The following is a 144,179-nucleotide window of genomic DNA, read 5'->3' on the forward strand; positions in this document are numbered from 1 at the left end:
ACATTTCTCCAAAGTGGTTGTACCAATTGACACTCTTAGCAGCAGGGAATGAGCGTTCCATTAGGAGTGTGAAAAGGCAAGCCACAGACTCTGAGAACATTTTTGCAATACACATATCCAAAAAATGACTAGTATCAAGAATATATAAAGAACTCCTACAAATCAATAAGGGCCCACAAACCAATAAGAAAATGAAGAAAGATAAACAAGCACCTCATGAAAGAGGAAATCCAAATGGCCAATTAGTATATAAAAAATTGCTCTGCATCATTAGTCACCACAATAATGCAAATTAAAACTAGTACAAATATTGTACACAAATACTGATCGTCAACTCTGTACCCCCAAATTTGTATAATCAATTATGTTTCAATAAAAAAACTATGATGAGGTATTACTACACTCCCATTAGAATGGCTATTAAACAAACAAACAAACAAAAAACAATAAACCTGGCAGTAACAAGGGTTGGGAAGATATGGAGATAATTTAATTGTCAGTTGCAGTAACTATGTTAGTTTAGGTGGTTTATTTTCTTCTTTCTCTTTCTAGAGGTTTTTGACTTTTTTATTTCCAACTATTAAATGTCTTCAATTATACACAACCTCAAATTTTCTTGGGATTAAATTATTGATAAAAATAAGTATAAAGTGTACTCTCCTAGCTATGAGCTATGGTTTCAATTTTTCTTTATTTTATTCCAGAAAACTAAAAATAAATAACAAAAAAAGGGTGGTTGGCTTAATCTTCTTTCATTTCCATTAAATGAAAAAGAACAACATGTCCACTAGAGGGAGGAAAAACCCAAGACTAAATTTTTCTTCTAAAAAGTTAAAAATCACATTTAATGTAAAAACATGAAGTCTTTATCAAAGAAATAAAATTTAATGTACTACTAGAGTTAATATATTACTTAATGTTATTTACTAGTATATTAGTAAAATCTATGTGAATTAACTTTTACATTCTGTGTTTAACTCCATAGATTTAGAACAGGTGTCAAGCAATCATCTCATTCTGTCTTCTGCTTAGTTATAGGGCAATTAAACAAGCAGTAGAATGTTTACTGCTACCGTCTTTTCTTCAGAGAAGTAGATGCTATAGTCACTTTGATAACCTATACTAGATTCTAACAGTCCTTACCTAAATTATTTTAAAAGCCAACCAAATTCTTCTTATATAGTAACTGGCCATCTTTTCAAATTTATTGAATGCTGCCAAATGGACTAGTTATTTTTGGCAATTATTCTGTTTTCTATTCTATCATTTAATGGAGAAACTGCTCTTTCCAATTACAAAGGTCTTGTTGCATGGGATTTTAAAATTCCAGGGAATTGGCGAAATGTGTTTTTTTGTTTTTTTTTTTGATAACTCACAGGACTCTGTAGGCCCCTGTGAAGTTATACCCCTAGAATTTGGGGAAGAGGTCATCATATATCCCTGCTTGCTATGGAAAATTACAAAAGGATATAGTTACTCATCTCTGGATACCTACTTTTAAAAATCAACTTCATTGAAATATAACTTATGTGTAAAAAATTGCATTCCACTTAAAGTGTGGAATTCAATGACTTTTGACAGTTGTGTACCCCTGCAAAACCACTACAGCGATCAAGATACAGAATATTCCCACCACCTCCAAAAGATTCTTCCTGCCCTTTTGTAATCTAGCCTCTGTCCCTGTCACCAGGCAACCAATGATCTGCTTTCTGTCTGTAAATGAGCTCATCTTTTTTCAAATGGATATTCAGATGTTCCAGCACCATTTGTTTAAGAGAATTTCCAACTGAATTCGTTAGCATCTTTGCCAAAAATAAATTGACCATTTATATCTGGATTTATTTCTAGACTCTATTCTGTCCTATTGATCCACATGTCAATGCATCAATACCATATTGTCTTGATACTGCTGTTTCATAAACAGTTGTGAAATCAGATTGTATAAATCTCTCGTTTTTCTTTCTATAAATTGCTTTGGCTCATGATTTTCAACTAATGGGATTTTTTCTTATTAATGTTTTTATGCCGTAAAATGCAATTTGCTCCTTACTGCATGATTTCATTTATATGAGGTATCTAAAATAGGCAAGCTCATAGAAGCAGAGAGTAGAATGGTAGTTGCCAGAGGCTGAGGGGAGGGGAAAACGGGGAGTAGATGTTCAATGAGTATAAAGTTTCAGTTATGCAAGATGAGTAAGTTCTAGAGATCTGCTGCACAACAACGTGCCTACAGATAAAAATTCTATATTTATAGTTCTCCAACCTAAGGGGGAAAAAAACGGGAAAAAAGTACTGCATTGTACACTTAAAATTTTAAAAGGGTAGGTCTAATGTTGTGTTCTTTCCACAATTAAAAAAAAGAAAGAAATTTACATACAAGGAAAAAAAAAGCATGAAATTTTACATGGAGAGGGGTCAAATTAACAAATCTAGTTATGACCTACATACAATACATATTTTATATGTGGATATATGGCATGCATATCTAAACTGTAGATGTAAGTAATCACATTAAAAAAATATAGACTGCTCCTTTAAAAACAAATGCAATTTGCTTCTAATAGCAATTTTTATGTCCTCAAACCCTACCATAAATAAACTATTTTTGTTGTTGTTATGATTATTTGACAAACTAACTGGTGGTATATAGATATTAACATTTGAGAACACCACAGGTGAAAAGCTGTAACATTTGAACATGAGCTTTCAGGGAAATTATTTCACGGGCCGAGCCCGTGGCGCACTCGGGAGAGTGTGGCGCTGGGAGTGCGGCGACGCTCCCCGCCGCGGGTTCGGATCCTACATAGGAATGGCCGGTGCACTCACTGGCTGAGTGCCGGTCACGAAAAAGACAAAAAAAAAAAAAAAAAAAAAAAAAGAAAGAAATTATTTCAAAGAAAATATACTAAACATGCGCTGAATGATGTATTCTTTAAGCAGCTTTACAAATAGATACTAGATGTGAATGTGCTGAAGAGCAAAGGTGGTGGAATCAGAAAATCAAGTTTGAAACTCACCTCCATCGTCATTGTGCACTAACTGCATGATAATGGGCAATTTACTTAACCGTCTTTAAGCCCAGTTTCATTTGTACAATGGTAGCTACCTCACAGGGTTATTGTGAGGCTTACCTGAGATCATGCATGTGAAGCACCTACAGCACGGGGGCCTTCAGTAAGCACTTGGTATTAGCTGTTAATGTTATCACAGTGGTTTGGTGCACCACATCTTGTGTATGTAAGAAATTTCGTGAAGAAGATCAGATGAGACTATTTCACTCATGCATTTCATAAAAGGTAATTGGGGGAATTTGATCCACAAATGTAGGTATTTTTGGACATTATGATTTATATATATTTCATCTTGGAAAACAGTTTTAAAGTAAAAGTAATTGCCAAAATAAATTACATTATGATTTTTACATCTAAATAACAAACTAAAGATTTTCAGATCTGCAATAACATTAAGAGATTACCTTCTATTTCTACAGTTTTTCATTTGGAAGCTGTTACCTCCCTCCCCATTGCTCTCTTCTCTAACAGAGGTTTTTGGTTTCTCATCTCTTTTTTTCTAGAATCAAAGTCAGTGCATCAACTTAATTGAAATTTTATTCAGCAATGCAATAAAAAATTACATTTGTAATGGAGCAACCTATTAAAATCAGGATGTGACTACAGTCTCTATTAATACACAGAAATTAGAATTTCTCTAAAAATAAACTCATCTGACCTTCGTGTTAAATTTCCTAGAGGCCAAAATTGGGAGCAGGGAGTGAGTTTTTCTTACAAACAACATCCAGTATGGGAGAATTCTCTTTCTAACTATATGTTTTTAGCCCAATTTTTGAATGTGTTTATCTCATTAATAGAATACTTAAATTCTAAAGTAGAATCAATGATTATCTAATTTTTGAATATACACTGATAAATATTTGGAATGCCTAACAACATCTAAGGAAAACATGGGCTTTATATAACATTTATTTGCATGCCAATAAAACCTATGTGGCTGGCCAAATTCTGACATCTTCTGCCTTAGAGATTTTTGATGACATACAGCAGGGGATATTTGGCAATGCCTGGAGACAGTTTTGTCGTCATTACTGGAGGCAGAGGCATAGGTGGGAGGTGCTGCGGGTATCTAGTGAGTAGAGGCCAGGATTGCTGCTAAACATACTAAATATTGTTGCCGTTTAAGGCAGCTGTATCCGAAAATGGAACTCCAATAACTGCTTAAGAGACAGTACTCTTTCTGAACTCTCATTAAATTTTTAATGATGTTTTCTAATTTTTAAGTACTGTGCATCTAGTAGAGATGAAATGCTGAACATACTGTAATAGAAAGGGAAGGGAGGAAACAAATTAGGTAGCAGTTCAGGTTTTATTAGCTATTTCTTTCATTAAGCTGATTTTTTTGGCCTATAGCTCCTAACAGTGAGATCCACTGGATGTTGTGGCTACATCACTAAATTCATAGTAAGGACTATTAGATACACCTGAATTTTCATGGATAATTAAAGTGATATGATAATTAAAATGAATGTTTTTGTGTTTTTACTCATTCTGCTCAGCATTAACAAGAACCCATCTTGAAAAAGGAAAAGAATTAGGTATGAATTTAAAGAGCAACTCATTTGACAGGCATCAAGAAGCTGCTCATAGAATGAGCAATAAGCCATTCTGTTTCAAGGCCCTGGATCCACTCTGCAAAGACATTTTCTCTCCAAATCTCATTTCCTTTTAGTCCTTGTAATTTTTTCCTGAAATTCTTTTCCTTTATTTTGCCAGTTCCTTGAATTTTTTTCTTCTGGTGGAATGAGACCTTTGATTCCTGGCAGGAACCTTTGGAAATGGGGTAGGCATTTTTTCTAGTAGTGAAGGTGCTTGGATTCTTGAAAAAAGATCTGTCCCGCAAATTTTACTGGCAAGTCATGAGAGAACTACTTGGATATAAAGGGAGAGATACATATGGGATCTTCAAGGATCCAAATACCTAAAACAAGAAGGGCATTTCTGCTTGAAATGCTAGGCAAAAAAACCACTTAGTACCACTTTTTGACTATCTACCATGTAATAGATACTTCACCCACATTATATCTCATTTATTCCTTACAATACTGCAAGAAGATAAATATTAACCCCACTTTACAGTAGAGAACTGAGGTTATTTGCCCAAAGTCACATAGGTGGCACTCAGGATTTGAACCCAGATTTGTTTGACTCAAAGTTTAATGCTTCTCTTAACCATCCTGCTATGTCTCAAGGGAATATTTCAGGCATCTGAACTTGCACTGTTCAATAGAGTAGTCATATTCAAATGTGGCCACTGAGAACTTGAGATATGGCTAGTCTGAATTGAGAAGTGTTGTAAAATACACACTATTTTGAAGACTTACTACCCCAAAAAAGAATACAAAATATCGCAATAATTTTTTAATACATATTTGATCTTGAAATATTTTGGATGTATTGGGATAAATGTATATTTAAAAAATTAATTTCACCTGTTTTTCTTTTAATGTGGCTACTAGAAAAACACTTACAATAACATATGTGGTTCACATTATGTTTTTATGTGATAGTACTGATTTGGATATTTTCTGTTTACGTTCCCAGAAGTGAAATTTGGGGGTTTCAGAGGGAAATTTCCAGGAATTTAAAACATCAATTGGCTACACTCAATCCTTCTTAGTTTACTGTCTTCGAAACTTAATAAACATAGATCTTAAATTTCCTTTAGAGAAAGCACTTCATATTACACAAATTGAATGGTCATCTAGTAATTCTACAGAGGGACTGCAGCATCCCATAATAAACTAATTACAGTGAAGGCATAATCAATGATTTGGTGATCATATTTTATAGGCAGTTCCATAAATTCCTAGAGCCACTGCAGGTAGGGTGAAGATGGGGTATGTGTTGATCAAGAAGAAAGAGTTGATTCAGAGCTAGCCAGTTAGCTCAGTTGGCAAGAGCATGGTGATGATAACACCAGGATCCAGGGTTTGATCTCTGTATTGGCTAACAAATAAATATAAAAATTAAAAATAAAAAGAGAATTGATCCAGAGATTTCATTTTGGCATGAGACATAAGTCTCAGAGTAATCTCTGAGCTTCTTTTGATCATGATGTTCTAGCATAGCAGTGGATACCATGATGCCAACGCATAGAAATAAATGAATGTCTTCACATCATAGTATAAAGACTCTAAATCCCTTCACTGTGATAGGATGTGAGTCAGAAGGCTCCACGGAGAAGTGTATTTAAGATTTTTAAAAGCCAAGCCAAATAGTTTCACTGTGGGCTTATGAATTATATGTCCTTCAAACAATGACAAAAGTCACCTCTTCCTCAAGTATATAAGTTAATCAACATTAAGCTCTTAGTTATGAAAAACATACATTAGAGAAACTTCTGTTTTCGGACTAAGCTACTTAGCCTGCTTAAACTGGAGAGTACAGATAAGTAATACAGTCAAAAGCATGAGTAGTGAATACCTTCCATGGACAGAGGAGCCTAGTTAATACTAAGGAAAGTATAAAGGAAGCAAACTGTACAATTCTGCCCTCAGGTGTGACATTTCTCTCATAGTAGAGTTTGCTTTCTAGCATTGGTGAGTGCTGAGGCCTGAAAGGAAGGGAGTAGTCACATCCCAGCTCCTTACCAGAAGTAGGGAGGCTTCTTTGGCCCCAAACATAAAAGTTTACAAAAAAGCATGTATGTAATCCTGTAAGGCACTAGGCAGCAAGGTGACAAGGTCCTTGCTATCTGGGAATTGTGCCAGCAAAAGCTGACTGCCCATCTGCCTATCTCTCCCTCCTCCCACTCCTTGAGATCTGAGCAATGAATGAATCCAGGACTCTGAGGGTTTTGTAAAGGAGGAATTTATGCTTTTACTTTGCTGATAGTTAGCCCTGAACCTTCAAAGTGCCATGGCAACAGAAAGTGTTCTATTAACAGCTTTGTACCAGACATAACTGGCTTAATCAGTATAATACGTTATTTTGCTGGCTTTTAAAAAGAACCTAAAATAAACCAAGGGGCATCTCAAGCCAGCAGCTTGAGAAAAGCCCTCCTGATTTTATAAGTGTTTCAATTCCCTACCATCTCCCCTCGGTTACCGGTCCCCAACATAATCCCTTCCCAAGTAAGCAGAGAGCCATAGGCTCTGTGACTTTCAGATAACTAGGTGGCCTCATTTAGCAGTCTATTGGGATAGATGGGGTCCTATGCTACCATCACTGTCAGCTGTATCTATCATTTGGTATCACTTACTTAGGCCAGATTAAACACAAAGCAACCTCTCACTTTCTGCCAAAACCCTTGTAAGAGATACTGATAAACTTAGGTGTGTCCCAGTCAGGGATCACAAAATAATTGAAGCTCTCCTAACTCTCAAGATTCTGTCTTTATCAATGATTCAGTTCATATATTATCTATAATTTTTCTGAGATAATCCAATTTTGTTCTAACCAAAAAGCTGCCATACGTACTTGATTAAATAGCATCACTACTTAGTCTAGTGTGATTGGGTCATAAGTGCTGGCTCAAAAGAGACAAACCTTGGGTGGACATTTAAAAAAATATAACTAAAAGAAATGGTTTAGTTCCCCTTCCCCTAGGGTGTTAGTTCTGGTATGGTATGAAGAGAAAACCCTTTGGGAATAGTCACAGTGGAGCCAGGTAGTCAATGGGAAACTGCACTGGAGAGATTGAGAGCAGATATTACATAAATGTATGCTGGATGAATATGTATGTTAGAGATCCAATAAAGACATACACAGATTTAAAAAAAGAATTCATGCCTTTTTTGTTGTCAAACTTGTACTTTATTTTTCTTGAATTTCTGTATTTATGCTTTTTGTTACTATCCACCCTGTGGTTTTTTAGAAAAAGCCTGAGCTACTTTGTGGTTCTAGTCCCAATATAATAATCATCCCCTTACTCTTAGAATTCCTTTTCCTTTGTCATTTTGCCTTTACATGGCTTGTATAAAATGAGGACCTTGGAAAATCAACATTTCCTGTGAACTCAAGAGGCTATATGAGCAGTGCCCAAACTAGTAAGATTAAGAGGGCAAAACCAGTTGGACAACAGATATATTATGACCTCCTGGACCAAGGTATAGTGTGTGTGTGTCTAAAAGGTCACACTGACATACCATAAGAATAAGGATCATGTGGTTTGACCAGGGTGAGGTAGGACTGTCCACAGGACTGTGTGAATTGTGTAGGGTGGCAGTACATAACACTCATGGATTAAACACCTAGCTAACCGCTTTCCTGAAAACGATCTATGTTCTAAAAGACAAAGATCTAGGTTTTAAAATTTTTTTTAAACTTATGAAGATTCAAGTCACTAACGTGTTAACTTTTTTAGTTTAAAATGAAAACAATGGGCTATGGTAATGTAGAGAAGACAGTTGAACTGCACCAGTATATCTAAGACTTTTAACTTAAATTCTGAGTTACCTCACCTTATAAAAATACACATCAATATACTAAATACTCAACAAAGATCCAGGACATGGGATATTTAAAAATACATTTCTCTTGGATCAGCACCAAAAATATCATTAGTTTCTGTACTACCCGTGTAAAGTTTTTAAGTATAGGCAAGTTAAAATTATTTCTGTTAAAAATCACACACTCCACAAAAATCATTAAAGATATATCCAAACAACTTTCAAATGCATTTCGACATCAAGGTCAGGCGACTCACTTGGAAGAACATTATGAGTACCACTGAATTTGTGCAGTAAGACATTTCATGTCAACTTTGTATTGTGGAAATATTTTACATCTCACACAAAGGAGGCACTAGTACTTAGAAACTTAAGAAACTGTTAAGACTGAGGTGAAGAATTTGTACAGCCTTCCACAATTTCAAAGAGGTAGTGATAGATACTTGTCCTCCTGGCGATATCAAATGCAGTTTCTTCCAAGTTGTTTTTCAGCCCTGGTTTGATGTAACGGTTCATCAGGAGGAGTTCCAGGGTATCTTTGCTGTCTCTGTTCCCAGCAGCAAGATGTAAGGGGGTCAAGAGGCCTTTTGTTTGGGCATTGATATCTGCATCATGCTGAAGTAAGAAAGAAGCCACTCTGGTATTATTCCACTTACAAGCACTGTGCAGGGGCGTCCATCCATCCACAGTCACAGCATGAACATCTGCCCCTTGCGCAATTAGCTCACGGACAATATCTAAGTGTCCACTGTATGCTGCTCGATGAAGGGGGGTATACTCATCTTCATCCCTAGTGTTCACGTGAGTGGCCTTTTCAGAAAGTAGTCTCCGCACTGTATTAAGCTGTGAAGAACAAAAGAGATCTTTTAAAAACCCAACTCAAACCAAAACAATAAAGCAAATTAAACTGTCTAGTGGTGTTAGATTTAACGAAATTAAATAAAACATTATTTGTTAGCTGATGACTTTAAAATGGAAATAATTTAAGATTTCTCTTTTAGAGGAGAGGGCAACTGATTTAAGAATGGACAAGATAGTGTCATTCATACTCTGTTGTTTCTAAGGATGTGATTCTCTAAATATCAAACCACACATTTATTCCCAGTCCAATTGAGGCTTATTGAAAAGCTTTAGTCCTAGATGAATAATATAGGCTGTGATCATATTTAATATTTTATATTTCATTTGTGAAGAAAACGTAACAGTGACTTTTCTCTAGTAGGATTATCATACCAATATACATAGAATATAAAGTTTTTAAAAATAAAAGTTTAACGGAACAATAAGATGGTGACAAGGAAATCTAGGGATTTAAGAGCTCAATTTCTTCTAAATATCTCCTTAGAAACATGCCTTCAGGTAGTGATTTTCAGTTTGGTTTATGGACCTCTGGTGGAATGGAGTGTGCTCTTCTTGGTTTAAAAAGCTTTCCAAAAATGCAACTCTTTTAGCTATTAGTTTACTAGCAGAGGCAATGGGAGAACTTAAGTAAAATGAGGTGGAAGTGGCCAAGTGGAAAGAACAGATGTTCGATGTTAATTCCACTTGGACGATCCTGAGCAAATATTCCCGAATCTCAATTTCTTATTCTGTAAAAAGGAAGAATATTACCTATCTTGTAGGGATAGGTGAGGATTAAATAAAATAATGTAGTAAGACAGCTGGTATAACTGGTATTCAATAAATGTTAATTCCCATCCTCCCTTTCTTAAATGATACAATTCTAATAATATAAATGATTTAAAAATATAGGTGATTGTTTGCCATCTTCATAGATAATTATCCTTACACCCTCAGATAATAGCTAACATGACATTTTGTAGCTTAATATGCATTTTCATCTATATTGCCTCATTTGATCTTCACAATTCTGTATAAAAGAGACAGGTATTATCATGGCCATTTTTACAGACAAGAAAAATAGAGTTTCAGAAATGGTAGGATTTGCCCAAAGTTACAGACCAAATAGAGGTTCAGGGGCAGGTCTTCTGGGTCTCAACCCAATGCTTTTCCTACTATGTTATGGTTCCCTGTTTAATTGTTTTTTGGGTTTTTTTTATACCCGATTTTTTTCAGCAGCCCAAAGAAGCAATTTGCTTGGGTCCTTTTCCATTTTTTTTTCTTGCAATTGATACCACTCTTCATTTTTTTCATCTTGCTCCTCATCTTCATCAGAATTGCCTGCCCAGAGACTTTGAGTACCAGTGGGAATAAGGTGTCCATGTGTTTCCAACAATTCAAGTTGGTTAAAGTGTTCAGAAAAGTCCAAGGAATTCTCTGGGTCTGGTTTTCCAGCATCATTTACTTTCTCTTTTTCCATTTTTACTACTATTCTAAATAAAAAGCATTTCAAATGCCAGGGTATAAGCAATCTTTCAAGAGACGAATTATGTCTGCTTTATTTTATTCATCAGGATCTGAAAACACAAACATAAAAATTATTAGCAAAATAGTAACAGAGGCTTTTTCAACAGCATTGATAACAATGCTGTATATTGTTAATGCAGTCCTGCAAACATATACAAATAAACCCTGTCTAAACTGGTGTTTTTCTCATGATATTCTTTACATACACTAAGTATTGGAGCTGACAGATTTCAGTTTTCTATGATCTTTAATGATCTAACACTTATTTTTTTTGTTGTTTTCTTCTACTAAGTCAATGGTTATAACTGTATTATTTTGAATCTATTGGCTAGGTATTGATAATTATGCTAAGAGTAACGAATGCTTGAGATTTTTAAAGTATAACTAATATAAAAAAGATGAGCATGTTCAAGATTTTTATAAACTAGACAGAAACAAAAACTTCTAGTTCCTAAAAAACTACTTCAAAGAATCAGGGATTCTTAGAAGTCGACTAGCCCCCAAAAGGACATCTTTCCCAATGTCTCATCAATACACATATTGTTATCATAACATCTGTAATAATTATCCTATTTCTACTTTAATAATTTCAGGTCTGGGAAAATTCACTGCTTTAAAAAGTAGTCCTATTTCATTGATAGACATTATAGTTATTGGCTCCTTGTTTTGAACTGAATTTTGGCTGTCACTCATTCTTTCATTCAACAATATGAATAGAATGCCTGGTAAATGCCAGTTCCTGAGTACTGGGGTTCAATAATAAACAAGATCCATGTCTTCACCTCAAGAAGCTTACTGTCTAGTGGAAGTGACTGACAACGACAACATGATAAGTACTATGATAGGACCATGACCAGCTACCATGAGTACACAGGAGGATCATAAAATTCACCCAGTTTTAAGGAATTAAAGAAAGCTTCCTGAAGGAAATGATGTTTATACTGTTAGGTTACCATATTAATTTATAAACCAATATCAGTTTAAAGAGTTACACAGCACACAAACTTTAATTAATTAAAGAAAATGAGAATAACCAATAAATATTTTAAAAACACCATTTCTCAGTTTCCCAACTACATTTGTTGAATCAGTCTTTCAAGGCTCTTCTCAGATGTTATCTTTCATTCTTTTTTGATTCTCCCAGTCTCTCTGCTTTCTACTTTTTTTGGTGCTGCATTCTGTCTTATTCTATCATTAACTTTGTTCTTGTTTTAGCCCCTTAAAATATTATAAACTTAAGGATAGGAACCATATTTAACGTATATTTATGTTCCACTTCTATACAGCTGGCATTAAGAAATATTTGTAGCATTAAATTTAAAGCCCTATTACTTGATTTTGTCAGGAATGGATCCTGAGAAGTTCTAATTAGTCATATCCCTAAGATACTGATTTCTTACTAATTTCACAAGTTTAATAGTATACAACCCTAATGTGGTATTAAATTTTATTACTAATGATGAGAGCACTAAACTCCAGTTTAAATCTATCACTTATGACTGGTAACTTCTCTGGGCATGTTACTTCACTGTAAAATGTAAGGATAGCACTGAAGGATTTCTAAGACACATCCAGCTTTTCAGTCTATTGAGAGACCCCTTCAGAATTGCTTTGTTTTATTAGTTGTCTTGAAGTTTCCACTTTTTCCTTTATTTTCAAACTATTTCCTTAACCTTGCAACACAAAAGTGATCATATATCAATTTATTAAACATTTACATGATAATAAATAATGTACAGTTCACTTGTAATTATGTCAAAAGTAGTAATATTGCAGCACAAATCTTACCCACTTTCCCCAACGCGACTTTCCTTTTTATAAAAATCCCCTTTATATAAATTGGGCATTTACATCTCCAAATAGAATAAATTGTATACAAAATTTTCTTGGTATATTTAATTCAAAGTCAAACCCTGATTCAGTTATTTTTTTAAAAAATCGATCAAGATTCTTACTTGATGATATTTCATCAGGAAGTGAGAGGGTATGTTTCCTAACGTAAAGGGCACATTCCATTTTGAGAGGGAGCCGAACTATGTCAACTCCTCACAGACAACTTAGTGACAGGTGGGGCTATAAACCCCATTTTACAGGTGAAGGCTCTGAGGTTCAGATAGAAAAAAAACAGCTTGCCCTAGATCAAGGACCCTTCACTGGAACTAAAAGCCAGATCTTCTAATTCAAAAGTTCCACATTATTTTTCACTGCACTGTATTTCACTGCTCTCAGCACAAAGCAATACAGATGTGCTGAACCCGAAAATCCAAGGGCAACAATAAGGGGAAGCAGGGAATACAAGCTGTCCTGTAAACTAGAATGTCTGGCGAATGGGACTGAGGGAGAGTGTCGCCAGCCCCGGCCCTCTGGCACCGGCTGGTCACTCAGGCTCGGGAGTCGCCGCTTGCGGCCTTCCAAACAGCTAAGAGCGGAGAAGCCGCTTCCGCTCCTATCTAGGACCCATGACGCTGTCCGACCTGCAGGGCTTGGCCGGGGTCGAAAAGGGACCCGCCTCTACAGGCCCAGGAATTCCTGGATAGCACGAGAAGACCAGGAAGCATGGTCCGAGATGGGGAAGAACTACCCACCTTACAGAGGGGAAAATCACCGCCGCAAATCCCGCTTCCGGGTTCGTCCCCTCCGCTGCTCAGGATTGGCTCCTGCGCGGGGGCGGAGCCTTGCCGCTACTTTCCCTTCACCTCACGACATTCGGCACCCAATGAGAGTCGAACCGGTTTTCAAGCGTTACGTCATCAATGAAGTATCGCGAGAGAAACAGATGCAGGTCTCTCCCGCGTAATTCAGGTTTATGACCCTGCGGGTTCCGAGAGGCAAGCTCAGTCGGGCCGTGCTGCTTGCTTTTCTCCTTACGAATCCGCCCCTTCTCGGATAGAAGACAGCCTCGGGTCCCGATGGTGGGGCTTTGAAGAGTCCACGTGTGGGGTAATTTAGGAATCATAAATCCCTCTGGGAAGAATGGGCCTAGTCGGTTGGGGAGGAGTCCTGGAGGGCTTCGCGTTCTGACTTCAGAGAGTGCAGTGGTGAGGGCAGGTTGAGGCTTGGAATCCCGACGGAACCTAGATCTCCGAACGTGGGAGCGGTTGTTTCGCGGTGGCGGCCAGTCCTCCCAAATCTGTTGGGCTTGTTCAGTTGTCCTGCTGATGCTTAAAGGTTTCTCCGCAGACCATGTGTCTGATTGTTTATTCACACTAGCTTTAAACATGGGGCCTTTCTCTTCAAAAGCAAGTCCATTCCTTTAAAACATCTTGTGTTTGAGCAGAAAATACAAGGTTACCGCCATGCTCCAGAGTTACCTATGCATGCCATTTAAACATTTCTGCACCTCCAGAGTTGTTTGTGTGCTAAACCAGAACTGTGACCCTTTTTGCCCATTTATTTATTAATTTCCCGTAAGAGCATGAAAAGGGAAAATAGGAAACAAGTTTAATCATAATGCGGAAACTAGAATGGCACTGGAAACGTGTTAGTTTCTATTGTTAGGTCACTAAAAAATAATAGTATGCTTAGAGGAAAATGAGACTTTTCTAAAATTGCCAGTCTGCTTATTTAAGACGTCTGTACCCTGTGCAGCCTAAATTTCTGTTAAATATGCGCAGCCTTTTAAAAAATGTGTTTTATAATACAGTTTTGTTTTTAGAACTTGGGATTGAGTGAATTTTCTGATGTATTTGAACACAGGACCCAGGGGTACTTGGACAGGAACCTGGTCCCAGAAGAGGTGGACTAACCATAAAAATGAGTCCTACGGATGCACTGTAAGCACATGACTTCTGGAATCCCTTGTTACTTTGGGTTTGTAAAACCCATCAAATATGATCACCATAAAAGAAAACTTACTTAAAAAATTGGCAGTAAATAAAGAACTTGCCTATGAACAGAAGTGGTAGTCATCAAAAAGAATATTTGGGATGTTTAAAAAGTCATACTCTGTGTTTATTAACTAAAAGATAATATGCAGCTATAGATTGTAGTCTTGCTGTAATTTGATATATTGCTATAACACGTAGGTCATGTTAGATTTTGTCTTGAAGCTATAAATATTCTTGAATTTTCGTGAGGAAATCTTGCTACTAGCCAATGCAGGTCTGTTTAAGCAGGTTTTTAAAGTAAATTGCTCTAGCATTGAATAAACTAAAAATCAATTTGAGAAAAATGGAAATAAATAAAAGGACTTTAAAAGTTATGTGTTTGGACTTGGAGTCTTTCACCCTGGTTTCAAGGCCTTGGTTAATACTAGTTGTGTGATCTTGGGCTGGTCAGTAATTCTCTGATCCTTGCTTCAGTTTCTTCATTTGTGTAACTGGAATAATAATGCTTTTCACAGATTAATTTTGAGGTTTAAATGAGAGAATTCATATGAAAATACTTGAAAAAAATTGCTATGGAAGCATTTAGTGATGTGGTCTGAAAAGTACTCTGACTTACCTGTTTTATATAGTAGTCAGAATTCTGTGCATGTCATTTTTGAAGTTTCTGAAGAGAAATCTTTTCTGGAAATATCTTTTGTATGTAAAGATTTAAATTTTGGAGATATATACAAATTTTTTAAAGTTCACTGTAGTAAAGTATAATAAATGAAAATAGTCTGAGTTTTCAGTGTGGGTTTTAGTCCTGTTTCTACTACTTGTGGTGTGATAAATCAGTTAATTTCTCTGTGTTTAGCCATTTCATTTTTCACAGATAATAGTGCCTACCTCTTTACCTGTGGGAGTTGAGATGAGATCATAGATATACAAGTATTGTACATTAGGTTTAAGAGAGTATTAATAACTATTGATGCTTCACATGAAAGTGGTTTTGGATATGACCAAATTTAATTTGAATTGGAATAATTCTGTCTTATTACTTGGCTAAATTTATTAATGAGAAACTAACTTTGTATGGAGAATAGAGTCAAGTATCTTCAGGGGCTTGAATGTAAGTTACTAGCATATCAGAATGAGATCTACTTATAAACACAGAGGAAGAGTTTTTAAATTAACTCTAGTTTTCTTGGAAAAGTACAAAATCAGATAAATGGCAACTTTAGGTATAGGAGTCAAAGCCTCTTGGGTTTTTACTGTGAAACAGAATAGGAAAACAAACAAACTTACATATGAGTGTTTAAACTGGTAAAAACAAGGTCATAAATTTTTGAAGCAGTTATAGAATCTTCAAAATATATGTACATTTGTTGTGTGTTGAATTAGTGGTTTGGAAGACTATGTAATGGTAAAGATATGTTGAATAGTTCAAATTTTCAGACCAAGTTTAAGGCTAGTAAAGTGATTTTACTCTTTAAATGCTATTACTTATATGTTTAAGTCTCAATTTGTTTAATATCCTTTTAATGAAGTATATTGAAATGTTTCTTCTTTTCTAATACAGTGATGATGAAAATACATTTAAAATCTTAGTTGCAACAGATATTCATCTCGGATTTATGGAGAAAGATGCAGTCAGAGGAAATGATACGTTTGTTACACTTGATGAAATTTTAAGACTTGCTCAGGAAAATGAAGTGAGTTTGATTTACATTTGTGCAATTTCTACTGTATTCCTTTAGTGAACAGGCTCTTTCCCCTTCTACAGGTAGAGATTTATTTTATAGGCTCATTACCTGCTAAAATATCTATGTATTAAAAGCCCATAGCAGATTTTGTGTGCTTTATATCCTTAATTGAAGTAGAAGCTACTTTTGTAAAAATTCTGTTAAAATTTACAAATATTTATGGGGTGTTTATTGAGTGATCCTGTGGCATTTTCTATTTGAAATGTAAAGATGACTATCATCGTTTTGCTTTCAAAGAACACATAGCAAGCCAGAGTGTGAGATAAGACAAATATTCAAAATTCTTAGATGCAAGGTTATATGTGATAAGAGCTATAAGAAAATCACAAACATTTCCTGGGAGTTTAGAAGTAGAAGAGATCACATTTAGATGAGGATAGCAAGATGAGCTTATTGAAGGAGGTGGCATTCTTAGAGTGGTGGCATTAGGGATAGAAAAGAGGAAGTGAAAGCAAGAGACATTACAAAGATAGAATTTGCATACTTTGTTAGTTGTAGGGGGTGAGCATGAGGGAAAAGAGGATGAGAATGACTTTGAAGTGTGTTAGGTCTTGATGAATGGCAGTACCAGTAATAGAAATAGGTAAATAAAGTAGAGGTACTTGTTTATGTGGGAAGGTGATGAATTCTGATTTAGACCAGTTTAGTGTTGGAGATTCCAATAGAACATACTGAAAAACATTCCAGGAGGCAATTGAAATGCCAGTCTAGAGTCCAGGAGAGAGCTGGAGAATTAACATAAATGCTGTGACTTGCAAATTAATATCTCCAATCTTGACTTTTCTTTAGAGTTCTATTCAGTTTATCTGCAAGGCCTTTAGTTTTTCCTCCTGAATGTAAATATGGAACTTCTCCACTGCTCTCTGTGTTTATGCCTATACACTTAGTCCAGAACTTTTGTCATATTTTGCCTGGACTGCAATAGCTTTGGTCTTTCTGTTTCTATTCTTTCCCGCTATATTTGTTCAGCACAGCAGCCAAAGTGAACTTTTAAAATCGTAAACCAGATTATGTCATCCTGCTGCTTAAAATCTTTCAAATGGTCTTCCATTGAATCTAGAGTAAAATTCAAACAAGGCTCAACTTGATGTGGCTCCTACCAGGAGCCATGTCTCCTACAACTCTGCCTGGTTTACCATGCACCATCTACACCAGTGTGTTCTACTCTGAGACCTTTGCATTTCTGTTACTTGGAGCACCTTGATCTTGGCAGGGTTGACTTCTCAGTTCAAGTTTCATATTTTTGGAGAGGTCTTCCCTGATACCTCTAAGCACTCTTTATCACATTAGTCTATGTTTTTATATAGCATATTTTTTCATAGCACTGTCTGCAATAATTTACTGAATTGTTTATTTTCTGTCTTCTCTACTAGAAGGTAACTCTATGAGAGTGAAAAATCCTTTCTGCTTGTTTGTGCTATATTCTAGTACCTAGAAAGGATCTAGAAAGCAGTAGGTACTCTTATAAATTTGTTAATTGAATGAGGGAATGGCTGGTACTATCTCCTTTTAGGATAGATTCTTACTTTCCTGAGGGCAGAGAAACTTGTAGCCAAGGAAGGCCTGTTTCTTGCTAGAGAATCCCGCATGGACTCTTTCTTTTTTAACTGTTAGACCCTAAAACATTTATTTCCTTGAGCGTAAGCTTCTTCCTTCTACTTCGTCATTTCCATCCCTTTTGTTTCCTCTGTTTCCTTTCCCTGCATCCATAAATCTTAACTGCTCCACCCCCCACAGTCCCATGCTGGGATTTCCAGATACATATTATATTTATGTTTTCCCTTAATTTGTATCTAGTATTCTTATTGAAGTATAAATTCTTAACTGCCTTTAAGTCTTTATGTAGACCCTTGCTATCTAACCAGCTTTATTTCTATCTCCTAGTTCCTTGGAGTCTTTTTTAAAAAAAAAAAAAAAAAAACTTTTAATTTTGAAGTAATATCAGTCTGACAGAAAAGTTGCAAGAGTAGTACGAAGAATTCCTTATCCTTCACCCAGAGTTTCTAACGTTTTATTATATTTGCTTTATCCGCTCTTTCTTTACATACACACACACACACACACACACACACACACACACTTTTTTTTCCTGAGCCATTTGAAAGTAAATTACTTGAATAACCACAGTTAGATACATAACAGTATGTCTCTTCCAGTACAGTTTGAATATATTTAGGAGAGTGATCATATTTTATTTTATCTCCAGGGCCTAATACAGGGTCTTGTAACAGTATTTATTGAGGGCAGGGACATAATCTGTTTTGTGGATTGCTATTTCTTTAGCTACCAGTGCCTGTTGGAACTCTGTAAATAATTGTTGAATGAATTGAATGAATAATTTGGACTGAGTTTGGTATCTCTTCTATATGTTTTATTAAAGTGCTAAGTTTATGTTTGATTTGAATAATAAAAAAAGAAATCACCTTGGGTAGCCTTAGAGTCAGGGACTGGGTGTAGTAATTTGAAGATGGCTTTTCTGAAGATGGCTTAGGAACCTAAGTTGGAATCAGATTAATCACCAGATTGGAAGACCTTTTGAATAAATAAAATGTAAAAATTTTAAATCACCATGTATAACAGATATAGAATAGTATCTGTTAGATTTTTTTCTACCTCTTTCATCTGTAGTTTTAAAAAATTTTACCTGTAAAACATACTAATTTTAACAACATTTTCTGTTGATTAGGTGGATTTTATTTTGTTAGGTGGTGATCTTTTTCATGAAAATAAGCCCTCAAGAAAAACATTACATACCTGCCTTGAGTTATTAAGAAAATATTGTATGGGTGATCGTCCTGTACAGTTTGAAATTATCAGCGATCAGTCAGTCAACTTTGGTTTTAGTAAGTAAGTATATTTATGTGCTTGTGTGAATGTTTACTTGTGTATAATATTTTCTGTATAAGACACATCAATACATTAACAATTAGCCATTTCACCTTCACCATTAGCTATTTGCATAGTAAGGGTTATACTTTGAATTTTCTGTTTATCATTATATATTAATAGTGGGACTGAATATCCTCTCAGACTTTTATTGTACCTTTTGGTGTCCTCTTCTGTTCATATCTTTTAAAATGGGTATTTTTTTCTACCTGATTTGTGGAAGCTATTTATATATTCTAGATACTAATCCTTTGTCGGGTATCTATCTTTTCTTTCATCAGTGGCTTTTGACTTTGTTTATGGAGTCTTTTGCTGGCAGAAGTATTTAATTTTCATGTGGTCAAATATAACATTCTTTTTCTTTAAGAGTTGTGCTTTGGGGACTTCTTTATGGTATTCATCTAGAACCCCATGTGTAAAGATGCCATCATGTCTTTTCTTTTTTTTCCTTCGTATCTTTTCTTAAGCATTGTACAGGATACCAGGTTGCATTTAGTTGAAATGTTTCTTTAGTCTCCTTTAGCCTGTGTCAGGTTTTCTGTCTTTCCTTGTCTTTCATGACCCTGATACTTTTGAAACTGGTCAGGTATTTTATAGAATGTCTTCCAACTTGGGTTTTTCTCTTGTTTTCTCATGATAGACTGGGACTATTGGTTTTGGGAGAAGAATATCACAGAGGTCAAGTGCCCTTCTGATAGCATCATATTGGAATGTACATGACATCAACATGACTTATTGCTGGTGATATTAACTGTGATCACTTGGTTAAGTTGTTTGCTAGGTTTCTCCACTGTAAAGTTAGTATGTTTCTTTTTCATACATTGTTTGTTAGAAATGAGTTCCTGAGTCCAGCCCATGCTTAATTCCCAGAAGGGGAATTAAGTTCCACTTCATGGGGGAGGAGTATCAAAGAATTTTTGATCAGTGTTTCTGTTCGTCTTCTTTTCAAATCTAGAACTTGAGACATTTTAACTTTGGTGTTTTCTTGTTTCTTCCATCTTATTTTAAAACTGCATCCTATTTTTAAACTGCTCCCCTCACTCCTATAGACATGTTTACCTATTTCTTTGCTCACTATTGCTTCCTGTATTTCATTCCTTTTACCTACATCCAGCTTCCTTTCTTCTGAAGTACAGTTTGCAGTGGTTTTTTTCATTGAGTGTCAGTGAGTGGTAAACTCTTGTTTTTTTGTTGCTGTTGAGGAGTGTTCTATCACTTTAGTTGCTGGAAAGGCAGAATAACATTGTGATTTAGAGCATGGATTCTGGTACGAGATGGTCTGGGTTCAGATCCTTCCTCCGTCGCTTAGTAGTTATACGAATGGATTAGTCACTTAATTTCTGTATCTCAGTTTCCATCATTTATAAAGAATTGTGTCAGTCTTATAGAGTTGTGAAGATTGAGTTAATAAGAAAATTGTTTAGAATAGTGACTGGCGTAGAGAAAACACTCAGGTAACTATTAAGATTTTCTCATCCTTATCATTTCTCAGTTTTATTTAACTGTAGATTTAATTCCATTTATACTGCATGGGCTTCATCATCCATTTTAATCAAAGAATTCCTTTTTTTCATCAATTTTGGGAAATTCTTAACCATTATGTTTTCAAACATTGCTTCCCATTTTTTCTGTCCGGTTCAAGTCGGAGGTGGTAAGTAACAAAAGGAGCCAGGCAAAGGGTTCGAGGCAAGCTTTAATGGAAGCACTCCCGGGCCAGGTTCCGCTGCCTGCAAGGGAGTGAGGCCAGGGAAGTTGCACCCAGGGTGGATACAAGCAGGTATTTATAGGGGGAGCGCTGTTGGTGGTTTTTTGCCCATGTATGGTATGGAATTGAGCAGGGTTCAGTCTCCAGTTCTGTCCTTCCAGGGAGGGAGCAGGGAGAGGGAAGGGGGGTGGAGTTCACAAGATGGAGGCTCCCTCGTTTTCTGCTTTCTGGTCCTCCTGATCCTGCCGGCCCACCATTTTCTTTATGAATACCATTTATATCTCTTACCCTCTTTTCTCATACTGCCCATACCTTTAACTCTTTGTGTTGCATTCTGGATAATTTCCTCTTCCAGGTTAGTTCATACAGAAAAATAGAAAAACACAGGTAGGGAAATTCTGAAAAAGAAGACTGTTAAGTTGTGAGAAGTCCAGTTAGATATTAAAGTATGTTATAATACTACAATAATTAAAAACGTTGTATGGCTCATGAACTGATAAGTGAAAGGGACTAGGACCTCCAGAAGTAGCCTTAAATACATGTAGGAATTTAGTATTTGATGAAGGTGGCATCTCACATCTTTGGGAAAAATATGGATTATTCCATAAAAGTACTAGAAGAAACTGTTAGATGTTTGAAGAAAATATTGATGTGGAAAAGCCTTTTCTAAGTATGATGTAAAACCAAACAGCTATAAAAGAAAAGATTGATACATTTGTGTTTGTGAAGATGTTTCTGCTTGGCAAAAACTCCCTGAAGCAAAGTCAAAAGTCATTCAGTGAGGAAGAATATTTGCAACTCATCACAAATGAAGGCCTAATTCTCCCAATAAGTAAATCGTTCTTTCAAGTCAATTAAAAATATCAGTTAATAAAAAATAGGTAAAGAATATGGACATAGTTCACAGAAAAGGAAATACAATGACATTTAAACATATTGAAAAAACTTGATCTCGTTCTTAAGAAAGATGCAAAATGAAGCTATACTAAAATATTTTTCTCCTATCAGGTTGCCATAGATTAGTTATTCTCAATCCTGAGTGTACATTGCAGTTACCTAGGAATCTTAAAAAATACTGACACCCAGTCTCTAGGCCAACTGACTTAGAGTCTGAGTGTGTCATGGGCATTGGTATTTCTTAAAATATCCCCAAGATAATTTTAACATGCTGCCATGGTTGAGAACCACTGGCATGTTTTAAAAGGTTGTTGGTGTGATAGGGGAACTGTCTGTCTCATGCATTGCATCATATTTTATGTAAATTTAAAAAACCTCTGTGGAGGCAAATTGGCAATAGCTATCAAAGTTACAAATGCACGTACCCTTTGACCCAACAATTCCCTTCTAGATATTTTCTTACAGATATACTCTCCCAAGGGCAGTCTTTGCACAAGATTACTCACTATGGCATTATGTGTAAAACAAAAGACTGGAAAGAGTCTAAATGTCCATTGGTGGAGGATGCTTAAATGTATTATAGTAATCCATACAATGGACTACTGTGTGGTTGAGAAAAAGTAGAAGAAAGCTCTTCATGTACTGGTATGGAATGATTTCTAAAATGAATTGTGATAAAAGCAGGGTGCAGAAATCTATATTGTGCTACTATTTATGTAAGGAGGAAGAAAATATGTTATTTGCTTGTATAGATAAAAGATTTTGATAAGATGCACTAGAAATTGGGAACATTATTTGCCTCTGTGAAGAGGAGCTGGAGTAGGTAGAGACTTTAAATTGCACGGGAAGTAAGTGATAGAGCTGGGATTTTAATCTAGATCTTTTGGATTTCAAAGGACATGAGTTTCTTCCCCTCCACCCACTACAAATAAAATCCTTCCACAAAGGTTTAAAAATTTGAAGGCCTACTAACTTCCCATTAATCAGATATATCACTCTTTCATACAATGCACAGCCACCGTTTATTGTTGTTGGGTTTTCTTTAAAGTGTAGTACTTTAAGATATTTTCAAACTTTAATTGAAATGAATTGTCACCTATGACTTTATTTTTTAAAGCTCTAAACTAGTGGTCATTTGCCAGTTTAGATCATACAGTTTACTTATGAATGCATTAGTATTTTGGAGGAGGATCTTGGCGAAAACATCTTTTGTCTCTTATAGAAATTTTAACTTTTTTTTTTTTTAAGGTTTCCATGGGTGAACTACCAAGATGGTAATCTCAACATTTCACTTCCAGTGTTTAGTATTCATGGCAATCATGATGATCCCACGGGGGTAATTATTGTTTTCTTATAGTTTGTTGAAATTTTAGAAATAATCAGTTTAGTTTGTCTGAGGAAAGCATTCCTCCCCTTCTTCCCAGAAAGTTGTAATCAAATTGAATCAGAAAGTCAAATTGATTTTTTTATCATTCATATAAGCTTTACTACTGCTTTTTAGATTTTATTTTTTAAATCTGGAATAAGAATTGGTATGTGAACTATGCTTTTATTTCATTAGTGCTGAAATTAACAATAAGGAGCCAGGGGTAGGAATAAACATCTAACATTTATATAGTGTTTTACAGTTTACCAGTGCTTTTATATCTCTTATTTTATAAAATCTCACTTGTAAAAAATGATTGTTTCATGAACATCTTTAAATCTAAATTAGATTAATCTGTTAACTGTTTAATATGGAAGTAAGATTAGAGTTCCTAAACTCAAAATATGTTTTTGTTTTAACTGGTCATTAAAATTATAAATCACTAGTTATCTATAGGCTATTTTTCCCAGGTTTTAAGAGGTCTGCATAATTACAAAGCACTTATTTTATAGCTGATTTTTGTCTTTTACTAGCCAAGATAACATGATAAGTTTGATGAGATACTAACTTTGCATTTAGTATGTGATTCCAGTTGCTGTAGGTGATTCATAAGGGAAAAAAGGTAGCAATACTACAATTACTGTTGTAATTTTGTTTTGAGAAGACACTCTCCTGCTCTGTGCTTTTGTAAGTGGTATATGGAGCATGCTTATAATATGTATAATATGTTTGCAAATTACTTAGTTTTATATACACACTAATATTCTTTGAAAATATTTTGCATAGGCAGATGCACTCTGTGCCCTGGATATTTTAAGTTGTGCCGGACTTGTAAATCATTTTGGACGTTCAATGTCTGTGGAGAAGATAGACATTAGTCCAGTTTTGCTTCAAAAAGGAAGCACAAAAATTGCTTTATATGGTTTAGGTAAGATGATTTTATTTTATTATTTATATCAGTAAATAATTGGTTAAACAACTGGGAAATGAAATTTTGGAGAACAACTTTGTAGCTGTTTGGAAGAAAGTGGGGCAAATCTGTTTATTCCTTATTGGTGACTGTAAAAAATGATGGAAAGTTTTGGTAAAAATATTTTAATGTTTAATAATGACTTGTTAATAACAAGTTAATACTTGTTTTTAGTAACAGTTTTGGTGAAAAAAATTTTTCCTTTATTATCTATTTATTTATTATTATTTTTTTCTTTTACACTCAGATATAAAATTTTTAATATTAGAATTATAGGATATTTAGCAAAACTGCATTTTAATATCTTGGGAGTCTTTGAAAGGTCTAAAGCTTCACTGTCTGATACGGTAATCATTAGCCTCATGTAGATATTGAGCATTTGAAATGTGGCTAGTCTGAACTACAGTGTGCTGTAAATGTAAAGTACCCACCAGATTTCAAAGACTGAGGGAAAAAAAAGTAAAATATTAATATATTGGATTAAATACGTTAAAATTAATTTTGCCTGTTTCTTTTTATTCTTTTCAGTGTGGCTACTAGAAAATCTAAAATTATATATTTGGCCTACATTAGTGGCTCACATTATATGTCTATTGGACAATGGTAGTCTAGAGCTATCATCTCTAATGATCAGAAAGTTTGCTTTATCAACTTCAGTATCTTCAATTTACTTAGTGTCCAGTGGGTAAAAAGCTTATTTTCTGGTCTTATTCCATTTATTTCATGTGAACCAAAGACCAAAGACTATTTTTCTCTTTATTCTCTTTTGTTTTTTTTGGTGGGGTGTGGTTGGCTGGTATAGGGATCGAACCCTGGACCTTGGTGTTATCAGCACCATGTTCTAACCAATTGAGCTAACTGGCCAACCCCCAAAGACTGTTTTTAAAGAGTGCATTCATTATTTTTTATATTTTATATATCAAGTATTTTTGAGGCTAGAAATAATATAAGTCCATTTATTGTGTCTTCCTTTGACTAAGTTCAGCTTGATATTTTGTCTTAGGATAAATATTAAAAATTGTTTCTATGTGTATAGATTATTATAAAAATTATATTTTGTGTTAAATCAGCATTAAAGTGAAAGAAACTGGGAAAAAATTTTACACTGTAGCCTCAACGTAGATTTTATTGATTTTTGAGTGATTTTAGTGTAATACAAGCCTTAGAAGATCTTATTTACTTTAATTCTCTTTGTATATGTTTTTTAAAAAATAATTATAATGGGTGGTTTATTTAATGACTTTTTCTAGGGAGCTTATAGTCTTTGTCCAGGTTTCATAATTTCTCTAACAAGTAGAAAGCATCATAGTTATTTATATTTTAGAGATACGGAAAACGAGATCTGTGTATTATATCTGATTCTGCAAGTGATAGAGCAAGAAGTGAAATATACGTTTTTTAAAAAGCTATCAAATTGTTTTAATCATTGCAATGTTAGGGCTCAGATCTCCAGAAAATGGTTTCTCCTCTTACGTTCAGACTAAGGACAGATCCCATTATGCGTCAGTCACCACGAGGAGTACATCTCTTCAGTCATCCATTTCCTCCCAAACCTTCGTGTCATCCTGCTCTAACTTCCTTAGCTGGCCTCTGTCTTCACCCTCCACCTCTACCCTCACCCCAACCCATCACTATAAACTCCACGACTCTTTTCACAATTAGCATATTCCTCAGGATTGTCAGTCTCTTCCCTGAATGTTGCCTTCACTTTCTGACCTTCAGTAAAGCTAGACTGGCCCCTGAGGTTCCTGGTCCCATGTAGTTTTCTTAACCGTGACCTTTTGGGCAGAAGTTGGGGATCACTGTTCTCCTGGCTCCCCACCGTCACTTCCTTTTCTGCCTGTAAACGTACTCCCTCAGTGCTTATGCTTTCCAGCTAAACTGCTCTCCCCTTCCCTGTAAACTTTTTACCTCCCTACCTACATTCAATTTTTTTTAGTGTTCTCAGTGCTTCAGTACCTACGTAGATTAACTTTCTAATGCTCTGGATTTTATGTGCCTTGATTTTTTTTGTCTCCGGTGATATGTTCTGCACTCCTGCTCATCATGTGTTCTATTGGCCACACCTGCGGAATTCTCTTGAGGCTCTAGGCCACTTCTAGCTCCTATGTGTCTGCCTCGTTGGCTTTTCTAAGACCGTCTCCAATTAGTATGTAAAGTAGTAGCCTTGTCTCCCCCCAACCCCCCACCCCATACTATTGCTCTCCATCTTGGCATCCTGGCCTTTTCCCCTTTTATAATATTTACTATTAAATATGTGTAATCAAAAAATAAATAAATAAAAATAAAAATATTTACAATTAGTAATTATTTTGTTTACTTGTTTTTGTTGGTCTACTCCGCTAGACCAAGGCAAGCCTATGGAGTACAGGAAGAATTATTTGAAAACCATTGAGGGAGGGAGGTTTCGGTAATTGGCCACAATAATCAACCACATTGTATATTGACAAAATAAAATATTTTAAAAAAAAAAAGAAAACCATTGAGTTATTAAAAAACACAATATTTTTGTTTAGAAACACTTTTAAATACTTTTAAATTTATTTTGTATCTTTTCCCTTCTGATATCTATTTCTGGTGTACATTATAATGTATATGTAGATCAAAAGTACATATACTTAAAATTTACAATAAAGGCATAGTGGAAAATAATATTATTAGAAAGCTTAATAAGAATTAAGCATAGGAAGCTCACATTTTTATTCTACATTTTTCCTGATTTTGAAGGTAGATAAGCTTGAAATGGAAAACATTCTTTGAATGCAATTAACTGCTGTCATGTGAGAATCTGGAACCATTATTAATTTACAAATGATTCCACAATTCAAATATATCTCTAAACAGGAAAATGAAATACTTTGAGAAACACATAATTTATAAGTAAATTATATTCATTTTTTAAACCAAAGTAAGGAAATAATTTAAAAATAATGTAACGTTCATTTCAGGATCCATTCCAGATGAAAGGCTCTATCGAATGTTTGTCAATAAAAAAGTAACAATGTTGAGACCAAAAGAAGATGAGAACTCTTGGTTTAACTTATTTGTGATTCATCAGAACAGGTAAAAGTATTCTCTAAAAAATTTTGAGCCGAGTATTGAGGTTCCCCAAATTTCTGTTTCCAAGCTCATCTGTTTCCTTTCAATGTTGTCAGTGCAGGATCAGGCTTTGTGTGACTTCATTTGAAATTGTTTTTAGTATATATTAATGCCTATAAAAGAATATTTGTAGCATATGGATAAGGCATAAGAATAACCATAAAATGAAGACTCCTAAATTCAGTAAAAAAGTAGAACCTTACCAGTACATTACCTGTTTTCTTCCCTGATCCCATCTGCTTTCTCATACCCCAGGGGAAGCATTATTCTCAGTTTTGAATTTATCACTCTTGTTTATTGTTTAATCACGTATATATCCATAATTGATATTTTATTTGGTATTGGTATGACTGGAATCATGCTGTGTGTTTTACAGTTAAGTTGTGTTCAATATTATGTTACTTAGATCCATCCATTTTGATGCTTCAGTGTAATTCATTTTTGTTGATGTGTACAGTTAAACTTTTCCTCCTGTCTGAACGTTTTATTTCCAGTTTTTTACTTTCATGAACCTCCCTGTTGTGAACATTCTTATACACACCTCTTGGTGCGTATATGCAAGTGTTTTTCCAGAATATGTAAAAATAGCTAGATGAGCTTTCTTTTTCTAGCAGTTTTAAGAAGTTTAATCTGTTGGTAAGGTACAGGATTGATTGAAAGGAAGAGAGGCTTGAAGAAGCAAGATTTGTAATGTGATCACTGCAGTAAAAAATGAGGTGGTGGCAGTGATGGCAGTAGAACTGATATGGAAGGGACAAACTTGAGAAATTACCAAGGAAGAATCCAAGGGATTTGGGCCCTGATTATGTGATTTATTATTTATTGAATACATTTATTGAATGCAGACTACTCTGTGCATTTATTGAATGCAGACTTATGCTAAGCGTTGGGTAAAAGCAAGACTTTATGAGGCAGACTTGTGTTGCCTTATATATGTTCTTGAATAAACAGTGTTAGTTTCAAAGGTGGAGCAGGCCAGAGTTTTGATATGTGTGGTCTCTATATAGCTTTGCAACACAGGGAGTTGTGTCTTCTCTTGCTTAGGGCTTCCCAGTTTCACCACACTTTGTACTATGCCAAAGTAGCGATAAGCTGGAAAGAAAACTCATAAGTCATTTCCTAGAATATAAACCAGAATGAAAGGTAGAATGATAACATTGGTAAGAAGAATGAGTAATCAACGTATGATGTTGATAAATCTCATTACTGTGATATTGACCTTGATCGTTTGATTAGAAGGGTATATACCAGGTTTTTCCACTGTACATTTCCCATTTTCCACTTTGTAATTTATAAATATTTTGGTAAAAATACTTTGAGCTGCCAAAAAAAAGAGAAACTGTGCTACATACTCTGTTTCCTTAAACTTTCACCCACTAATTTTAGCATCCATTAGTTATCTTGTCTCTGGCAATTAATACTGTGGTGTTGTAATTGTGATTTTTGATTTTTCTCATTCTTTCTATATTTATTAATTGGAATTTCCTGTAAGGAAGATTTTTACCTTCTCCCCCATTTATTTACTTACTCAGTTATTTATTTATGTCGTTATGGAGTTAAGGATCTTTATTTATTTATTTATTTTTTAAAAAGATGACCGGTAAAGGGATCTCAACCCTTGGCTTGGTGTTGTCAGCACCACGCTCAGCCAGTGAGCAAACCGGCCATCCCTATATAGGATCCGAACCCTTGGCCTTGGTGTTATAAGCACCGCACTCTACCGAGTGAGCCACGGGCTGGCCCTAAGGATCTTTATTTTATTCTTTGAGTTAATCCAGTACTATCAGTTTTTATTGTTGTTATTGTTCCTCAGATTGGTCCAACTTGACCATTGGAGGCTCTTTTATGTTGGCTTTTCTGCCCTTTCAACATGTTTTTTCCTTTTTCTTTCTTTCTTTCTTTTTTTTTTTTTAAGTATATTCTTAGCTTTTTGTTACCACAGGATGCTCTAGGATCATCCTGTATTTTCCTGCCTTAGTCCTGGAATCAACCACTTCTCCAAGGAGCTCTGATTCCTTTCATTAGAGAGTGGTATTTAGAAACCCACATATGGATGCTAGGTGTGCTTATTGCTACTGGGACTCTCTCAGCACTCTCAAGAACAGAGCATACATGCACATCTGTGTCTCCCTATCTATCTATATGTATGTGTTAAAAAAAATCATAAGTTCATGCTGATTCTAATCAAGCTCTACGATGCCCATTTTTATCTCTTCCCCCTTTTCTTATTTGTTACTTCTCGGTCTAACAGAATTCTGGATTGCATTATCAACAATTTATTTACTTATTTTTTTCAATCCTGGTATACATATAAAGTGATAAAATTGCTAACCTATACCCCTTTGAGGAACAAATTTGCCAACTGGGGTCCAGGGTTTGTGTAAGTTATTTTAGTCTTTAGCCTTACTATAACTAGTTAAAACACCATTTTCCAAAGTTAAAGTACTTCCCTTCTTTCTTCTCCACTCCCTTCATTGTGGTTATGTGACTCTTTTGCAATAGTATTAGATTTGTTTGTCACCCTGTGCATTCTTAGCTACTTCTTTTGTTATTACTTTCATAAGAATTATAAAAAAAGATTTTTCCAGATTGGGTGAGAATTCTTGAGCCTTCTGTATTTAATTTTATTTCCCATTTGTTTCTCTGCATCGACTGGTTGTTTTCTTCTTGCTGCAAAAGAAGAATCCAAAGCAAAAGAGAACTCTGTCACGCAAAATCTTTCAACAAGGATGTTTTGATCAATGTCTAGGTCACAAATCAGTGTCAGCCTCTCAGCATAATCTTCCTTGTCAGCATAATTTTCTTCCATGAAAAAGCCAGCACTCCATGAAAGTGCAGTGGCCTAATGTTGTCTTTGAGAGTTGTTCTTTTCTTTAGTAATCGTGATAATCTCATACCCTAGATGTATGTTTTTTATGTAAAAACATTCCTAGATGCACAAGCTTGCTGCTTCTCTGATTTCATTTCCTGTCTTCCCTGCATTCATTCTTAGCCACATTGATCTCCTTGCTGTTCTTGACCTTACTGAACATATTCCCACTTCAACACCTTTGACATCTGCTCTTCCCCTGCCTGGGACTTTCTTTCCTTACATACTGATCCCTCATCTCAGTTTTCCGCTCATTTGTTACTTGTCAAGAGGCCTCTCCTGACTATCCAGTGTATGTAGACTAGCACCCCCCTTCCATGTCACTCTTCCCTTTATTTTTCTTCATAGCACCTGTCACTACTGACAAGCTTTATTTATACTAGCGTGCGTGTATATGTATACACACACACACAAGGGTACTTCAGAAAGTTCGTGGAAAATGGAATTAAAAGATAATATGAATCTTTCCATAAGCTTTTTAAAGACCGTGTGTGTGTATGTACACACATATGCATGTACATATTATATTATTGCTTGTTTCCCACACTAGAGCAAGGGCTTTGTTCTCTGTTGTGTCTTCATTATCTAGAATTAGCTGGGACATCTGGCATAGTGGACACTCAGTAAATATTTGTGGGGTGAATGAATGAATATCAGTTTGGATTAAGTGAATGCCAGCTTGAAGTATTTAAACACTTTTACTTAAATTTCCAATTGTATAAGTTAATGTTAAGGGAAAACCTTTCCTTCTTGCCTTCCCTCACCTTGGGTTTTTATATATCTTTTAATAACAACTAATCTAGGTGTAAAACCAGTTTGCAAACCACTTACTTATATGATATTTAGTATTGAAACTCTTCTAAGATTGACACTTTTACTCCCATTATTTTTATAATCAGTAAAAGAAACAGATGATGTTAAAAAGTTATTGAACATTGTAGACTTAATTCACTTTCATTTTCTTTATTCTTCTTCCTTCTTTTTTTTTTTTTTTTTTTGGTGTATAGTCAGATCAATAGGTTTTTACTGTTGATAGAGCTCCTGCTTTTCTGACTTGACCAGTAGCCTTTTATGATCTTTCCCTAAATGTAGAATTGACCACTTTCTCTTTTGGGTCTGCTACCTGTCTGTGTCCTACAAGTTCGTAAACTCCTTAAGATCAGGAATTAGATATTGATTATCTTTGTATACCCAGTCCCTTTCACAGTTTCTAGCACAAAGAAGGATATAATAAATCTTTACTGAATGGAGAAAGGAAGATCTGAGTAAATATGAACTTTTTCTATATTGCTGTGAATTTATATTAAGTACTTTTTAAAATCTTGGTGTAGGAGTAAACATGGAAGTACTAACTTCATTCCTGAACAATTTTTGGATGACTTCATTGACCTTGTTATCTGGGGCCATGAACATGAGTGTAAAATAGCGCCAACCAAAAATGAACAACAACTCTTTTATATATCACAGCCTGGAAGTTCAGTGGTTACTTCTCTTTCACCAGGAGAAGCTATAAAGAAGTGAGTAATTATTATATATTCAAATCAATTTTTAAGAAATTATTGCTAAAATAATCTACTAATTATCCCATAGGTTCAAGGTAGTGGTGTAGTTATTTATAAGACAGCTTCATTTATGAAGGTTGATCATTCTATGTAGTCTTACTATTTTCCCAGGTTTTAAGCTATTTTCAATAAGAGAACATCCAGTTTGTGTTATTGATTTTGATGCTCATTAGGCAAATTTAAGACTAACATTTTTATTTATTAAATTTCCAGTTAGATGTCATAGATGATTATTACTAACATCATGAAGTTTGTTTATGAACAAATTCCCCTAAAACCATTTAACTGAGATTTTTCTGGTTATGAATGCAATATGATAGCATTTCTTACGTCTTTTAATTCTTTTTATTTTATTTTATTTTAATGTTTTTTTTTTATGTCTTTTAATTCTTGCGGGGGAATGATGTGATAAAAAAAAGTAGCTAATGGTTATTAAACTCAATTTTTATAATGGGTTTTATCCTTTGAATCTATTCAAGTTCTGGTTGTTATGATGGCAATAATAGGTTTAAAGAATATGGTAGTAGGATGTATGTTGGTTGGTATTTTTCCTTCATGGTTGTGTTGCTACTTCATTTTATGTATGTGTCTACATGTATATACACATACATAATATATATACATGTAATAATAAATTCTGTATGTCCTACTGTCATAATCCTGATAACATTTTATTATACTTACTGATATGTTTGTCTTCCCTTAAGAGACTGTATATTTGTTCAGATAGGAAAATTGATGGATGAATGAATTTTATTCTGGGGAAGAAGAATGTTTACATTTTTTCCTGTGATAATGACATTAAGATTAAATTGCCAAAAACATTTATTTTTAAGGGTATGATTTTTATATAGAAATATTTTGTGGAAACTAAGAAATACGATAGCTCTGGTGTGCACATTTTCCTGAGGATATTTACATTGTGACTAGACTTTCATTTCTCTCCATTTCAGACATGTTGGTTTGCTGCGTATTAAAGGGAGGAAGATGAATATGCAGAAAATTCCTCTTCACACAGTGCGGCAGTTTTTTATGGAGGATGTTGTTCTGGCTAATCATCCAGATGTTTTTAACCCAGATAATCCTAAAGTAACCCAAGCCATACAAAGCTTCTGTTTGGAGAAGGTGATTCCTTTAGATAGTCAATGAGACCTGCTTTAGTAGAGAAGTTATTTATCTTCGACTAAGTAGAGTGGAGAGAAGCCTTTATATTTATTCTGATGAAGCCTAAGGAACCACTGTTGTTCAGCAAATGAGTTTAGTTGAGTCAAACATCTTTTTTTTTCAAGTCATTTAGATGAAGGAATGCTAGATACAGAAAAACTTCAAGTAAACCCCTCTCCCAGTTTCTTTCCTCCTTTTCAAAAACATATATATAATCTTTTCTCCTTTTTTATCCTGATTTGATAATTTGTTTGTTTTATTTGTAAAAGCAGGTAGTGACTTGGACTGGGGAATGGGAGGATATTGTGGCGCTTGGGGAGGAAAGCCTCAGCCTCTCTAATAACCTCCATTAGGCATCCCTTTCCCTCTGAAAGCTACCCCAAAATAAAATCTTAAAAGGTGTTTGCCATGCACCTTGTAGCTCCAATATAAGTCTTATACCTCCCTTTCCATGCAGATTGCCATCCCTAAACCTCTTTAGAAATTCTGGAGACACTACTGACGTTGGGTGAATGCATAAACAATATGTAGGTTGACAGTTTAATAACCTTATTTGCTGACAGCTTTTCTACTTTGCATTTTATTCTCATAAAAAAATCATGTAAGATAGTGATGATAATTATGATCACAAATATTCACTGACTACTTATATGTGCTGTGCACTATTGACTTAATTTTGCATTTAATCCATTAACAATGCATAGGTAGGTAGGTTCTACCATTCACATTTTATATACAGGGAACTGAACCGTAGATAAAGTTACTCATCCATAGTCACAGCTTTATGAGCAGTGTGTAGCTCATGTAACTAAAAAGTTTAATTAACTAAGAAGGTTTTTTTAGTTGAAAAGTTTGAGAATATGCTGGTTTCAAGATGACTGACTCCAGAAACTCAAATTTGTATTAAGATTGCAGGTTTCTTTCTTTCTGTTTTTTTTTGTCCAGCCCTCTGCCACCCACTCTGATGGTTTATGAGTTAAGCTTCACTGTAGGAAAGGCATTTTCACATGGTGGCTTATAGACTTAATTATCTTTATAGCTGAAAGAATTATTTTCCCGGTAGTTCCAAATAAACCCCTAGCATTGAGTTTGATTAGGCTGAGGTCATATACACATCTCTGAAGCTAGGGAAATGGAAAATGTGTTGATTGATTTTGCATTGATTGCATTCAGGCCTGAGTCCTGTGTTCTTGCCTGGAGTCAGTCCATGGTTTCTCAACTTGGATCAATTGACATTTTGGACTAGATAATTCTTTGTTGTGGGAGGCTATTCTGTGTATTGTAGGATGTTTAGCAGTATCCTCCCTGGCCTCTACCTGTTAGATGCCAGTAGCACTCTTTCTTCCACATCATGACAATCAAAAATGTTTCCAGACTTTGCCAAATGTCTCCTGGGGGCAAAATCACCTCTGGTTGAGATCTACTAGATCAACTCCACGTAAATTCTGTGGGCTTTGAATGGTGGCATGAGTCCAGAGAGGAAAGTAGATGCTGGTAATGCAGAAGTAATAGAGGTTCATTTTAAACACATATGTGTGCACATAACTTTCTGTTACCTCTGTATTCTATGTACGTTTCTATTATTGTATTTAGTTAAGTTTTGTTACTATTTATGTGCATGTGAGTCTCTTCTGAACTCTTTCAGGACGGGGCTCATATTTTACTTTTCTGTCTCAACTCTTGCCCTAATACCTGGCAAAAAGGTTCTGTACAAATGCTTGTTGAATTCAAAGAATTGAGGCTGGCCAGTTAGCTCAGTTGGTTAGAGCACAGTGTAATAATACCAAGGTCAAGGGTTCAGATCCCCTTACCTGTCAGCTGCCAAAAAAAAAAAAAAAGAATTGAGCTAGGAGATTATACTTGTATAGATCTGTGCTGTCCAATATGATAGTCACTAGCACATGTGGTGATTTACATGTAATTAATTAAAATTAAATAAAAAATTCAGTTCCCCATTTGACTAGCCACATTTCAAGTGCTCTATGTCCACATGTGGCTCATGGCAACCACAGTGCAGGAAAATACTGCAGATATAAAACATCATTGTAGAAAATTCTGTTGGATTGTTGTTAGAGATAGTTTAAAGGACAAGATTATAGAACAAAAACGTATGTTCCTTATTGGTCCTGAGGTCAGAACCAAGTTAAAAGGAGGCAGATTTTCATTTCAACACAAAAACTTTCTAACAACTAGTTATTCAGCTATGAAATTGTCCACCTGAACATGTATAATTACTATGCGCACAACCATTTGTGAAAAGGATTCTAGTACTGCCTGCTTGTAAGTTGGTTTTCTCCAGGAACAATATGGAACACGTTTTTTTGTCCTCAGATCTCTTTTAATATTTTTATAATCTTAAATGAGACAACTTCAGACATTTGAAAACATTGGTCTCATTTTCTTTTAGCTTGAACTCTTAGAAAAATCATCCCAGATCCTTTGTTTAGAGATCTCTAAATATTCTGACCAGTCTCCCATGGATGATATGACTAAAAAAACTAGGTTTTTTTTTAAGTTGGTAAAATGAGGGAAGGCATATTAAAATGGGTAGAAAATAGATCAGCAGTACTGTTTTATATTTTCTTCTGAAAGAGTTACCTTAGAGATTGAAAAATTATTTTAAGAACTTTCATGAAAGAAAAACCTTAAGGAATGGTATTAGTATGAGCATTACAAGAAAGTATATAGTCATGCATTGCTTAACAATGGAGATATGTTCTGAGAAATGCGTTGTTAGGCAATTTAGTCATTGTATGATTATAGAGTGTACTTATACAAACTTAGATGGTATAGCGTACTATATACTTAGGCTATGTGGTATAACCATTATAATCTTATGGGGCTACCATCATATATGTAGTCTGTCATTGACCAAAATCTTGTTAATGTGGTGCATGACTTTGTTTAAAAGAGCGTTACAAATAATCTAGGAAATAAAGATGATCATGTAGTTCAGGAAAATTCCTAGGGTAGGAATATAAGCTACTATTCAGCTGATTTAAATTAAATTAATGCTTTGCTTTTTAATTTTAATTTTGAGATTGAAGAAATGCTTGAAAATGCTGAACGGGAACGTCTGGGAAATTCTCGACAGCCAGAGAAGCCTCTTATACGACTGCGAGTAAGTTTTATTTGTATAAATTAAACTTCATTAATTTTCAAGGTATAATGATGGACAGTTTACATGGATATTTTGGAAAGTAGTAAGGAGAATGCTTATAAGAAGAGCAATCATCATTAGAGGCAAAAATAATAAAGCTGTAAGGATTTGATATAATACAGTTTAATTCTGATAGGTTTGATTATTTTTTTCATTTTCTAAATAATTTGTTATATTTAGTAGATTGGCTGAGATCTCCTATTTCATCTTTGACTACTCTCCCCTCTCTCACTACATTCCAGCCACCTTGGCCTTCTTGTAGTTTCTCAAACATCAGACACACTCTTACCCCCTCATGTCTGTTGAGATGTCACCGCGTTGAGACCCCACCCTCATTAAGATTGCAGCCCCCATGCTTTCTCTCCAATACTCCTGATTTCACTTACCTTCTTCTACTTTCTCTTTTCTTTTCTTTTTTTTATAACACATCGTCTTTCTAACCTACTACCATAATTTATTTATTTTGGTTATAGTTTGAATTATTTCCTGTGCCTATTAACCTGCTTACCTTTTTCATTGTGATATAAACAAACAGATAACAACCAACCTCTTCTTTGCCACTGTGCTTTTCCCTTTTCCTAGCTCCTACCCTTTCTTACTCTCTTCCAATCCCCTGAAAATACATAGCCCGTACTCCTCATCTAAGTCTATTCCTTAGTTCAGTATAAGCAAGGCTCTGACCTCACCATAACAGGTGGCAAAGGTGACCTTTAATTGTCACATCCAGCAGATTTTTTTAATCTCACTGACTCATTCTGTGGCATTCTGAATTATCTTTGTCTCCTCCTATCCCTTAGTTAGCCCTCTTTTCAGTCTAGGTGCATGGCTTTAACAACCATCTATAGAGCAATGACTCCCAAATCATTACTTCCTTGTTGATCTGTATATTCAGGGGTCCTCTAAAGCCTGTTACTCAAGGAGCGTGGTCCTTAAACCAGCAGTGTTGGTATCACTTGGGAAATTGTTAAAAATGTAGAATCTGAGGCTCCACATCAGATTTACTGCATTTTAACAAAATCTGTAACACCTCCCCCCGCCGCCAAATTTTTATGTATATTTAAATTTGAGAAGTCCTGGGAGGTAGCGTGTAGAGGTAAAGAGTACAGTCTAGCACCAGACTGATTGGGTTTGATTCTCGCCCTATTACACTAGTTGTATGATCTTGAACAACTGGATCTGTTGTCCCTTGGTTTATACTTCACAGATTTGAGATCCAAATGAATGAATAGTGTCTGGTGCACAGTAAGTAATCTGGTCCCTTTTCTCTATCCCGCTGTCATCGCTGTAGTTGAGCCCTTTCTATCACTTACTGGTCTAAAGCTGCAGTGCCTGGACTCTGCCTCCAGTTCCCCCCTCTCTCCACCACTGGCTTTTCCTCCACTCTGATGCCACAGTAATCTTTGTAAAACACAACCAGCCTTGTCTTTCCTGCTGAAAACAACTTAATGATCCCCTAGGTCTAACAGGAACAGGTCTAAACATTTTAGGATAGCACCCAGGGGCCTACACGATCTGGTCTAAACCAACATCTTTGGCTTCTCCGTCCTTTTTCTGGCAGCACGTCTAAGCTCCAGTCATACTGGACCAAAAGTTATTGTTCCCTGGGCCCAGTGGAGTTTATTTCACTTGAACCTTTGCCCATGCTAATCCTGCTGCAGGAGCGAACTTACCTCCTCCTTTCTTTCTGTCTCCTTCAGCACCCACTTAAAGCCTCATCCTTCAAAGAAGCCTTTCTTGGCCTCCCCTTGGAGTTGATGCTTTTTCCTTTGTGTCCTCATTCTTCTTTGTACATACCTCTTATATCACCATTCACATTCTGCTTGCAGTTACAGCTGCCCCTCAGTATCCTCAGGGGATTGGTTCCAGGACCTCCCGTGAATATAAAAATCCTTGGATGCTCAAGTGCCCAATATAAAATGGAGTAGTATTTGCATAGAACCTATGTACACCCTCTTGTATACTGTAAATCATCTCTAGATTACTTATAATACCTAATACAATGTAAATGGTATGTAAGTAGTTATTATACTGTATTGTTTAGGGACCAATGACAAGAAAAATGTCTGTACATGTTCCGTGCAGATACAATTTTTTTTTGAGTATCATTCATTTGTGGTTGGTTGAATCTGTGGATGTGGAACCCATAGATACACAGGTCCCACTATATTTATTTACATGTTTGTTGTCCCAGTCAGCTTGTGAATTTCTTGACAACTGAGAGTTTATTTTATTTATAGTTGTATTGCTAGCCTTTAGCAATGTGCCTAGAACACTGAGGACACCCAATAAAGTTTGTTTAATGAACAAGTTCTGTAACTTTATGGAAAAGAAAATTACGAATAAAGCTAGACTGAAATAAAATTGTTAAAATATCTGAGGGGTTTTGGGGAGATCCAATGGCTTTAACATTTAGTATTTTCTTTTTTCTTACATGGCAGCTATAGAGATGATCTGGGTAACATATTACTCCTCCCTTATCCACAAGAGATAGGTTCGAAGACCACCAGATGCTTGAAACCTTGGATAGTAGCAACCCCTGTATATACAGTACTATGTTTTTTCCTATATATACATACCTGTGATAAAGTTTAATTTATAAGTTAGGTACAGTAAGAAATTAACAACAATAACTGATAGTAAAATAGAACAATTATAACAATATGCTAGCATCACTACTCTTTTGCTTTGGGGCCATTATTAAGTAAAATAAGGGTGGCTTGAACACAAGCACTACAATACCAGGACAGTCTATCAGGCAGGTAGCATATATAGTGTGGATATGCCCTGAGCAGGATGGAGTAGGATGGTGCGAATTTTCATCACACTACTCAAAGTGGCACATAATTTAAAACTTATGAATTGTTTATTTCTGAAATTTTTCATTTAATATTTTCAGACCATGATTGAGTATGGATAACTGAAACCTTAAAAGTAAAACCATGGGTAAGGAGGGACTACTATGCAAATATGGTTACTTTAGGAGAGCCACATTGTCATTCAGGGCAAAAGATTCCATGTTTCTCATCTATATCTGCCTGACACACTATTAGAACTAACCAGACTTAAACAGAAAATTGGCATTCCTTTTCCTAAACACAGTAAATTATTCATTGATTCATAAAACAAAAGAATAGATATTGTCATGTAAATAATATCACAAAAGTACATTGTATTGACTAGAGGAACTTCATTAATTCATTAATTCATCAAACAAATCTTATTGAGTACCTTGTATTGTTGATGCTGGGGTACACAGTGACGATAAAAGAAATAAGGTTTTGAATTTGTAGAGCTTACAGAACGTGAAGATGTGAGGAGAGACATAATAAGCAAGTATCAAATAAATGAACCAAATGAACACAAAGCATAGCAGTTAGTGCTAAGGTTGATGAAGAGTGTAAATAGGGGTGGTGGTTAGGGAGCGCTCTGGACAGGCTGGTGACAGTACAGTGCTGGTTCCCAGAGCATACTTTGAGAACAGCTAGTTTAGGAAAATGATTGTATCCCTTAGAAGGAAAGATGGTGTATCTCTTTGTAAAGGTCTGTTTAACACAGTAGACTTCTTTAGAAAGAGCCTGCCATGACAGAGAATGTTAGTTCCAATGAGATACCTTGTTTTGAAGGTAATCATTTCTCAAAGCTCAAAGATTTAATTCTTTCCTGCCTGTATTTTCCCTGCATTTATCCTTGTCTAGTGTGAAGGCACATCCCTAAGCTGATAGACAATTGGCTAGTGCATCTAGGGCTGGTGTTTTATTTTGGTGGGTTTTTTTTCTTTTTGTTTTGAAAGCTTACTTGTTTGGAAATTGGAACTACTTTTCGGATGGTGCTTCTGATACGTACCTAGATTATTAGTATCTTCATGGGGAAATGTAATCATTCAAACATTCTGAAAGTTCTTGATTTATTTTGAGTCCATCAAAGTATTTTGCTTAACCTTGTAAACCTTTCAAGTATTATTTTCTCAATAAGATAAATGGTATAACACCATCATGATCTTTGAAATGTACTGTAGAATGTTAATTTATGAACTTAAAAGTACTGAGCATAAACACTATAAATACTGAAGGATGAGTGTGTTTCTTAAAAACTGGCCAATTGTTGTTTCCTAGCCTTCATAGGTTATTCTGTATTTTCAGGTGGACTATAGTGGAGGTTTTGAACCTTTCAGTGTTCTTCGCTTTAGCCAGAAATTTGTGGATCGGGTAGCTAATCCAAAAGATGTTATCCACTTTTTCAGGCATAAAGAACAAAAGGAAAAAACAGGTAAGCTACTTATTTTTACAAGTTAAAAAATGCTGTTACAGGGTTTGTGTAAATCAATCTTTAATAAAAGAAATATAAAATAATAATGGAAGATAAACATGATTATGTCTTAGAAAAATAAACTGATAGTTGGAATAATTAATTTTTTTGTCTCCTAAAAATTATACAGCATCTATTTTTAAAACTATGGATGTCAATAAAGAAATGAAAGGCTTTCTCTGAAAACATAGTTTATTGTTTTTTTTAATTTTTAAATTTTTAATTTTTTTATTTTAATATTTCCTTGTACATATTTGTGGGGTACAATTTGTTTTTTCAATGTATGCATATACTGCACAGTGATTCACTTAAGGTAGATAGTATAGTTTTGTACCCGTTAATCCACCACTTTTCCTCCGCCCACTCTCCGTTACCTCCTGGCCTCAGGTAGCCATTATTCTCCTTCTATGAGAGCCACTTTTTTCTTTTTTAGATTTCACATATAAGTAAGATCATGCAGTGTTTGTTTTTCTGTGCCTGGCTTGTTTCACTTAACTTGATGGTGTCCAGCTGTGACCATGTTGCTGCAAATGATAGGATTTTTTCTTTAATAGCTGAATAGTATTCCATGATGTATGTATACCACAGTTTTTTTAATCCATTCATCCATTGATGAGCATTTAGGTTGATTCCATCTTGTGGGTACTGTGAATAGTATGCAAACATAGTTTTTTTAAACAGTACAGCTGAATAATAACACACATAGACTTTAGAGATTTATTGCACAAAATAATTATTTGTTACTTACTATACATCACTGGTGTTCAGAGAATATATACTCTCAATTTTTGCATTATTAAATATTTTGGTGTTAGAGTGTATAGTGATTTAGGAAGACTTCAGACTTTTAAAATAAGAGGTGTCCCATAGTTTGATGTTTCTGATCCAGGTAATTGATTTCTAATTAAATTTCATAAAAAATAATTACATTTAAAAAACAAAGTCATCAGATTCAACTAGTACTTTTTATAAGAAATATTGATCATGTTAAATATACAGCTCTTTTCTTCAGAGCTATTGAGTTAGAGAATTTTCGTAGAAACATATATAGCCTTTTACAAGTAAGCTACCTAGGTTTTTATTAGCCCGGATTTGATGGGCTTCTATTTTCACTGTCAAAGTGTGATCAGAAATTGGGTATGCTATGAATTCACCTGAAACAATCATTCAGATATTTTAATGGAGCTCATATAATACTGTTTTAGGAAAAAATCAATATCAGAGAATTGTATTTTTATGCTGTGAATTTTAATTAGTTGCTTCTTGATAATGGTTTACTTTAATTGTGCATCATTATCAATTCCTTGAAATGTTACAAGTGTAGCATTCATAAAAAATATATATATATAACTAGTACCTTATTTTACTTGAGTTTCATACATAGTTAGTTTTGTTCCAGTGATTACTTTTTTGCTTAATCATAAATTGCTCCACAGAAACAATGGCACTCTTGTATGTTTTAGTGAAAGCATTTCTGTTGTTCTGGCCAGCTGTGCCACTTAGCGATGTATATGGTGTTGTGCAAATTACTTAACATCTCTGCTCTTTAGTTTTTTCATCTATAAAATCAGGATAATAACTGTACCAGCCTCGTAGGATCATCATGAGGATTAGATGATAGACTGTGTGTAAATGGTCTTTACACTTGAAAAGAAACACATTGAACTTCATGCCTCTTTCCTTTCTAGGCCTTTGAGTATACTTTTCCTCTGCCTGAAATGTTTTTCTGTTTTCCTTTTTTGCTTAGTGAACCTTATTCATTCTGCAACTCTTGATTCAAATGATAGTTGCATTTATAGCAGCACATGATTTTCAACCTTATTTGAGAAGAATTAATTGCTTTCTTCTCCGTGTGCCATATTCTCTGTAGCACTTACCACCTTGTACTGTAATCATTTATTCTTATGAGCAGGGATCTTATCTTTTTCATCATTGCATTTTTAACACCAGCTCCCACACCTGCTAGACACTTAACCTCCATCTACTTGAAAAAGGTTAACGGCAGAGCAAATATTGGATCCAGTGTTTCCTGACTTCCTGCCGAATCATCCAGTTTAGGATGGCAGCAGAAGTGCTTTAAGCATATTTCCCATTTGTTTCATAGGATATTAAAAAGACACATGCTCAAGGGCTGAAATTTAATTAAATTAATAATTTTTGCTGTTCCATCAAGGACATTCTTAAGTAAAACTGGCTTGTTTTGTTTTGAACTGTGAGTACCTGGTGGTGATGACTAGTAAAGTTTGTGCCACGACCCTGACTCATCCCAAGGCACAGCAGTTTTACCCATAATTGCCTTTTTATCATCAGTGTAAATGCTCATACACTGAAAAGGGCAAATAACATTTTAGTATTACTGTGAATGTAGTTTTGACCTTGTACACCTGAAAGTGTCTTGGGAACCCCCAGAAGTTTGTGGGCCACCCTGTGAAAACAGCTGCAAGAGACATATTACTTGGAGATATGGAGAAGGAATGCTGACTGTGGGGAAAGGACTGTGATGATTAGCAAAAATAGCTTGCTTTTGCCTCAAAATTTACCTTGTTGAGCAAGCTGTCAGTTGATAAAGTTAGGCCGTACCTTCTTCACTGACAGCAGCCTGCAATGAATTTGGCCACTTCAGCAGTATTATAGAAGCTACTATTTTTTGATGGACTTTTTTTTTTTTTTTTCTAGGCGAGGAGATCAACTTTGGGAAGCTTATTACCAAACCTTCTTCAGAAGGAACAACTCTAAGGGTAGAAGACCTTGTAAAACAGTATTTTCAAACCACAGAGAAGGTAATTTCTTATAATTCACATTTTGAATAATGGCTTTCTTATAACAACAGATTTAATTTAGGATACATGTATAATCGATAGTTTAAACAAAACAAATTCTCGTAATGTTTCTATGAAGTGAGTAGGGTGACAGTTAGTTACATTATCTGTAGTTACTATACATCAAGGAAAGTTAGTGCTTAATTAATGTTAGTTATTAATATGGCTATTATCATTAATGTTGTTATACTCTTAATTTCTTTTTATCTCTACTGTGAAAGTCTTAATCCAGGACTTAATTTTCTTGCATTTGGATATAATTTCAGAATTACTTTACAAATACAGCCACAGGATGGTGAAACCACTCAGACTTATTATCATCAGTATATGCCACTCTAAGTTCCTATGGTTATATTAATTTCCTATTGCTGCTGAAACACATTTCCACAAACTTAGTGGGTTAAAACAACACCATACTGGCCAGCTGCCAAAAACCCCCCAAAAACCAACAACACAAATTTATTATCTTATAATTCTGTAGGTCAGAAATCTGACTCAGGTCTCACTGGACTGAAATCAAGGTGTCACCATGGCTGTGTTCCTTTTTGGAGGCTCTCAAGGAGAATTCATTTTCTTACCTTTTCTAGTTTCTAGTGGTTTCTACATTTCTTGACTCTTTGTCTCCTTCCTCTGTCTTCAGAGTCAGCAATGTGGTGTCTGTCCATTTTCCCACAGTAACGTCTCCTCTCACTGCCTTCTGCTGCTTCCTTTTTCCACTTTTCAGGCCCCTTGTGATTACACTGGGCCCACCTGGGTAATCCCTGATTATCTCCCTATTCTAGAGTCAGCTGATTAGCAACCTTAATTCCATCTGCAACCTTAATTCCAATTTGCCATATAACATATTCATAGGTCCCAGAGATTAAGATGAGGACATCTTTTGGGAGCCATTATTTTGCCATCATACTGATTATCCTAATCTCTGTTAATCATCAGCTGCCATTTCTGGGCTCTATGTTCTAGCTGTTCAGGCCTCTGCATTTTCACCTGTCCCATACTCTACTCCCTCTTCTTGTGTCAGTTTTGCGCTTTCTGGCCCTTAATATTTTTCAGTAAGCTTAAGTACAGTTCATTGTTTTTGTTTCTTTTTCTGTTCAGTAACTAACTTTTTTGTCTTTTACCCTGGTAACATTGTTCTGTAATTTTCCTTGCTCATATACAATTATTCTGTAAGAAATAGATACTATTTCTGCATCCAGTGATTTGCATCTCTCTTACAGAATGTGCAGCTCTCACTGCTAACAGAAAGAGGGATGGGTGAAGCAGTACAAGAATTCGTGGATAAGGAAGAGAAAGATGCCATTGAGGAATTAGTGAAATACCAGTTGGAAAAAACACAGCGATTTCTTAAAGAACGTCATATTGATGCCCTAGAAGATAAAATTGATGAAGAGGTGAGAAACTAATTTGGGTGTCTTGTCTATTTAGACAGTCTCTTCTTAAGAGTAGCTCTTAGTTTTTTTCTGATAAACCATTATTTAATGTCTCTGATTTGTTTAGTTTCTTCATCCATAAAATTGAGATAATAAAATGAGGATTAGATTAGAAAATATCAGGAAAGTACCTAGAACAGTTACATATGGTTGGCACTGAGTACATGTTAGTTTCATTCTCCATGGATAGTATCTTCTCTTGAATATCCTGGAAGTATTTTAAATAAACCTTGGAGTATGAAAACTCCTGCTCCATTCAATTTTTTAGTAAGCTTTGATTGAGATTTTGAACTTCATTTAGAAAATTCTGTCTAAGCATGAAAGCATTGGAAGAATGATTGAGCAGAAGCTCTTTAGATTTGACTTTATAGAAATTTTAAATGTTTTCATGTCAAATCATCAAAAAAACAAAATTAAAAGATATTGACATGGAGAAAATATTTGTATGTGGGCAGAAAAAAAGGTTAATATTCTTAATATAATATTAAAGAGCTCTTATAAATCTTGAAAAAATATTAAATATTTCAATGGAATAATGAACAAAGGACATGAATGGATGGTTCACAAAAGAAACATAAATGGCTAATAGCATGTGAAAATGATGTTTAGCCCAGGATAATCAAAGAAATTCAAATATATTTTTTACTTGTCCAATTGGCAATGATTTGAGAAAAATACTATTTACTACACTGCTGGTAGGAGTATTATGTTTGAACTGCTTTAGTGAAAAGTACTTTGACAGTGTATATCAAGAGGCTTAAGAAGATTTACCCTTTAACTCAGCCCTGGGGAATTTTCCTGAGAAAATAGTGACGTGGAGATTTGCATATGGAATAATTCATCTTAATGTTATCCACTGTGGGGAATAATTGGAAATGTTTTGGTACAGTAAATGTTGGCACATACACAATATGGGATTCTATGCAGCCTTTAAATACTACATTTTTAGGGATGTACATGGAAAAATATTTCCAATATAATATTAAGTGGGAAAAGAATTCCAAAGATGCAGAACTATACACAATATAGTCCCAGTTATTTTTATTTAATATGCGTGTGTGCATGTTAATAAAGAATGAAAGAAAATATTCCAAACATATTATCCTTTTGTCCAAGTAGTTGGACAAAAGCACTTCCGTATTTTCCAAATTTTTCCTAAGCAGAACGAAACATTTTTTAAAACTCATTTATTTTGGCTTTCACTTTAGTGCTGTTAGTTAACATAGTTCTCTTAAAGCCTTCAGGTGTCAATGTGTAATTACTGTCACTCAGTGCTTTCAGAGTTAGGGCAAGGTATTCCACATTCTAAAACCACTCACTCTGTGACTCTGGGTGTGTTGGGTTTGTTCATTTTTAGCATGGGTCGATTTCTCAGGTAAGTGGATCTCTACTTACTGAAAAATAAAACTTGATTATCCCCACCTGGACTAGTGATATGACTCCTGAGTTACGAAGTGTGTGTGTGTGTGGGTGTGTGTGTGTGGGTGTGGGTGTGTGAGGGGTGTGTGTGTCAGTCATGGTGGCTAAGAGCACGGGCTCTGGACCAGACAGCCTGTGTTCAAAATCAAAACTTTAGTTAGCTACAAACCCATTCGTGAGTTATCTAACCTCGCTGTGCCTCAGTTTCCTCATCTATAAAATGGGGATAATAATGGAACCTCCTTCAAGATTGTCGTGAGGATTAAAAGAATTAATAATATAAAGTCCTTAGAATACTGCTTGACACTTACTCTGACTCTCATTTCTCTTTTATGAATGACTTAATGCTTTTGGTGTGCTAAATACCACCTAGCATACTATTATGTGCTATGTGATCTCTTAAAAAAGTTATTCTTGTATTTTCCCCCCTCTACTGAATTACAGCAAACATAGTATTTCTTTTAGCTTGAAAAACATACAGAACTCAATCCTGCTTTCCTTTACTACTACTCTATTTCTTTGTTCTTCTTTTACAGCAGAATTGCTTCAAAGAACTTTCTATATTTGCTGCCCTAATTCCTCTCCCTCCTTTTTCTCTTGAACCCATCCATTCTGGCTTTTGATCCCATCATTCCAGGAAGACTGCTCTTGTCAAAGTTATACATGACCTCCATTGCTAAATCTACTGTTAGTTTTCTGTCTTAATCACACTTGACCTCTTCTTGAAACATTTTTTTCACTGGCCTCCAAGACATCATGCTCTTCCAGTTTTCTTCCTACCTCACTATGTATTCTCAATCTCCATTCTTGATTTCTCTCATCTCTCCAACCTCTTAAATTGGAGTCCCCTGAACTCAGTCCTTGGACCCCCTGTTCATCTATACATCCTCTTTGTAATCTCATCCAGTTTCCTGGATTTAAATACCACCTGTTTGGTGGTGACTTTCAAAAGTCTAGCCAAGACCTCTCTCATCTCAAGATTTCCATAGTCAACAGCCTGATATACATTTCCATTTGGATGTTTAATAGACATCTCAAACTTTTAACAATGTTCCCATCTGAATTGCTGAACCTCACTCCTGCTCTCAAACTTGCTCTACCTGTAGTGTCCTTGTGGAAGTGCCATTCTTTAGCTGTTAAGGCCAAAAACTTTGAAGTCATCCTTGACTCCTCTCTTTCTGTCACCTGTATCCTGACTGTCCAGATATCCTTTTGGCTCTACTTTAGACTGTATACAGTATCTGACTTTTTCTTACCACCTTCAACACTACCGTTGGTCTAAGGCATTGCCATTTTTCACCCAGATTATTCCGGTAGCCTCCAGACTGGTCTCCCTGCTTCCAACATTGCCCTTTCTTCCAATTCTATTCCCAGTTGAGCTGTCCGGTGATCTTAACATATTTCAGATCCAGTCACTTCTGCCAAAAAAAAAAAAAGTCCTTACATTTGCTTACAAGGCCTTATTAAGTCTGGCTTGCTGTTATTTCTCTACCTGTATATCTGCTCCAGCCGTAGTGACCTTCTTGCTGTTTCTTAAATGCACCAGGCATGCTTTTGCTCCAGTGTCTTTGCACATGCCCTTTCCTTTGATTGGAGTGATTTTCTTCAATTATTTGCATGATTTTTTCCCTCCCTCTTAAAACCTTCGCTCATGTATTATTCTCAGTGAGGCCTTTTGTGATCATCCTATTAAGATGTAACCTCTCCTCAGCAGTCCTTATCCCTCTTCCTGCTTTTTTTTTTGAGCTCTTATCCACCTTTTGCAAAGATTTCCCAGGTTCAGATATTTGAAAGGACTCACAAGACTCCTCTGAACATACTTGCTTAAGGTTTCTATTTAAGGCAAAGGGTATATAATGCAGTTAGAAAAAGAGTACAGGCAGGCATTAGGGATCTGAGAGACACCCAGGCATAAGCTGCTGATGTCCATTTTGCTCACAGTGGTCCCTGGATTGAACACCAAGGTCTGCATAGAAGTTTCTAGGGTGCATTTTTATGCCCTCTGGTCACACAATCAAGGTTATACAGGTTGAAAACTGTCAGTAAACAAACTGATGCAGGGGATGTCAGAGGCTGTCCAGAGATAAGTTTTCCCTTTCTAGCTGTAAGTTAACTTGATCCTAGTTGCCTTCTAAAATATAATGTAACTTATTTTGTTATTGGCTACCTCTCTCCCATGTATACACTAGATTGTAAACTCCATGAGAGCAGAGTTTTTAACTATTTCGTTCATTGTTGTATTCTCAGTTCCTACAATAGTGCCTGGCACATGGTAGGTGCTCAGTAAATATGTGCTGAATAGATTGTTAAATAAATGGGGCTTCTCTCTAACTACGTAACTATACATAACTATAAGAGCCTTGTGAGCAGAAATTATTAAAAATGAAATCTGCATTGTCCCTTTTGGATCCAGGACCATGGTCAGCAAACATGCAGTACTTGACTGTGTACAGGGATCTGAACCCTTGACCTTGGTGTAACAACACTGCCCTCTAATTAACTGAGCTAACCAGCTAGTCCAAGTATTTGACTCTTGTTAAAAGTGGATCTTTAGGGGCCCACCTGCTTCAGATAACATTTCAGAGAGCCTCCTGGATGTCTTGCAGCCAGGTGCACAAGAGTGATTTGAGTAATGTTATAAATATTTCAAGCCTGGTAAAGGAGTTATTTTTGTTTTTAACTATTTTACTAAGGTATAACACTCATAGGATATTAGCATGTTTTTCCTCTGTAGTCTTATAGTTTTTCAGTGACATGGAACATTTTGACAGCAAGTAATATAATTTTGCTTCTGGCCAATTTTGTTTTTAAGAGTACATTTCTGAAATTTTAATCTAAGTAACTGGGAAAATATGATTTCTTTAACCAATCTTTTGTAAGACAAACTATAGTCAAATTTCCAAATCTTGTGTTATAATGGAAAGCATCTCAATCAATTGTAGCCCATTTAATATTTACATAACTGGAATAGGCAACATGTTTGTGATTTATTCTGTTATGATCTAGGTACGTCGTTTCAGAGAAAGCAGACAAAAAAATACTAATGAAGAAGATGATGAAGTTCGAGAGGTAATTTTTCTCCTATAAATTTCTATGCTTATATGTCGGTTTGTTAAACCAGAATAAGTAGTAGGTTTATTTAGAATAGTCAGTCCACAGGTATGGTAGTTAGGAGTGAGCAGGGATTGGCTGAAGATAGCTGCCTTTGATTTATTTTGGTTCAGCCTACAAATATATTGTTTGATGACATTGCTTTTTGTTTTTGTTTTTTTCCTCTTGTTTAAAACTTATTTAATTGTGCGTGGAAGGGGACGTATACAATAAGAGCCCTTATTAATCAAAATAACATCTAATCGCTATCAGAGCATCTTATCAATATAAGATAAAATCCTACTCTACTTAGCTGAAATTATTTTGGTGAAAAAAGAAGAAACGTAGTGTTTTGGTTAGCAGTGGGTAGACAGACAGTTCTCGTTGTCTGTTCTAAAATGTTAGAGTTAGCTTGAGCACCATCATTGCTATCTTCTCGGTCTCTTCGCAGTTTAGGAACTACAAGTGTATGAGTCCGTTTCTGTTGCTTATAACAAAATATTTGGAACTAGGTAATTTATAAGAAAACAAAATTTATTGCTTATGGTTTCTGAGGCTGGGAAGTCCAAAGTCCAGGGAACACAGCTGATGAAGGTCTTGGTGGTGGCAACAGTGATGACAGGATATCACATTGTGAAAATGGCGGAGCAGAGAGAGACACTAACCTCCTCATTCACTGCCCTTTTAAAGCCCTCAGAACCACACACCTGACCACCATTATTAATCCATTCACTAGTGCACAGTCCTACAATCTAATCACCTCTTCAAGACCCCACCTTTCAATTACCGTAATAGGATTTCCCACCCTCAACAGTTACAGTGGAGATTAAGTTTTGGTGGCACATTCAACCCAAGGCAACAATTTAGCACCTCATTTACTTAAATTTTGGGCCTCTGTCTGGTACTTGGTATCATAATTAAAATATATTTTCTTATTTTCTAATTGTCCTTAGTGTTTTATGTTTGTTATCTTGTATTTAAAAGTTATTTTATATTTATTGTTGGTTTTGTCTTACTTGCTTTCCTTCAGCAGACATTTTGCATAGTACGTGTTATGGGTTAGACATTGTGCTGTATATTAGGAATACAAATATGAAAAAGGTATAGTCCGTGTCTGTAAATTTCTTTAGTGGGTGAAGGACATATGTGTAAAAAAAAATTTATTGGATATTTTTTTGCTAGGTGCCTTACTTACTCTATCTCAGTTCCCATTTTACAAATGAGCAGACTTCAGATTCACATGGAATTCAAACCTGACTGTTTCTACCTCTAAGTCTAGACTTTTCCACCATCCTAAGTCCTATTAAAATTTTAGATTATAATAATATTAACTCAGTGCATGGCCAATGAATGACTACAAGTTAAAAACTTCTAAAACTCTTGTGCAGCACATCAATATCACTGTTAATATGTATACATGCAACTGCTATACCTTTTATAGGCTGTTTTTTGGGAGCTAAGACGAAGAAGGTATAGGTTAGGAATCTCTTACCACATTTATTATATTTGTATTCATTTTACAAGGTGCCCTTAAAATAGAAAAGAGAGTTTGCCAAATGGCAAGAATGAATACTAGCAAGAAATGATTCCTGGTTCTTGGATCATCTAGCTTAAACTTGAGTAATTCTTTCAATTTAACAGATTACAGAAATATTTCTTTACAATGAGTTCTTTGTGTTTGAAGCACTAGCCTCAGTTTTTCATTAATCTTTTAAAAGAGTAAGCGTGAACATTATGTACAAGGAAGGTAGGAGAGGATAGGACAAATTTCAAATGGAAGTTTTTTTAGAAGCTAGAACTTCTGAGTTTAGATCTTCAGTGATATTTTAAGACTTTTGCAGGTAATCAGACTTCCTAGGTAATTTTTCATCAGGCCATAGGATGCTATAAATTTCTTCAATTTTAGCATACTATTTAGAAGTTGGGTAATGAAGTTTGACAGTTTGTAGTTTACAGCTTTGCAAAATTATTTAGCTCAGAATATAAATCCCAGTAATATGCTTAAGTTATTTAAACAAACAGAAAAACAAAAGTGTTAGCCCTTCCATTTAGAAAAAAAAAGTATGCTTTAAAGTCTCTTGTTCACATGAAAAAACTCTCTAGTCTTTTCTTTGTAAGTTCACAAATCTGTACCCCACAAATATGTATAATCAATTATATTTCAATGAAAAACTGTCACACAAAAAAATAAGTTCATATTTAAATAAAAGGCCAAACAGTAAATATTAGGCCTTCCAGACCACGTATGGTCTCTATCACATATTCTTGTTTTTCTTTACAGCCCTTTACAAATGTAAAAATTATTCTTAGTCTGACCCACTGTCCTTAGTTTACCTGGCCTCTGATTTCTTATGTTTTGTCTGAATTTGAGGCAGGGTTGATATCCTCTTTCAAAATATAATACCAGGCACTATGAATAGAGTGAAAAGACAACCTATAGAATGGGAGAAAATATTTGCAAATCATATATTTTATAAGAAATTAATATCCAGAAGAAATTTTCTAAAATTCTAAAACTCAACAATAACAAACCCATCTAAAAAATGGGCAAAGGACTTGAATACACATTTCTCCAAAGATTTACAGATAATAAACACATGAAGATACTTAACATCACCAGTCTTTAGAGAAATGTGAATTAAAAACAGTGAGATACCACTTCACACCCATTAGGATGGCTATTATATTAAAAAAACATAAAAAACAAAAAACACAGAAAATAACAAATGTTGGCAAGAATGTGGAGAAATTAGAACCCTCATGTATTGCTGGTGCGAATGTAAAATGGTGTAGTCACTGTGGAAAAATGTATGATGGTTTCTCAAAAAATTAAACATAGGTACTATATAATCTAGAATTCTATTTGTACATATATAAGCAAAAGGATTGAAAGCAGGAACTCAAATAGGTATTTGTCCACCACTGTTTATAACAGCTTGATTCACAATAGCCAAACAGTGGAAATGACTCAAATGTCTATCAATACATGAATGGATGAACAAAATGTGGTATATACATGCTTAAAAATGAATAAAATTCTGACATGCCACGGCATGGGTGAAACATTATGCCAAGTGAAAAAAGCCAGATACAAAAGGATAAATGTATGATTCCACTCATTTGAGGATAGCTAGAGGTACATAGATACAGAAAGTAATGATTACCAGGAACCGGGGGAGAGGGGCGGGGGGAATGGGAAATTAATGCAGGATGGGTCTGGAGTTTCAGTTTGAGATGATGAAAAAATTCTGGAGATTGGTGGTTGTGATGATTGCACAATGATGTGAATGTACTTAATGCTACTGAACTATACTTAAAAATGATTAAAAGAGTAAAATTTATGTGTATTTCACCACAATAACAAAAAAGTGTTCATACCAGAACACGGTTTTCAGATCTCACATAAAGTATATGGAAACATCTTTGTCATTGGCTATAGACCTGCACTCATGAGGTAAATTCTTAGAAGTAATATACTTCAGAGATATCAGTAAACTCCAATGTCTGTTTGCATTGAAAAAGTAGAGTTAAAATACTATTTGAATGTAATATGTGAGACAATAAAATTGAAGGTACGGAATTTAGACAAAGGAAAAAATACAAAATATGGAAATGATGGTTGGTAGTTTATTCCATGAAATAATAGTCATAGTAGGACATATGCATTTTAAATTTTGATAGATATTACCAAATTGCTCCACAGATGTCATACCAGGTTGCATTCTAACCAGTAGTATTCGGGAGTGCCTATTCCCCACATCCTTGACATCATGATGCATTATTACGTCTTCTGATCTTTACAGATCTAAGGGGCAAGAAATTATTTCCTGCTTGTTGTTTTCAATTAATACTTCTTTATTTTACTAGTGACTCTGAGCAACTTTTATGTTTATAAATCATTTACATTTATATGAAACTCTTGGTCGTTTTCTTTGCTCAAATTTTTTTTATGGGGGAGAGGGTTGGTCTTTCTCTAATTGATTTGTAAGAACACTCACTTGAACACACTTGTGTGTTCTGTCTCTCCTCTCTCTCTCTGTCAGTGTGTGTGTGCATGTGTGTACATACACATAATGGTATATAGCATATTTAGGGGTTTTGCCATGTAAAGGAAGTATCCACCTATTCTTGAGGCTTTATTTGTTTAAATCAGGAATGGCTGGTGAATTAAGTGCTTTTTGGCATGTATGGAGATAAGCATGTAGGTATTTTCTTTCTTCATTCTATTAATATAGCAAATTATGTTAATACATATCCTATTATTGGCCATCTTTGTACCACTTTGTAAGCCCCCTGGTAATGGGTGTACTGGTCTTTCTAGATGCTCCTACAGATTGGATTGTCTTTGTTTGCTTTCATATTCATAAGTAAGATACTGTAATTTTCCTTTTGTATGTGCTATCCTATGTCAGTACCATGTCATATTGGCTTTGTAAAAAGAATTTGGAAGCTTCCTTTCTTTATGTTCTGGCATTATTGAAATAGCAGTGGGATTATCTGTTCTTTGAAACTTTCTGGTTGTCCTTTTTGGGGGTGTAGTTCTTTTAACAATTTTCTCATAATTTTCTTTGATAATTGGTTAGTTGAGACAGTCTGGGGTTTTTTTTGGATCAATTCAGGTTATTCATTTTCCAGATTACTTAGAATTGAGCATCCTGGAGTAAGTCTTTTAATTTTTCTTGGTTCTTTTTTCCTCGTTCTTATTTTTAATGTTGTATATTTGTATATTTTAAATTGTATATTTATGATTTTATGTTTATTCTAGTTATTTCCTTGGATAGGCTTTATTTTATTTTTTCTTATTTTATAATACTGAATTAACTTAAATAAATTCATTCTTATTTAGCAGCCTGTAGTCTTTCTTATATGCACTGCTTTAGCTCTCTTATATGATGTGATATGCAGTATTTGTATTATCATCATTTTTTAGATATTTTACGATTTTAGTTTTCTTTTATAGTTTGCAGTTAATTTTCAGGAGATGGGTTTTTGAAATTATTATTAATTTCTAATTTTATTGCATGATGATTAGACAGTATAATAATACTGTCTTACTATATAGAATTTTTTGAGATTTTTCTTTGTACACTTTTATATATCAGTTAAAAAGTTTCATAGGGTCTTGAAAAGAAGTACATTATGTATTTTCAGAGTAGAGAATTCAACATGTGTTAATTAGATCTATCTTGTTAATTATGAAATTTAGGTCACCATTTTTGTTTTAAATCTACTTTTAAAAAATATGCAGCTGGTTCTTGTTATTCATGGTAGTTATGTCCTGTAAAGTCACTTATAGCACTGAATTAAGCAAATGCTGAACCATTGCTCCTAGGGGAAATACAGGGTTAGTTTCTTATGAGCCACTGGTTATGACATTTTTTGTCAACCAATGAATACATAACCTTTTTTATGTGTTTCTACTTAAAGACGTTGTATGTGATTAATATGTATTGTTGATTCGTTAACATTGAACTCACAGGCAATGACACTGTAACTCACACCTGAATGAAGCTCACCTAACACATGAAGAGTACTTCAAAAAGTTTGTGGAAAAATGGAATTGAAAGATGATACAAATCTTTTCATGAACTCTTTGAAGACCTTTGTCTTATCTCCGTGAGCCATATTTCAATGTTTTTGTGCTTAGAAACTCTAAATAGAATTTTAGCAATACACTGGGCATGGGGTGGGAGGTAAATTTTAAATTTCAAATCACCAAGCAAAAGCACAAAAATGCAAAAAACATAGCACTAGATATACCACAAAAAGGACACTTGTTTAACGTACAGGAGCTGGAAAAAGGAGGCAATAGCTCATTGTCCACAGGTGGGAACATGTATGTCAGGCTACTTGGAATTTTCACCACTCTGCACATGTTGGCGAATGACTGCAGAAGTATCATGAATATTGATTTTTGGAGTAACAGATAAATTTTGGCAAGTAGATGAGTGTGCAAATACGAAATCTGTGAATAATGAGAATTGGCTGTACTTTATCTGGGACAGGAGAGATGAATTGAAATCTCTTTCTATTCTTGTTTCTCTGTTTTTTTGTTGTATTCTCTAAGGTTTTTTCTTTTTGCATTGTAATGCTCTGTCAAGCCCTTCATGCAGTGATTTAGTGTTATTTCACTATGAGATCATCACCATGAAGTCACATTACCTCCTTCCTCCCACTCCCCACTTCTCTCCCACTCTACCCCTCCTGCCTTGTTCACATCTCCTCATTTAGCCCTGCTTCTCCTCACTTTATGGTAGCATAGAGCTTAGAAATGCCCTGGTCACCTATTCTAAGACCCAGAACTTGTCATTCCAAGCGAGAGAGACTGTTGTCATTGTCTCTTGGGTTATATACATAAATTTTGGGGAGCTCTACAATGCCTGGAACTCTTTACAACTTTTTCTCTTCACCGGGTCAAATATTCATTAACTTCTTCATAGATTATGTGTTTGGCTGTTAGAGCTATTTTCTGATTTTATTGAAAATGTATTGTGTCTTGTTTTTGTTTTCTTTGTTATGTTTTGATCCACCTAAGTGAAGAGATCAAGGCAGAATTGCTTTTATTCTAGTTTTAATCAGAAAATCTATATTCATTTTAGAGTTAGAAGATTTGGTTAAGTCTCAAACTTGTCTTTCTGGACAGTTTCTTATCAAATTAAAAATTTGTGGCATATTCTTGGTCCTAAGGTTTTTCTTCTTTCTTAGGCCTTCAATTGATCATATTCAACTTGTTTTTATCATTTATTTGTAAGAGATTATTGTTCGAATTTTTCTGATTACAAAAGTAGTTTTAGAAAAAGTGTATTGTAGAAAATTTGTAATATTCAAGAAAGAAAATAAAAGCACCCTAAAATTTCACCACCCAGAGATAATAGCTACTTTTTGTAAGTTTTTTGTTATTTATTAAGAGCCCATTCTAAAACATACCTCAAATGATGAAAATCTCTCACAAATGTGGTGTTGAATTAGGGATGATTGCCAATATTCCTTCCAGTTCTGAAAGTTTTCATCTGTGAAATTTTATTTTTCTTGGTAATTTTGTTGAAAGGTCTCATTTTACAGGTAGTAAATTGTAAATTGTAGATTGATCTGACAGGTGATAGGCATTGAGTTTGATTGGTGGGGAGGTTCTCCTTCTTTATATTTTTATATCATGATTAGTGAAAAATAATGTAGACAGTTTCACAAGATTAAATGTTCATGCGAATGAATAAAGTAATGATTTTGGGGCTGCTGCATTGTCCACTAATGTGTACTTTCTCCTTGTTATCCCTCCCAGGCGATAAATAGGGCCAGAGCTCTCAGATCTCAGGCAGAGGACTCTGCTTCTGCCTTTACTGTTGATGACCTTCTGAGTATAGACTTAGCAGAACAGATGGCGAATGACTCTGATGATAGTGTCTCAGCAGTAGCCAACAAAGGAAGAGGCCGAGCAAGAGGTCGAAGAGGAGGAAGAGGGCAGAATTCAGCATCGAGAGGAGGCTCTCAAAGAGGAAGAGGTTAGCACTGAGTAGAGTTTTTTGCACACATTCAGACCTTGGTAGTTAAGCAGGAAATATAGAATGGTATCTTGTCAGAATTGAGTTATAAGTTTTTATTTATAAAACAATTTTTTAAAAAATTATATTTATAATGCATAAAGACAGTCTTTAATGCAGTTCTGACATGTACCTTTTATGTAAATGAATTTTGAATGACCACATGCACATTGTTTTTAACACGTATTTTTTAAGTGTCACTATATTTCTCACACAGCACCTTTTGGGTGTATTTAATGTCATTTTTACTCTCAGGTACGAGGTAATAGTGAAGCAAATATGAGTTGTTGAGGAAAATGGCTAGCTCTTGCCCATTGGCCACATCATAAAAATTACTATTTTTGTTACTGTCATAAGATACAAGTATCCATGTACTTATAAAGTGGTCTTCATAAAATTTATTTAAAAAGAAAAACTACCCCCAAACAATTTGATTTCTAAAAGCAATTATTAACATTAATTGTTTTCATTGCATTTAATGTGACATTATGTCATTGAATAGTTCAAACAATAGAAAATGGTCATCCAGTGACTTCCTGATACGTTATATAAATCTATCTCTAGGGATATTTTTAAGTTGTTTCATTAATTATTTACCCATAGGAGTTTTAAGCTGGTAAAACGAACAGTAATTTAGTTTAGAATCTCCAGGGAAAGAAATCCCCATTTTCTAATAATGATTATTTTTATTATCCTTACATTTACAAAATTTTTTCTTAAATTCTTTTTTTTTCTTTTTTTTTTTTTGTTTTTGTTTTTGTTTTTCTTTTTCTTTTTCTTTTTGTTTTGGTGGGTGGCTGGTACAGGGATCACGGACCTTGGTGTTATCAGCACCATTCTCTAACCAACTGAGCCAACTGGCCAGCCCCTTTCTTAAACCTTAATTGGACAAATATGAACCAAATGTGGCCTAAAATAGTCTCTGAAAATTGATTAGTTAGACTTAGATGTTTCCTATATATATCTTTGGTTTTTTACAAGTAAACTGTTTTGACATAACTTTATTTAGCTTTAATTTGATGTTATGTGCAAAAAACCTTAGCTATTGATAGGATTGTATATTGACTGCTCTTTATTCAAACTGCAGGCACTGGTCTGGAAACTTCTACTCATAGCAGGAGCTCAAAGGCCACTGTGTCAACATCTAGAAATATGTGTATTATAGATGGTGAGTATAGACTGCAAGTGATTATCTACCTAGGAAATCCCCATTAGTAACCCTGATTTATTTGTGTTGCCATCACTGGGGAGTTAAAAGGGCTATTAGGATCACAGGATAGAGTGTTGTTTAAAAGACCTTAACCATGCATCAGAGCTATTGAAGAAGGTATGCTCTAAAAATTATTTTTTGTAATTTCTTACTTTTAGATAACTTTGATTATTATTTTTTTTTTGGACAGATACAGGTCAGGAAGGCATAGAAAAGTGAGGCAATTGGTTATTTACCAACAGCGATCGAGAGGCAGAGGAACTACTTCTAAACGTACTGTTTAATTTCTTTCCTCAGCCTGCTTCTGTCAGTCTCTACTGTTAGTACAAAGAAGTCATGTGAGCTCTACTTAAGAGAAATTACAGTTATAGGATCTTGGAATTAACTTGAGTATGTCCTGTGGTCTAAAAATTGTGGCCTCAACCTAAGGGGATCTATTAATCTTTTTAGTATTATGGTTTATGAGATTAGCTTAAGTTGTTAGTCATAGCTACAAAAAATATATGTTAAAATAAGTGATGATATTTTTTCTACCTAGTATTTAGAGTATATTCATATGTATTTTATTTATATTATCTTATTTGAGGGTTAAGTATTATCTCATTTTTATAGCTAGGGTTAATTTTTGACACACTGGAAAGTTGAACTACATCTCACAAAATGAAATTTATTAAGGGTAAATATTAACTGCTTTTCATTCAGAAGGATGGCTGCACAAATAGAGTTGTGAGAGGGATGTGAGTTTAGCAGCAACTCAAGTGAAAAAGACCAATTAATCAGTAAGAGTTGTGCAGGTCAATCTCACTGTCCAAATCTATTGATGTCTTAAGCAATATGAGTAGAAGTAGTGCATCTCTACAGCAAGGAGGTTCTTCCTGTGTACTACATTGAACACATCACATCAAGAATACTGTGTTCATCTTTGGAACTATATTTTTAAGAAGGATATCAACTATATTTGATCATTTAGAAGGGAAACCAAATAATACAAAAAATGGTTGAAGGGACTGGGATATCTAACCTGGGAAAGGTTCAAGTCTTTACTTAGACTAAGTTCTAGCATGTGAAAAGTGGAATGGATTTGAGATGTTTAGTTCCAAAGGCAATGGTTCTAAATCTATTTTGGCTTATGGATTCTCTAAGGATCTGATGAAAGCTGTGTCTCCTCTCTAAATAAGTACTCATACGCAATTACACTCAATATCAACAGGTTCCGGGATCCCTATGAAACCCATCTGTGTCTCCAGATTAAGAACTCCTGGCCCAGTGAGGAGGGATGGGAAAAGCTAGAAGCATACTGACTTAAGTTTATTATCTGAGAGCATGGACCTGAAAGACTTAAGAACAACTTTGCCTCCTTCCTCATTTTATAGATGAGGGAACTAAGCAATTTGCCCTGGGTTGATAAAACCACTAATAGTAACGAGAATAACTAATATCTGTGAAACAGTTACTATATGCCTCTTAACAGCTCTTTTGGGGTAGGTACTTATTATATTATCCCTGTTTTATAGAAAAGAGAACCGAGGCATTGAAAAGATAGGTAACTTACTCAAGGTTTCATAACCAGTTAGTAGCAGAGCTTGGATTTATCTTACATTCTCTGGACTCCAGAACCAGTAGTTGAGCAATGTACTAGTTTCCAGAACAAGTTAAGATTAGAAACCTAGCTACTGGTTCTCAGTAGAGGAGTCTTTGCGTTATATAGAATAATAAATTTAATGAATATAACGATGGAGTAAGCTGCCTTGGAAGGAAGGAAGTTGTCCCCATTAAAGAAAGTTTTCAGCATTTATTAGAAGGAAGTGAGTTGTCACTCCATTAAGGGAAGTTTTCAACATTTATTGGATGACAACTGACATTGCAGAAAGGATACAAACATCAGATCAATTAAATGACTCCTAAGGAACCTTACCAAAAATACTGTTGCTATATTTTTATTCAAGTATTATTCAATACTTCAGGAGAGCCAGCTAAGTTCCTTAGCTTTTGACTTCTGAAACATGTTGTCTTCATTACAGTTTAGGAAATGGCATTCAGAAAGATGCTATTCCACTCTTGGCAGGTGTAATACAAAAGCAGAGATGAAAAAAGAGAGAAAAGACAGCAACATGTATTGTTAAGGGTCCAGGCTTAGTTCAATTCCGAGTTCAACATATAAAACCTTTGTGACTTTAGACAAGCCGCTCATTCTCCTAGTTTGTTTACATGTAAATCGGGAATAATAATTCCTAATGTATTAGGTTATTCTGAAGATTAAATGAGCAAAAAGCCTGGCGCATAGTACACATCTATGAAATGTTAATTATATTGTTAAAAGAATATGGGAAACAAAGGAACATAGAAAAAGAGAGTGAATAAAATATGAACACTTCCATGTTAAAACACCAAAAGTTGGTTAGCATGCAACTGACAGAATTGCACATTTTATAATTACTCACCTTTACCTTAAGCCCAAACTGCCTTTCTTCATCCTGGCTTAATATGAAGCTTTTCTTCACACCAGTGGGTAGAATTTATCACTTAAAGTGGGTCTCTGGTTTTCCATTGCTATTAAGATATCAGCTGTTAGTTAAGCTTGTTGCTTTTTATTTTTTTTAAATAATCTATTTTTCCCTCAGCTGATTGTCTTTGGTATTCTGCAGTTTCTCTGTGATAAATCTAAACATGGCATTCTTTTTTATTCTGCTTAGGATTTATTGGGCTTCATGAATCTATGAATTGGTGTATTTCATCATTTTAAGAAAATTTTTAGCTGTTATCCTTCAGATAATACCTCTACATTATCCTTTTTATCTTCCCTTCTGTGCCGGAGAGCAGCTTCACAGGATTCGTTGGACCTGAATAGGTGGTGTGGATTCAGTGAAAAAAGAAAGACACAGACCACAGATGTCTAGTGCAAGTGTGGACCACAGCCACATGAATCTTGCTTTATTTATATGTTTTACTTAATCTTTTACATGATGATTTATCTTTTAATCAAAACATTTCTTATTTCATCTCTATAGAAAAAGAAAAATCAAAATGTTCCAAAGTACTCATGCTGTGACAAAAACACCCACTCATGCATCAATAGTTCACCCCAAAGTCTGTGGCTTGTGGCCAGGAAACTATACAATAGCAGCATGTTTAGTTTCAAAACATCAGACTTTCAGTCTGAATCACAATTTTTAACCTTTTAAACTTACACATAAACTTATATTCTAAATTCCTATTAAATCTTACTTATATTTAACAATTTAATGTTTTATGTTTTATATTAATTATTCTAATTCTTAACCAAAATCACAATGTCTATAACATGATTTTTTATAATGAAACTTAACGATAATGTCCTATTATATTTTATACTACTATTAAAAACAATTACACTTTAAACTAATATAAACAAAATCTATTAATATCAAAACGTTTTTATGTATCTCTACTATTTTACCTATCCATCTCTATAACAAAATTTTCTGTTTCCTTGCCAGTTGACTCTGGGAACAGTACAAGGAACAAAGTGAAAAATTAAATGATCCTACTCAAGCTAACAAAAACACACTATATATCATTCTTATTATTACTAAGGAAACAACATATTCTTGGTAAATCAAGTGAAAGTGTGGGAATGGGGAAAAAACAAAGAAATCTGTAACTGGTTGTGATCAATTAGTTGTAAATACCACTGCACTCGGACCCACCAACTACCTGGGGGATGTGGATAAAATTCCAACATAACAACTTCATTCCACACGTACAAGAGCATGACCACAGCCACAATGGGTCAGTGCACACACCGCTAACAAGAAAAATCAACAACAAAATTAAATCAAGCCAACCCATACCGAGAACATGCATCAAAAACACCTTTAGTACTGACAATGCCCTTTAAATAAACCAGTTAATTTTGATGTATTTTAACATGTCCTTTGAGAAACTCCATGGCCCTTGGAATCTCCCAAAGCCATACCAAGCCAAAAGGTTAGGCTGTTCAATTCTGGGAAGCCTTGTCAAGCAACCAAAGGTGAACAAATAGGAAATTCCACGGAGCCATGCCACATACACGGGACCCCCTGCAGCCTAGCTAAACAAGGGGTGTCTTTCCTCAGGCTCCCATTCCATTCCCTATAGCAGGACGGCTCTCACCACTTCTGGGTCTTCAGTTAAATTATATAAGACTTTTCACTCCTTCCTCCCATGTCTTAACCTCTTCTGTAATTTCTGTTGATATCTCTTTCTGTGCTATATTATGTGTAATGATTTCTGATCTGTCTTCCAGTTCACTCATCTGTTCTTAAAGTTGTCCCTTGAATTTTTAATTTTCATTTTTTTGGGAGGGTGGTGTAGAAATTTTATTTGGTTCTTTTTAAATATGCTCTGTCACTTTTAATAGTCTCAAAACATTCCCTGCAGATATTTTTTGGCTTGTCTTTAATTTTTTTGTGTGCATAGTAAGGATATTTTGGGTTTTGTTTGGAGTTTTTTTTGGGTTTTTTTTGACGGTTGACAGATCCAAGGATAGAACCCTGGACCTTGGTGTTATCAGTACCACATTCTAACCAACTGATCTAACTGGCTGGCCTAGGATATTTGTTTTGTGTGTTGTGTCTAATAACAGAGTGTCGGGCTGGCCCGTGGCTCACTCGGGAGAGTGTGGTGCTGATAACACCAAGGCTCCAGGTTCAGATCCCATATAGGGATGGCCAGTTCGCTCACTGGCTGAGCGTGGTGCTGACAACACCAAGCCAAGGGTTAAGATCCCCTTACCGGTCATCCTTAAAAAATAATAATAATAATAATACCAGAGTGTCTGAATGTCTACCCTCTTTCTGTTGTATGTTTCTGATTTCTGTTTCTGTTGGCTCTCATTTATGGTGACTTGTTTCCTTGCATGCTTTGCCATCTATATTGTCTTTCTCCAGATAAAATTTGTCTTTGTTTCTCCAGGCTTCTAGGGCACCACAAGTCTTAGACCATTTTGAACTAAATTTATAACTTGAAGGTTACTTGGACTGTCAGGTGATTTGTGCTTTGGAAACCCTGTTTACCTATGTGTCTCTCTTTAACCATCAGGGTCCCAGCTTAAGCAGGGGAGGAATTGCATCAGGTTCACCACCTTGGGCAGACCTGGGCTGTGGTACTTCTCTCCGTTTCTCTCCATGACTCTCAAAACCAGTGTTAACATTTTCCCAGGTGACAGGTGTCCTCAGGAAAAAGGAGTCTGCGTGCTTCTCTGAGTTCTAGTTTTTCTTCAGTTTTGGCCTGGTAGTTCCTTACTATGTGATCAGCTTTTCAATGTCACTGAGAATTTTTTTTTCCCCAGTGTTTGAGGCCACAGCTGGGGTTGTCAGCAGAAGTGTTTGTGTGAATAGGCTAGCCTACAATGAACAGATACAGAGGCTTTATTCTTAATTTTTAATTTAAAACTCATGTGTGGCTGCCTTCTTTCCATCAGGACTGTATGTCTCATAGGGATTTTTGTGAGCATTTTTTCAATCTCCAACATCAGCTCCTTCAGAATCACTATGCCAATGAGACCTTCACAATCATTCTGTAAATGACTGCTGCTCTGTTCCTCATTGATAACATGGAATAAAGTTTCTGTTTGCATAGAGAGACCAGAGACCAGTTACGGTGCTTTAAAAGTTTTACAAATTGGCATGACTGTGAGAAAGAGGCTATGTAAGTAAACCTAATTAATATGAAACTTCAGATTTCCTGAATTATGTTCCAGGCAAACATGTTATTGTGGTGCCTTTTGCAGCATAGCATTGTGGTTAAGTACCCAGGCTCTGGACTCAGGCCTGGTTCGGTCAGCCTGCTGTTCACTTGCTGGTTCGGCACTCTTGCACTGTAGGTGCTGTGACAACAGGGTCTGCATCACTTTTGTTCGTCATTGTCTCCATGATGCCTGGCATATAGTAGATGCCCATAAATACTTGAGTATGACTGAATAAAAATAACTTAGCAATTATGTAGTATAAAGGTTTAGAGCATGGTTCTAAAGTCAGAAAGATGTTGGTTTTTGAATCCTAACTCCTCAATTTACTAATTGTGTGTCCTTCAGCAGATTAGTTAAGCTTTCCATTTTTAAGTTTCAGTGATCTCATCTGTAAGATGGGGTAATGACTGCATCTACCTCATTGGGCTGTTTTGAGGATTAATTGGAAAGTATGTGTAAAGTACCTGGCATGGTGTCTATACATATTATCCCCTCAGTAAGTGTAAACCAGTGTTGCTATATAGCATCAGGTCCCTTAGCTATAAATTTGGCAATGTTGTATTGGATTCACAGAGTAGTTATAGTAAATGAGCTTAAATTTGTCTTTTATCTAACTGATTTGATCTAATGATTTTACCAGTTTAACTGATTACCTCCAATACTGGGTCTTTTTTGAAAAATGAACTGAATTTTTTAATTAATGTGTGAAACATTTTTATCATATTAGATTTGCTATTTTTTAGGTGTCTGACAAAATAACCATGGGGTACTAACTATATTTGCCATCACTTTGGGACAGAAGTAACGTTAAAACTATAACTTCTAGATCCTGTTATAATGGAAAAGTGAAGAGAGAAATAAAGGTCAAATTCTATTATAAAAAGCTCCATAGAGTATGGAGATTTATTGTTGTACTGAAATTTTATTGGGAAAGCCAGCAGTGGTTGTACATAAGAGTCGACAGAACAGATTTTTCCATTGAAGTTAGCAGAGGACAGGGACTAAGCAAATAAAAGATACCTCTGAAGCCACTGCCTTTACATATAATTTACCACTGTAAGTACTGCTGCTGCTACTACTACATATACTACCAATACTACATGTATTTGAATGTTTACTGACCACTAGGCACTTGCCAAAGAAATTCACATTAACTACCTCTTTATTCTTTCTACAAATTTTTCCATGAAGCATTAACATTATTTTACAGGTGGGGAAATTGGGATTTAAGGAAGCCAAGGAACTTGGCCATAGTCACCCATCTAGTAAGTCAAAATGAGTCTAACTCCAAAACCAGAGCTCTTAACCACTGTACTACATTACCTTCCTAACAAAACATAGTGCTTTTTCCAATAAAGTTCATTTATGTCATAAATGTCCATTCATCTTTTGCTGTTTGCTGGGGCTAAAAAGAAAGGTGTCTTGTTTTCAAGGATTTCAAAATTAGTGAATAAATCACTAGTGAATAAATATTGAACAGAAATATTCTATCAAAGCATCATGATCACTGGTGATTTCATTCAGTTGCCCTGTCCAGCCTTTTGAGTAGAGTAAGTTGTGAGACCAATAATTGAGAAGGTCAGATAAGAAGTCTGCTTCTGCCTTTCATCTGTCCTCTCACATAGACATCACAAGACTGGGGGTAGAATCTGGAATAGGAAACTTGAGCAAATAATAACTGTAGGCTAGGTAGAAAGATTCCTGAGGTTTTCTGACTAGGAGAATTTTGGACTTTGTAGAATTCTTTGAGTGTTTAGCTCTTTAAATCCTCTTTCTTTCCTTGCCCTGTTGTTTAGTTTGGCAGTTGTCTTGGGGGAGACATTTTTAACATTAGCAAACTTGTAAGGCTTAGGAGAAAATAAACCTCAATTAAGTGTTTGAAATTTATTCTAGGTTTTGATCTCAAGGGAAAAGAAAGGGAAATATAAAGGGCTAACTAAACTTTAAGTTCTAACTAAGTTTATAAAGTAAAAAAAGTAAGGATTCAAAGGAAAATTTTATCAGGGAATAAAAGATTCACTGTTTTAGAGTTCCCCTCTGGCATATTTCTTAGGTATGGCTATCAAGGCAAAGGAGAATGAGAAAGCTTCTGGAAACACATAGCTCCTAACATAGCCACAGGGAAAGGTATCATCAGCCACAAAGAAAGAAGGGAGTAGGAGGCTTATCTTCAATGTATTTGTAGTTAAGTGGTTAGGTGATCAGATTTTATCCTTCAGATATTTTTCTATAAAATATTTTTAGTGTGGGTGTATTTAGGAATACTGCTTGTTACTGTATTTGAATAAGCTGGTAAATCATGAGACTGACAATTAGGCATTGAGTTATTTGAGCATATAATTCCACCTCCCTTCAGATTTAAAAAAATATAAATGGATTATAATTAGTCATCATGGGTTTTTGCAGATGAGACTTAGAAAACCTTCAGCTAAAGACATGTAGAAATTTTTCTAAGTTATTTTAAGAATGACATAATGGGTGTTTCGTCTTTTCATTCTAGCCTTTAAATCTGCAAGACAGCAGCCCTCCCGAAATGTTGCTACTAAGAATTATTCAGAGGTAAGAAAGAAAGTTTTATGGTTGTATTTTAATAACGTGTTTCCTGCATTGTGAATTGTCAGTTCTTTGATTTATAAAGTAAACAAAAGAAGAAAAAGTGTGGAACATTAAAGCTGGAGAGAACTTTACTGGTTATCTAGACCAAGGGCCTCTAAGATTTTTTTTCGTTTGTTTCCTTTTTAAAAAATAGTGGTTCACATGATTAGAAATCCATAAATGTTATATATACAGTAATATTTTTAAGGATACCAGTGTTGAACCAGAAGGGTCCATGCATGGAATACTAATGTTGAAGGTGAGTTCAGTGAATATAAAGGTTTTATTTACACCTGGGTTATTTTTGTTACTTATACTCATAGTAGTCTGGCTTGTACCTTAACGGCTGATGCTAGACTGAAGACAAATTAAAAGGTCAGAGTCTAAAGATCTTTGTGTTCTGCTTTATTTTACTTTTTTTATTTTTATTTTTTGGCAGCTGGTCAGTACGGGGATGGATACAAACCCCTGACCTTGGTGTTTATAAGGCTCTGCTCTAACCCGCTGAGCTAACTGGCCAGCCCTTGTGTTCTGCTTTAGATTTAACATGGGCCTTCTGCTCCTCCTTTGGATTCCAAAAAGAGTCCAGTGTGGACTCTCTTATTACTTCATTTTCAAAAACCATGTGTCTTAACTCCCAAATATACTCTTCTCTCTAATATCCAAGTTTCTCAGTAGCAGCAATATTGATGTTGGACCAGATAATTCTTTGTTGTGAAGGACCATCCTGTGCATTTTAGGAGGTTTAGCAGTATTCTTGGTCTCAGGTGTTTTCTTTCAGTATTTTGTCCTTGGCTTCAACCTCATCTGCACTTCAGTTCGATGAGGACATAGCAGATGTGTGTATCAAGTGTCACTATAACACAAGATATAGAGGAATAGTGTTTTAGATGATAGAATTAAGAGTCAGAAATATCTTTATTGGGTCTTAACACTAACAAGTGGTATTTAAAAGGGATAAATGTAACAGAAAGATATTCAGTACTTCCCCTACAGTCTGATACCTCATTTAAAATTAAAGATGGGACACTGATGGTTTGACCCCTCATCAGAACCCATGAAGAAAATAACAGCACAGTCTGCACACAAGCCTGTGCTGAGCCTGTTAAAGTCACTCAGTCTAACTTTAGGGAACCAGGCTCCTGTGATGGCCATGAGAGAAGTGAGCTAAGGCATGTAGTAGGGAATACCATTTGTGAATGAAGAGGGACATTGGAGAGAGATCAGACTCAGCTTTAGTTTTAATAGTTACCACTTACATGGTTTCTGCCTCCTTTTTTGAAGCTTTTTGTATACAGATGTTCTTCAGTATCCAAAAATCCCCCACAGATACTGAAATTCACCGATGCTCAATCCCTTATATAAAATAGTGTAGTATTTGCATATAACCCATGTAACATCTTCCTGTATACTTTAAATCATCTCTAGATTACTTGGCATCTAATACAAGGTAAATGCCATGTAAATCATTGTTATACCGTATTGTTTTTCATATGTATTATTTATTGTAGTATTATTATTTTTTAATTTTAATTTTTATTATTTTCAGTCTGTAACTGGTTGAATCCAAGGATGTAGAACCTGTGGATATAGAAGGCAGACTGTATTTTTTTTTAAAAAACACTTTTAGGTTCAGTTACTTAATTCATTTTTATTCAGATGTTCCATTCCCACAAACACTATTTGTTGCTTTGTTTCCCCCTTAGGTGATTGAGGTGGATGAATCAGATGTGGAAGAAGACATTTTTCCTACCACTTCAAAGACAGATCAAAGGTAGGTGCAGTGACTTCCTGCAAAAAGAAACATCCGAAAAAATTAGAAATTATTTAGTATTCTACAGCTACAAATTTTTCTACATGGTAGAAATTTACCAGATTTATTTTCAACTACTAAAGTAGGTAGAGAAATGAGAAACAGACCAATGGCTAGTTCATAGAGTCGATGAAGCCTTGTTGCAAGTATTTGCATTGAAATTTAAATAACCTGTAATTTGTTTACTTTTGTCTTTATTGCTCAGTGATTTTCTTGATGGACTGCTATGTGGTCCCCAATTAACAGAAAATAATTTTATATTTTGTTAATATTTGATTTCAGCTTTTCATTGTTATATTTTTATGTACTTAATTACACACAGTGCTTTGCTAAACACTAAAAAGAGGATCACATAGACTTACTCTGCCTTCTGAGTTCTTATAAGCTCTTCTGGTTCTTCTGGGTTTTACCTGTTGCTGTTAAGCTTGACTTGATTCACTATTACCATTTTCTTTTGTACGTTAACATTTTGGGTGAGGGCCGGCCAGTGGCTCTCTTGAGAGAGTGCAGTGCTGATAACACCAAGGCCATGGGTTTGGATCCCTATATATTGATGGCTGGTTTGCTCACTTGGGAGAGCGTGGTGCAGACAATGCCTTGTCAAGGGTTAGGATCCCCTTACCGGTCACCTTTTGAAGAAAAAAAACACAAAAAAGACATTTTGGGTGAACAGTGCTTAAGCAAAACTCAATTAATGAAAATTTCTACTTAAGAAAATAATCAACAGCCTTTTGTTAATGCTTATTTTCTGTTTGAGCATTATATTAGGTCTGATGGGAGACATAACAAACATTTAATATGTTTACTGCATTCAGGCAACTTATTTGAATCTATTAAAGGATGATTGAATCAGCACATAATTATGTGTGAAATTTTATGTTACAGACTAGATATGAGTGTTTATGGTCTCTGGGAAAAAGGAGCAAGGAATGTGGGCTATAGTAGAAGAAAAAGCTTTACAAAGGGGTGTCTGGCTAAGGCTAAAGCTAGGGCAATGGGGTGGCCTACAGACTCTTCAAACCATTGTACAGACTGGCTCACAGACCCCTCATATACAGACTGGGTCAGAGACTTCTCATATGCAAGGTTGGGTCACCAGACCCCTCATGTGCCTGGCTGGGTCACCTGACCCCTCACACGCAGGTCCACAAGCTAAGTAATTGGGAAAGATCCTGGGAGCCAATGGTAGATGACATGAGTTCAGTCCTCTGCTTCCTCAGCAGCAGCAGCAGCAGCAGCAGCAGCAGCAGCAGCAGTTGCGGCAGTGGTGGCAGCCTCCTGGAACATCCCAGGGGCTTTGGCAGCAGCAGCCACAGCTTGCAGCAACAGCCTCCAATAGCAGTAGCGGCCTCCTCATGGCCTCCCTGAGGGCTTTAGGCCCTGTGGATCAAAGCCACTCATCCTTTATACTTAAGTCCCATAACCCAGGACACCTAGGTGCGATTCAGACAACCCAGGAACACCTGGGTGTACACACACAGTTACATTAGACAGTAACCAAGGAACACCTAGGTGCACATGCATATGTACATCAAATGCTCGGCAAGATTCCGAACATCTGAGGGGCCCTGACCATTTTCCTGTATTTTCCCTTCCAGGGGGTAAAATTTACCTGAGGTTTCAAAGATAGGAATTGCTTGGCTTAGTAGGGGGAGAATGATGATCTCAGCTGAGAGTTGTGACATGAGCAGAGACTATAGAAATAAGGGGGAGATTGAGGAAAAGCTTTTCATTCGTGTTTCTCAAGCTTTTTTTCATGATCTCAGCCATTTTGTTATGAAAACTAAATGACTGGGCCGACTCTGTGGCTCACTCAGGAGAGTGCGGTGCTGGGAGGGTTCGGATCCTATATAGGGATGGCCATTGCGCTCACTGGCTGAGTGCGGTGCGGGCGACACGAAGCCAAGGGTTGCGATCCCCTTACCAGTCACAAAAAAGAAAAAAAAAAAAAAAAAAACTAAATGACTGAAATTTAATTAGATTGCTCCCTACCAAGAGAAGTTAAATACTAACAATGAAATTTTATTGGGTAGGGTTGAGCTTAAGAGGGCCAAAAAACATTATAATATCTAAGGTTTTTCACCCCACCTCACCCCCTGGAATCAATTTTTGTTCCTTGGCTGTAATACTGACCTCATTGAGAATATATGCTTTATGTGAATTAAGGGTCAGTGTTGTAAAAGTTGATAAGTATAGTTCCGCATTCACCTAGTAGATCCATTCAACCTTATGCTAGGTACTGGATATAGAAAGATGAAAGAAATGTATCTTCAAGAAATATACACTTTAGTGGTATGCTAAATACAGGGCAATGCTAATCCACCAAGATGAATGTCTTGTTCAAGTGTAATGAAATCTAAGGAAACTGCCAGTGTCTTCCTGGGAAAAGGTCATTGAGGGTTTTACAAAGAAGGTAGGTAGCATTTGAGATGATGATCAACAGATGTGTTAGAATGTGTTGAAGGAAATGATCAGGGTGCAGCAAGAAAGAGCAGTGGCAGAGGGCACAGACATCCACTTTGAAAGGGTGGTCAGGGGAAGCCTCTGAGGTGATAACATTTAAGATGAAATGCTAAGAATAAGACACTTGGCCTTGCAAAAAGCAGAAGGAAAAGCACATATAAAATGTCTTGAGGAAGAAACCAGCTTAGTGTAATTTAGGAGCCAGTGACTGAAGTGTTATGGAAAAGGAAGTGGCTTGAGGTGAGAACAGAAAAGAGGGGCAGGGCTAAATCAAGCAGCAATGGCAGGTAAGCATAGTAAGGATTTTGAACTTTATTATAAATGCAACGGAAAGCCAGGGAAGGATTTTGAGAGAGGAATGGCACTGTCCAATTTACTTTATAAAGGCTCCCTGTGGTTGCAGTGGGACAGGAGTACTGTAGGTACTGGAAGGAGGGTACTATAGTTTGTCCAGGTAAGAGAGATAGTGGAGGCTAGCACAAGCTGGTGGGGGGGGGAAATGGAGAGAATAGACTGTTTCAGGGTATATTTTGAAGCTAGATATGACAGAACTTGGGGATAGATTGAATACTTGGAGTGAAGGAGAATGAGGAATCAGGTTGATTCCTCAGGGGTCTTGCTTGAGCCTTAAGATTGTGCCATATATTGGGAAGGGCATAAAAGAAAAGAGGAACAGATGTTTGTAGGATGATGGGCATAGAATCTGCTTTACGTATGAAACGTTTGAGATGCCTGTGAAATTTACATGAAGAGAGGTTATAGGTGATTGGATATATGAATCCAGAGCTCAGGTGAGGGGTTTAGAATGGCACCTGGATTTACCTCTGGACGGCATATAGATGGTACGTGAAGGCATTGGAATAGATGGGATCACCTTGAAGGAGAAGGCAGAGAAAAGAGCTGTGTTTTTATCCTGGGGTCTCAAGTTTTAGCTTGGGTAAAATAGAAAAAGCAACAAGAAAAACTTGAAAAGAATCCAGTAGAATATAGAATTACAGAAGCCCATACTGGCCTTTGTAGAAGGAGTAAAAAATACCAAGAAGGGCACAGATGCAAGTCGGTTTGTGTATTTGTGGTAAGTAGTTGAGGGAGTTCTTTTAGCTCATAAAGATTTACTTGAATTTCTCAGGTTTTTTACATGTATTAAACAGGACTCCTTTGGTTCCAGCTGGTAGAAACCTAACTCATATGTACTTGGGGAAAAGGAGACTTATTGGAAGACTATTACGATGTCTCAGGTTATGGAAGGAAGAGTGAGCCCCTTTCTAAGTCCTTGTTTGTGTGTTCTTGCCTTTGTAAATTAAAACACACAAACAAATCAGGTCTAGCTTTCTGGTTTTTTTTTTTCAGGAGTGGATCAATAGATGAGTACAGTACGGAAGTTTAGCCTGTATGTGTGGCCCTTTTTTATTGTTGGAACTAATGAAAATACTATTTTGGTATATTTAATATATGTTTAAGGATATTAAAAAAAATCTCGATTTTGTTATCATTTGGGGTTGTCTGCTTTTCAGCAGAATAAAATGTCTCTTGACTTCTTACTTAGTCATGAGGTAATAATATAATAACTGACAGTTGTTTAACACTTCCTATGTGCCAGGCACTGTTCTGAGCCCTTTACAAGTGAATTAGCTTGTGTGGTGTTCCCAACAATCCCTGGAGATAGATATAGTTATAACTGTTATCCCCATTTTACAGATGAAGAAAATAAGGCACAGTGGACCAAGTAACTTACCTAAGGTCACCCAGCTGGTCACACAAGCCAAGCATTCTGCTCCTAAACTCATCTCTGTTGTTGCTTCTTAAAGTAGTAATTAAGCTCTCAAACCATTGTGCAAGCAATAAGAATTATTTAAATTAGGAGAGACTACTTAGAAATTGACATTTGGGAAACAAATCTGAAATCAGCCTTGGCAGACTTGTGTTTCTAATGACAGCAACTGTGAATGACTTTAGACTGTTTTTATAGAATTTCTTAGGAATGGCAGGGTATGGTTATTTCACTTAATTTATAATTTATAAATATCTTATAATTTATAATTTATAAATATCTAAGTTCTGTCACTTACTAGGTGTGGACCTTTATAAATTCGCGGATCCTCTACCTCTGAACCTTAGTTGATCTTCAAGTTTGCTTGACAAATGCCCCTGTTCTTTACTTTTGTGCATGAGGATTTGCGAAATTTTCCTCTTTTCTTCTGACACAATATCTCTTGATTCTCAACTTATTTGTCCAGACAAGACCTTTGGACATATTTCTTTTGCTGTAACAACATTCCAAAGGCTGTAAAACTGAGCACTAAGAATTCACAAACACTGCTTTCATTTAAGATAGGGGGTTAACAAACTTTTTCTAAAAGGGCCAGATAGTAAATATTTTAGGCTTTGCAGGCCAAGAGGCAAAACTGAGGATATTATGTAGGTAAGTGTGTAACCATTTAAAATGTAAAATTTCAAAATGTGAAAACCATTCTTAGCTCACAGGCCATAAAAAACAGGGAGCAGGCTGGATTTGGCTGGCTGGCCAGAGTTTGCAGGCCCCTATCAAAGATGACTTAAAATTCCTGTTATAAAAAGACATAAGGATTTACTACAAGTGAAGCTTCATAAGGGAATCATGATTTTCTTGTCCACTGATAGTTCCCAGTGCCTATCACAGTACTTGGCAAAGAGCAAGCACTTGGTAAACTTTTACTATTTGATTTGGATTGAGCACAAATAATGCAAGCAGTGAAGCAACACTGGAGAGTGGTGAACCTTTCCAGAGATCCCTTTTTCCTGGTACAGAAACATTTTGAATAAAAAATATTTCAATGTTGCAACAATTTTCAGAAGTGGGCGATGGTAGGATATACATTATCCCTGTTTTACAGATGAGGAAATTGAGGTACAAAGTGTTAAGTCAGTTGCCCAAAGCCAAATAGCAAGTAAATGGCAAACCTGGAATTCAAACCTTGGCCCGGGAGTCCTTTTCCTTATCATTAAATTTTTACTGCCTGTAACAAAGATTAAAGAAGATTGTGTTATTTTTATTCAGGGCTGCTACTAGGTTGAGAAACTTAGCTAGAAAGTCACTTCTGACGAATTCTATAGTTCATTGTCTTTGTTTTTTCCTTTTTTTTTTTTTTTGCCTCAGATGGTCAAGCACATCATCCAGCAAACGCATGTCCCAGAGCCAAATAGCTAAAGGAGTCGATTTTGAGTCAGATGAGGTAATAAAGTACTATTGTTAAATTTTAATTATTTTTTAACTTTTATAAAATTTAAATAGAAACTGCTAGCTAGTTGCTAAAAATTAATTTTAAAAATAGCTTCATTGATAATCTTCTTTTGAACTACAGTTAATTTTAATATTGAACAAGTAACATGTGTTGCATGTGCACCAGTCTAATTATCTCAGATATAAAAGGCCTGCAGACTTGTAACATAATGATGTTCTCTCAGCTCTTATTTAATTTGTCCAATTAACAGTAGGATCAGAGTTTTTTTAGCTCTTGTCGTTTATATGTTGAGAGGTGATGATGATGATATCCTAAGAGCTTTTAGTATTATGTTCATGGAATATTTATCAAGTACCTAGTACATGTACTCTCTTATCATATATAAAGTAGTACATGGTGACTTTCATGTCATGTGGGTATTGAGGCATTGACTGAAATGCCATCCGGCAGGATGTGTGGAAGAAACTCCAATTCAATAGGTCCGGCCCGTGGTTCACCGGGAGAGTGTGGTGCTGATAACACCAAGGCCACAGGTTCAGATCCCTATATAGGGATGGCCGGTTAGCTCACTGGTTGAGCGTGGTGCTGACCACACCAAGCCAAGGGTTAATATCCCCTTACCGGTCATCTTAAAAAAAAAAAGAAACTCCAATTCAAGATCGTTGTATGAACCAGACAATAGATAATCTCCTCTGAGCTGAATGAGGAGGACTAGGAAGAGATATAATCAGGATTTGCCTCTTGCCTTTATTCATTTGTTGTTTCAATTAAGCTGAGTTAAAGCTACATGACTGAAGGATTCTGGCCTTTCTGTTTCTTCCATGGCTGCCATTTCAAGGGTCTTTGATAGTTGTTAAATTGCTTAAAGATGTTTCTCTTATGCCTATCACCCCTTTCATTTCTTTATTTTTTATTTATTTAAAATTTTGTGTTAAAAACACATAACATAAAACTAACCATCTTAACCATTTTTAAGTGTACAGTCCTGTAGTGTTAGGTTTGTACATGTTATTGTAAAACAGACCTCCAGAACTTTTTCATCTTGCAAAACTGAAGCTCTGTACCCCTTAAACAGCAAATCCCCATTTTCCCCTTTCCCCAACCCCTGGTAACTACCTTTCTACTTTATCTTTCTATGAATTGTACAACTCTAGGTACCTCATATAAGTGAAATCATACAGTTTTTCTTTTTGTGACCGGCTTATTTCATGAAGCATAATGTCTTCAAGGTTCATCCATGTTGTAAGCATGTGACTTACCCCTTTCATTTAAAGCTTCAACTGCTGCTGTCATGGTCACTGTTATCTGAGCTACGGTTTTAAAACAGCTTGAGAAGGTTCACCAGAACTCAGGCAGCAAGAACTCAATCTATCTATTAAGTACTAACACATTTCTTCCAGGAGGGAGATGAGCAGTAATTAACTCATTTGTTAATTTCAGAGCATTTAGATACGATTACATATTATTGTTAAAAATTTGTATACTAGTTCATGTTAACTGCAAAGAAGAACTGTTAGCAAATTATCTATTAGACTTTAATTTGGATTTATCTCTGATTTATTAACAACTTCTGCCTTTGATAATAACAGAAAATGAATCAGGAAATGAAAGTGAATTTGTATTTCTCAAGGCGTCCATTTCTCATCCATTTCTCACCAGTGATAGTTAACTTAGCTAACTTAGCTAACATTTGAATGTGTTAATACCAACAACAAAGCCTAACATCAACTAATTATTTATTTTATTATTTTAAACATAAATCAAAAATTTGCTAACAAATTTGCATTATCTTCTGAATATTTAGTTACAGAATACGTAAGAATCAATTTTATATGATCCTCATTAAATTAGATAACTTTGACTTACCTGAGGTTTGCTAGTTGTTTTTATTCTCTTTATTTAGATTCTTAGTTAATATCTGATATTTCTGTTTATTCTCACCAAGAATATAATCTATAGCCCACACCATGGGAACTCTTGAAATACTTTATCTATACTACTTCTTTTTCCAAAAAGCTGTTTGAAACTTTCCTTTGCTAGGTTGTTTCTTGCATCATTCTGAGAGTAGCTATCTATTTCTACCATTAAATGGATAATGGAAAGTAAAAATTACAGGTGTTTCTGAGTTAGCTCTTCTCCATATGGCTTCATTATTTTTTGGCTGTGAATTTCCAGAACAGCAGATGTACCCATAGTAAAATGTAAATGGAAAAAAACCTACTCAAAAACCAAATAGAAGTGATTTGATGATTTTTTTTTTTTTTTTTTTTTCTGGCTTACCCACATCTTACTTGCCTTTATTAAGGTTAACAATTGAGAGAAATGGGCTGGCTGGTTAGCTCAGTTGGTTAGAGCATAGTGCTGGTAACACCAAGGTCCAGGGTTCAATCCCTGTACCGGCCAGTCACCCCCCCCCAAAATAATAATAATTAAGGGAAATGTGTATGGTATGTATTTTTGGTATATATACATACATACATTCATAGGATAAATTTTTATTTTTATTTTTGTTTAGTTTTTTAATACCAGCCACTACACAGCCAAAAATATTCACTTTTAATGCTCACTAAGAATTTAATTGGACTTATATATTCACACATATAAAGGAATAGAAAAATAAAGTCTACCATATGTGAAAGGAGAAGATGACTCTCACTGGTACTGTTTTGCCCATGAGAACTTCTCCTTTCCCAGTGAAGCCTGGAACAATAGTAACATAACATTTATATGTCATTTCAGGACGACGATGATGACCCTTTTATGAACATGAGTTCTTTAAGAAGAAGCAAAAGATAATGTATTTAATGACACCTGGAAATTTTCAAGATTCAGGAAAAATCAAAGCATTGCAAGATGAGAGTTTATAGTTAAAGACTTTTTAAGTATTGCTGTTAACTAAAGAATTTGAGAAAGATCTAAATAACAGAAAAACTGTTGAAGAAATAGTATTTTTGAATATCATTTCCTGAATATGACTCCATTGCTTAAGAAGTTTCCCAGCTCAAAGACAGACATAATAGTATTGGTTCTCCTTATTTTCTAATCTGGTTGTTACCATTACATGGGATGCTCTGTAACATTTAGAGTGTTTATTTTCCTGAGATATATTAGTTTGTATGTTAATGAGTAGTAAGAGCTTTGCTTAAATATCATTTTTGAGTAAGGATTAAAATAAATCCACCATTATACATTTCTGCTTCATGGTCAAAGACTATTTTAGTATTTTATTGTTACAGTTAGCCAGAGTTGAGTGAAGGAGCTTATAAAATTTAACCTCTTTATAATTTTAATAATTTCTAGAGGTTCTGAATTTTCTGAAGATAAAGCAATCTATGTGAAACTGTGCCTAAGCTTACTGTTTATTACTAAGTATGTGGGTTTTTTCCTAAATGTTTGTTATAGTATCAGCCACTAAGACTTTGAATGATAAGATGTACCTTATATTTTGAATAATTAGATGTAAATTTTTATTAAAAAGTAGAACAGTGTGTTTAAAATTACTGTTTTTTATTTTAGTCATAGCGAAGATTTCAAAAAATTCTCTTCCCTTCTAGTGGTAGTAATTTTCTCTATTATTCTCTTATCATTATTTGTTCTCTCTCTCTCTCTCTCTCTCTCTCTCTCTCTCTCTCTCTCTCTCTCTCTCTCTCTCTCTTCCTCTCTGTCTCATTTCTAGGAGGAAAGGAGTTAAAAATTTTAACTATATCATCTCGAAAGTATCGAAGAACTTTTTTAGAGTGGTCCTTTGAACCTTATGGTTATATTAGATTAAAATATTGAAATATAACTTCCATGGAATATTGATGCTAAGATTTCTCATCAATAATATTTTGTCTTAAATTTGGTTCTTATGAAACATTTCTGAATGGGCAATTCCAGAAATCCTAGTGAAGCAGCTCATGTTAAATTTGTCTTTTCTGACTTGTTTTAAGAGGAAAATTAGAATTTGACTTCTTCTGATTTAAGTTAAATAATCCCATTCTCCTCTTTAAGACTCTGTAAAAAGACCCCTGAGAGTATCCCTTCTTTTAATCTCATGAGGCAGCTATATTTAAAGACTCTTTAAGGAAATTATGGATCTTGGCAATACAACAGCCTGACATTTCTTCATAGGTAGAAACAAACACTTGACTGAACAATATTCATGGCCATCGGAATAATCATAACTAGAATGTGTCAACTTATAAGAGACAGAATTTGGATAGTGGCTGCTTCTATATTATAGCATCTTTGAAATGGCCTAAGTCAAAAATCACAATATAACATTCTAATTAGTTTCTTTAAAAAGGATTTTCTGTACATAACTTGAGCGTTTAGCACTAACTTGGCAGAAGGCCTTATCCTGAGAAATATGCTCAGGCAGACTTGCCCACACCTTTACTGTTTTGAACGAAGCAGAAATGAAGTCGGGGTGAGCGTTGCTGTCGGTGATGGAACGGGAGGTGGTCTGGGAGGCAGTCCTCTGGGCGAGGCACTGCCACCCCTGCATGTGGCAGGCTGGCTGGGATTGGGCTACAGGGCAGCCACTGCTACTGGCTCCTCTCCTCTGCCTGTTGGATGTGCCTGGGTAAGGGTGACAGTGCGGACATGTTCACAAAAGTATCCTGACAGGCTCCTGGGGAAAAGGAATAAGGCTTTCTCCCTTTAAGAAAATTGCTCTGGGGTGTGAAAAGAGGTACTAGATGTGATGCACTTAGCTGCTGAGGAAAGTGATTCCACAGCAGTTACAGAGGGTGGAAATCTCTTAAGTTAATCAGGTCATTTTGTAGATAGTGTGTGCCAGGCCCTGAAAATAAGATAAATAAAATGTGAGAGGAAAACCTTTTGATTAAATATTGCTGCATAAATGTGCCACGTATCCTTGATATTCTGTATTGATGCAGCAAAATCTGTTGTTTTTTTGGTTGTGTGCGGGGGGGGGGGGGGGGTTTGTAATCTTTTTCTGACCTGTTGGTATATGTATGTAGAGGTCTTTAAGAAGATTCCAGAGCACCTGCAGTTGGCTCTTGGAGGCTATGAGAGAGAAGCAATGAAAACATTTGGAGGAAAACATTTGTAGAAAATCCTTCCATGCTCACCAAAGAATAAATCTCTTTCTGGTGTTTTGTTTTCTGTCATAAAAATATACTTACATGGTTAGGAATGCATTGTAGCTCTAGGCAATTCTAGGAATCATAACTATTGCTTAGAAAATTCAAGCATTTAGGCATGTGATCTTTAATTCAAGTACATATAAAATATTTTTTTTCTAAACTGTTAAAACAGCAAAATAAATACAGAAACGCCATACAGTTTAACAATTATAAAGAAAGCACTTGTGGAATCGCTATTCAGGTCAAGAAATAGAATATCATTAGTATCTTGGAAGCCCACTGAATGTTCTCCCCTCTCTGGGTAACCAGTCCAGACTTCTGTAATTCAGAAGCACTTACTTTTGCCACAAGGTGGTGCTTCCACCATTAGACACAGTTAGGATGATGCAAGTGCAAATCTAAAATTAAGAAGTTAGTGTAGTTTTGAAATAAATTGCGAACCTATGCAATAATACCATAATTAGCCTTCCAGTCTTATATGTAAATTGCTTTACATATTTCACCTGGTTTAGTTTGTTACTATGAGAATTGCCAATTTGATAAATTTTATGTATAAAAGTTCAAGAAGAAATAAAATGTTTTATGTTTTAATAAAGAGAAAAATCCTCTGAGTAAAAAAATAGTTTCCCAATGTAAAACTTTTCTCTGGAAATGTATAATACTTGAAAGCAACTTTCTCCCCAAATAATAATTTGATGTCCTTTTTTTATATCTGTTACACATTTAATTCATAGTATTTTGTGGATTTTTAAAGCTAACTACCACTAAGATTATTATAAAAGTTTTACATAATAAAGATTTGGTTTCTTGAGTGCAAAGAACTTCCATATTCTTGAATGAAAAATGTCCACATTTCATCATTTGCTAATCTCATTTTCTTTAATAATTTTGAACTTAATGTTTGTTAGGTCTGAAAATACTAGAATTTTACTTTGATCTCTATAAAGCCAGTTCACATAGCTTGCTATTGCCGTGCACATTTGTACATCTTCACCGAGTCAGACCACTAGATATGATTTTAGCTCTTTTTAAATTGTAAAAGCTATGCATATTTATTCTTCAAAATTCAGACATTAAAATACTTATCAAAATATGTATGTTTGCCATGTAACCCTATCCCCAGATACAACCTGTCAACAATTAGGTATATGTTTCTTCAATTACTTTTGGCATGACTACCAACAAAAATTTTTAAATTAAAACCCCAGATTGTATAGCCAAGTATTTTAGTCCCCATATTAAGGTATATGCTCACCCTGGTACTTATCTTAAAATCCTGATTTTTCCATATCTGCGTTGTCAACCTCTTAATTAAACCATCATTGCTTATTTTGAGGGATAGGTACACTGCTTTCCAATGTGTGTTTTAAATGTTATTGCTCAGTTTGGGTCAAATAAAAAGATATTTAATCTGTGTGGTGCCTTGACATCAGAAGTGGTAAAGTGATTTTCAAAGAGCTCTTGGCTGGTGATTGCACGTTATAGTTGATTAGCAAAAGAGGTGCAAGGGATACTGGGCTGTGGTTGGCCCACGCCACACTTTGTTCTGCCTCAGAGCTGCTGTGCAATCCTGATGGTTCATATGCAAACACCCAGAACAAGTGCATGAGTGCCCTTGATCACATTGTCTGCTTAATTTCGAGTGTTCCATGTTTGTTATATTTTATTTAAAAAATCAGTATTGTCTATACTATAAGCTTATGAATGAACTTCAGTCTACCTGTTAGTGCATTTGAACTATGTGGTATATCTGACTCAGCAAATTTTGTTAGAGGCAAAAAGCCATTGCTTAATAGGATGAGAGAGGCACAACTGCATTCCTATTGGTCCTTCAATAGTCTGGAAATGTGACTCATGAAATGAAGACATCCATTTTACATTTATTAAAATGTTTTACCATAAAGTAAACAATGAAACAATCAAATAAAAGGGCAAATCCATCATAGGTATACCTGAAAGCCCCAGTAGTTTATCATCCCAATATTGATTTGAGTTTGTTAATAGTGCTTTAAGTCCAGGTCATGTTTTTAAAACTTTTTATTTTGAAATACTATCAATTTTACAGAAAATCTGCAAGAGTAATAGATTCACCAATTTTTAATATTTTGTCATTTTTTAAATTATATATATATAAATGTTATATATATACATATGTATTCATATACAAGCATGTGATCATGCACACATTTATTTTGCCATCTTTTAAAAGGTTGAAATGTCATGCTCCTTAATACTTCAGTATGTATTCCCTAGAACAAGGGTATCCTTTTCCATAACCACAGTACAGTTAATCTACAGTCCATATGCCAATTTTGTTAATTGATTCAATAATTTCCTTGCATAGCATGTTTTTTCCCATCTAGTCCAGGATGTAATTTTATTTTCTGAATATGTAAAACATTAACATGCTTCCTAAAGTCTAAATGTTGCATGCAAAATATGTACTCAACTCTCCCCTATCCCTTTCTCCCCTTTCTGCCCCACCCATTGTAGGTAACAAATTGCATTCTTGTTTATACTTTCTGCATTTCTTTTTGCCAAAATAAGCAGATTTGTATATTTTTTCATTTCTCCTTTCTTATACAAAAGGTTTTATGTATCCTTCTGTAGGGGATACATTGCAAGACTCCGAGTGAATGTCTGAAACCATGGATAGTACCAAACCCTGTGTATACTATTCACAGATTTCTTTTTCCTTCTTCACAATTTCATGGCTAGAGAATTTGTTCTTAGCATAGATCTTAGCAACCTCACCTTATGATGTTTTTGCTTCACTTATCAGGTCGTGGACTTTTACCTTTTTCACTTAAAGGACTCTCTGGCATAGCCACATTGCCAACATCATTACTTTTGCGCTTTGGGGCCATTATGAAATAAAATTAAGAGTTACATGAACACAGGTGATACTGTGACAATCTATCTTATAATGGAGACAGCTACTGAGTGACTAAGGGGCGGGTGGTGTCTACAGCGTGCACACGTTGGAGAAAGAGAAGATTCACCCAGGATGGTCTGAGATTTCATCATGCTACGCAGAACAGTGTGCAATTGAAAATTTATGGATTGTTTATTTCTGGAGTTTTCTTTAGAATATTCCCAGACAGCCATTTACCAAGGGTAACTGAAGCTGCAGAAAGCAAAACCACAGATTGTGGGGGGGACTGCTGTATAATCTCTTTTTTTGTCTGAACATCATGTTCTGGAAATCACTTCATGTCATTTTATAGAGATCTTCCTCACTTTGTTATAGTCTCATGGCATTCTATTGTGTTTAAATACCATAGTTTATTCTACCATTTTCCAATATTTGAGCATTTCGGTAGTTCCAATATTTACAGTTACAAGTAATGCTGCAATACTAACCTTGTGTGTTAGTATTTTCATATTTTTGGAAGTGTTTCTTCAGAGTAAATTCTTAGAAATGTAATTGTTGGGTGAAAGGGTAAATGCATATGTAATTTTGTTAAATATTGCCAGATTCCCTTCCAGAGAGGTCTTGCCATTTTGTATGCCCACTGGCGTGTGACACTTTTTCTCCATAGCCTCGCCACCAGAATGTATTGTCAAGCTTTTGATTCTTTTCGGAACTGATGGATAAGAAATGGTATCTCAGTGTAGTTTTAATTTGCATTTCTCTTATTATGAATGAAGTTGAACTTGTAAAAATACAAGAGTACTTCAAAAAGTTCATGGAAAGATTAGTATTGTCTCTCAATTCTGTTTTTCTGCAAACTGAAGTACCCTCAGATATTTGAGGGTCATTTTTACATCCATTTTTAGTGAATTGCTTGTTCATGTATTGTGTCCATTTTTCTAGGATTTTTGGTGCCCCTTTCCCTCCCTCAATATAAAAAAAATTTTTTAATATTAAGGATATTGGCCCTTTGTCTGTAATGCATTGCAAGATTATTTTCAGTTTGTTATTTATATTTTGATATTGTTTCTGGTGTTTTCTTACAAGACAATACTTTGTTTTTAATGTAGTCAAATTTATCTTTTTTTTCTGCACTTAACAGTTTTCATTATGTAAATGGTGTCTTATCGGACAGAAGTTCTTTTAATGAACAGAACTTAATTTTGGTTTTTATGATCTCAAAATTGGACTTTATCAGTGATTACTGATTAATGTTTTTGTGTCCTGTTTGAGAAAACCATTCCCTCCCCTAAGGTCATAAAGATTCTGTGTTATCTTCTACAAGTTTATCTGTTTTGCTTTTCACATTTAAATCTACAAGCCAGCTGGGAATTGATTGCTGTGCTATTAATTGGTTGGGCTATTTTTTTTTCTATTTCCCTTTTATTTCTGCTGTGTGCTTTGTTTCCAATCAGACCTCAGAATGTGAAAGAGGATAGTTAACTAAGATATTTAAGCCATTTGATTAATATTGCATCTTACTGAGGGGGAAATAGTGATTAAACTTTTTTCTTTTACAACAATACCAAGTAAAAATTTTGTTAAAGATATTTCTAGAAAGCTCACTGTATCTGTAAGTCATTTTCACAGGATGTAAGCAATAGCTATCATTGATATTACAATCTTTTGAGAAATCATTTAATAATTTTTTTTGAATTACCACTTGAGACCATTGGTTTTGAGTGCCAGAAAAAGAAAAGTTGCCTTTTTTTTCCAATTACTTTTACACTGACTTCTTTTTCATAAAGTTCATGGTATGATAAAGACGAATTCTAGCAATTAGATTTGAAAATTCAGCTTGTAGGCTTTGTTATCAAGGAAGGTTGTGCTATTTGATACATAATAATTATACCTCTCAGAGGAAAAAACTGTACACAGTGAAGTAAACATGTAGGATCTGAATGTAAAAGTTAGATCTTGACCCGTCAGTTAGTCTAATCAGTAAAAAAAAGCACAGAAGAATATTCTAAAAGCCTGAAATTAAGGGCAGAGTAATCAAATCTGATTTAAGTCATGTGAACAAAACAACCACATAATTTATATTATACCTAGAAGTTTAGTTGCTAAATAAAATTTTTTAACACCAACTGACTTCTAGAAAGGCTGTGGACCCCCAGCTGGAGTTTATTCTGAGTTTTCTCTGCCACAGACTTTTACTACATGATGTAATAACTATCCACACTCTACCTTTTTCATTAGACTGAGTTTCCTTAGAGGTAGACACCTTGCTATCTTCCTCTTATAAACCAAGCCTAGCATGGTGCCTGGCTCAGAGCAGGCTCTTACTAAATGCTTAATGCATGAATATGTGACAACATAAATAGATTTATTAAAAGAAAAAAATAAATTCCAAAGCACTCACAGAAGTAAAGCAGAGCTATTAACTTTACCATCACTCCTTGACAATAGAAATATGTCTCAAACACAAATGGCTGTTGTCTTAGTCCATTTTGTGTTGCTATATCAGAATACCACAGACTGGGTAATTTTATTTATTTATTTGATTATACATATTTGTGATTATCAGATCAATATAATCATCAAGCCCACCACCTCAGATTGCAATTTTTCCATGTGTCCCCACTTAACCTCTCCCCAACCCCTCTCCCCCAATCCCACCCCAAGCCTTAGTTCTGTTCTCTCCCTCTGCAAGTCCAACACACTACTGTGGTCTTTTTTTCCCCTTCCTTCTTTCTCTTAGTTTCCAGTTATGAGTAAGGACATGCGGTATTTTTCCCTCTGTGCCTGGCTTATTTCACTTAACATAGTTTCTCCAAGCTTATCCATGTTGATATGAATGGTAGAATTTCATTCTTTTTTATGGCTGAGTAGTATTCCATTATGTATATATACCACATTTTCCGTATCCAGTCATCTGTCACTGGATGTTTAGGTTGATTCCATATCTTGGCTATTGTAAACAGAGCTGCAATGAACGTGGGAGTGCATTTGTCCCTTTGACATGATGATTTCCATTCCTTTGGGTATATACCCAGAAGTGGGACTGCTGGATCAGATGGTAGATCTATCTGTAGGTGTTTGAGAAACCTCCATACAGTTTTCCATAATGGCTTTACTAATTTACAGCCCCACCAGTGGTGTAGGAGAGTTCCCCTTTCTCTACATCCTCACCAGCATTTGTTATTTTCAGTCTTTTTTATTATAGCCAGTCTGAGGTGAGATGATATCTCAATGTGGTTTTAATTTGCGTTTTTCTAATGATTAGTGATTTTGAGCATTTTTTAAAGTACCTGTTGGCCAATTGAATGTCTTCCTTTGAAAAATTTCTATTCAGCTCCTTTGCCCATTTTTTAATTGGGTTATTTGTCTTTTTACTGTTAGGTTGTTTGAGTTCCTTGTATATTCTGGATATTCATCCCTTGTTGGATGTGTAGTTTGCAAATATTTTCTCCCATTCTGAGGGTTGTCTTTCCTCTCTCTTTTTTTTTTTTTTTTTTTTTTTTGCTGTACAGAAGCTTTTTAGTTTGATATAATCCCATTTATTTTATGTATTTGCTTGTGCTTTTGGGGTCTTATTCATAAAATCTTTGCCCAGTCATACTTACTGAAGTGTTTCCCCTATGTTTACTTCTAGGAGTTTTATAGTTTCAGGTCTTATATTTAAGTCTTTAATCCATTTTGAGTTGATTTTGGTATATGGTGAGAGGTGCAGGTCTAGTTTCATTCTTCTGCATGTGGATGTCCAATTTTCCCAGCACCATATATAGAAGAGGCACTCTTTTCCCCAATATGTGTTCTTCTTGCCTTTGTCAAAGATCAGTTGTCTATAAGTGTGTGGGTTGATTTCTGGGTTCTCTATTTGGTTTCATTAGTCCGAGTGTCTGTTTTTATGCCAATACCATGTAGTCTGGGTTACTATAGCTTTATAGTATAATCTGAAGTCAGGTAGTGTAATGTCCCCAGCTTTATTTATTTATTCTTTACTCATGACAACTTTGGCTATTTGGGGTCTTTTTTGTTCCATATGAATGTTATGATTGTTTTAGTCATTGGTATTTCGATGGGGATTACATTGAATCTGTAGATTGCTTTGGGAAGTATGGATATTTTCACAACGATTTTTCCAATCCAAGTACATACAATGTCTTTCCACCTTTTTGTGTCTTTGATTTCTTTCAGTAGTGATTCGTAGTTCTTGTACAGATCTTTCACCTCCTTGGTTAAATTGATTCCTAGGTGTTTTATTTTTTTGCTGACTATTGTAAATGGGCTTACTTTCTTGACTTCTTTTTCTGATGGTTTATTATTGGAGAATATAAATGCTACTGATTTGGGGGCATTGATTTTGTATCCTGGAACATTACTGAAGTTGTTAATCAGCTCTAAGAGTTTTTGGTAGCATCTAGGTTTTTCTATATATAGGATCATGCCATCTGCAAACAGGGACAGTTTGACTTCTTCCTTTCCAATCTGGATGCCCTTGATTTCTTTCTCTTGCCTTATTTCTTTGGCTAGTACTTCCAATAAATACAATGTTAAATAGGAGTGGTGAGAGTGGGCATCCTTGTCTGGTTTGTTCCTGTCCCATCAGGATGATAATTGGCAGTGGGCTTATCATAAATGGCTTTTATTGTGTTGAGATACTTTCCTTCTATAATTTGCTGAGAGGCTTTATTATGAAGGGATGTTGAGTTTTTTTCAAATGCTTTTTCTGTGTTTATTGAGAAAATAATATGGTTTTTATCCTTGATTTTGTTGATGTGGTGTATCACATTTATTGACTTGTATATGTTGAACCATCCTTGTATCCCTGAGATGAATCCCACTTGATCATGGTGTATAATTTTTTTGGATGTGGTGTTGTATTCTGATTGCTAGTATTTTGTTTAGGATTTTGGGGTCTATGTTCATTAGAGATATCGGCCTATAGTTTTCTTTTTTTGTTGTTGTATCTTTGTCTGGTTTTGGTATCAAGATGATGCTGGCCTCATAGAATGAGTTTGGGAGGGTGGCCTCAGTTTCAATTTTTTGGAATAGTTTGAAGACAATTTGTATTAATTTGTCTTTAAAGGTTTGGTGGAATTCAGCAATAAAGCCATCTTGTCCTGGTTTTTTCTTTGTTGGGAGACTGCTGATTACTTCTTCCATCTCATTGCTTGTTATTGGTGTGTTCAGGCTTTCCATTTCTTCTTGGTTCAGTCTCAGTAGTTTGTGTGTCCAGAAATTTATCTGTTTCTTCCAGGTTTTACAATTTGTTGGCATATAGTTTGTAGTAGCCTCTAAAGAGTCTTTGTATTTCTGTGATATTGATTGTAACATCTCCTTTTTCATTTCTGATTTTTGTGTTTTTGTTTCTTTGTGTGTGTGTGTGTGTGTTGTTAATCTAGCTAATGGTTTTTCTATTTTGTTTATCTTCTTGAAAAACCAACTTTTTGTTTCAATGATCTTTTGAATAGCTTTTTGGATTTCCATATCATTTAGCTCTGCTCTGATCTTTATTTCTTTCCATCTACTAACTTTGGGATTGGGTTGTTCTTGTTTTTCTAGTTCTTAGGGGTGTGGCATTAGGTTTTTTATTCGAAATCTTTCTATTCTTTTGATGTAAGCATTCATTGCAGTAAACTTTCCTCTTAATACTGCTTTTACAGTATCCCACAGGTTTTGATATGATGCGTCTTTATTATTGTTGGTTTCCAGAAATTTTTTGATTTCCTGTTTAATTTCTTCTTGGACCCATAGTTCATTCAGGTGCCTGTTGTTTAATTTCCATGTATTTGTATAGTGTTCTGAATTTCACTTGTTATCAATTTCTAGTTTTAATCCGTTTTGATCTTAAAAGATACTTGAGATGATTTAGATTTTTATAAAGTTGTTGAGACATAATTTGTGACCTAACATATGGTCTATCCTGTTGAATGTTCCATGTGCTGACAAGAAGAATGTGTATTCTGTAGTCATTGGATGAAATGTTCTGTAGATACTTGCCATGTCCAGTTGGTCTAAAATGTTGTTTAAATTCTGTGTTGATTTGTTGCCTGGATGATCTGTCCAATGCTTAGAGAGGAATGCTCAGGTCCCCCACTATCATCATGTTTGGGTCTATCTCTTTCTTTAGGTCTAGTAGTGTTTGCTTTATATATCTGGGTGATCCAGTGTTGGGTACATATATATTTGTGATTATTTTTCTTGCTGGATAGATCCCTTTATCATTATATAATGGCCTTCTTTGTCTCTTTTTATGGTTTTTAGTTTAAAGTCTATTTTATCTGATATAAGAATAGCTGCTCCTGCTTATTTTTGGTTTCCATTTGCATGGTATATTTTTTCCATCCCTTCACTATTAGTCTGTGTGCATCTTTACAGTTGAGGTGAGTCTCTTGAAGACAGCATATAGTTGGATCTGGCTTTTTAATCCAGTCCATCAATCTGTATCTTTTGAGTGGAGAGTTTGATCCATTTACACTTAGGGTTGTTACTGAGAGGTATTGTCTTACTCTTGGCATTTTATCACTTTTTTGTTTAGATGTTTTAAATATCTTTTGTTCTTTTCCTCCCCTTTTATTATTCATCTTCAATGTTTGTTACTTTTTGAGGTGGTAAGATTTAGTTCTTTTTTTCTTTCTTATTTGCATTTGTGTTTTACCAGTGGGTTTTGTTCTTTTTTGTGTATTCGTGATAGTGATTGTTATTTTTCAGATTCCAGATGCAGGACTTTCTTGAGAATTTCTTGCAGGGCTGGTTGTATGGTGATAATCTCCCACAGTTTTTGTTTGACTGGGAAATACACTATTTCTAATTTCTGAAGGATAGGCTTGCTGGCTGTAGTATTCTTGGCTGGCAGTTTTTTTCTTTTAGTATTTTGCATATGTCATCTCATCTTCCTCTTGCCTATAGAGTGTTAGTTGAGAAGTCTGCTGTTAGTCTGATGGGGACTCCTTTATAAGTGACTTGACATTTTTCTGTTACTGCTTTTAAGATTACTTCTTTGTCTCTGAGCTTTGCCAATTTCACTATAATTTGTCTTAAAAAGGATCTTTTTGGATTGAATCTGTTTGGGGATTTTTGAGGTTCATGGATCTGAAAGTGTGTGTTTCTTACTATATCTGGGAAGTTTTCTGTTACTGTTTAATTGAATACATTTTCAATTCCTTCACCCTTCTCCTCCCCTTCTGGAACACCCAGGATTTTGATGTTTGTGTACTTAAGGTTGTCTGCTAGCTCCCTTAGACTTTCTTCATTTTTTAAAATTCTTTTTTCCTTTGTTTTGTCTGCCTGGGTTATTTCATAAAGACTGTCTTTTAGATCAGATATTCCTTATTCTGCTTACTTTAATCTGCTGTTTAAGCTTTTGGTTGTGTTTTTTATTTCATTGAATGAGCCCTTCAGTTCCAGGAATTCTGCTACATTCTTTTTTAAGGTACTAATCTTTTTGTAAATTTCCTTCTTCCTCTACTGGATATTTTTTCTCATTTCATTGTGTTGTCCAACTGAGTTTTCTCTTATCTCATTGACTTTCCTTAAGATTGTTACTCAGAATTCCTTTTCAGTCATTTTAAGTGTTTCCTGTTCTATAGGGTCTGGTACTTAAGAATTTCTATATTCCTTTGGTGGTGTCATATTTACTTGTTTTTTTTGTTGTTGTTGTTTGTTTGTTTGTTTTTGTAGTTCTACTATCTCTACATTAATTTCTGGTCATCTGGTAGATTATTTGTTTCTTCTATTACTCTAAAGTGGACTTTGAGGAGAAAGACTTCCTCCTTTTTTCCCCCAGGATCCTCTAGTGACTCTCCTGGTATCAATGCAGTCAAATGTGCAGCGGGCCACCTGCATGGTGGTCATGGCTGCTACTCTGGTAGCAAGCTGTCCTTGCAGCAGTAGAAGCTGTGGAGGTGGCTGTTGTGGGCCATCCCCCCCAGTCACAGTGGTGCCGGCTCCTGCCTTCTCTGCAGGTGTGGTGGAGGGCTGTTTAGGGTTTTTGCCTGCCTGGGCCTCCCTGGGTCATGGCCATGTGGGCTCCTGCTTTCTGTCACAGACTGAGTAATTTACAAAGTAAATAAATTTTTTATGTAGTTCTGAAGTTGTGGGGCCCTCATCTGGTGAGGACCTTCTTGCTGCATCATCCCATGGTGGAAGGTGGAAGGGCAAGAGAGCAAGAGAGAAGAAGGGTGCCAAACTCATCCTTTTTACCAGGAACCTACTGCTGCAATAATGATAGTAATCCATTCATGAGGGCAGAGCCCTCATGGCCTCATCACCTCTTAAAGGTCCCACCTCTTAATACCATCACAACAGCAACTAAATTTCAACATGAGTGTTGGAGGGTACATTCAAACTATAGCAGCTGTGTTTTGCAGTAGAGGCATAGACTGTAAATTACAAAGCCAATGAGTCAATCTCCTGTCTGCCAAAAACCTCTTACATATAACCAAAAATTGCCACCCTGGTCAGATTGGCTCAGTTGGCTGAGCAGACCGGTGACCCATCTCTGACAGTGACAATAATAAGGAACATATTGTAAGTAAAGATTGACTGTTTTCCTCTGTAAACTGCTTGTTTTTGTTTTTTTTCTGACTATAAAAAACTCTTTTTCTTAGTTTAAATGGTATCTGTGAAAAAATTGAAAAATACAAAAGAACATAAAGAAGAAAATCACAATTCTATTAACATTTTAGTATACTTCCTTTAACTCTTTTTACATAATTGAAATTAAATTTTATCAGTTTCATATCATACTTATTTTATTCTGAGAGAATTTTCCACATTACTAAACTTTTCTCAAAAACATCCTTTTTAATGGGTGCATAATATTTTGTCCTGTGGAATGCCACAGCATAATATGTAATTAACAATTCCATCAGCATTATTTATTATAATATTATAATATATAATTTTATATATTATTTATATACTTATATATCATATATTTATTACAATATAATTTATAATTTTATATTTTATATGATATTATAATATATAATAAATAACATTTGATGGAATCATCTTTTTACATAAACATTATTAGATATTTTTATACAGAGATATGGTATAATAAACTTACATGTATCCATCATTCAGTTTCAATCCATTTTCCTTCCCCTGGTCCAGATTATTTTGAAGCAAATTCTAGATATTGTGTCATTTAATCTGCATATATATATTATATACAAGAAGGACTCTTTTTTAAATCAAATATCCTATCAGTTATACATGCATTTTTGACCACATTCTGATTATCTTCTCAGGCTAGGATAGGGTCCAAAAAATAGAATTCCAGGTAAAGGAGATTGAATCATTTTAAGGCTTCTGACAATTTTGCCAGATTGCTTTGCAGAAAGGATATATTCATTTCTACTCTCACCAGCAACATGAGACTACCACTTTCACTGCAACCTAGCCAATACCTAGTCATTTACTTGATTTTGTGAAATGCACTGTAAAAGGTTTCTTCCTTTCTTCCATAGGCTTTAAAAATCTTCTTCATCCAAAAGCTAATGGTGAGATTGTTGGTCAGTCAAACCTGGGCTTCAATCCTCCAGCCTTTATAGCTATGTGATTTATGCAAGTCTCTGAACATGTACTTCTCCATTTAATTAGATAAAAATGTTACCTTATAGGGCTTTGTGATTCGGTGTAATGGTGTTTTTAAAGTACTTAGCACAGTCCTGGCACATAAAACCTTCCTTTGTTACATTGCCTGCAAGCCAAATAACTTTATGAGATAGAAATCAGTGTAAAAGTAATATGAAAAAAAAAGATGTTTCTTTGCCTGTTGCTCAAAATTAATGCTCAAGTGGTGATTCAAAAGAAATCTTATTAAAGCATCTTTCAGTAGAGCATAAGATCAATGATAGCTATTGCTTACATCCTGTGAAAATCAGTTACAGATCCGGTGATGCTTTCTAGAAAGATCTTTAACAAAATTTTTACTCGGTATTGTTCAAAACAAAACAAAACAAAACCACCCACTTTAATCATCATTTCCCCCTCTGTAAGATGCAACACTAGTCAAATGGCTTAAATATCATAGTTAATTATCATCTTTAGCATCCTGAGATCTGATTTGAAGAAATGCACACAGCTGAAATAAAAGGGAAGTAGAAAAAAAAATAGCCCAATAGTAATTAAGAGCATAGAATTAGAGCGATTGCTAAGAAATATGACTGACCCTACAGAATTATAGAAAATCTTCTTAAAATATTAATTCCATTGCTCTACCTACTAGAGGAACTGTATCTTCTCTTTGCCCCTTCTGAGATGTAATGAAGAAATTCTCATTTTAAGTGGTAAACCAGCAAAAGAACCAGAAAAGTTATTTTCACAGAAAGTAGGTTTTATATTGCATATAAGAAATGGAGGTACATAATTTTAAGTGGTTAGATAAGTCCCACGATCCTACTGTTTGGATAAAGGAGAAATTTCAGAGAAATTAAGACTTGTATCTCAGGTTGTCTGATTCCAAGTCCAGTATCTCTACCAAAATCCTGCCATTTCCCCTGTCTGGGTATTACACTAGCCTGTAGGAAGTAACATTTAAGAATAAGAAAATTCCTGTCCTGGAAGAGCTGACAGTGGGAAAGACAGATGTGTAGCAAATAATGAGACTACAACGGGAGTACAATATCAGAGAAGGAATCAAATGTTATGGGAGCACATCTAAAAGAGTAAATTTTGGGATACTGACAGCTTGCTCTGTGGTTGTGGCAATTAAGGTAGTCAAAGAGTCTTCAGAGGGGAGACAACATTTGAGCTGGGTCTTGAAGAATACAGAAGAGTTTTTCTGGCCCTTGGCTGGTGGAGAGGATGGTTCTAGAAAGAGAAACAGAAACATAGCCTCATGAAGTTGGTGGGGTGTGAGATGACTCCAAGATTCTAACCATGGTGAGGAAGTGAATAGCAAAAGGAGCAGGTGCAAGTATAAGAAAGTGAAGGAAGAGCAATATATAGTGAGTTTAGTTTGGAGCTTGCTAAATTTTAAGTGTGTGTGGGTATTCTAGGTGAAAACATTCATTTGGTAGTGAAAATACAGATTTTAACAGAGGTGGTTAAGTAGAGATACAGGTTTTGGAGTCATTGGTGAGTGACGGTTAAACCAGTGGCATTGGCTGAGATCACGCAGGAGGATATTTAATTCAAGAGGAGCAGGCAATGCAGAATGGCACCCTGGACACCAAAAATTTTAACTTAGCAATTCTGTGGTACAACTGATTCTACCGTTTATCTACATTATGGGTTGAAGCAACTTACAATTTAATTTGGGGCCACAAACTGTAAATTGGAGCTTGGGTGTACTTCCTTTACTTATCCTAAATAGTTGACTCCATGGCTCCAGGGTACCTAAATTCGGAAAGCAATTCCTAGCTTAGCCTGCTCATGCACTCTGTTTTTATTGCATTTGAACATATCTTCATCTGTACTTGGTATTTCAGGCCTAATTGGTTCATTTGTAATTCAAGTATGATGACATCCAACCTGTGCAATTAAACAAATTTTGAGTGTCTATCATACTCCTGGTACTGTGCTAATTGCTCTTTCTTCCCTTCTGCTGCTGTGATTGGTACTAGAAGGGAATTGTGAATATGATGAATTTTTAACTCAAGTAGGACCTTTTCCGTTAACAATATAGGTGTTAAAGGCACGTTGTTTGTAGTGTCAGAAATATTGATGTGGTGATGCTCTCAAAAAACCTCTTTTTAAGGCCTCTGTGTGATATCATTATTCTACAACTCTTTGTCTCATTTTTATTAAAATACTTGTAAAGTGATTTTTCTTTTTTTGATTCCAGTCCATTTGAGAGATTCAACACTAAACTCTGCTCTTTGGCATGTGTGTAACAATTACTAGAGCTGTAAAAATACAATTACTATTTGGCACATACTAACTATAAACAATGTCCTTCGTTTCATTCAGAATGTACAAATGAAGGAGATAGTTCGTTCTGTAAGTGCAGCTGTGTCTTTCCATAACTCCTTAGTAAGAGCAATAGTAATTTATAGGACCAGAAAGGCCTCTGAAGAAAGAACTTCTTTTAATAGCTTATCCTTAGTGTGGAGTAAGGTGGGGAGATGTTCTTGTTTCATTAAACACTGGGTTATTCCAGAAATTCAAGATAAGTTGGGGGCAGTGGAGCTGGGCTGGGAATGCCAGGAGGCCCAGGCCTGGCCAACTGGAAGCCATAAGTTCAGGAGAATTAGCACACCCCTGGGAGAAGCCTTCAACCAATGATTGATAGGAGTTGATGTATAGATACCCCAGCACCCTCACCCATTGGCTTGGATAGCTGATGTCTATGCTTTATTTACACTGGCTTTACAAGAACAATAAAGCTCCAGTCACCCAGAGTAGCAGCTGGCGTGACTGCACACTCTTTATTGTCCACCTTCCTTTCCTTGTCTCACTTCTCCACTTCCCTTCAGATGTTCGCCTTCACTTCCCAAATAAACCTTTGCACTAGAATCTTTGTCTCAGGATATGCTTCTGGGGAAAGCTAAGAACAAAAACACCTCACCTCCTCTTTCAGAGAGAGAGAGTTTCAGCACCTAGCATGAATGCCCTCACACCTGGCAAGGTGGGCATAATGAGCAAGGAACCATAGCAAAGGCATTAGTTGGGTGGCCCAGATGAAGAATTTACCTGCTGCAGAGCCCCAAGCAGGGTACTTGGAAAGAGTGCCTGGAAGGGCACTGCGCACCTCTGACTTCCTTCTCTGCTTGATGCTCGCTAGCCCTCTTCTGCTCATTTTCTCCACATGGCACAATTGGATTGACTAGGATTCTGTTTTCTAAATTACCACCACATTCCAGCTTGCTTCCCTGAGATGGTCCAAGTCATCTTGATGGAGTGTCAAGTCTACGCAGGCCCTTGAGTTACATATTTACAGGCAGTCTCTTGGTTTATTTCCTGAAGCTAAGTATCTGTTATTTCATCTGCCTGGCACCCTGTCTCTTTTCCTGGGTCAGTCACATACATAATCTCCTATTCTAACCACATAATCCTGTGGGACCCACCAAATTCATCTACAGAACTGAGGAACATCTACTTGCCATCTTCTCCCCAGACACAGTTGCTTGAAGAGTGAATGTGAGGTGAAAAACTAGAGACAAGAGTGGACTTCTTGGAACTTGGCTAATAAAACAATGGAGATAGGCTAAAAGGTCTACAAGGGGTTAAGGGCAAAGGAGGATCTTTTGTGTTTTTGTGTTTGACTTCAACCAAACTGCAAACGGCAATCTTCCTTGATTCCTCCCTCCAGTCTCTATCAGTCTGATTCCTTCCCCTGCCAGCACCTTGACTCAGGTCTCCCCTCTGCTCTTGGATCACTTGAGCAGACTTCAAAGCCACAGTCTGCCTCATGCCTCAAGCCACAGTCCCTGTATTCTCCTCTCAGATGCTAGAGTGTTCTTTCTAAAATGCAAGCCGGATCATGTCAGTCTCTTCTGAATGAAAAACCTTTCCATGAATTCCCATTCCACGAATTCCCATTGCCCTCAGGAAACTGCTGAAATCCTCAGCATGATCGATGAGGCCCTCTGCAGCCCTCTGTCTCCACTTATCTCCTTGTGTAACACACTCTAGCTATTTTGTATTCCTACAGTTCTTAAATGTGCCATACTCATATTTGCCTCCATGTCTGTGAATGTACCATGATTCCTTCCTTATGGAGATCTCCATCTTCCCTCTTCTCCCTCCTCTATGACCTAACTGTCTCCTGCTGGACCTTTGGGACTGAGTTACAAGCAGTCAACCAACTGCAGCATCTTCTGCACCAGAGAGGAATGAGATAGGAGATCTATACAGGGGTCTCTGAAAACCCCCACATACAGTAAAAAGGAAAGCTTTTAACCAAGGCTAGAAAAGTTAAATAATGTGCCCAAGATCCCACAGTTAGGAAGTGGCAAAGCTGTGATTAGACCCTGATTCCAGAGCCCATGGTTTTAACCACAGGCTCGGGCTGTGTGTTTCTGGGGACGGGTGACTGGGAGAGGCTTCACAGTGGCGGTGGAAGCAGGTGTGCAAGATAGCAAGATTTCCTGGAGAAGTGGGGTGGGACGACAAGAAACAGCATGGGTCATAATACCCCTTACAGATAGAGCTTCGAACACGCCCAAGGCAGAAAACTCACTATCACCCAAGAAGGGGGTGCACAGCTAAGCTCCTTATTTCCTTTGATTCTTTGATCCTGTCAGGAAAACTGCTTTAAAGAGTCTCCTTGAAAAACACAACTCCCCACACTGCATTCCTGGGGGCTGTCAGAGAAATAGTAAGCCTTTAGTAAGCTTTCCGGCGCGTCTGAAGTCTGGATACTCAAGGGGCTTGGAGAAACCCTAACGTCTCTTTTTCATGGTGTGCCTTGTTCCCGGAACGGCCAGGACTCAGTGATCCTCCTCAGTATTGAAACTGTGCCCAGGCTAAAGCTGAGATGGAATCAAATATTATTTATCTTTGTCACTGAACAGGGAGACCCAGGCAGCCCCAGTCTCGGCAGTAAGATCCCACGTTATCCTCACCCGCCCCCATGAGCTCCTTCCACCTGCCTTCTGGCTTCCTTTACAAGAGACTAAGCAGGAGCCCAGCGAACGTGCGTGTGAGAGAAGGAGCCTTTGCAGCCCTGCGGCAGGAGTTTGATGCTGGAGCGGGAGCGGGAGCGGGAGCGGGCTGGGTGCGGGGGCAGCCGCCGGGCACGGAGTGCGGGGCGAGGCTCGGCAGAGCCGGCGCGCGTCACGGTCGCCGCGAGAGACGCCGCGCTGCCCAATAGGCAGAGGCGCTCGCCGGCAGCCGGGTGGGAGCAGAGATAGAAAAGTGCCGCGACGAGCGCCCGGCGGCCGACCCAGGGCTCGCTCCGCGGGACGGCCCGGGCGCGCTCGGCTCCCCGCACCCGGCTGCACGCCCCGCGCCCGGCGGGGAGCGGCTCCTGCAAAATGCTCCCTCGCTTCTTGCTGCTCTTCCTCCTCCCCTTGGTGCGGGCCACCGAGCGCCCCGAGGGCCGGGCCGACGAGCAGAGCCTGGAGGCCGCCCCGGCCGTGCCCAACGCCTCGCGCTTCTTCTCCTGGGACAACTACACCTTCTCCGACTGGCAGAACTTCGCGGGCAGGAGGCGCTACGGCGCCGAGTCCCAGAAGCCCACGGCGAAAGCCCTGCTCATCGCCGCGTACTCCGGCATCATCGTCTTCTCGCTCTTTGGCAACGTCCTGGTCTGTCATGTCATCTTCAAGAACCAGCGAATGCACTCGGCCACCAGCCTCTTCATCGTCAACCTGGCCGTCGCCGACATCATGATCACGCTGCTTAACACCCCGTTCACTTTGGTAGGGACGCCGGCCGGGCTCGTCCTGCTCAGTCGCCCTCTTGTCTCTTTTCCTCATCTCTCCACTCCCTCTCCCCCGTTGTCGTCCTCTCTCTGTGTCTCTCTGTCTCCCCGTCTCTCTCTCTCTCTCTCTCTCCGTCTCTCTCCCTCTCTGTCTTGTCCCCCCCCCCCACCATTTCTCTTCCCCCTCGTTTCTGTCTCCTCTGCTTCTGTCTTCCAGTCGTCATCTCTTAGTCTCTTTTCTTTCTCACTCTCTTATCTCGTTTCTCATCGTTCAACTCTCACCTTGGTTTATCTTTGTCAGTCTCTGTCTCTCTCTCAAGTCTTTCTGTCTTTCTTCTGTCTCTACCTCTGTGTCTCCATCTCTGTCTCTCCGTGACGGTCCCCGTGTTGCCGCCCCTCACCTGTCTCTTCTTCCTGTCAGTCCCTATGTGCTTTTGTTTTTCCATCTCTCTCTCTCTCTCTCTCTCTCCTTCTCTCTCTCACGTCCCTGCCCTTCTTCCTCTCTTATCATCCCTTAAGCCAGAGCTTTCGCAGACTGTGGCATTGGGTCAATAAATCAAGTGTTTGCAGGCAGCTGCAAATGAGGGACTATTTCCTGTTTAATCTCATTGGGTATGAGCTTGCTTGTAATCAGCAGTAAATCGAAGTAAATGTCAGCAAAGATTATTAGGTAACCTCCCCTCCCTCTGAAATGCAGCTTATTAAATGCTACCCCCCTGCCCCTGCCCTCATGGGTTGCTGCTTTGTGCTACCACTGAAATGCCAAACAATTGCTAATTGTTAATGGAAACTTTAGTGCATTTTTCCTAAACTGCATATTTAAATTGTATTTCCCTTCTTTGGTTTGTCGATGAGGCTGTGTATGAGGTCTGTGTCAGGGAAGAAATGAGGAGGAGGTGGGCTTGGGCCCAGAGCTGGGGCAGGCCAGGCACCTGTAAATGGGTGGCTGATGGCTTCTGGTCCAAGACCTGCTGCTGGGCAATAGTGGTGTCATTTCTGTTTCTATTAGATTCGAGGGTGCATTTCTCATGGGTGCTTTGGAACTGTGAGGGCTGAGAACTGAGCAATCATAAGGATAGTTTGTTTCTATAGCATGAGTTACATTTTTTTCAATTCATTATTTTTATTTATTATTGAAATATTTATTATTATTTAAATTATTATCAAAGCAGGACTATTCATTCCTCTGTGTCTGTCTCTCTCTCTTTTACACACACAACCCAAAATGACAGTCAAGCAAAAAGAAGATGAACCCCTACAAGTCCATCTAATTGTGTAAATGTCTTTCCAAGCCTTACATTTTAAAAGTACTCTTATATTTTATCTCTTGTCCTCACTTATGAGAACATTACTCCCATTTTGCAGATGAGGAAACTAAGGCACAGAGAGGTTTAATCCCTTGTCCAAGGCCATCTGCCTAGTAATTGGCAGAGCCAGAATAAGAATTACATCCCCTAACTTAAATCTAGTGGTCTGTCCACTCAGTCATACAACTTGGAGTAGTGGGGCGTTGGAGGAGCATTCTTGGACAACCATGTTTAGCTTCCACTACTCCAAACAATGAACATTTCCTGTTCTCCTTCCAGCCTACATCTAACCTATTGATGGCCAGTCAGGATCCTCTGGGCTCTAACCAAGGACAAAAGAGCTTCCAAATACTGTGCTGTCTTAAAAGCATGAGAAAACGTCATCTCTGGCTCCCCTTGGCTCCTCCCTTGGTTTCTTCTTTTTGGTGACTGGCCAATACATGGATTCGAACCCTTGACCCTGGTGATATTAATACCACATTCTAACCAACTGAGCTAACTGGCCAGCCTTCCTGCCTTGGTTTGTGACCTGAGACTCTGCAATGCTGGGGTTGGGCTGGGCCACCCGGGATGGGAACTGAAAGGCCTCAGGACATAGCCTTTGTGCTGCTGCCCAGAGCCAGGATGCAGGACTGGATGTGTAGCAGACAGAGGAGAGAAGGTGGGGAGGCCACAGACCCAAGGCCAGGCTACGGCTGAGAGCCGGTAACCCATGCGCTGGAGGCTCTCCTGCAAGAAAGAGGATGTCAAGGTCCTGAGAACCCAGTACCCTCTCCAGGATGAGCCAAAGCAGTTTGTCCCCTGTACCTGACCCATGGTACTACCCCAGTCCAAATTCCTGTTAGAGCTTACAAGGTGCTGGCAACTAGGGAGAGGGAAAAGGTTGGGGGGAGGGTCTTCTCGCCCCTCAGTCTGCTAAACACAGTCTCCCCAGCTGGGAAAGGTGTCCTGCCTTCAGCTGGTTGGTGACAGTGTCCTTTCTCCCTGGGCTCCCTCCCTATCCACTTTATACACCACAGTCAGCATGAAGCTTGGCTCCAGCCATTAAGAGAAAAGCAAACAATTACTTACAGTTCCCATGGTAGAGACATACACAGCATGTGGTGGAGGCTGGAGGAGGGAGTCTTTCTTTCTGACCTACCAGAGTCCCACCAGAGGGTCAAAAGAGACTTCACAAAGCTTGCCATTTCAGTGGGACCTGGATGAGTGGGGATTTCCTGCGTCAAGATGAATGCGCAGTGCAGACAGAGGGCCCAGAGAGAACAAAGGTGAGGAGGCATCAAGTTCACGGTGTGTTGAGGGTACATTGAGCCACTCAGTGCTGCTGCAGCAGCAGAGACAAGAGGCGCAGCGGAGAGTGGGCGGTGGGGGGAGGTGGGGGGACAAGCGGAGGTGGCTGGAAAGGAAGGCTGGGGCCACGCTATGAATGCACCTGGGTACTCATAATACTTGCTTAAGGCATCTGGCTTTGTCCTGAGAGCCATGATGATTCTAAGCAGGAGGGAGGCAACAATCTGATCTTTGGTGAAGAAAAAATGCTGCTATGGCTGGCCATTAGCTCAGTTGGTTAGAGCAAGGGGCTGATATGAGTTGCAAGGCCACTTTAGCCAAGATTTGCTAGCACAGCCCACATGCTATGTTGTGACTTTTCAAATGTGCCTTTCCCACTAGACTGAACTCACTCATACAGGCGAAGAATGAATTTTATCATTACACATAAAAATATCTGCTATTTATTTCTAATAATAGCTTTCTAAAAATCTGCCAGACATTGTGTTCTACTCTTTAGAGACTTTTTAAAATTTAATCCTTACGCTAAGCCTATAAGGTAAAAGATAGATTTTGCAGCTTATTTTATTTATTTATTTTGGCAAATGAGGAAACTGAAGTTCAGAGAAGTTATGTACCTTGCCCAAGGTCTCACAGCAAGAAACTATTAGAGGTAGAAAGTCCAACTCCAAAGCCCACATCCTTCCCAAGCTCTCCTGGCACCTAATGGGGCCAGTCCAAGCAGCATGATCGGAGTTTGTGAACTGAATGAATGAGAATGAGTTGTGCTGGAGAAAATCACGTAGGACCCATGATTCAGCATCGTACAGGGAAAGAAGGGAGGAGCTGGGAGAGATTTCTGGAGGGCGTGCTCCTCAGACTCAAGGATCACTGGGTGGATGGGTGTCAGAGTTAAGGCCTGTCTGACTCCTGACCTCTGTGGGCTCATCTCCAGGTCCGCTTTGTGAACAGCACATGGGTGTTCGGGAAGGGCATGTGTCATGTCAGCCGCTTTGCTCAATACTGCTCGCTGCACGTCTCAGCACTGACACTGACGGCCATTGCTGTAGACCGCCACCAGGTGAGGGCACCTATCCCACCTATCCTTCCCTCTCTGGCTTTGCTTTCCAGGGGCTTGTGGGGGTTCAGAAAAGCGTATCTGTAGCTTTCCCAAGATCACGTACCTATGAATGATGAAGCTGGAGTTGAGACTGAGGTCTGTCTGGCTCCAAGCCTATGCTCCAATCACTAGACCACCCTGCTTTGAGAAGAGACAAAGGAACCTACAAGACCAGTATCATAAGGACCATGTGACAAAGAAAGACAGGCTCTATTCTGAGTAGCACCAAGAAGTGCAACAAGGACCAAGGGATAGGAGGCTACAAAAGATGCAAATTCAAGGAGGCAGTTCAATATGAGGAAGAATTTTCTAATAGACATGTCCAAAGGCATACAGAACTGCCTGGGAAGCAATGAATTTCATGTCACCAGCCACATATAAACAAAGTCTGGATGACAACTTGACAGGGATGTTGTAGAGGAGATGCATGCATCTGGTAAGGAATTGGACTAGCCAAACTTTGAGATCTCTATCTCTGAAATGCCATAATTTTGTAAAAATAAACTCTTTATATATTACTGCAGATGCTTTAGAGCAAAGTGTGAAAATTTGCATACAAATATTTCCTGCCTTTTCTTAACCTTCCCTTCTAATTGAATAAGAGGAGCTCTGGATTACCTTTTCCTGGCCTATGCTTATCCCCATTTAACACAGCTGGGAGTGGGTCTGAGGATCAGGGATAAGTCTTGCTCACGTTGACCACATTGCCATGACATGTTCGCAAACATGGGGCCCTGTCCCAAAGCCAACAGAGTCCCTGAGTGGTATTTGAGCCTCTGCCCCAGGCTGCCACCCCTTTTAGCAATCTGAATACAGAAGGAGTGTGACGGGCAGAGATGGCAATGTCCAGAATGAAGACATGCTAGGCAGCTTCTGGAGCCTCATCCCTTCCTCCTGTAAAACCTTGAAAACATTGGGTGAAAAAAAAAAAAATAGTCCTCAGGACATAGGCAGAACGTCCAATGTGTCCTGTGATGGCATCCTGAGCTGCAGTGGCAGCTCTTTATGACCTCTGCCTCTGACCCTGGGCTCACCTATCCCAAAATGCCTCTTGCAAGGAATAATGTTTCCCATCTTAAAATGAGGATGCTTTTAAATTCCTAAGTCTTGGCTGGCCGGTTATCTCAGCTGGTTAGACTGCAGTGTTATAACACCAAGGTCATGAGTTCAGATCCCTGTACCAGCCAGCTGCCCCCCAAAAAGGTTAAATTCTCAAGTCTTTAAACTTTTTAGGAGCATAGACTGACATGCGGTGGCAATTCCAAAATGCATCTCAGCCCAAAGCCTACAACACTGGCTTTATCATAGGCACATGAAAGCTGGGTCCCATTGCAATTTTAGTAGACGATGTTGTGAGCTCCCAAATAAGTGTTAATGCAGTTTTCTATGACAAGTGGTGAGCATTTTCTGTCCATATCTGTCACCTTCAGACTCTCTCAGAACTCCTCATAACCTAAGAGGTCTAGAGTTGTGTGAAGACGAGATCAGATCCCAAGGAGGTCGAGGCTGACCATGGGCTTGCTCCCCTGCCAGTTTTTCTGTGTGTGCCATGCAAGCAGATCCCCTTCCTGACCCCTCTTTGGTCCTCTCACTGCACCCTGGCTGCCTGACCAGAAGGCATTTTAACTGCCAGGAGTCTCTGAGTCCAGATGACATCTTGTTTTCACCTCTGGAGGCGGGCTGTGGGGTGGGCATGGCTGGACCCTCCCCCCCAGCTACTGGTACAGCTCAAGGGCTCAATAATGAATGTAAAGCGTACCTGACTTTGTAGATAGGACCTGTCTATGTGACAAGTGAGCTGCATCGGTTGGATTTCTCATTCAGAACTTCTTCAGCTAGTGATGCAATGTGATTGTTTTCCAGGTCATCATGCATCCGTTAAAACCCCGGATCTCAATCACAAAGGGCGTCATCTACATCGTTGTCATTTGGACCATGGCTACATTCTTTTCTCTCCCACATGCTATCTGCCAGAAATTATTTACCTTCAAGTACAGGTGAGATGGATTAGGAGGGAACAGCTTGCGGATTCAGCAAAGCCCGTCTCATGCCTTCTTCCGAGTCAGCACTGACCAGGACCTGACAAAGGGAAATTGAGCCCCCTCTGGATCCACAACCCTCAGAGTAACGAGTACCTGCCTCTCTCAGCCCTTTTCTTTGCTTCTTTCCTGGTCCATGTGTATCCTCTGCATTTTTTCTGCTTTCTCTCTTTTTCTTTTCAACAACTTTAGCTTCTTCATTCCCTTTCCAGTTTGTCTGCAAAGACAAGGCAGTAATTATCAGCTTCTGTCACCAGGGGGCGTGTAGTCACACACACTGAGATAGGATTCACCAAGGCCTCAATTAAAATGAGCAAGGTTTAAATTCTCTCACACAACCCAGAAACAAAATATGTATGCGTGTGTGTATCTGAAGCAGGCTTCTCTACTTCCCCCCACCTCCTATTCAGGTTTCTTGATCATATCAGAATGAGAATTTCTTTCTTTCAAACACTCAGGTTTTAAACATTTAAACTAGATCATTAAAAGTGATTGTCCCACTAGACTGTAAGTTTGGGAAGAGCTGGTCCTGTTTCTGATTTGCTACTTCAGTGGTCCCAACACCTACTTCCTGTCGCCACATCACAAGCTCTCAATACATATTTACTGAATGAATGAATGAATGAATGACCTTAGAGTGATTTTCATCATTTTCTAGATGTTCTAGATGAGGTTCCTTAGAAACAGGTCCTGAGATAAAGACAGAGACATGTGCAAATGACTTATCAAGGCAGTGCTCCAAGAATGAAATTCTGCCATTTGCAGCAACACGGATGAGCTTGGAGAAAATATGTTGAGTAAAATAAGCCAGGCATAGAGGGCAAAATACAGCATGTCCTACTTATAAGTGGGAGCTAAGAGAGAAAGAAGGAAGGCAAGAAAGACCACAGTGGTGCACTGGACTTGCAGAGGGAGAGAACAGACCTACGACTGCCTGCCAGGGGGAGTGTTGGGGAGAGGTTGGGTGGGGGACCGGGGATAATTGCAATTTGTCATGGTGGGCATGCTGATGGTATTGACCTGATCATCACATCTTGGGCACAGGTGCTGATGGTCAGTTCTTTGTCCCGTGAACATGTATAATTAATTAAAAAGTTAAAAAAGGCAGTGCTCCCAGGAGTGAGGAGTAAAGGGTGGGGAGGTGGGATGGGGGAGGGGGAGAGGCCAAGGAAGCATGGGGTTTCAGGGGAAGCTGCACCTGCTCCACAGGGGGCTCTGGGGAAAGCTGATAATACAGAGTTTTCCCCACCTTGAGGTAAGGGAGCTGGGCTTTCATGTTCTTTCATCTGTTGGTGATTGGTTCTGGGCCATCCTGGGGAAGACAGAAACTCCCAGCCACTTCTGGCTCTGTGAATCTGTGGGAAGGGTCTTCTGTGGCGCTAGGGTAGACCTAGGCACCTAGAAGATCACAGGTGCCAGCTGCTCCTGGCCGGGCAGGCAGGAGCTGGGGGGCTGGTGCTCCAGACTGGTAAGGGATCCGAGGGCATTCAGACGCTGTGCTGCCAGTGTCTGCCACAGTAGCCATGTGCTGCCCCACCCGAAACCCATGCACATGCTCCCATGACAAAAGCAGAGCCAGGAGAACAAGACCTGAAGGCCGATTTCAACTGATTTATAAAGGCCCTCTCCTCAAACTTTAGGATATTGGAATGAACCACACACCCAGACCCCCCAATATTCGGACTCCCCATCTACCCTCACACATAGAGGACATTTTTTTTTCTTTTGCTAACAAAAGCAAAGGGAATTTTCTCCTTCTTTCACCACTGATGGCCACCAGCACATATAACAAGAGCAACGTGCCACATGGATCTCCCTAAGAAGGGTGAAGAGGACTGGGGTACATTTCATATAAAATAAATACTGGTTACCTAAGTGGCCAAAGGAATATTAGTTCAGGCTTTACAACTCATGTTCTGAAATCCCATCATTTCTTTTCTTCATTCCTTAATTTCCTTTTGCAATGGGAAGGTAGTTCAATGGGGAAATCTTAAGATTTCCTTAAGGATGAGTTAGTTTTCTCATAAGGAACACTAGTGTTTCATTCATTCATTCAACAAATATTTACCAGGTCTCTACTATGGGCTAGGAATAATACAAGGTCAAAAGGAGACAGAGAGATTCAGGTGTGTTCTGTACCTTTACAGAACTCCCAGCCTAGTGTGGGGGAGGGGGGACAGAAATGTAATCAGATAATTAGGCTATAGCATCAAAAGCGCTATACCAGAGGGATGCCGCAGGAGCCCAGTGAAGGGGAGAACAGAGCTTCTTGGATGAAGACTTTCCGCACTAATACCTCCTCTCTGTCACCCTCTCCTCTCTCCTTCTCTCCTGTCCCCAGTGAGGACACTGTGCGCTCTCTGTGCCTACCAGACTTCCCCGAGCCAGCTGACCTCTTCTGGAAGTACCTGGACTTGGCCACCTTCATCCTGCTCTACATCCTGCCCCTCCTTATCATCTCCGTGGCCTATGCCCGTGTGGCCAAGAAGCTGTGGCTCTGCAACACGATCGGCGACGTGACCACGGAGCAGTACCTCGCCCTGCGGCGCAAGAAGAAGAAGACCATCAAGATGCTGATGCTGGTGGTGGTCCTTTTCGCCCTCTGCTGGTTCCCCCTCAACTGCTATGTCCTCCTCCTGTCCAGCAAGGTCATCCGCACCAACAATGCCCTGTACTTTGCCTTCCACTGGTTTGCCATGAGCAGCACCTGCTACAACCCCTTCATCTACTGCTGGCTGAATGAGAACTTCAGAGTCGAGCTAAAGGCACTACTGAGCATGTGCCAAAGCTCACCCAAGCCTCAGGAGGACAGGCCACCCTCTCCGGTCCCTTCCTTCAGGGTAGCTTGGACAGAGAAAAGCAATCGCCGGAGGGCTCCACTAGCTGATAACTTCTTGCCCTCCTCCCAACTCCAGTCTGGGAAGACAGACCTGTCCTCTGTGGAACCCATTGTGGTAATGAGTTAGAGGAGGTTGAGAAGAGGCAGGGGAGGGATGTCTCCACCTGAGGCTGGGAAAGAGCCTGTCCTCTCATCCACGGTCTTCACAGTGCTGGAAACAAGATCCTGCAGAAGCCTTGAGTTCCTAGGAAACTCTGCCCAGCCTCCCAGCCCCTTTGATGTGAAAACTAAAAGGCAACTACCAACTAGAGCTGTGCTCATAAACTCCTATCTAAGAACCGCTGTGCAGCGTGGCACCCTCGTTCCCTGAACAAGAGAGCTGAGGACAGCTTAGGCCCGGCTGGGGGCCGTCAGTCAACTGCAACTGCAACCCTTCCTGCTGCTGAGCATCCGTAAAGGAAACCTGAGTCATGCTTTGGGTGTGGCTGGCCCAGATGCACAGAGCTCTGCTACAAACAGGGTCATCGGCCACTGTGACAATAAGCCAGAGTGAGCACGAGGTTTACATGCATCACTTTCTGAAGTCATTGGACCAGGATGAATCACAAGTCTTCAACAGCCTGGCCCTATACCTGACAAGAAAGGACCGATATGGGTTCCTCAAAACAGGGACATTATTATTACCACTTTAAAAAATTTAGAAAAACACAGAGAAGGATATAAAAATCACCCCATTATTCTATCCATTTGTGAAAACTTCCATCAATGTGCTGTGGGTTTATTCGTGACTTTTCCCTGTCTATGTGTGCACCTTTCTTCATTCTCCATTAAGATTATAATGATCAGCAAGAAACGGGCACGACAGAGTGCATCCAAGCCCCTCTCCCAGGAGGGGCGTCTGCCAGAAGAGTTGATGAGGAGGTGAAAGAGGAACCCAAGGTGGAGACTGTCACCAGGCTGGCAGAACTGGCCCCATCTTGTAGCCGGTGGTGGGAAGGGCCTGGCTGAAGGAACTCTCCTCAGATGAGCCAGGAACAAAACTCAGCCACGAAGCACAATTCTTCGTCTCTCGCGATCACACAGAAACAAGAGGTGGTGGAACGTTGTTCTGTTTTCACAGGAGATGAGGGAACAGGCTTTCCAATATGCTGGAAATAATTGTGCTTAGACAGCTCATCCTCTCAAGCTGTCTAGACAGGCCATTTCTCTGTGTTGTCTGAATAATGAGGGATGTTTTTTTTCCCACACCAATTCTTGAAAGAAGACTTGCTGTCAACATCATCCTAGTGGTTCATATGTCTCTTACAGAAACCTATGGGATCCTTAAGGAGCTTTATTTCTCAAGGGCCCAACATGCCAGAGAAATCCCATTCCAGAGACTGATGGTTTTCATCACCTTCCATCCTTCCTGAGTGACTCACTGTCACCCAGAAGAGAAACGTGTCAGGCAGAATCGAGCTCAGTTCACCAGCTCTAAACAATTGCTCTCGTCACACTGTTTTAGGTGTTCTTTAGCCCCAAGTAGATCCTGAAAGCAAAGCATGGCTATGGAGCTGAGTGGGGAACTGAGGTTTGAGGGGGAAGACATTTGTCCAAGATTCACTTACATCTCTTGGATGCTAATTGAAACTGAGCTTGTTCACATCGTTTGCCTCTCTGTAATGAACACCCAAGGTTCTATTTATGGGTTTGTTTGAAATTTTTCAATATACGAGATTTTAAAAAATCATCTCCTGTACAGTGGATACAAAAGTGACTTTCATGGGGCAGAGATTGTTCTAAGTCCATAGGGATCCCCAAGTGGGTTTTTCAGGCCAAATGGCTCATGTGCCTATACTTATTGTCTCTGTGGTGTCAGGAAGTAGCTATTGGTGTCATCTTAATGCTGCCATAGAAATTCTATGATCCAGAATGAGAACAGGCAGCAAAGACACAAGTTTGTCCTGCTCTGGGACTCACAGGGAGAGCTTCACTGCTGAGTCCCAGAGAAACCCTTCCCTGGAGAAGGACCCACCGATGGCCCCGTAGGTCTGCCCCCTTCCCCACGTTTCCTGTGGGCCTCAGAGCGAAAAGTGATTTGTATTTGTGAGTGTGAAATGTATGAAATTTGAGTTTTTCCAAAGTAGTTTATTGTAAACTTCCCCAGTCTTAATAAATTATATCTTTTGAGTGTGTGGACTGTGCCTCTTGCACTTGTGATTATGTCACAGTTGGTAACCTTTAAAATGGGAGTGCAGAGATCATCGTCTCCCCAATCCTGGCCTTTTACAGATGAGGAAATTCAAGTGCCGACAGGATAAATAGCCAGTGGAGAAACCTCTCAGTCTCCTCTAGCGCTTCCTCCACTCAGTCGGCTGCCAAGTCCCCTCTTCTGTGATCATGAGTCTGTGCTGTGTGTTTTAACCCAGGTCTCCATCTGTTCCTCAGTGACTCAGGAGGAGGCAGAGCTGCCACTCAAGCCTCGAGAGTGATCTGCCACTGAGCAGTGTACTGTGGGCACTGCATTCCCTGTGCTTGTGTGGTTTCTGCCCCACTGGGCCTGGGGTCAGTGTAGCCACTATCCTACCAGGCAAGCTGGATGGGAGCCTTCATTGCATACGTAATTACCGTGAGGCCATCCAGAGCCCAGAAAATCAGTTTTAAACAATTTCACAGAAGGTAGTAAATAGGAGTAATTTTCTGAGCCTAGAAAAAAATTTGAAAGAAAAATGAAAAGCATAGGAGGAAAAGGGAACCAAGCCTTGCTTACTGACACCGTCTGTGTTTGTGCAATACTGTGCTAAGTGCTTCTGAGCTCATTCTCTCATTCACCCTCACAGCAATCCTCCAAGGTGGGAATTATCATTTCTATATAGCAGATGAGGAAACTGAGGCTCAGCAAACTTAAATAACTTGCTAAAGATCACACAGCTAAATTGGGAAAATGCTGCCCTCTTGGAGATTTGGTTCTGAGAGATGTGTAGAACAAAATCTTAATTTAAAAAAAAATCTAGTGTTCTCCAAATTTCCTTGATTAAGAGATACTTTTTTGGCTAAAACCTGCTAACTGTCCTAAAAACTGGTGCTTGAATTCCATACTTTGAGAAATGCTTGACTAGCTGAGCTCCAAGTCTCCTTGCAGCTCAGTGGTCAAGGAATCTGCAGTTCCAATACACGCAAGATGTCCTTGCTGCCTGGTGAGCTCAGTTCTGGTTAGAATCATCTTCCAAGCAAGCTCCTAAGTGACTCTTGAGTTGCTGGTGCCTGCTTGACTGACCGTGACAAGGCAAACAGCCATCTCACAGCCAGCCCGGGCCCCCAGGGCCTCAGGCAGCATGGGTAGAAGTCAGGTAACTCCGCTGCTGCCAAGCTTGTGGTGACATTGCTAGCAGACCTCTATGAGGATGGGAGCCCTTCCAGAATGTCTGGGGCTGTGGAGGAATCTGAAAAGAATGGGTCTTGGAGCATCCATTGGGGAAACATGCTGCCTGCCTCCTAGTGCCGTGGAGGCTGAGTGTGAGATAGCATCTAGCTTCAGCATCCTAGTGTGCTCCTCAACTTTCTTTCATTTCAAGGAGTAATTAGGGAAGGAAAAAATAAAATATATGCAATGCTGGATGCATTTGGAAAAAAAAAACAGTGGTATTTAATGTGGAAAAAGCCTGTGGGGCTGGACAGTTAGTTCAGTTGGTAGAGCGTGGTGCTGGCAACACCAAGGTCAAGGGTTCAGATCCCCATACTGGTCAGCTGCCAAAACCAAACAACAACAACCTGTCTCCTTTCTGAGGGTTTGTAACCTCGCTTGCAGCGAATAAGCTATTTGCTACCTCACGGGGACAAAGTGCTTGATTTTAACAGCTCCTCGTCTACTCCCGTTTCTAGTGTACCCGAGACTCTCTTCAGACTGGTCATGGATTTAAGATGTTCAGCTTAAATACAAAGACAACAAAGTGATGACAAATACAGGACATAAGATATTGGTTATCTCGGATCGGGAAGAAGGGTACAAGCTGTTATGAGCGTGTGGTGGGGATCAAGTGTTAGATGTAGATAGTTGTCCAGGTTCCAGCTTCTGTTTAGGGCAGTGGGTTCACAGGTGCTTATTACATTATTAAAACTAATTAAACCAGTAACTAACCAGATAACTAAAAGCAGGTCATACACAGGCCAACAATAAGAGTGTGCCATAAACCACAGATTATAATTACACCAATCCTGTGCCCCTGTGTTCTATAAATAGAAGAACAGTAAACCAACAAAAATGGAGACTGAGAGGTTCAGGCCTTCACTTCCCTCCATCCTCCAATCAAATTACATCCATATTTTTATTACTAAAACGTTCAAATAGAGTTCATTACCAAGACAACCAGTATAGGACGATTGTAAAGCTAGGGCTATAGCTATGGGACTACGCCAGTTGTCAAGCAAGGCAAATCATAACTAAAGCCAAAATGTTTCATTATTTTAGTTGTCATTTTAGTTATACTAATTTTCCATTTATATTGTCAGAGCTAGGGCTCAGACCCTTCAAACCCACTGTACAGACTGGGTCCCCAGACCCTTCACACTCAGGTCCATGCTGGGTAATTGGGAAAGATTCCGGGAGCTGTTGGAAGATGATACGAGCTCAGTCCTCAGCTTCCTCAGCAGCAGAAGCTTACAGGTCCAGTGGTGGTAGGGGCAGTGGCCTTGTGGAGGGTCTCAGGGGCACTAGCAGCAGCAGCCTCCAGCAGCAATAGTGGCCTCCCCATGCCCCGCCCCCCGGGATCCTGGGGGTGGGAGGCGCCATGGATCAGAGCCACTCATCCTTTATACTTAAGTCCATAACCCAGGACACCTGGGTGCACATGTGCACTTACACTAGACAATAACCAAGGAACGGCCTGGGCGCACGTGCATATTTACATCAAATGCTCGGCAAGATTCTGAACATCTGAGCGGCCCTGACCATTTTCCCATATTTTCCCAACAGACGATTATATTTCCTTTTTAAAACAACCTTGTTTTTCTGGAGTTAAAACTTGCTTCTTTGTTGCTCTGCTTAGTTTTCTACATCACTATCACTATTCTTCCCCAATTTTTCAAAGTAAAAATTGTGACTTGGTCACACACATCGTGTCTGCCAGACCCCAGCCTGCCCTGGACCTCCTGAGCTGTCTGAGCTGCTCGCTGTCTACATGGCACAACCCCTGTTTTCCCAGGACATCCCTTCTACTCTCTCCAGAATTAGATCCAGTTTCTTAGCGTATTGCTAGAACTAGGGCTCACAGACCCTACAATCCCATTGTACAGATGGGGTCACAAACCCCTCACCTCCAGGTCCACAAGCTAGGTAATAGGAAAAGATCCTGCAAGCCGTGGGTAAAAAATTAATAGGCTTTATCCAGAGGCAAGCTCAGGCAGCTAGCAGCAGCCACCCTAGTAGCCTCCCGGGGCATCCTGAGGGAACTGTGGATCACAGCTGCTCATCCTTTATACTTGAGTCCGATAACCCAGAACACCTGGGCACACATACGCAATTACATTAGACAATAACCATGAAACACCTGGGCACACGTGCATATTTACATCAAATGCTCGGCAAGACTCCAAACCCTCGAGGGACTCTGACCATTCATATTTACTTTCCCTACACCTAGACTGCTGTCTTCTTTTTGATTTACTCCCTTATTTTGGAAGACCACATCCTCCAGCAATGTTCCAAGAAAAGGTGCATAGGAGCTCATTTCTTTTGAAACCTTTTGTGTCTGAAAGTGTCTTTAATTTAAACTCATACTTAGGGCCGGCCCGAGGCTCACTCGGGAGAGTATGGTGCTGATAACACCAAGGCCATGGGTTCAGATCTCATACAGGGATGGCCGGTTAGCTCACCGGGTGAGTGTGGTGCTGACAACACCAAGTCAAGGGTTAAGAGCCCCTTAATGGTCCTCTTAAGAAAAACAAAGCAAAACAAAACAAAAAACTCATACTTAAATAGGAGTATGTCTGAATACAGGATAATAGGTTGAAAAAACATTTCCTCTTAGAATTTTGAAGGCATTTGTATTAGTTTTATATTGCTGCCATAACAAATTACCACAGTCTTAGTGGCTCAAATAACACACATTTGTTATCTTTTGATCTGTAGGTAATCTGAAGTCTGACTCGGGTCTCCTGGAGTTAGAATATAAGGCATCAGTAAGGCTGCATTCCCTTCTGTTGACTCTGGGTAGGACACATTTCCTTGCTTTTTCCAGCTTCTAGAGGCTGCCCATATTCATTGGCTCTTAGCCCCCTTCCTCCAGCTTCAAGGCCGGCAACATTACATCTTTCTGAGCTTCGTCCATAGTCCTATTTCCCTGACTCTCTTCTTTTGCTCCCCCCGCTCCACTTTTCAGTACTTTTGTGATTCTATTGGGCCCACCTGGGTAATCCAGGCTGCTCTACTTTGAGTATAGCTGATTAGGAGCCTTAAATTCATCTGCAAGCTTAATTCTCCTTTGCATGAACATATTTACAGGTTCTAAGCACTGAGATGTGAACGTCTTTGGAGGCCATTATTCTGCCTACCAGCATTGCTTCTTTGTCTTCTACTTTCCAGCACTTCTGCTGAGAAACTGGATGCTTTTCTGATTCCCAGTCCTATGCAGGTGATCTAAGACCCATTTGGTTTAGGTAGAGGCCAAACAGGTGAGTTGAATGGGCTGTAAGAGGGATCACCACCTCTGCACCCTTCACATACTTAATGTTGGCACCAGCATCTGTGATTTCTTCAGGGATGTGATGTTGCTTCTGGTTTACTATTTTCACTGGGAAGAGGAGCTCCAGGGGCTTCCATTTGACCCTCCTATAGCTGTTCTCATGTGGGGATTCTGCCAGTTGTTAATTCCAACTCTACACTTAGGACCTGAGGAACTAATTACAGAATATATTCATAGACCCACTATGGGTGGGATGCAAGCCAAAATTCCCTTTATCACTTGACCCCCATAAGTTCATACAGTTGGTGGGAATGTAGAATGGTGATTTCCTAATCCCTCTGTGCTACAGAACATCTGTGCCTCATCTGGGAATGCTACCCTGATCCTTCAAACCCTATGAAATAATTAATTCCAGATTCCTGTTTCCTTGAAAGTCTGTAGCCTGCCACCATTTCTGGAACAACTTCTTTATTAATCAATGTTCTTTGCTGTAGAAAAAGGAACCATTCTAGCTAGTTTAAATCTAAAAGAAATTTAGGAGAGATTACAAGGTTTTCAAGAACACTAGGGAATGAGGTTTGGATGTTTTTCAAGCAGAAGCAGTACAGCCAAGAGAAATGTCCAGTTATTCTATGGGACCATGCTAGAAGAAAACCCATTGCTGTAACTGGCCATCGTTCAACATTTAGGTTAGTAGAATCTCTGCTGCAGTTGCTGCGAATGAACCAAACTCCTCCAACTCAGTGTCCTCTAGAAGACCTCTTTGACCTTCACGCAGCTACTACACATAGCTCACTTTTGCCTTCCACATCTCTGTGAGTGTCCCCTCTCCAGAACCTGGGTCACAAGCAAATCACTAACTGCAAAGGGATCTGGGATATGTAAATTTATTTAGTGTTCCAGCCTCTGTGGTATATGAAAGCAGCTGGAATGAATGTCAAATGAACCAGTCTGATGTATCTGTATAGCAAAGATTGATAGGAAGTAATCTCTCTCAGTCTTCAATAGTCTAAAAATTACTTTACTATGCCCTCTGGAATGATGGTTTAGCTGTGTAGAGAACAGTAGGTTGATTGTTATTTTTCCTCAACTTTTTTTTTTTGGCAAAAAAAATTTTTTTTGATCGAGTCATAATTATACATATTTTTGGGATTCAACGTTGACATATGTTGAATATGTCTAGTATGTCAATATTACTAGTATGTATATTGTTACAAATTGTACTTATTCTTTATGCCCCTTGTCCAATCTCTCCCTATCCCCCCTCCCTCCCCCTCCCACCACTGATAACCCTAAATTTCTTCTCTCTCTCTGAAAGAGTAATGGCTACTCTGTTGATTTGTTGTCTAGATGATCTGTCCAATGCTGAGAGGTGTGGTCAGGTCCCCCAGTATTATCATAGGGCAGATACTTCTTCTGTCACTCTGGAATGGGCTTTGTGGAGAGAGACACGCTCTCCTTTTCTTTTGTCTCTGCTGGTGACTCCTTGTGTCAATGCACTCCAGTGGCTGGTGGACCAACTGCATGGCGGTTGTGACGTCAAGCCACTTTCGCAGCAGCAAATGGTTACTGTGGTGCCTGTGGTGGACCACCCACATGGAGGTGATGTTTTTGGCATGCTCCTTGGCGCTGGTGGTGTGCCTGGTTGTGGGGGGGGTTTCCTCAATTCTTTGAAGATATTATTCTTTTGTTTCTGGCATCAATTGTTAGTGATGAATAGTCTGTTATTTGAATGTCTTTCCTTTGTAGGTAGTTTTTTATGTTATTTTATTTTTTATTTCACAGCTTTATTAAGGTATAATTGACAAATAAAAATTGTATGTATGGTGTACAACATGATGTTTTGATATATGTATACATTGTGAAATTAATTAACATACCCCATCACCTCATACAATTATTATTTTATTTGTGGTGAAAACGTTTAAGATCTACTCTTAGCCATTTAAAAGTAGATGATACTGTATTATTAACTATAGTTACCATGCTCTACAAGAGATCTCCAGAACTCATTCATCCTAACTGAAACTTTGTTCCCTTTTACCAGCATCTCCCCTGCCCTCACCAGCCCCTGGCACCTCTCATCCCCTGGCAACCACCATTATACTCTCTGAATCTTGAACTGTTTAGATTCCACATACAAGTGAAATCATGCAGTCTTTGTCTTTTTGTGCCTGGCTTATTTCACTTGGCACAATGTCCTCCAGGTTCATTTGTAGATAGCTTTTAAAATTTTCTCTTTATCTTTGACATTTTGAACTTTTACTGCTAGGTATTTGGGTGTGTATTTGTTCTTATTTATTCTGTTTAAAATGTTGTATGCTATTTCACTGTAAAGATTTATGTCTTTTTTTAGTTCTGAAAAATTACCTGATGATATCACATCAAATATTACTTTTACCCCCATTCATTTTTCCCTTTTTCTCACTCTAAATCTTATTTGTCATTTTTTGGAGCCTCTTATTAGATCCTCTTTGACTCTTAATTTCTCTTTCTTATTTTTCATCTCCTCTTTATTCTGTGCTGCATCCTGTATAATTTCTGGAGATCTTTTAATGCATTAATTCTCTCTTTAGCTGAATCTAGTCAACTATTTATTGTATTTTTAAAAATTTAAATAACTATTTTCTTATATTCCCAGTGTGACTACATCTTCCTTTTAAAAATATGTCTGCTCTTTTCTCTTAATGTTCTCTTCTTATGTTACAGGCACCATTCCTCCCTTTATCTCTTTGAAAAATTGTCATTCTACATCTGAGTCCCTCAGAAATAGAGGTAATATCTGTCATTCCTTGGCTACAATTTTTTCTGTTTGTTGTACCTGCTAACTCCCTTTTATGAGGATGGATTTCCTTGTGTATTTTGCAACTTTTGCATATGAACTCATGTTTGGCAGGAATTGTTTTCTATAGCAGTACTGTGGAAGTGCCACACCTGTGCAGGCATCCTGATGAATGAATTAACATTTGCCTTTGTTAGGGCCCCTGAATTTTACATGAATTGTCTTGTTGTGGTTTCATAAGATTTTATTTTTTGACTCCATCGTAATTTTAAAATATATTCATTTTGTAATGTTCCCCTATACCTAGACAAAAGCTTGGATGGGCTCTATGACTTTTTAAAATAAATCTTTATCTTTTAAAAACATTTGAGACTTGCAGAAAAATTGTGAACCTACTACAGATTTCCCTTATACCTCATTACATAATTTCCCCTGTTATAAACATCGTCTATTGATATGGTATATTTGTCACAATTAATGAACCGATACTGATACATTACTACTAACTAAAGCTTATACTTTATTCAAATTTCCTTAGTTTTTACCTTATGTCCTTTTTTGTTCAGTATCCCATCCAGGATACTGCATTTCCTTTAGTCTTCATGTCCCCTTAGGCTACTCTAGACTGTGATGATTTCTCAGACTCTCCTTGCTTTTGATGACCTCAATAGTTTTAAAGAGTATGGGTCAAGTATTTTGAAGAATGTTCCTCAGCTGGGATTTTTGTGAAGTTTTCTGCATGATTAGACAAGGCTATGGATTTAGCTGGATCATGTGGCAAGACTAAGATTGACTTTGTAAAAAACTGCCAAACTCTCTTCCAAAATGGCTGTACCATTTGCATTTCTACCAGCAATGATTGAGTGTTCCTGTCACTCTGCATCCTCACCATCAATTGGTATGGTCAATATTTTGAATTTTAGATATTCTAATTGGTATGTAATATATACATTGTTGTTTTAATTTACATTTTCCTAATTAAAAATGGTGTTGAGCGTATTATAATATACTTATTTGCCATTTGTATACTTCCTTTGATGAAATTTCTGTTCAGATCTTTTGCCCACTTTTTATTTATTTTTATTTTATTTTATTTTGTTTTTTAAAATGATGACCAGTAAGGGGATCCTAACACTCGACTTGGTGTTGTCAGCACCACACTCTCCAAGTGAGACAACTGTCCATCCCTATATAGGGATCTGAACCCATAGCCTTGGTGTTATGAGCACCACACTCTCCCAAGTGAGCCACGGGCTGGCCCTTGCCCACTTTTTAGTTGGGTTGTTTGTTTTCTTATTGTTGAGTTATAAGACTTCTTTATAAATTTTGTATAGAAGTCCTTTATCAGATAAGTGTTTTGCAAATATTTTTTCCCAATTTGTGGCTTGTCTTTTTATTCTCTTAGCAGTGTCTTGCAGAGCAGAAATTTTAACATTTAATGAAGTCCAATCTATCAATTTTTCTTTCATGTATCATGCTTTTTATAAGCTCTATGACAATTTTTTTTGCTTACTCTTGGATAAATAGACCTTAAGTAAAAAATTCAGTTTCAAATTTTAATTTCAGAAATTAAATTGTTGGGTATAAGAATTAGCATGTCTATCTTCATCCAAAGCTATTTCTTTCTCCTCCCCTAGCTAACACCTGTAGTGGCAGTCTCCCTCTCTTGGGATCAGGGGTATAATTGGCTTCCACTCTGACATCCTTTATCATATTTCTCACTGTTTAGCTCCCATTTGAATCCCCAGTCAAGGATGAGTCAAAGAGAGGAAAGACAGATGGGATGACTTTATCCTCTCTAGTCTGAGCAGATAGTTAAAGCCAACTTTGTCTTGTGGGTGCTTTCAATGGCTCTGGAGGGCTCCCCATGGGACCCTTTAATCACAATCCTTAAAACAAAGGGAATATTTGATTCCCTGGGACACTCTACCCTCAGCCTGGGTTCACTACTGATCCATTGCACCATGGTTCACATGCTAGAGTCCATTTCCTCCCCCAGTAGCTCCAGCCCCATTCTCTGTCTCCATGTGATTGATGTCTTGTTCCCAAAAAACACTCAGGCATTCTTTTCCCAGACATGTTAAAGCACTGGAGGCTATTCCAGCACTACTACAGCCTTCTCTTTGCTATGCTCCCTGGACCAGAATCAGACACCTGTCCACAGTGTCCCTAAACCCAAATATAGATATAGTGTCCCTAAACATACCAAGCTCTACAGGGAGCTCCTTTTAGGCTTGAGATGGAAAAGGTAGAAACTCACACTTCTCATCTGAAGTGGGGGGTAGGGGCAGGGGATAAATCGGCAATAGCTCTCTCCAAATAATTTTTCCTCCACATTTCTCTCCCTCCCCAAATCTGAGCCCTTTTTATATCCATAATTTAGCTGAGGGATTCAAGAACAGAAGAGATGGTTTAAGATTTGTCTCAGGGCTGGCCGGTGAGCTCAGTTGGTTAGAATGTGGTGTTATAACACCAAGGTCAAGTGTTCGGATCCCCGTACTAGCCAACCCCCCCAAAAACAAAAAAGTGAACAAATAAGATTTGTCTCACATTCACTTTGATGTGAATCTGATAGCCATAGTATTGGTTCCTCCGTGAAACTGAAACCAGAAGAGTCCGATTTTAACATCCTTTTATGTAAGTAATAGTCCCACATCCTAGAGATTAGAGGCTTCTATCCATGGCAGACTACAAGTAGTTAAGCAAGATATGTCACTTCAAAGAAAGAGTTATCCAGCTCTGCCCTTCAGAAACACTGCACACATTTTTAGATCTTATACATGTAAAGCAATTTTATCAGCCAGAGGCCTGATTTTCTTTCTGGGGGAAGCTGGAATCTCTTCCCTCCCTTAAAGTTTTGCTGAATCACTTTTTCTCACTTTGATTTCTGTTTGATTAAAGTTCCTTCCCTCTGTCAGACCCTGAGGGCATTTGTTAGGCCATCACTTTTGCTGTTTCTCATTCCTTCTTGTAGATCAAGGTACAGAAGACTTTTGTAAAAATATTGAACTCTTATCCTAACACCATGCTAAGTTCAGTAATTTTTTTTAGTAGATTTTTTGTGTTTGTGTGGATTTCTTAGGATTGTCTATGTACATGACTATGTCATCTGCAAATAAAGATAGCTTTGCTTCTTTCTAATATATATGACTTTTATATCTTTCCTTGTCTTATTGCAGTATTTAGATTTTCCAGCACAATAGTGAATAGAAGTGGTGAGCATGGATATGCTTGTCTTGTTTCTGATGTTAAGTAGAAAGCATTCAGTTTTCACCATTAAGTATGATGTTTGCCATAGGTTTTCTGTAGATAACTTTTATCATATTGATGGTATTCCCTTCTATTCCTGCCATGCTTAGAGTACTTATGAATAGGTGCTGAATTTTGTCAAGTGATTTTTCTTCATATAATGAGATTATCATATGGGTTTTCTCCTTTACTCTGAGACATGGTAAATTACATTAATTGAATTATAAATGTCAAAACAACCTTGTATTCTTGATATAAGTCCTGTATGGTCTCTGTGTGGGGTGTGTGTGTGTGTGTGTGTGTGTGTGTGTGTAAATATTTCTTTATCCCTGCTAAATTTAGTAATTCTTTTTAGAGAAGGCGCATAATTCTTGGTTGACAGTTCTTTTCTTTTAGAACTTTAAAGATGTTATACTACTGTGTTCTGACCTTTTGTGATTTCTAAGGGAAATCTGCATTCATTTGAATTGTTTTTCTCTTTCTACTTTAAGGATGTTTTTAAAAAAAATTGGTTTTCAGCAATTCGATTATGATATGCCTAGGTTTGGTTTTCTTTGAATATATTCTATCTGTGGTTCATTGAGCTCCTTAAATCCAAAAATTGGTGTCTTTCACCAAATTTGGGAAGCTGTCAGTCACTTTTCCTCTTCAAATATTTTTTCCTGTCCCATTCTCTTTCTTCTCTACCTTTTGGACTCCAATGAGATGTATGTTAGACCTTTCAATGTTGTCCCACAAGTCCCTAAGGCTCTGTTTTTTGTCAAGGTTTTTCTCTTTGTTTTTCAAATTGGATGACTTTTAAAAATCTATCTTCAAGTTCATCCAAGTAAATAGGTAGAAGTTCTCAGCAGAGAAACAAAAAGTATGAAAAAGGACCAATTGAATATTTTAAGACTGAAAAATACATCTGAAATAAAATATTCACTGGATGTGCTAATGTCAGAATGATTATGACAGAGTAAAGAGTCATCAGGGAACAATTATAATCATTGTACTTTGAGAGTTGACTCTGATTCAATTTCCACATAATTTTTCTCTCTCTCTAGTGCCTTCATATGGTTGTTTTAAGATACTTTTTAAAACTTTTAGCTCTTACTACAGAAGGATTAATCTGACCAAGTTATCCTGTCGTTATCACTCTGGATGAGTTAGCTTAGGCTTTCCATACCCCACAAGTATTTTGAATTTGGCCCTATGTATAAACGTGGAGCTGTATTAGATTTCCAGTTTCTTGTGGGTGGCTCTATTTTCCATCCATGGTCCAGGATGAGTGGGAAGCTTCCATTTTTTTTTTTTTTTTTTTTTTTGTCTTTTTTCGTGGCCAGTAAGGGGATCGCAACCCTTGGCTTGGTGTCGCCCACACTGTGCTCAGCCAGTGAGCGCACCGGCCATCCCTATATAGGATCCGAACCCGCAGCGGGAGTGCCGCTGCGCTCCCGGCACCGCACTCTCCTGAGTGCGCCACGGGGTCGGCCCAAGCTTCCATATTTTTACCCATGCCTGCCAGTATTCTAGTCCCACTTCCACCATTTACTGTGATAGCATAGCCCCTTATGGGCTTCCAGCTTTAAACCAGGAGCTCCAGATCCCCCTTCCCCACCAATGAATGTAGCCTCCATATTCACAAGGCAATATAACTTCAGCATGTAAAATGTATATTCAATCCTGATATCCCCACGGGCAGTTCTGAAATCAACTCCTACCCACCAGCTTAGCTGTTAGTTCAGTTCTTGTTTATGACATCTTAGTTCTAAACAACATTTCTATGTGTTTGTAGTAGGGACAGAGCATTATAACATCAGCCTTATCATGCATCTTGAACAAAAGTCCAATAATTCACTTTGCATAAGGATTCCTTAAAGTATTTTCTAAAATGCAGTTTTTCTTATGCATTAACTATTTGAGAGATGGGGTGCAACTTAGCTAATTAAAGTTAAAAGCTCTCTTAAGAATCACCATAACCTGAAAATCAAGCAGAAAAGATGTGCATCTTTTTTTTTTTTTTTAAAGATGACCGGTAAGGGGATCTTAACCCTTGACTTGGTGTAGTCAGCACCACACTCAGCCAGTGAGCTAACCGGCCATCCCTATATGGGATCCGAACCCGGGGCCTTGGTGTTATCAGCACTGCACTCTCCTGAGTGAGCCACGGGCTGGCCCAAGATGTGCATTTCTTAGGCATGATGAGAATTCCAAGAGAATTTGCAATTTAATATGTAAATGTAAGAATTCAGAAAACAATAGTGAGATATCACTATGTACCTATTAGTATGACCAACATCCTGAAAACTGACAACACTAAATACCGGTGAGAGTGTGGAGCAACAGGAATTCCTATCATTGCTGATGAGAATGCAAATGGTATGGCCACTTTTTTTTTTTTGATTGAAACATAAGTGATTGTATTAGTCCGTTTATGTTGCTTATAACAAAGTACACGGAACTGGGTGATTTATAAAGAAAATGAAATTTATTGCTTACAGTTTCTGAGACTGGGAAGTCCAAAGTCCATCTGGTGGTGGTGACAGTGACCCAGGGGTCTCACATTGCAAGATGGTGGAAGTAGAAAGAGCAGAGAGAGAGAGAGACAGACTCTCCTCTCTTTTAAAGCCCTCAGATCCACGCCCCTGACCACCATTTTTAATCCATTCATTACTGCATGGTCCTACTGTCTAATCACCTTTTTAAGGCTCCACCTAATAATTACCATAATAGGATTTTCCACCCTCTTAACATTCACAGTGGGGGCTAAGTTTCTAACACACAAAACTTGGGGGATACACTTCAAGCTTCCATGAGTTTGGGGGGATATAATTCAATCCACTACACTAATTGTACATATTTGTGGGGTACTATGGTGAATATTAATACCTGTGTGTAATATGTGATGCTGAAATCAGAATAATTAGTACATTCAACATTATACGATGTAACCATTTTTTTTGTTGTTGTTGTGGCACTTTACCAATTTCTCACTAAGCCCCCCTCCACCTTCCTCATTCCCACCTCTGGTAACCTCAGTTCTTTTCTTTCCATTTTAAAGTTCAATGTACTGTTGTGAAAGTCTTTCTTTCTTCCTTCCTTCCTTCCTTCCTTCCTTCCTTCCTTCCTTCCTTCCTTCCTTTCTCTCTTCTGTCTCTCTCTCAGCTCCCACTTATGAGTGAGGACATGCAGTATTTCTCTTTCTGTGCCTGGCTAATTTCACTTAACATGATTTTCTCTAAGTTCATCCATGTTGCTGCAAATGGCATGATTACATTCTTTTTTATGGCTAAGTAGTATTCCCCTGTGTATATATACCATATTTTCCTTATCCGGTTGTCCATTGATAGATATATACATTGGTTCCAACTCTTGGCTGTTGTAAATAGAGCTGCAATGAACACAGGAATGCAGGTATCCCTTTGACATGATGACTTCCATTCCTTTGGATATATACCCAGAAGTGAGATTGCTGGATCATATGGTAGTTCTATCTGTAGTTGTTTGTGAAACCTCCATACTGTTTTCAATAATGACTGTGCTAATTTACAGTCCCACCAATAGTATAGAAAAGTTCCCTCTTCTCCTTACCAGCATTTGTTATTCTCAGTCATTTTTGTTTTGTTTTGTTTTTTTAAGATGACCGGTAAGGGGATCTCAACTCTTGACTTGGTGTTGTCAGCACCAAGCTCTTCCAAGTGAGCCAACCGGCCATCCCTATATAGGGATCCGAACCCATGGCCTCGGTGTTATCAGCACCACACTCTCCCAAGTGAGCCACGGGCCAGCCCTATTCTCAGTCTTTTCGATAATAGACAGTCTAGTTGGGGTGAGATGATGTCTCAGTGTGGTTTTGCTTTGCACTTCCCTGATGCTTAGTGATGTTGACCATTTTTTTCATGTGTCTGTTGGCCATCTGTATATCTTCCTTTGAAAAATGTCTATTCAGCTCCTTTGTCCATTTTTAAAAATCAGATTATTTGTTTTTTTACTGTTAAGTTGTTTGAGTTCCTTGTATATTCTGGATGTTGATCCCTTGTCAGATGTGGCGGCAGCTGAAGCTGTGTGTCTCTTTCTCCTCCTCACCACTCTGCTTGGTTTTTGTGCTCCCACTGCCCTCCCACGCTCTCTCACTGGTGCTCTCCCCTGTACTTAACTGTCCATTCCTTGCTCTGGTCCCTTTCTGTGGGAGGGTCGTGCTTTGGGCACCTCTAGTCTGCCAACTTGCCTCACCCTTTGGTACAGATACTTTGGAAGGCAGTTGGGTGATTTCTTACAAAATTAAACATACTTTTACCATACTATGCACCAATTGCACTCCTTGCTATTTACCCAAAGGAGCTGAAAATTTCATACAAAAACCTGCACGTGGATGATTATAACAGCTTTAGTCATATTTGCCAAAACTTAAAAGCAGCCACAATTTCCTTCAGCAGATGAATGGAGAGATAAGTTACAGTATATCCAGACAATGGAATGTCATTCAGTGCTAAAAATAAATGAGCTATCAAGCCATGAAAAGACATAAATTAAACTTAAATTCATAATACTAAGTGAAAGAAGCCAATCTGAAAAGGTTACATACTGTATGATTCCAACTATATGACATTCTGGAAAAAGCAAAACTACAGAGACAGTAAAAAGATTAGTGGTTGCCAGGGGTTAGGGAGGAGAGAGAGATGAATAGGCGCATGGAGGACTTTTATGGCCATGAAACTACTGTGCATGACAATATAATAGTGGATACACATTTTTATACATTTGTCCAAACCCATAGAATGTACAACACCAAGAGTAAACCTTAATGTAAACTATGGACTTGTCATTATATGATAATGACATGTCTGTGTAGGTTCATCAGTTGTAATGAATGTACCACCATGGCAGGGGATGTAGATAATGGGGTAGATTATGCATGGGTGGGGGCAGGGCATATATGGTAAATCTCTGTATCTTCTGTTCAATTTTGCTGTGGAACTAAAACTGCTCTTAAGAAAATAAAGTCTATTTTTAAAAAAACCCCACAATTATCTCACTTATAATCCCCACATGAGAGACTTGCTCATGTCTCTCAGACTCTTTTCCCAACCTTTCATCACTTTCTACTTTGGTTTGTTAAATAAGCATTTTAATTTCATCTAGTCATACTGTACTAGTCTTCTCAACCTGCCACAACAAAAAACTGCAGATTGGATGGCTTACACAATAGTTTATTTTCTCACAGTTCTGGAGGCTGGAAGACCAAGATGAAGGTGCCATCAGTATTGGTGTCTGCTGAGGGCTTTCTCCTTGGCTTGTAGACATCTACCTTCTTACTGTGTTCTCACATGGCTTTTCTTCTGTGTGTATGGGGGGGGGAGAGAGAGAGAGATTGATCTGGTATCTTTCTCTTCATATGAGGACACTGGTCTTATCAGATTAGAGCCCCACCCATTTGACTTCATTTAATCTTAATTAGTTCCTTAAAGGCCCTGCCTCCAAATACAGTCACATTGGAGGTTAAAGCTTTAACACATGAATTTTGAGGGCCATGATTCAGTCTAACAGGTATTAGCATAAATAATTTGCTTAAATTTCCCTTTCTGTTTTATCACATTTATACCATTTATTTTGATTACCCACCATGAAAAATGACCAAAGTAACTTCTAAGAGGAAGTCATTATGGTTGGCCCTACATTAGAAGTTTAAGTTACTTTAAAGAGGGGAATGTTAGAAAGGCCCCAGGTCTAATGTGAATAGGACCAATCCATACAGAAAAAAAAAGTTAAAAGGGGATTTTATGGCACTTTCAGTGAGTGTCCAGTCAGCTCAATTTACTTATTAAGAGGAAGGTAAAAAAGTGAGTGAACAATGAAAACTTAATTAGGTAGTGAGGTTGTATATAGGAAACCCGTGACTTTTGATGAAAATGTAATTCAGGGGCAATTAGGTGCCAGTATAAACATTTTCACATATGTCATTCTGAGAGATTTGCCAAAGTCTTGGGAACACCACCTGAAAATGTCAAAAATCTATTGCCTTAGGACTGGCCCGTGGCTCACTTGGGAGAGTGTGGTGCTGATAACACCAAGGCCACGGGTTCGGATCCCTGTATAGGGATGGCCGGTTAGCTCACTGGCTGAGCGTGGTGCTGACAACACCAAGCCAAGGGTTAAGATCCCCTTATCGGTCATCTTTAAAAACAAAAAAATAATCTGCTGTCTTGTATCAGACCAAACAGCTTTTTTCTTCTTTTCTGTGGGTAAAATAATGTTCAGTATATGTTGCTTGGTGAATATTTGGCACTTGAACCATATGGTGCTAGAAATAGGCATATACGATGAGGTGTAGGATGTAAGGTTGCCCTCAAACTTCAGCATGAGAAGAAAAAGCACAGCAATAAGAAAAAAATACAAAGAAGAGGGACCAATAAATAGATCTTTTCTTTCTTTTTTTTTTTTTTTTTTATGAATTCTATTCAAGGAAAAATTATTACGAGCCTCAGTCCCTTGACAATGAATAATTTTTATTTTGTTTTCCAAAAAATGCATTTTCTTTTTACCAGTTTGGATCTTGAAAGTAAGAAATGAATCACTGTTGCCAATGAGTCCAAGGAAAGATGGAGCTGGTTTTGGTGAAGGCTGGTGACATAAATATTTTAAAATAACACTTTAATTTTATTTTATTCTATGTCTTTCTGACTTAACTAAATAAGCAGCAATGAATTGAAATTACAGCAAAAAACAGTTAGGTTTTGACAGAAGCAAGAAGTTCTTAAAGCAGTCCCAGTATGAGGCTTTATGATATGGAATTGTTTCCTCAGGAAGGCTGAGAGATCTCTGTCCCTAGAAGTGCTTTTCTGGGAAGGAGGGCTCGGTGAAGAGGTCCTTTGCTGGGTGTTTGTCTCACCCTGTGACTCTGAAGCCAGGAGGGACAGCGGGGTGCAGTGGTTAATGTCATGGCTCCGCTAGGGTCAAACTGGGGCTTAAATCCATTTAGGCCATTTACAACCTGCGTGCTCTTGGGCAAGTAAATTAACTTCTCTGAGCCTCAATTTCATTATCTGTAAAATGGAATTGTTGTAAGAATTAAGAAATGCAGACAAAGTGTTTACACTTTACTAATGGTTCAATAAATGATAGCTCTTATTATTATCTATAAGTTTTCCTACATAGCTAAGAAAGGAAGAATAAAATGAATGACCGTTGTGGGAGCAAAGACTGTGCCCGGCGCTTTGCTACCAGGACGTCCCATTTACCCTGTCATTTAATTCCCACAACAGCCCTGTGAGGCTTTATTCTTCCCAGTCCTCATCCTGTTTACTCTCATTCTTGAGGTTTTTGTTTTGGTGTGTGATGTGTTTGTTTAGAGGACACCTGAGGAAATAAATTTGAAGACCATTGCTTTGGGTCACACTGGTGGATGAAAAAGAAGCTTGGACTCTGTTCTGAGGCTGCCTTGGACAGGGATGGGCATGCCCTCCTCAGCATTGTCTCGGCTCTTCAAGCCAAGCTCCCTTGCACGCTGAGGAGCCACCATCTTTTTTTGATAAACTTGCTCCAACATCAGAAGAAAAAGTGTCTTTCTCTCCTCCATCGTCATTACCTTCTCCCAAGTGCCTCATCCTGAGCAGTCAAACACACTTTGCTGACCACAGCAGAAGGGAATGGAGCTCTTGTCATCACATTCACGGGCGCATTTACTGAGTCTCAGTTTTAGTAATTACTCCTCTAGCTTGAGGTGTGTTACAAAAGCGAATACCTCAGGTAACCCCAAGTGATGTTTGACAATCCATCAGCTCATATCCTCACCCAGAGCTGGGACCAAGGCACAGATTTAAGGAGGCACATGCACAACCCTGAGAGTGAGCACCGTTTTAAATTTTGCACCCTCAGCACATCACTTGCCTCTCCTGGATAACCCACTGGTCTCCAAACTGGCCTCCACGTGCCAGTCTTGCCCCTCTATATTAGTCTGTTTCTGTGGCTTCTAACAAAATACCTAGAGCTAGGTAATTTGTAAGAAAATGAAATTTATTGCTTACAGTTGCAGAGGCTAGAAAGCCAAAAGTCCACAGAACACATCTGGTGAGGTGACTCGACAGCAATACAGGATGTCGCATAGTGAGAATGGTGGAGCAGAGACTCTCACATGCTCTTCTTTTAATGCCCTCAGAGCCATGCCCCTGACCACCATTATTAATCCATTCCCTCGTGCATTGTTCTAGAATCTAATCACCTCTGCAAGGCCCCACCTTTCAATTACCATAATAGGATTTCCCACCCTCATCAGTTACAGTGGGGACTAAGCTTCAATGACTTTGGGGGGCCATTCAATTCACTGCACCCTCCAATTCACCCTTCATGCCATGTGTTAAAGTGACTCGTCACTGAACCTGTCATCCCCTGTTTAAAACTCTTTAATGGACCCTATTGCCTACAAAAGCCTACCAACCTGTGCAGCCTCACCTCTCACCTTGTCTTCCTGCTTTGCTCATGTAAAGCCCAGACTTGGTAACCTCATTCACAAAATGGGGACAATAATACTGACCTCCCAAGGGCTGAAGTGAGAAGGGAGGAAGATAATAGATACATTAATGTTTATTGAAATTGCAGAGACTGAAGGTTAATCTTTACAGAAGCCTATTTCTAAACCTAATAGCTTTGTACTGCCATGAAAAACATAAGAATGTAGAATATGCTTATTCTCCACTCTGTGTTCTGTGTTCTAACAAGTGATTTTGCAGAGAAAATGAGTCACATTTTCCCCAAGGCCAAATAGCTTTTCAGGTTGTTTATGCAATTACCTTCCTTTGTAACATTCTGCATTTCCTCTTATTTGCATTGTTTTATGGCCCTCCTGAAAGAAATAGTTTCTTGTGTTGGACAGGTTGAATTTAAAATATTATAGTTTGTGCCAGTAAGTCAGAAAGGGTTGGAGAAGCAGTTATTTGATGTCAAAGAGTTCCAGAAAACTGTGGAAAGGAAATAAGAAACCCCTCAAGCAGCCAAATATCAGAAGTCTCCCTGCTTGCCCTTTGGTTTGGTTATGAGATGTGAGTTGTATTAGTGGTAGGATCAAGGGAGGGGTGGCATTGGTTGAATGTTGCAGAAAATGCTATCATGAGAAGGGCCTGATCTGTGCAATTTTTGTGAAAGTTCCCTTCTCTGAGATAGACTTAAGACTCTGCATAGTGTTCCCCCAAAGTTCTTTGCAACCACCTGAGAAAAAAGATCTTTTAAGATTCTATTAGCTCAACATAATGCTAACTTTTCCACTTAAAGTTTTTACAGATAAAAGACAGAAGACCCAGGAACTAGCAAAAGCCTATGGATCACTCAGCCTGTAGTCTATAAATAATTTATAAATAATTGTGCTATGGTCTGAATATTGGTGTTGTAGGGACCCAAATGCCCCAAGGGATCACACCCCGATCACATAAGCCCTTCTCGGCCACACCCCATCATGGCGCTGGTTGCCCTTCTCTTCCGTATTCTCCTTCCGCCAGGCGCGAATTACACACCAATCAGCTCCCCCCAAACCCCATGCGGTATGCTAAGTAGGGATTGTATTTTAAGCCAATCAGCTTTCCCCTTAAAGCCCTATATACGTGTGTGTGTGTGTGCTGCCTAATAAACAGGCTCTCTCCAGTGGATCGTCAACTGGTGTCGACTCTTCCTTTCAGGTGTTCCCCCCAAATTCATATATTGGAACTTAATCTTATTAAAAGGTGGAGCCTTTTTGGAAGTGATGAATGAGACTAAAGTCCTTATAAAAGGGGTTGAAGGGAGCTGCCTTGCCCCTTCTGCCATGTGAGGATGTAGCAGGAGGTGCCATCTATGAAGCAAACAGCCCTCGCTAGACTCTGAATCAGCTGGTGCCTTGATCTTGCACTTTCCAGCTTCCAGAAACATGAGAAATAAATTTCCGTTGTCAAGTACCCACTCTAAGGTATTTTGTTGTAGCATCCCAAGAGACTGAGACTAATGGTAACACAGTGGAACATGTGTAGCTCAGATGAGCACTGCCCGGGCCCATAGCACTCCAAAGGACTCCCCGATGGATCCTGAATATGTAGGGAAGCATGAGTTCACTGCCGTCCATGGATGACTGTACTGAACCAAAAGGCTGGGTGCGGAAGTAGACTAAAAATGAACTTAATGAGATAATGTGGATAAAACATTTAGTACAAGTCCTGACACATGCAAGTACTCAATAAACGTTTTCTCCTCTAATCGTTTCCGTCCTTTTCCTCTTCCTCCTCATCCTGCCCAAGGCAGCTCAAACTGAGTGAAGGCTTGAAGCACAAAGGCAGTAGTGCATGGTCCGATGGCTCTGTGGGAGTAGCCCCATGCTGAGGGCAGGGAAGACTGGAGTGGAGGGGACTATGTTGAATGTGACCTAAGTTCTGTGATCCTGGCAAACAGGGAAGGTTAAGAGATCTCTTCACCCTTTGTGTTCCAGAAATGGCTTACTGCAAAGAACTACCCTTCCTCGTATGACTTAAATAAGGCTCATGGATGCCCCCTTTGTTTACCTAGGACAAGCAGACCAGACATGCCAAATTCTCATTCTTGGCCTCATAAATGATTAGCTGAGCTGTTTTGTCCCCACTGATTGATAGGAACAAAATCCTTGTTAAACAAACTTTGGGTAAAATTCTCTCTTTCCCCCAGGCTCCTGAACTTTGGCTACCTTCAGCTTAAGCTAGCATACAGTCCCTCCTTAAGGATCTCTCCCTGAAAAGACACTGGCCTCAGGGTAAAACACTCTCTGAACTACTATCCTTTGGAGCCACCTTTTCATTTCACTTTCCCACACTGAGTTTTCTAGCCTTGTATACTACTCTCTATAGAGGAAACCCCTTTCACTGTTATCGATCTTGCATCCTCACTATTGCAATAGTCCCCTTCCCCCTGTTGTAATTATCCCATTCCCCTTGCAATAATCCTTGGTAATAAAGTCTCTTCCTAAGTCTGGATCTGTTCTTTATTTGACAGAGTTTTGTGATAGACAGCCTCCAAGATGGCCCCTAATGACACTCGCTCCTGGTATTCACTCCCTTGTGTAATCCCCTCCCCTTGAGGGGGGTGGACCTAATTCTTTGCTTCTAATGAGTAGGATAAATGCAAAGGTGATAGGATGTCATTTCTGAGGTTAGGTTGCAAAAAACTGATTTCTCTCTTGCTTCTATTCTCTTTCTCTGGTTCTTCTTGGTTTGCTGGCTCTGATGAAACAAGCCACTATGTTATAAGCTGTTCTATGGAGAGACACTTATGGTAAGAAACTAAATGTGGTTTCTGGACAACAGCCAGAAAGAAACTGAGACCCTCAATCTAATAGGCTACAAAAAACTGAGTCCTGCAAACCACTATATGAGTAGGACTATGTTCATGAGCTTGGAAGTGAATTCCTTCCCCAATTGAGCCTTAAGATGACTACAGGACCAGGTGACACCTTGACTGCATCCTTGTAAGAGACCCTAAACCAGAGAATCTTCTATCCCACACTTGGATTTCTGGCCCACAGAAAATAAAGATAATATGATAATAAATGTTTTAAGCCACTAACTTTTGGTATAACTTGTTACACAGTGCTATGGTTTAAACGAGTCCCTCAGAGAGCATGTGTTGAAAACTTAATCCCCAAGCAACAGTGTTGGGAGGTGGGGCATAATGAGAGGTGATTAGGTAATGAGGGTGGAGCAAGTGGATTAATGCCATTATCTCTCAAGTGCGTTTGTTATAAAAGAGGGAATGTCACCTCCTTTCACTCTCTCACCGTTCCACCATGGGATGACACAGTAGGAAGGCCCTCACCCTATGCCAGCACCTTGATACTGAGCTTTGCAACCTCTAAAACTTCACTTGGGAGAGTGTGGTGCTGATAAAACCAAAGCCATGAGTTCGGATCCCTATATAGGGATGGCCAATTAGCTCACTTGGGAGACTGTGGTGCTGACAACACCAAGTCAAGGGTTAAGATCCCCTTACTGGTCATCTTAAAAATAAATAAATAAATAAATAAATAAAATAAAGCCGTGAGCCAATACATTTCTGTTTATTATAAATTATCTAGTGTTGGGTATTCTGTTATAGAAGCACCAAATGGACTGAGACATATAGCAATAGATAACTAATACAAAGTTGATAATGAGAGTCCTCTACAGGAGGCCTCATACTTGAAGATGCTGGAGTGAGCAGGACTGAAGCCATGTTGGGACCTAAAACCACATGGGCTGTGGAAAGATTTTAAAAAGACAGGTTTTTTTTCCTCCTGTCTTTTTCCCCACTTCCTGACTTTCCTATCTTACTTGCTTAGTAGAAAAACAAGGCTATTGAAAGCTTTTCAATACCTTGCAAAACTAACAGTTCTTTGAGGCTTCCAGAATTCCAGCCAGAGTCTTGCAAAGCTACATGGAGAGTTTGCAAAGTAGCTGATTCCACCCTGAAGCAAATAAGAATCCTACAGGACCCTATGATAACATCAAGGACAAGAACAGAAACCAGGCAGAGCCTTGGCAAGACTTTGTATCTGGCTCCTTGTGTGGAGCCCTCACAGCTCATGTCCCCTTCCCTCCTGCTTTTCACTTCTTGATTCTTCCTCCATAAAACCCCTCAGTAAAACTGAGCCTTTGAGATGTTTTTAGTCTGGACATCTCCTTAGCCGCATACAGCTACCTTCCTATTCCACCAACAATTTGACTTTTGGGTCATTTGTTTTTGTTCGGGCAGCAGGCAGCTGGACTTGGGTTTGGTAACAGATTTTGACGAGCCACTCAGAAGCTATATGCCCTGGGTGGCCTAGTCCCCACTCCTGTTTCCAACAGATGGAGCACTTAGCCACAGGAGCATGCCGGGGCTTACCCATTCACACAGTGGGAGCAAAGCTGGGTCTGCCTGTGGGTGCCAGCAGCCTGTGGTAGGCCAACCCTGAGGCTGGGATTTGGGAACTTTGTGGTAGGCCAACCCTGAGGCTGGGATTTGGGAACTTTCCCAGTAGCTTCCAGGACTGATTCGTTCTGGGGAGGGCTCTTTGATCTTCCAGCAGCAGCGTTAACCACTGATTCCCTCTGCCTTTTGGGTGGTAAGGAAGGTAGTGTTAGTAAGGAGTTGACGGGCTCCAGGATCAGGTAAGTTTGAACTGGCATGCACACCAGAAGTCCTCTATCTGTGCTGTTTGTTAGAAAAAGGTACCACTGGTGCAGGACAAGACTTTAATAAAACTGTGACTGACCAATTTGTTTCCCTGTTGGTTTGGTGAAGCACTTCTTTTAGAGCATATGAGGGAATTATTTGTGTGTTTGTTGTCTGTCCTATGTTGCTTACTTTGCCAGCTATTAATGCTACTATTTGGGAGGAATCCAGACCCGTCCATGTGTGTTAACTTTGAGAACTCTTGGACAGCCTTTGGCCCCTTTTAAAACCTTCCAGGTTCATTGTGAGTTCAGGTGTGGGCGAGTCAGCTGCTGCAGGAACTGTGTCACAGTTTTTGGGAACACTTTGCTATTTCAGTGCTTTTGCAGTGAAGAATTCAGGAATTGAGCAGGGGGTGTAGAGGTCTGTTTGAACAGTGGTCTAGTATAGTTACTACTTCTATATTTTAAGAAATAGACCAACTTGCCAAGAGACCAATAATACCTGAACCCTCTTCTCTCTCAGATTTCCTGGGCAGAGAAAGGTGTGAATTATCAGGGAAAGTAGATTGTTGGGTAACTCAGGAGGGTAGGTTAGTTTTGTTAGCTTCATTACTATGGGGTCATGTTCCAGGAAACCTTCTCTCTGTGAAACTCCATTACACTAGGACTGTGTGGAGCTGGTTTCAGGCCCAAAGAGTGAACAATCTTATTTGGGCTAGGTCTTGTGGTATCTGTGTCCCTGCTAACCATGAAAAGCTGCCTTTAGGTAGCTGACACCAGATACTAGACCAGAGCTCCCGTATGTGGAGAGGCAGAAGATTCCTCCCTAGAAGGCATCCCAGCCATGAATTAGCAAAAAGGGAGGACCTCTGTGTGTTCCATCTGAGAGTGCCTTGGGATGGCTGTTAGCCAAATGGTTCAATTAAAGCTACTCCCCTACAACTAAAAGAATTTTTTTTTTTTAATTATAATATTGTCTGGCTAATGTATGTATTAGATTCTGAAGTTTTGTGTTTGTAGGTAGTGAGACCTCCACGCTCCTTAGAATGCATCCTATAGAATTGGTTTGAGTTTCTCTTGGCAAGCTTGAGAAATAGAAACTATGATCCAGAAAGTTATAATTGGGTAAATTTCTGGACAAAATTGGTCTATCTGTGCACACAGTCCTGCAAATGCTAAAACAAAAACTCACTGTTTATGGCATTCCAGCCAAGATAAGGACAAAGAGAAGCCTGTTAGGAAGAATCAAGGCCACTTGGAGATTTAATTTTTCTTGTACAATTCAGCTAAGTGTAAATATTTGAGAATTTAATGCTAAACTCATTTGAAACTGAAACTGAAGGGAAAAAAACGTAAAAAGGTTTTTCTTTGAAAATCAGTTCTATAAAAATTTCTTTACATGAGGTCTGGTCCACAGCTTTTATTGGATTATCTGTCAGGGCAAATAAAGTTTAGCCATGTGAACAGGTCCCATTATGTCTGAAGTATGATTTGGATTCAACCATCTTTTTTCAACTTGTGAGTCTATTTTACTATCTCATGACTAAAATGAAAGCTATAAGGTCTTTATTTCTACATATGTGTTTAGGTATGTGTTTGCACATATGAACATGTCGGATGTTGTGTCTTGGTATTTGAAGTGAGTCAGACTCCAATACCACGTAAGTTGCTCCAGTGTGCATGCTGGAAACTCACCTGCCTTGCTGTTTGGGCTTTTAGCCATTTATTGGTACCACCTGGTGAGGGAAATAGTCGTTGGACTTGTTACCCAGCTTTTTTGTTTGTTTGTTTTGGTTTTTGTGGTATGCTTCGTTTGGTCTTTTTTGTGGTTGTTTGAAATGCATGTTAAATTTTAGAATTGGGATGAACATTCATAAATAAAATACTGATATATGGCACACAGTTCAAAATTACTTGCTTCCTAGGGTTTCACTAAAAATTCAGGTTACCAAGAGTTAAAAGTCTAATTAGTACATGTAATTAGATTTACAAAACGTACTAAAAATAAGATATGTTTGTTGATGAAAAAACTATAATAAAGACAAAATGTGTTCTTTATTTGAAAAAGTAAATAATTTTGTCTAAAGTCAGAGGTTATTACAAGTTGTTTCAAAAGGTAAATTTAGGAAGAAAATGAAAACAAGATTAAAAAAACAGTAAGAGAAGGGAAAATGTACAAAGTTATGGATATAAAGATGTAGTTTTGTGAATGCTGGTGAGGATGTGGAAAAAGGGGAACCTTCTCACACTGTTGGTGAGACTGTAAATTAGTGCCATAATTATGGAAAATGGTATGGATGTTCCTCAAACAAGTACAGATAGAACTGCCAGACGATCCAGCAATCCCACTTCTGGGTGTATACCCAAAGGAATGGAAATCATCATGTCAAAGGGATACCTGCACCCCCATGTTTATCGCAGCTCTATTTATAGTAGCTAAGAGTTGGAACCAACGTCAATATCCATCGATGGATGACTGGATAGGGAAAATGTGGTTTATATACATAATAGAATACTACTGCGCTATAAAAGGAGTGAAATTCTGCCATTTATAGCAACATGGATGAACTTAGAGAAAATTATGTTAAGTCAAATAAGCCAGGCACAGAAAGAGAAATACCACATGTCCTCACTCATAAGTGGGGGCTGAAAAACAAAAACAAAAAATAAAAAGAAAGAAATATACAACAGTATGCAAAAGTCACAATAATTCCTTGAACTCTCAAAAGGAGATAAGGGAGCTGACGACACCAGAGGTAGGAAAGGCGGAGGGAGAAGGGAGGTTAGGGAGAAATTGGTAAAGGGCCACAAAAGGTGTTTACATTGTGTAATGATAAAATAGAAAAATAAAAATTTTTAAGATGATGTAGTTTTGGTTCAAAAAGTTAAAAAGAAAAGGGAGCACTTTTAAATAAGAAAGAGTCTTGTGTAGTGAACTTTTGTCCTAAAGCAAAATGGTTATTTAGGGAAGAGGAAATATAAAACAAAACCAAAAGTCTAAAGCACATCATGGAAATGTGTAAGTTGTAATAATGGTTTAGAAAGGGTAAATTTATGAAAGAATTTTGTGTATGATCAAGTTGGATGTAATTATTAGGGAATTATTTCTGTCTTTCTGAAGATTAAACTTTGATATTAAAAAGACAGTGATACAGAACTAAATTTCCTCCCTGTGTTAGAACAACATGGTTCTGGGCTGGCCTGTGGCTCACATGGGAGAGCGTGGCGCTGACAACACCAAGGCAAGGGATAAGATCCCCTTACTGATCATCTTAACAACAACAAAAAAAGAACAAGGTTCTCTTGAAGTACTGATCTCTCTTAATAAAATTGCAAGAGGTTTTGGTTTTTAATTCTAAAATCTATTTCTTCAATGGTCATCTTATAAACTACAGTTTCTATATTTGCCACATTTCATCCTGAAATTCATTTAATCTCCTTGTTTTTGAGTTGGAAATTCTGTCTTTTTCATTTAGAATAAAAATTTTATTTCTTGAGGTAAGATCTTCCTCTTGAAGCTTCTTAGACTCATATCTTAGAAGTTCTGTGTGCGCATGATTTGCAGGTTATAACTGCCTGCAGCCCCTACTTTTTCTGCCCTTGAAAGGGTCTTAATAACTCTCTGTTTAACTTTTTTTTATCAGTTAACTCTGCTATTATCATTTGACACTGAAATGCTGTCTTGAAGGCCTAGAAAAGCAATGTTTTTCCTCCAATATAATTTTATTTTGTACTCTGGGCTTTTTCTTTGTTTCTTTGAATTGTTACTCTCATAACCTTGGACACTTTCTTCCTCTGTCTGATTAAATTCAAAATACCTCTTCATTAAGTTTGATTCACAAGTTAATCCAAACAAGTTCCCCATATTATTATAATATATGGTCTGGCCATTGTCCATTTGGATTTAGTCTCTGGGCTTAAACACCATGCTTGGTCTGCTCTTTTTATGGCTATTCAGGGGCCACCCACAGGAGGCAGACTGTGTGTCTTTGTTACCAAACTCAAGTCCAGCTGCCCACCACCCAAACAAAAACAAAAGACCCGAAAGTCAAATTATTAGTGGAATAGGAAGGCAGCTTTTATATCCGAGGAGATGGTCAGACTAAAACCATCTCAAAGGCTATTTTAATGAGGGATTTTGTGGGGTAAAAAGCGGGAAGTGAAAAGCAGGAGGGAGAAGGATGTAAGCTGTGGGAGCTCCACGCAAGAGCCAGGTGCAAGGTCTCACCAAGACTTCATCTAGTTTCTGTTCTCATCCTTGACCTTGTCTTAGGGTTCTGCAGAATTTTTATTTTTAATTTTATTTTACTTCTCACAACATATTGTAGTTGATTTTCATGCCCCTTTACCCATTTCTCTCTGCCCCCTCCTCTCCCCCCCATCATATCTGTTCACTTTACTTGAAAAGTTCAAGGAATTTTTGTGATTGTTGTGTCTTCTCCCCCCGCATTTGTTTGTGTGTTTATTTATTTATTTATAGCCCCCACAAGTAAGTGAGAACATGTGGTATTTCTCTTTCTGTGCCTGACTTATTTCACTTAATATAATTTTCTCTAAGTCCATCCACGTTGTTGCGAATGACAGTATTTCATTCTTTTTTATAGCAGAGTAGTATTCCATTGTGTAGATATAACACAGTTTCCGTATCCACTCATCTGATGATGGACATTTGGGCTGGTTCCAACTCTTGGCTATTGTGAACAGAGCTGCAATAAACATTGGAGTACAGGTATCCCTTCGGCATAATGATTTCCATTCCTCTGGGTATATTCCCAGCAGTGGAATAGCTGGGTCATATGGTAGATCTATCTGTAATTGTTTGAGGAACCTCCAAACCATTTTCCATAAAGGCTGCACCATTTTTCAGTCCCACCAACAGTGTAGGGGTGTTCCTTTTTCTCTGCATCCTTGCCAGCATCTATCATTCTCGGTCTTTTGGATATTAGCCATCCTAACTGGAGTGAGATGGTAACTCAAAGTGGTCTTGGTTGCAGAATTTTGATTTGCTTCCAGGTGGGATCAGCTTCTTTGCAAAGTCTCTGTGTACATTTACAGGGCTCTGGCTGGCCTTGGAATTCTGTAAGCCCCAATGGGACATGTCAGTTTTGCAAGGTACTGAGTAGATTTCAACACCTTTGTTTTTCTACTTAGCATGAAAGATAATAAAGTCAGGGAATGAGAAGAAAGAGAGGTGGGAAAAAAAACTGTCTTTTAAAAAATCTTCCCACAGCCCTGGCGGTTTTAGGTCCCAGCATGGCTTAAGTCTTTCTCACTCCAACAGCCATCTCCTCGGATATAAAAGCTGCCTTCCTATTCCACTAATAATTTGACTTTTGGGTCTTTTGTTTTTGTTTGGGTGGTGTGCAGCTGGACTTGAGTTTGGTAACAAAGACACACAGTCTGCCTCCTGTGGGTGGCCCCTGAATAGCCATAAAAAGAGCAGACCAAGCATGGTGTTTAAGCCCAGAGAGACTAAATCCAAATGGACAATGGACAGACCATATATTACAATAGTATTTTTCTACCAAAAAATAATTGATTAAACATATTTGTGGGGTACAGAATTGAATATCAATACCTGTGTACAATGTGTGATGATCAAATCAGAGTAATTAGTATGTTCATCATTACAAAACATAATCATTCTTTCCATCCGCTAACTAATTTTTCACTACTTCTTCCCCCTCTGCCTTTGCCACCTCTAATTTTCTCCTGGAAATTCAATGTGTTATTGTGATCTTTCTTTCTTTCTTTTACTTATGAGTGAGGATATGTAGTATTTCTCTCTCTGTGCCAGGCATATTTCACTTATCCCAATTTTCTCCAGGCTCATTTCTGTAGCTGCAAATGACAGAATTTCATTCTTTTTTATGTCACAGTATATTCCGTTGTGTATATATACCACATTTTCCTTATCCAATCATCCATCGATGGACATTTAGGTTGGTTTCATATCTTGGCTATTATAAACAGAGCTGTGATAAACGTGAGAGTGCAGGTATCTCTTCCACATGATGATTTCCATTCCTTTGGGTATATACTCAGTAGTGGGATTACTGGATAGTATAGTAGTTCTACCTGTGGTTGTTTGAGAAACCTCTATACTGTCTTTTATAATGGCTGTACTAATTTACAGTCCCACCAACAGTGTAGAAGGGTTCCCCCTCCTCTGCATCCTTGCCATCTTTTTTATTTTCTGTCTTTTTGATAATATCCTATCTAACTAGAGTAAGATGATATCTCAGTGTGGTATCTGGTTTTGACTTGCATTTCCATGATGATGAGTGATTTTGAGCATTTTTTCATATGCTCATTGGCCATTTGTATGTCTTCTTTTGAGAAATGTCTATTCAGCTCCTTTGCCCATTTTTAAAAATCAGATTATTTGTTTTTTACTGTTGAGTTCCTTGTATATTCTGGATATTAATCCCTTGTTGGATGTATATTTTGCTTATAGTTTGCAGATATTTTCTCCCATCTGTAGGTTGTCTTCCCACTTTGTCAATTGTTTCCTTTGCAGTGCAGAAGCTTTTTAGTTTTTTTTTTTTTTTTAAAGATTACCGGTAAGGGGATCTTAACCCTTGACTTGGTGTTGTCAGCAGCACGCTCTCCCAAGTGAGCCACAGGCTGGCCCTAGAAGCTTTTTAGTTTGATAAAATCTCATTTGTTTATTTTTCCTTTTGTGGCTTGTGCTTTTGAGCAGTCCTTTGCCCAGTCCTACATCCTGAAGTGTTTTCCTAGTCCTACATCCTGTAGTGTTTCCCCTATATTTTCTTCTAGGAGTTTTATAGTGTCAGGTCTTATATTTAAGTCTTTAATCCATTTTGAGTTGATTTTGGTATATGGTGGATGTATGAATCTACTTTCATTCTTCCACCCATGGATAAATATCCAGTTTTCCCAGCACCATTTGCTGAAGAAGCTGTCCTTTCCCCAATATATGTTCTTAGTACCTTTGTAGGAGATCAGTTGGCTGTAAGTACGTAAGTTGATTTCTGGATTCTCTATTCTGTTCCATTGGTATATGTATCAGTTTTTATGCTAGTACCATGCTATTTTGGCTAGTATAGCTTTGTAGTATAGTTTTGAAGTCAGGTAGTGTAATGCCTCTGGCTTTATTTATTTTGCTCAGGATTGCTTTGGCTATTTGGGGTCTTTTGTTGTTCCATATCAATTTTAGAATTGTGTTTTCTATTTCTGTAAAGAATATCATTGGTATTTTGATGGGGATTGCATTGAGTCTGTAGATTACTTTGGGTAGTATGGACATTTTCTCTTTCTATTTTTTTGTGTCCTTTTTACTTCCTTTCAGCAGTGTTCCATAGTTCTCATTGTAGAGATCTTTCACCTCCTTGGTTAAATTTATTCTTAGGTATTTTGTTCTTTTGGTAGCTCTTGTACATGGGATTGCTTTCTTGATTTCTTTTTCTGCTAGTTTATTGTTGGAGTATAAAAATGCTACTGATTTTTGTGTGTAGATTTTGTATCCTGCAACTTTACTGAATTTGTTTATCAGCTCTAGGAGTTTCTCGGTAGAGTTTAAAGGTTTTTCTATATATAGGATGATGTCATCAACAGGACAGTTTGACTTTGTCTTTTCCAGTATGGATTCCCTTTATTTCTTTCTCTTACCTGATTGCTCTGGCTAGGACTTCCAATACTATGTTAAATAGGAGTGGTGAGAGTGGGCATCCTTGTCTTGTTCCTGTTCTTAAGGGAAAATTTTCAGCCTTTCTCCATTCAGAATGATATTGGCAGTGGCACGGATCACCAGCATTTGTGACGACAGTGGAAACAGCTGGTGTCTTTTCCAGCTTACTTTTTCTCCACCTGATTCTGAGCCAGCCTCTGTGGTAGGATAGAGGCTGGATGCCCTGCTGTGCTATGGTGCTGTTCCTGTCTTCTGCACTTCACGAGGATCTCGTCATTCTCTTGATGCTCTGCAGCATATTTCCTCAGTTGTTCCAGTCAAAATATATTTATTTATTTGTTGTTTTGGTCTATTTTTTTTATGTGGTGGTGCCAGACCTCTCTAGTCAGTCATTTAGGGGGAAAAAAAACTCCAACCCCTCCAAAAAACTATTATAATGGAATTCTGTAACAACCAGTCCAGGAGGCCAAATCACAATTTCTGCAGAAATTGTCCCAAAATTATGAAGACTTAGTCAGTGACTGCCAGCTTCCTTATTCTTTGTTACCACTTTCAGCTCAGGACCAAGCATACAAAACCAAATATGCTCCCCAAATCAGTCACGTAAGATGCTTCACTTCTACGCATCCTGCCTCTAGCCTCCTCATGCCAACAAACTCCAGTCAGAGCATACCTGAAGCTGTCCCATTCACCATTTTTTTTCACTGTTAAGACTTTCTACTACCCTGCCTGCCTCTGAATCTCCACCAAAGAGCAAGTGATGGTGGCTGACTCCCTTGTTATAACAACCACTGATTAAATAGCCTCCGTTTGTTCTCGTTTGGGTGGTCTTTATTTCTGCAGCACCCTCTTTTTCTACTGACATGTCTTCTGCTGCCTCCCACTGGACACCTGAGGACGGCCAGCCTTGCTGGAGTCCACGCTCTTCTAGACGGTTCCTGTAGAAACAGTAGGAGCAACCCAGGTGTCTAATAACCCGTTACCTTCTCCCTTCCTCTCCACTCTGTATGTTAGTATTCACTGTGGGTGGTCTTGTGATTAATCACTTGTTGACTGAAGCTTTTAACTGATCCAGATTGGGAGGGGTGGGGGGTATCAGTGGAATGAACTAAAATATTTCTTCTTCCTTCATTCCAGTGCTCAAAAGAGAAATATGAATTCAGAATAAAGTTATAGAGCTCTTCATTGCCAGACTGTGAGTAAAAGCTCCGTATTGTAACCAGGGTGGAAAGTGGTGATCCCTATTTATATCCTAGATTTCTGTTTTCTAAGAAATAGGCCTCTAATTGCCCATATTGGGGAGAGGAAAGTCTGAAGAAGAAATCAATCCTCATGATGGTAAAATATATGTCATTTTAGATACCTTTGTGGGGGAAACAACTGCATCTCAGAGTGGAAGATCCACCCTTCCCCTACTGTTCTCTCCTCCCAGCACTCCACTGTCTCAAAGCTGCCTTCCCCGCTCCTGCACTTCCCAGAAGAGCCAGGAGATGGTAAGACCAGTTCTGCTAAGCCAGATAAAGTCATTGACAGTCACCATATGCCAACAACTGGGGAACTCTAATGCCCAACAAGGGTATATAGGACAGATTATTCTAAAGGGAGGGTCAGGCAGGGGGCCTTTTGAGGCCTTAAAGAGAGAGGACTATGGAAGAAAAGAGAAGTAAAAGAATTAAGAAATGACATATAGGCTTTATTCTATTACTGGAAAAACAAAAGCTGGATTAAGGGTGAAACAATCAATTTTTTTCATCACTCTTCTCCAACCTCATGTGGCTTTGGCACTAAAGACCGGCTTAAATGCTCAGCAGAATCCAATGAAGGGAAGGTGGGAAAACAAGGATGATGAGATCCCCAGAGCCAGAAGGAAACAACTTCATTATAGGCCACAAGGTGATGAGGATATGTCCTTAGAACAATGGCCCGACTGGAGAGATAGTAAGAGGGATTCCTCCTCTGCCTGTTTCTCCAGTGATTGGAGACACAATTTATGAGAGAGAGAGAGGGCCTTCCACAGGGGTTACACTGATGGGTGAATCTGACCTGAATAGTGTTGCGGTTTATAGGTTCTACCTTATCTCTTCTCCTGGCCTCTCCCGGCTTACAAAAGAAACTTGGGGCTTGGGCAGAGGTGCATTGCACTTGATGGTGTTTCCTAAAACAGAGGGTGGTTATAAGAATGGGAACGAACATTACATGTGGAAATTCCCAGCACAGAACTCGGCACATAAGAGACCCTCAGTAAATGGTTGTAGACTCAGGATCTAGGATCCAAGTGATGATATGGAAGGAAAAATTGCTATTGGCTAGAACCTTTTCTTCAGTAGTGCTGTAGAAATATTAGTGCAATCTCATTTAAACATAGAAAGTATTTCTTGCTGCTTGGCTGGTGAGAGCAGCTAGAAGAGAGAGTGGCTCTCCCTTCTCAGAATCTACTTCTCTCCTTCCTTGTAGCAGGAGCCCTTGCCTAGGATTTACCCCCATCTTCTTTCTATTTCATCAAATTCAACTTTTCTTGTGTTCTTTCAGAGCTCTGTTCTCCCCAGGTAACAATTCTTGTTGCACGTTGTTATGTCAGTGAAAGAATGCTGGTTAAAATTATTAAATTAAAAATAAATATGTTGGAAAGTATTATTTCCTCTTCAAATTTCTAAGAGTTTGTATATATTGATATTATGTTTTCCTTAAATGTTTGTTATAATTCACCATGGAAGCCATTTGGACCTAGTATTTTCTTTGTGGGAGTATTTTTAACTACAACTTCAGTTTCTTTAATAGATATAGGGCTATTCAAATTATCTATTTCCTCTTGAGTGAGCTTTGGTAATTTGTGTTTTTTTCAAAGAATTCATCCATTTCATCTCAATTGTTGGATTTATTGGCATAAGGTTGTTTATAATATTCATTTATTATCATTTTAGTGTCTGTAGAATCTAGAGCGATGTTAACACTCTCATTCCTGATATTGGTAATTTGTGTCTTTCTTTTTTTTCCTGATCAGTCTGGCTAGAGAATTATCAATTTTATGATCATCCAAAAGAACTAGCTTTTAAAAAATATGTATTAGTAGGATTGCTTTAATAAAGATGATATGTCATATTAAATGAAATGAATGCAATGCCTAATTATGAGTATATGCACATTGTGAAGGTTAATTCTAGATGTCAACTTGGTTAGATGAAGGAATGCTGGGAAACCTGGTAAAACAATCTTTTCAGGTGTGTCCATGAGCTTGTTTCCAGCAGAGATTAGTATGAGAGTCTGTGTGGCCTGGGTGTCAAAGACCCACCCTCAATGTGGGGGGGGGGAACCATCCAATCTGCTGGGGGTCTGGAGAGAACAAAAGACAGAGGAAAGAGGTGAGGCTCTCTCTCGATCCACTGGAGCTGGGATACACTCTTCTCTCCTGTCCATGGACATCAGAGCTCGAGACTCTTCAGCTTTTGGGTTCCAGAACTTACATCAAGGAAACCATCAGCTCCCCTGGTTTTGAAGCCTTTGGAGTTGGACTGAGCCATACTACCAGCATCCAGTTTATATACGGCCTATAGAGGGACTTTTCTTCTTAGCCACGTGAGCTAATTCCCCTAATAAATCCCTCATATAATTATAACATATGCTATTGATTCTGTCTCTCTGGAGAACCCTAATACACACATATATACATATATAGGTTTATGTATACATATAGATAGATTAAAAGATTTGCACTTGCTTTAATAGTGTCAGGGAAGGTTTCGTCTTGAGGGAAAAGTCTGCATTATTCGTAGTGAAAGAACCAGCTATTTTTTCTTTAAGAGTCACCTTTTATTTCGTTGATTTTTCTCTATTGCTTTTCTGTTTTCTATTTCATTGATCTTTGCTCTAATTTTTAGTATTTCCTTTCTTGTACTTACTTTGGGTCATTTAAAAAATTAGTTTTAGAAGTCATTGGTTTCAGATGTTTCTTCTTTTCTAATATAGATATTTGGTGTTATGAATTTCCTCCTAAGTATTTCTTTAGCAGCATCTCATGTGTTCTTATTTTTATTTAGTATAAAATAATGTCTAATTTACCTTTTGATTTCTTTTTTGATCAATTATTTGAAAATACATAGTTTATTTTCCAAATATTTGGGGATTTTCTAGATTTTTTTTTAAATTATTGATTTCTAATTTAGTTCTACTGTGGTCTAAGAATAAACCTGGTATTATTTGAATCCTTGTAAATATTATTGAGACTTATCTTGTGGCCCAGAATATGGTCTATATGGGTAAATATTCTGTGTGCACTTGAAAAGAATATATATTCTTTTATTCTTGAATGGAGTATTCTAGAAATGTCAATTAGGTGAAGTTGGTTGATTGTGTTGTTCAAGTCTTCTATATCCTGAATTTCTATTACACTTGGTACCAATTTTTGAGATAGGGGATAGATATCTCTGACTAAAATTATGATGTTTCTACTTCCTCTTGGTGTTCTGTCAGTTTTTACTTTATGTATTTTGAAGCTCTGTTATTTAGTATATAAGCAGAAAGAATTGTTATGTTCTCCTGATTAATTAACTGTTTATCATTATGAAATGACCTTTGTTTCATGATACTCTTTGCTTTAAAATCTACTTTGTCTGATATTAATATAGCCAATCCATCTTTATTTTGGTTAGTGTTAACACAATATATCTCTTTTCATTCTTTCACTTTTTAATCTATTTTTGTGTTTACATTTAAAGTGCATTTATTATAGGCAGTATATAGTAGGTCTTTTTAAAAATCAAAGCTGGCAATCTCTTTCTTTTAACTGAAGTGTTTGACCATTTCCATTTAATGTGATTAGTGGTGTGGTGAGATTTAAGATCTTGTATGTGTTTCCTATTTGTGACATTTTTGGATTATTTTTTATGATTTCATTTTTATCTCATTTGTAATTAGCTATAACTTAAAAAAAATTTTAGTGGTTGTTTAAGTATTTATATTATATACCTCTAACTTATCACAATCTATGTTCAAGTCATTGTATACCACTTCACATATCATATGAGAAAACTGTGATAATAAACTTCCATTTCTCCCCTTTCATCCTTTGTGCTATTGTTGTCATACATTTTATTTTTACATGTTATAAACCTCATACTACACTGTTATAATTTTGTTTAAAGAGCCAATAATCTTTTAGAGAGATTTAAATAATTTTTACAGCAGATGCTGCTGGCTACAAGCAG

The 144,179-nt window shown here is 37.7% G+C and overlaps 3 protein-coding genes and 1 non-coding gene across 6 annotated transcripts; 3 read left to right on the forward strand and 1 right to left on the reverse strand.

The window, feature by feature from the left end:
* Nucleotides 1-7,830: 7,830 nt before the first annotated feature.
* On the reverse strand, nt 7,831-10,876 carry ANKRD49 (ankyrin repeat domain 49). Its single transcript, XM_063095402.1, has 2 exons — nt 10,527-10,876; nt 7,831-9,307 (listed from the first exon to the last, which is right to left on the reverse strand). Exons 1-2 carry the CDS (start codon nt 10,782-10,784, stop codon nt 8,846-8,848), a joined length of 720 nt encoding a protein of 239 aa, XP_062951472.1. The 5' UTR covers nt 10,785-10,876; the 3' UTR covers nt 7,831-8,845.
* Nucleotides 10,877-13,623: 2,747 nt separating this feature from the next.
* MRE11 (MRE11 homolog, double strand break repair nuclease) lies at nt 13,624-77,124 on the forward strand. 2 transcript variants are annotated; one of them, XM_063093489.1, is made up of 20 exons: nt 13,624-13,771; nt 14,528-14,604; nt 16,217-16,349; nt 19,087-19,247; nt 23,137-23,224; nt 24,041-24,182; nt 27,173-27,287; nt 31,524-31,709; nt 32,708-32,879; nt 35,959-36,039; nt 40,218-40,344; nt 43,060-43,163; nt 44,423-44,596; nt 49,061-49,123; nt 56,424-56,643; nt 57,770-57,850; nt 66,100-66,158; nt 67,901-67,968; nt 73,607-73,682; nt 76,431-77,124. In XM_063093489.1, the coding sequence occupies exons 2-20, from the start codon at nt 14,585-14,587 to the stop codon at nt 76,485-76,487; spliced, it is 2,127 nt and encodes a 708-aa protein (XP_062949559.1). In that variant the 5' UTR covers nt 13,624-13,771; nt 14,528-14,584; the 3' UTR covers nt 76,488-77,124. The 2 variants fall into 2 exon arrangements, with proteins under 2 accessions (XP_062949559.1, XP_062949560.1); XM_063093490.1 differs by lacking the exons at nt 13,624-13,771; nt 14,528-14,604; nt 19,087-19,247 and having other exon boundaries at nt 16,273-16,349.
* Nucleotides 76,021-76,094, forward strand: TRNAT-GGU (transfer RNA threonine (anticodon GGU)). The gene has a single exon. It is a non-coding gene; the product is annotated as a tRNA-Thr (tRNA).
* Nucleotides 77,125-96,574: 19,450 nt separating the features above from the next.
* GPR83 (G protein-coupled receptor 83) lies at nt 96,575-105,664 on the forward strand. Of its 2 annotated transcripts, XM_063095871.1 has the most exons (4): nt 96,575-96,961; nt 100,495-100,620; nt 102,523-102,656; nt 105,040-105,664. In XM_063095871.1, exons 1-4 carry the CDS (start codon nt 96,575-96,577, stop codon nt 105,662-105,664), a joined length of 1,272 nt encoding a protein of 423 aa, XP_062951941.1. The 2 variants fall into 2 exon arrangements, with proteins under 2 accessions (XP_062951941.1, XP_062951942.1); XM_063095872.1 differs by lacking the exon at nt 100,495-100,620.
* Nucleotides 105,665-144,179: the final 38,515 nt, after the last annotated feature.

Source organism: Cynocephalus volans, chromosome 4 (genome assembly GCF_027409185.1).
Source record: "Cynocephalus volans isolate mCynVol1 chromosome 4, mCynVol1.pri, whole genome shotgun sequence".
NCBI lineage: Eukaryota > Metazoa > Chordata > Mammalia > Dermoptera > Cynocephalidae > Cynocephalus > Cynocephalus volans.

Bases quoted from the DNA above. Each gene is read 5' to 3' on its own strand.
- GPR83 (XM_063095871.1), top strand. From the start codon at position 96,575: ATGCTCCCTCGCTTCTTGCTGCTCTTCCTCCTCCCCTTGGTGCGGGCC. The intron at 100,621-102,522 runs GTGAGGGCACCT...ATTGTTTTCCAG, and splicing joins TTGCTGTAGACCGCCACCAG to GTCATCATGCATCCGTTAAA. The intron at 102,657-105,039 runs GTGAGATGGATT...TCCTGTCCCCAG, and splicing joins TTATTTACCTTCAAGTACAG to TGAGGACACTGTGCGCTCTC.
- MRE11 (XM_063093489.1), top strand. From the start codon at position 14,585: ATGAGTCCTACGGATGCACT. The intron at 23,225-24,040 runs GTAATTATTGTT...TATTTTGCATAG, and splicing joins ATCATGATGATCCCACGGGG to GCAGATGCACTCTGTGCCCT. The intron at 56,644-57,769 runs GTTAGCACTGAG...TTCAAACTGCAG, and splicing joins AGGCTCTCAAAGAGGAAGAG to GCACTGGTCTGGAAACTTCT.
- ANKRD49 (XM_063095402.1), bottom strand. From the start codon at position 10,784: ATGGAAAAAGAGAAAGTAAATGATGCTGGAAAACCAGACCCAGAGAAT. The intron at 9,308-10,526 runs GTATAAAAAAAA...TGTTCTTCACAG, and splicing joins GGGCTGCTGAAAAAAATCGG to CTTAATACAGTGCGGAGACT.